A 133,664-nucleotide genomic window follows, 5' to 3' on the forward strand; every position below is an offset into this window, starting at 1 on the left:
AGCTTTAGGATCGATGCAGCCTAGAGGTCTGCTAAGCTGCGTGCTACCTTCTAAGAAACTTATCTTTTAGTTAGATAGAATGTTAGGCCAGATAAAAAAGATAGGCCAAGATAAACTTGGCTCTAGACATGTAATATTCTGTCTCTCTACAATTGCAGTGTTCTAGTCAGGCACGGCCCAGCAGTCTGTAGTCTGTAGGAAATTTTTTTGGGGGGGAGGGAGGTGCTGGGGATTGAATTCTGGGGCACTTGACCACTGAGCCACATCCCCAGCCCTATTTTGTTTAGAGATAGGTTCTCACTGAGTTGTTTAGCACCTCACTTTTGCTGAGGCTGGCTTTGAACTCCCCATCCTCCTGCCTCGCTCAGCCTCTCATGCTGTTGGGATTACAGGCATGTGCCACCATGCTGGGCAGTCTGTAGGATTTTAATACAGCTGCTGCTTCTTCAGGGAACTTTGTCATGTAGCCTATCCTAATATTATATGTAGGCTAGACTCAGTCTAGAGTGTTCTTGATTTGTGGCCAATTGTCAGTGTTATGGTTTGGATCTGGAATATTCTTCTTAAGGCTCCTGTGTGGAAGGCTGAGTCCCCAGGTGCTATTGAGGTGGCGGTACTATTGAGGTGGTGGAAACTTCTGGAGGTGGGGTCTAAGTGAAGGAAGTGGGGCCACTAGGACATGACATTGTAGGGTGTGTTTGGACCCAGGCCCGTCCTTTCTCTCACCCTATCTCTCTCTTTGCTTCCTGGTCACCATTAGGTAAGCAATTTGCTGCTTCCCACCATGGCATTCTGCCTTGCTATGGGCCCAAAGCAACAGGACCAAGGGCCATGGACTGAAACCTCTGAAAGCTTGGGCCAAAATAAATCTTTCCTCCTTTCAAGTTGTTTATCACAGGTATGTTGTTATAGCATCAGGAAGCTAACTAATACAGTCAGGTTTGGGCTCTTGCAAGAAATAAGTGCTTTGGCTGGGACTGAGTGGTATATGCATGCCTCGCATGTGTGAGGTCCTGTGTTCAATTCCCAGAATTACAAAAAAGGAAGGGAAGAAAGTGTCCTGAAGGTGGGCAAAAATTATTTACTTCTTTGTTGACTCCAAACGAGGAGTTAATAATGGGGGCTGCCTGTGTATAAACAGTCCCTTCTGACTTAGTACTGGTGACTGAGGCCTTGTAATAGCTGTTGTTTACACCCAGATTTTTGCCAAAGTGCATGCGAGAGCAGTCAACAAGCTGGGTTTGTAATTGCTTCTACGACATTTATTGAATAGTTGGTTCAGTCATTGCTGTGGTTTGACTACATACCCCAAAAAGCATATGTTGAAATTTCATTGCTTTTGTTAGCGGTACAACTAGGTGATTAACATCATTATTGGTGGAGTGTTCAATATCATGGGAATGGATTCCTTGTAAAAGGATAAGTTCAACCTTCTCTTGCTTTCTCTCTTGCCCTCTCCTTCTGCCTCCCACCATGGGAAGACACAATAACAAGGCCTTCTCTACATGCTGTCCCCTCAATCCTTGCCTGCAGAACTGTGAGAAATAAATTTCTTTTCAATATAAATTACCTATTGACAGGTAATTTAATTTAATATAATCTCTCATAGCATTATAAAACAGACTAAGATTGGCATCATTGGACAATTATTTGAGTTTTGTACTAAACTTTGTCAGCATTTCGCAAAATTAATAGAAAATGGAAAAATATCATTGATAAGAAACATCATTTGCTTACTTCATTTGCAACTGGGTGGGATATCATTAGGTGTATGGATACAGACAGTTTTTTTCCTGAAATTGACATACATTAGACAGCGTTCTGTAGCTGTAATAAACATATGAGACAAATCAACTTAAAAAGAGGAAAGACTTATTTTGGCTCACGATTTTGGAGGATTAAATCCATGACTGATTTGTTCTTTTGCTTTGAGCCTATGATGGCACAGTGCCTCATGGTGGGAGCACATAAGGGTAGAGGCCTGTTCACCTCATGGCCTGGTGTGAAAAAGAAAGTGGAAGAGATCAGCTCCCACAATCTTCTTCTAAAATGTTACACCTCTTAAAATTTCCACCACCTCAACAGCATGGACTGTCAATCAAGCCTTGAACACATGGGCCTTTGGAGGACTTTTCATAGCTAAACTATAACAATACATAAACAGTTATGTATTTGTGGGGTAGAATGTGATACTTCAGTACATGCATATGTTGTGTAAAGTTCGAAAAAGGGTAAGCCTATCTGAGATCAGATTTGTCTGTCTGAGATAAGTCTGTGTCTTCAGTCTGATGCTCTTCAGATTTAAGCAAGTCAAATGTGCATTTATTTCTGAAGAAAAACTCATATTAAAGAACCAACAAATAAACTTTATTAAAAAACATTTACAAGGCAATCAGGGAAACATGGATGGGATATTGAGTGTATTAAACAAATTAGTGTTAATGTTTTTAAGGGTTGATTTTGGCATTACGACTATTCTTCAAGGATCCTTATTTTTTTTAGAGATACCTGCTGGAGGGTTTATAGGTAAACTGATATGATGTTTAGAATTTCATTCAAAATAATCTAAGAGGAAGAATGAAGGTAGACAGGGATAAATGAAACAAGATTGATGAGCAGATAATTACTGAGGCTGAGTAATTGATGAGCAGATAATTACTGAGGCTGAGTAATTGACATAGCTGTGGCAGACTTGGTTTTCTAAATGTAATAATATTTGTTTTCAACCAACAAGTGTTCTATAATTTTTGGTTCTTCTATAGAAGGGTAGGTACCTGCCAGGCCTGATGGTACACACCTGTAATCTTAGCAACTTGGGAGGCTGAAGCAGGAGGATCACCAATTTGAGACCAGCCTTAGCAATTTAGCAAGAGCTTAAGTAACTTAGTAAGACCATCTCAAAATAAAGGAGGGGTCGAGGTTCGGGGGATGTATCAGTGGTAAAGGGCCCTTGGGTTGGGCTCAATCACCAGTAGAAACAACAACAACAAAGTTGGAGGGGTCTATGTCCCTTCCTGTTGGATATTATTCAGGTTTATACTGCTTTAATCAATAGAGTACCACAGAATGACACAATGTGACCTCTGAGGCCAGGTCATAATAAAAAGCCCACCTGATTCTCCGGGTACTTCCCTCAGGATGGCCCCTCTGGGAACCCAACTGCCAGAAACTGAAGCCCACTTGCTGATTCAAAGGTATGTGGCATTTATCTATCATCTACTTATTCTCTTTTGCTTTTTATTTTAAAGCAAGTTCTTTTATATATGTTAATAGAATAATCTTAAAATTTGTATCACTGGCTATTTTTTCATCAGTTTATTATAAAAATTGCAAACATACGGAAAAATGGAAAGAATCGTACAATAGGCACTCATGTAACCACCACCTCAATTCTATAATGAGCATTTTGCTGTGATTGTTTTATCATATGTTTACCAACCACCCCTCTATCCATTTATTAATCTGTCTTATTTTTTTAAGTCAAGATACAACTCTCATATCATAAATCTACACTTTAAAAATGTACAAAAATGTGCATTTCTCTGATTGACAAATGATACTGAACATTTTTCTAGTGCTTACCTGCCATTTTTTTTTTACTTATTCACAAGGTTGAGCTATCATCACTACTATCTAAGATTAAAACATCTTCATTTCCCTAAAAAAGAAAATCTGCATCCATTAATTAGTCACTTCCCACTGTCATCTATTTTCAATCTCTTGTGGATTTGACTATTCTGGACATTTCATACAAAAGAAATAGACTATGTGGCCTTTTGTTTCTGATTTATTTTCCCTAGCACAATGTTTGCAAGATTCATCTGTATGGTGGCATGAATCAGTACTTTATTCCTTTTTTATGGCTGGATACTATTCTTTTATATGGATAAAACATTTGTATTTGTCCATTAATAAGTTGATGAACATATGTGCTCTTTATATTATGTCTTATATTCGTGTGAATATTTATATACAAACTTTTATGTAGACATGTTTTCCAATTTAGAGTTATATATCCAGGAGTGGAATTTCTGAGTCATATGATAACTCTATGTTTAACATTTTGAGAAAATGCCAAACTGTTTTCTACAGTGACTTTGCCATATTACATTTTTCACCAGCAATATATGAGGATTCCAATTTCTCCACATCTTCAACAACACTTGTTATTGTGTGTCTTCTTTTTTTCCAGGTTGGGGATGGAACCCAGGGGCTCACACACAGTAGGCAAGTAATCTACCACTAAGCTACACATCCAGTCTTTTAATTTTTTTTTTTTTTTTTGAGACAGGGTATCACTAAATAGCCCAGACTGGCCTCAGACTTGTGATTCTCCTACCTCAGCCTCTTAGTAACTGGGATTGCAGATATATGCCACCATTCCAGCCCGTGTCTTTTTGATTACAGTCATTGTAAGGGAGGAAAAACTTCTTCCTACCCTTTTAGGCTCTGGGTCTGTACCTAAGAATGAAACTGATATAAAATAGATGAATTGGAAAAACATACAAGTTCACCCAGTACTTTTACATGTACATGGGCACCTTCAGAAGAAAAATGAAGACCCAAAGGACCCAGCCTTAAAGCTTATGTACCCTGTTACACAAAGAATGACACATTTGTGGGGATGGGACAAGGCAAAGGGCTGGACGCCCCAGTCTAGCAATGAGAATGTTCTCCTCTCCCTGGTGCAGACAGGGTACACTTCTAGTGGGAAATTTCGTGACCTGCTTTTGGGTAGAAAGGGGCAGGCGGAGAGCCCTTCCTGCATCTGCTGCTTCCCAAGTGCCTGTAGCTCAAAATATTCAATTTTCAAAAGTGACATATTTGGGAGATGGTATGTCCTGAACCTTTTCACTCTCCTAATTGGTGAGAAGTGACATCCCATGTGGTTTTGAGATGCATTTCTCTGATGACAAATGATACTGAACATTTTTCTAGTGCTTACTGGCCATTTGCATATCTTCTGTGGATAAATGTCTATTTAAATCCTTTGCCCACTATCTTATTTTTTGATACATTTCAATACAAGCTGCAGACATTAGTGTACTTTACTCTTAAAGATTTCAACATTCATACTATTAACTAGAGTTCAACATTTGTTTGATTTTTTTTGTTTTTAAGTAAAATGTATATACATTGAAATACACAAATATTATATATAGCATTGGATGAGTTTTTTTTCTTTTCCTTTGGTACTGGGGATTGAACCCAGGAGCACTTAACCACTGACCCATATCTCCAGCTCTTTTTATTTTTTGTTTTTCAGACAGGGTCTTGCTAAGTTTCTGAGGTTGGCTTTGAACTTGCAATCCTCCTGCCTCAGCCTCCCTAAGTTGCTAAGATTACAAGTGTGCCCCACCAGCTGCATTGGATGAATTTTGATAAATGCATAAGCCCAAAACTCTATCACTCCAGCAAGTTTCTGCAAGTCCTTTCCTAGTAAATCCCTGTCCTGCAGAGGTATTAATTATTTTGACTTTATTCATTGAAAGTTAGTTCAGACTGCTCTGAACTTAAAAAAAAGTAGAAGAATCATAACATGATACATACTCTTTCATGTAAGGCTCCTTTAACTCAGTATAAAGTTTTTGAAATTAATTCAGGTTGTTCATTCTTTTATTTTTCTAAGTAGTTTCCATTGTATGAATATAAAATAGGCTGTTGATTCATTTTCCTGTTAGGGGGCATTTGAGGTTTGTTACAGTTTTTAAATAAAGTATCCTTCAAAGTCTTGTGAGTTGAAGTCTTGGTCCCCAATGCATCAACGCTCAGAGGTGGGGATTTTAGGAAGTTGATTGGATCATAAGGGTCCTTATCCATGGATTGATCCATTGAGGAATTCATAGCAGAATAGATTATTGGAAGGTAAAGGAAAATGTAGGAAGTGGAACCTACTTGGAGGGAGTGGATTCTTTGGGGCATGCCTTTGTGGGCTAAATCTTGTCCCTGGCCCTTTTTTCTGTCTGTGCTTCACAAATAGTGTTGGGAAAACTGGAAATCCATATGAAGTAAAATGAAATTGGACAACTATCTCTCACCCTGCACAAAACTCAACTCAAAGTGGACCCAGGATCTAGGTATTGGACCAGAGACCCTGCACCTACTAGAAGAAAATGTAGGCCCAACTCTAGAAGAAAATGTAGGCTTAGGAACTGAATTCCTCAACAAGACTCCTAAAGTTTCTAAGGTGACGGACTTTACTCTGTCACACCCTCCTGCCATGTTATTCTGCCTCACCACAAGCCCAGAAGCAATAGAACAAGCCAACCATGAATGGAAAACTCTGAAACTGTGAGTCAAAGTAAATCTTGCCTCCTTTTCAGTTGTTTGTTAGGTGATGAAAAACTAATACTAGGTTGCTGCCAATTTTTAGCTGGTTTGAATAAAGTGTCTAAGAACATTTATATTTCATTTCTCTAGGGTAAATTGGAGAGAAATTGTTAGATCCTGGGATTGATGTGAAACCACCAAAACATTTTCTAACATGAATGTACCATTTTTAGTGTTTGTCAGTTTAAAAATTTTAGCCATTCTTGTGGGTGTATGATCCTATCTTGTTGTGGTTTTAGTTTTCATTTCTCTGATGACTAATGATGGTTTTTATATGCTTATTTACCATTTGAATAGGTTTCTTTATAAAATGACTGTTCAAGTTTTTGTTCATTAGATAGCATTTTAATGTGTAGAAGGGTTGTATGTTCATTAAGATAGTAAAAAGAAAAGAATGGAGAATTCTGTGATTCAGATATGTAAGTATAGAAAGAGCCAAAGAAATGCAAATACATTGGCATAATTTGTCAGCCTAAGTGGGGTGTCATTCTGTAAGTTGACTTAAAAATTAGACCATGGATAGGACTCACACCAGGAATATGGGCTAAAGTGACCAGGACCACATTATAGCTTTTGGGGAGAAGTATTAGGAATTATATCTTACCAGTGTTTTGATACACAAATTAATATAATTGAAGCTGAATTTGATAGTATGTGATCATTATTGCTACATTAATTTTTTCTTCTGATTTTAAAAGAAATGAAAACATATTTATGGGCAGCTAAAAGTATCATGGGCTCTAGGCACTGTACCACTCTGCTTAAAGTGTGTCAGCTCTGAAGTAGCCATGCGCTCCTTATGACATAAAGAGCTATTGTAATTATAAAAGAAAGTCAAACCTGAGTCAGGATTGTGACAAAAGCTGTCTTGGAGGTGTGCAGTCCAGGACTAATGCCCTGGCTAAAATCTCTGGTTGTATTTAATGCAATTCCTATTAAAATTCCAATGATGTTCTTCATGGAAATAGAAATGAAATTCATTTGGAAAAATAAGAGGCCCAGAATAGCCAAAGCAATCCTTAGCAAGAAGAGTGAAGCAGAAGGCATCACAATACCAGACCTTAAATTATACTACAGAGATATAGTAACCACGACAGACATGAAGAGCAATGGAATGGAGCAAAGGGGAGTGGAATGGTAGAATGAAACCGATATAACATTCTTATGCTCATATATCAATGTACAACCATTGTAATGCCACATCATATACAACCACAATAGAACAGAAGACACAGAGACAAACCCACATAAATACAGTTATCTCATACTGGATAAAGTTGCCATAAGCACATATTGGAGAAAAGATAGCATCTTTCACAAATGGTGCTGGGAAAACTGGAAATCCATATGAAGTAAAATGAAATTAAACCCCTATCTCTCACCCTGCACAAAACTCAATTTAAAGTGGATCAAGGACCTAGGTATTAGACCAGAGACCCTGCACCTACTAGAAGAAAATGTAGGCCCAACTCTATCATGTCAGCTTAGGAACCAAATTCCTCATCAAGACTCCTAAAGCTCAAGAAGTAAAATCAAGACTCAATAAATAGGAAGGTATCAAACTAAAAAGCTTCTGCACAGCAAAGGAAACAATTAAGAATGTGAAGAGAGAGCCTATAGAATAGGAGTAAATCTTTGCCACCTGCACCTCAGATAGAGCATACTCTCCAGGATATACAAAGAACTCAAAAAACTTAACATTAAATCATCATCATCATCATCATCATCATCATCATCACTCAATCAATAAATGAGCCTAGGAGCTGAACAGGCACTTCACAGAAGAAATACAAATGGTCAACAAATATATGAAAAAATGTTCAATATTTCTAGCAATTAGAGAAATGCAAATTAAAACAGAGTGGCTATTATCAAGAATACAAGTAACAATAAATGTTGGTGAGGTATACTCATACATTGTTGGTGGGACTGAAAATTGATGCAACTCTGGAAAGCAATATGGAGATTCCTCAGAAAACTTGGAATGGAACCACAATTTGACCCAGTTGTCCCACTCCTCAGTGTATATCCAAAGGACTTCAAATCAGCGTACTACAGTAATACAGCCACACCAATATTTATACAGCTCAATTCATAATAGCAAAGCTATGGAACTAATCTAGGTACCCTTCAATAAATGAATGAATAAAAAAATGTGGTATGTATACACAATGGAATATTACTCAGTCATAAAGAAGATTGAAATTATGGCATTTTCCATTAAATGGATGGAACTGGAGACTGCCATACTAAGTCAGTCAGTCCTGAAAAACCAAGGACTGAATGTTCTCTCTTATAGGGGAAGATAATAGAAGTTCATCGGATTAGACAGAGAGGAGTGAAGAGAAGGGAGGGAGAATGAAATAGTAGAATGAAACAGATATAACATTCTTGTGTTCATATATGAATATACAACCACTGTAACTCCACATCATATGAAACCACAAGAATGTGATCCTGATTAAAATAAGTTATACTCTATGTATATATAATATGTCAAAATGCATTATATTGTGTGTGTGTGTGTGTGTGTGTGTGTGTGTGTATCTATATATATATAAAACCTCTGGTTGCTCTGCAAATGCTCACACATCTGAGAGGGAAATCCCCAGAGTATGGGATGATGTCATCTTTTCCTTAGCAGGTCAGAGCCTCTCAGCTTCTGAAAACATAAAGTATAGGAGTGGCTAGGAGAACCACACCTTTACAGGAATATTTTGGGGCTAAAGGAACTGTACATATGGGATATGAAAACATTTGAATTTGGCCTATTAGAGCAATATATTAGTTTTATAATTTCCGAGTAAGTATGCAATTGAACAATTGTCCTAGTTCATCATTTCAAATCGAAATGTTATAAATTTATTAGATTATAGTTTACCTGAGAACATGTGAAGGTTTTGTTTTAGCAGTACTTGATAGGAAAATCAAAGATGCTAAATGTATTACTATAGTTGTTACTATTTAAGGGAATTTATTTAATTGAATTAAAAATCCTTTAAAGCAGGTATGAAAATTGTCTGGATTTTTAAAGCAATGTATATTGCTTTAAAAATAGTAATATTCCATTGTGTATATTTTATATGTTTTTAGAACTGTGTCTTACTTCCTATAAAGCTTAAGGAATAATTATATTTTTAATAATCTGAGTGATAATTTAGAAAATGAAAATAACATTCTGTGCACAAAAAACCACCCAACAGAATATGGAAAATATTCTTGCTCTGGCATATGTGCCACACCGGGGAACATCTGCTTTGGGATGTGAGAGGAAAACCCTGCACCTTTTGACTAAGCCTCATCTGTGTCATATTTTGGTCTCAGTCTCAAGAGCAAACTCTGCTTGAGCTATGAATTTATCTGTGAATTTATATGACACTGACACACCAATGTCAAAGCCCTCTATCAGTTCCCTATTATTGCCTTTCTGTAAAACATACTTTGAAATTTGCCATCAGTACCTGATCTCTCAAAGATGGATTCCACCTTGGCCTGAACTTTCTGCTTTTGCATTATTTATCTGGCTATTTATTCCATACAGACTTTTTTTTTTTTGTACTCCCTAGGTGAAAATTAGAGCTTTTGGAAGCCGCTTTAAATTTTTCAGTCACTAGGGTCCTATTTACCCTCATTTACCAGAATAAGAATTCCTTAAATGGTGCCCTAGTGGCCCAAATAAATGGATGTCCCTTTCAAATTGCCTAATTTGCATCGTGAGCATGATTTAGCCAGCCAGCAACATCTAGAATTCCATTTTTATTTTTTCTCATTAATTAACTTTTTAATTTTCTTTTATAACTATTCTCATAGTACCTATATCATATTGCTTGGATAAGGAAAATTAATGTCACTGAGCTAATAGGAGCCAGTTCAAGTTACTATATAAGAATACATATTCATATGCAAAGTGTATAATTTTTTAAATGTGAAGAACATGATATTCAGGCTGGGGTTGTTGCTCAGTGGTTGAACGCTTGCCTCGCATGCATGAGGCACTGAGTTCAATCCACAGCACCACATAAAATAAGTAAATAAGTTAAATAAAGATATTGTCCATCTACAACTAAATTTTTTTTTAAAAAAGAGAACATGATATTCCTATCTACACACAGTTCAATAGTTACATTAATTTCTCATAAAAGTTACAGAGTCTTTGTTCCCTGGGATATTGTCACCCTTGTTCTACAATGTGTTTGCCTTCTCCTCCCACCTCCAAGAACAACTCCTTCCACCTGTCCAGAGTTGATTCTGTGCATAAAAATTGTACTACATGATAGTCACTATTTCCTGGTCATTGCTGATTGACCAAGAATGGAAATCTAATTTAAGCTCAGCCATTCCTTTCTGGAAATTGTGACTTTACAGAGTGGGAAAGTGCCTGTTGGTGTGCAAATGCCAGGCCCTGTAATGGGAATTCTGAGGTCACTGCTGCGGGGCAGCCATTCTGCAGCAAATATTCTAAATATTAGTCATAGAATCTAAATCTTAAAAAAAAAAATTACCCTTAATTTAGGAGAAAAATAATTGCCACAGTCTGGCTGAGCACAAATAACCGAGCTGCCACAAAGCCTTGTAGTTTCAAACAGCAACTCTTTATTTCCCAACTCTCACCGGCACTCTACACACACTTCCCGGGAACACACTCCCTCCACCGGGCTCCACTTGCCAATTCCCCCAGAACCCCCGTGAGAACTCAAAATAGGGGGCACCTGAGGCAGCAGGATCGGCCCTAATCCAGGAGCTGCCCTATTCCTAGCAGGATCCGCCCTAATCCCGAGCTGCCCTATTCCTGGAGCAGGGTCACCTTTCAACCATTCCCTCTGGCAAAATGCCTGGCGTCATTCCACTAAACTGTGGCTCTCAACAAATAATGCAATCTTCAATGAAAGAAAATCATGGTCCACATAGATTTTTTAGGTTTTATGGTATTAAGGTTTCCATTCCCAGCTTACAGTAATTAACAGTGTGCAGTAACTTCCATCTAAAAGACCAAACTGGTCAGGCACAGTGACATTCTCCTGTGATCCTAGTCATTTGGGAGGCCAAGGAAAGAGAATCACAAGTTTGAGGCCAGCCTCAGCAACTCAGCCAGGCCCTAAGCAACTTAGCAAGATCCTGTTTCAAAATTTAAAAAAAAGTGGCTCAGTGGTAAAGTGTCACTGGGTTCAATGACAAGCATCCCCCCAACCCCCACCAAACCAAACCTATCTACTTTTCTTTCTTTCTCTCTCTTTCCCTCTCCTTCCTTCCTTCCTTCCTTCCTTCCTTCCTTGTCATGTTTTAGTCAGCTTTTTCGCTGCTATGACTTAAATATCTGACAAGAACAACTGTAGAAGAGGAAAGGTTATTTAGTTCATAGAAGGTCGGCTCCATTCCACTGGCTCCATGTGAGGCAGAACATCATAGTGGAAGAGTGTGGCAGAGGAACCTAGCTCACATGATGATCAGAAAACAGAGACTCCACTGTCCCTATACAAAATATATACCTCATAGCCTCACCTCCAATAAACCACTTCCTCCAGCCACACCCCATCAGGGAATCAATTTACTGATTAAGTTAAGACTTTGTAAGGGTAAAAGAAATTGAAGTTAAAGTGTAAAAGTTAAAGTATAAAAGACCGGGCATTGTAAAGTTTCTAAGCTGCAAGGCCTGAGTTAAAATGTAAAGGACCAGGTATTGTTAAGTTCCTATGCTACATGTAAAACCTGAAATTCCTGTAGCTGTTAAGACAATGCTTGGAACCGCCCAGTAAATATTTCCCCTGACCGCCTGGTTGTTTAATAACCTAGGACTCTGTGTGACCTTGCACGTAGACATCGCAGGGCCTGAACCAATCAGTTTGAATGTGTACCCTGCTTTAGAACTGACCTATCACCCCCGCCCGACCTGTTCCCGCCAATGAATGTACTAATCAAGTTTAAGAAATGTTGTTTGATTTTCCCGCGCCTCATGATGATTTGTCCTGATGTATGCAAAGCCTCCGCCCTCCCCAAAAAGTGTACTTAAGCAGTGCTCAGCCCCTGCTCAGGGCTCTGGGCTGCTCTCCCTTCTTGAGTGAGTACGGAGCCCCAGCGCGCTGGAATGGATCCCCAATAAATCCCCTTCTGCAATTGCATGAGTCAGTCTCTTGGTGGTCTCTTCCTCCGACACTTCGCCGGACCCTTACAACTTAACCCAATCATTTCTTCTCCAAACTTCTTGCATTGTCTCACACGTAAGCTTTTGGGGGACACCACAGCTAAACCATAATAAGTCAGTTCTCAATAAAAATGCACAACATGATTTTATTTATTTGCAGTACTTGAGATTGAACTCAGGGCCTTGCACATGCTAGACAAGCACTCTGCCACTGATCTACATCCCCAGTCCACAGAAATTTTTACTTTTTTGAAAATATTTTTTTAGTTGTAGTTGGATACATTATCTTTATTTTTATGTGGTGCTGAGGACTGATCCCAGTGCCTTACACGTGTGAGGCAAGCACTCTACCACTGAGCTACAGCTACAGCCTTTTACTAACTTTAAAAAAAAAATTGTAGTTGTAGATGGACAGCATGACTTTATTTTATTTGCTTATTTTTATGTGGTGCTAAGGATTGAACTCAGTGCCCCATCCTGAGCTACAGCCAGAGCCTTGAAAATTTTTACTTTCCAGTGGAGTTTTTTTTTTTTTTTTTTTTTTTAGTACAGGGGATTAAACTCAGAGGTGCTTTACCACTGTGCCACATCCCCATGCCTTTTTATTTTGAGACAGGGTCTCACTAAATTTCTTAGGGCCTTTCTAAGTTGCTGAGGCTGATCTTGAACCTGCAATCCTCCCCAGGAACTTGAACTTGCCCCAGCCTCCCAAGTTGCTAGGATTATAGGCATGAGCCAATGCTCCCAGTATCCAGAACAGATTTTTAAATCCTATAATGTTGTATACTCTGATTAACAGCTTAAGTCAGATTTTTAACAGATATTAAGTGAGTATATACAGATGTGCCAATATTGGGGATACAAAATGATTAAGAGTGGTCTCTGACTTCTAAAGGTTGTGTCCAATAATAGAGAAAGTCAATGCCATAGTCTGAATGTCTGTGTCCCTTCAGGATTCCTGGGCTGAAACCTCCTGCCCAAGGTGATGATTTTAGGAGGTGAAGACTTTGGAGGTGATGAGGTCATGAATTAGTGCCCTTATAAAAAGGACCTCTGAGAGCTCTTGCATTCCTTCCACTACATGAGAACAGGGAGAGAAGTCACCATCCGGTGAACCAGGAAATGAGCCCCTGCCAGACACTGAACCTGTGGGGTAGAGTGCTTGCCTCACACTTAGATCTCAAGATCCAGAGCTATGATAAACAATTGTGTGTGTTTTTTTTTAAGCTGCCCCATCTGTGGTTCTTCATTATTGCATCCTGAATGACCAAGAGAGTAAAAAAAATAAATATAAGTTCCTTTCCTCCCATTTCTTTGCTGATGGACTTCTATGGGGAGATGGAAGAAATTACAGGACCAGCTAGTAACAGCTGGTCTGGATAGACCTTCCTTGGAACCTAAGCTGACAGAAGAGCATTGAATAGGAGAATGGAGACCTGGGTTCCAGGCTAGGCTTTGCTAGCACTAACATACCTCTGTGGTTCCTGTATCTAGCTTGCAGAAACATTTCCCTATGCTAGTTTTCCTGTCCTTTTCCACAACTGGAAATGGAGCAAAGGGAAATTGAGAAAGGTGCTCACATGGATAGATCACCCAGGATTCTGTTGTAGGAAAGGGACACTATTCCACACATGTTTTAAGAGGAAAGGAATTTTTTTAAATGAAGGTATTTAGGTAGTAAAGAAAGAACTCCAGGTTGGGCCTTTGGGATGATTCTCAGAATATATGGCATAATTAGTTCCCCAGGGACTAGGGAATCAGAGACTGAAATAGGAGCAGGACATATTGACTTTAAGGAAAGACCTCCATAACCTTGATCCAGGACGATTATCTCTGGACTCTAGGAAGCTAATTATGGACCTGAACCCTGCTGTAGAAAACTTCAGTGGATCCAAGGCAGCACTTGCCAGAGGAAGACAGTAGCATAACAGGAAAGATGGCCGCCTCCTCCTCACATCCACTTTCAGAATAGCAGCTAAAACAACAATGATGATTGTAATAAGGCCAGCACTCCCATTGATACCATGTACCAGGCAAAGCAATTTATATAATTAACTCACTTAGTTCTTATAAAATCCCTATGAGAGAGATGCTCTTATCTTCATTTTAAAAACAAGGAAATGGAGGTAACTAGAACCTAGCTGCAAGGAATTCTGGGAAGCAAAGTATGGTTTTTGGTTTTTCCAACTCTGCAACTCTTGAGGGCGCTAGAAGGGAGATAGAGTGGCAACTGTGTGGTTGTCCATCCTGTCCATCCTTGCGGGGCAGCTGCAGAACCAGTGCTTATCATGGCAAAAATGTCACAATAGCAGTCATTCAAAGCATCCAATCTAATCATCTGTTGTCCTAAGATTAGCCTACCACAAAACCCTATCAGAGCAATACAGATGGCGTCTAGATTATAGCTGACAGTCATTCCTGTTGAAAGAAGCATAAATCAGTTTGTTGTCTGTGTTTATTTATGGATTCAAAATTACAAACAATTTTAAATTTTGTTTTTCAAATGTATACATTTTGGCAAATTATGAAAGGTTTTCTTTAAAAACAAGCAAACCCACCCTGAATAATAGTCAAAAGCTCAATAGATATAAATAGTTTTCCTTCATGTTTCAGTCCCAACGGTCACCTCTTTTATTAATTGTGTTCTCTTCTATAAAATACTTATGTCTATATGAATTTGCTAGAATGCCATAAGTGGGTAGTTTAAACAACACAAAATTCTCAGTTCTAGAGGCTAGTAATCCCTGGTCAAGTGTCAGTAGAGTTGGTTTCTTCTGAGGCTTGTCATCTTGGCTTGTGGATGGCCATCTTCTTCCTGTATCTGAACATGGTCTCACCTCTGTCAGTGTCTGTGTCCATCCCATCTTCCTCTTCCTCTTCTTCCTTTTTGGTACTTGGGTATTGAATGTAGGGATGCTTTACCATTGAGCCACATCCCTAGCCCTTTTTCTTTTTTCTTTTGAAACAGGGCCTCCATAAGTTGCTGAGGCTGGCCTTAAACTTTTGATCCTCCTGCCTCAACCTCCCAAATTGCTGGGATTATAGGCATGCACTATTGTGCCTAACCCTAACTCCTGTTCTTTTAAAGACACCAGTCACGTTGGCTTAGGTCCACTCTTTTATTTATTTAATTTTGATTTTTAGTTGTTGACAAAATACCTTTATTTTATTTGTTTATTTTTATGTGGCTCTAAAAACCAAACCCAGTCAGTGCCTCACATGTGCTAGGCCAGTGCTCTAACACTGAGCTACAACCCCAGCCCTAGGGTCCACTCTCATGACTTCATTTTTAACTTATTTTGTAAAGACCTCCATCTCCAATGCAGTCATAACCTTCTGAGGTACGAAGGTTAGAACTACAACATATGAAATTTTCTTTATTTGGGGTGGGGAGGGGACACCATTCAACCTACAACAGTAGTCCTTTGCCAACTAGACTTTCATGCTCTCAGCAATTTTCTTACCAATTTATATAAGCAATTGGGGTGGCATAGGGTGTGCTTGTTGTGTTGCCCAGACTGGTCTTGAACTCCTGGGCCAAATGATCCTCCTTAGCCTCCTGAGTTCTGGGGCTACAGTCATGCCACCATGCCCAGCTTACACAAGTAATTTTGATAAAAATATACTAACCCTTTAACTGTCTAACTTGCTGCTGAAAGAGTGTAGACATTGCCATCCCCAAATATCCTGCTCTGGCGCATTGACTATTTTGAGTTAAAGGCACATGAAACAACAGCAGACACAAGGAGATCACTCTGATCTTCATGCTGTTTCTTAAAAGCAGGAAATGAAATTCCCAAGTGAAAGATACCTATCAAAAGGAAGACAGCATTCTTATCATCAAACACGGAAAGTCAAGGCCAACAACCTTGTCTTCCTAGTCGCTTTTTATCCAACTAACTACCTGAGGCCAAGTCCCTTTGACTTGGCCCATTTCACAATTTACTATTCTTTGTTCAAGTCAGCATACGCGTCCAACTCTAACTACGTATTTGGTCTCATTCCTTACAAGAGTTACACATAAAGTTTTATTAAATAAACTCATATACTTTTCTCCCATTGATCTATCTTATGTCAATTTAATTCTCAAACCCAGTCAAAAAACTCTAAGAAGTTGAAGGTAAAGTTTTGCCTCTCCTCCACTGCAAATAATTTTTAAAATCTAATTATATTTTGACATATAGATGTTAAAATTGTTTTATATAATTAAATATTCCCACCTTTCCTTCTTTTATTTTTATTTTTTGGGGAGTACTAGGGATTGAACTCAGGGGCACTCAACCACTGAGCCACATCCCCTGACCTATTTTGTATTTTACTTAGAGACAGGCTCTCACTGAGTTGCTTAGTGCCTCGATTTTGCTGAGGCTGGCTTTGAACTCATGATCCTCCTGCCTCCACTCCCAAGCCTCTGGGATATTCCCACCTTTCCTTTAATTTCTACTTCTTTATCTCTGAAACTCTAGTTTCTTATTTTTTTGTTTGATTTGACAAATTTATCTATATATCCTTAAAGTATCTTGAGCTTATGGATATTATTCAGGTAAGAATCTGATCAGTTTTTATTTTTCTCAGTTTTTAATGGTTTCAACATCACTTTCTGAATGTGCCTTTTTTTCTTCACCTGATGTGATGCCCTGTCCTTTATAAAATGGTATTCTTATACAATTCTTTTGCTTTGTGCTCAAGATGAGGAGATAAAAAGATTAGACTTGGACATAAGAGAAAACTCTTCATTGTCTGAGGAGGGAAGAAAGAAAAGGGTGGGAGTGTGTGTGTGGATGTGGGTGTGTGCACACGCATGTGTGTTGAGGAAGGGCCGTGTGCAGAAACCGGAAGAGTCCCTGCCTGGCATGTCAAAGTGTCCTCCTAATGTGGAAGAAGAATTGGGAAGACACCCCTGTCCCATCCATCTGTGGTCAAGGCCAGGTTGTATGTTGCAGGCTCTGCACATCTGACACTCACTCAGGATTTTTAATCTGGAAGAAATGAGTACAGTGATGCTCCACTGAGATGGCAGCAGTGTCTGCTGTCACAGTGCCCCTCCCAACTGTCATAACTAAAGGACCTTCTGTACTTCCTCCTCCTTTGTTCTAAGCAGCTACCTTTGTTCTGGTTCATTTCCCAAGTCTGGCCGTCAGACCACAGGCCAGTGCTGTAAACCTCCACTATCTTTCTGTTATAATGGTCGGAGTTGTTTCTGGCACCTGCATCCAAGAATCTTGACTGACACTTGTGGGTGAGATTTGGAATTAACTACAGGTTTTTTACCTCAGCCTTTTTATTCTTTTTGGACTTGAACAAGAGGCTTAAACTATCTAAACCTCAATTTCTCTCATTTTATAAAATAATAATAATGATGATGATGATGATGATGATGATAATAATAACGATAATGATAATAATGTATACCTTACAGGGTTGTTGTTAGAATTAAATAAAATAGTAAGGTAAAATATCTCAATAGTATCTGCATTTTTGCCAAATTTTGATAAAGAAGTTTTTCTTCAACAAAATGACTTTGTACGTATAATTTAATATAAACTTCATGAATCAATGTAGGGAATAGGTCCCTGTATTACAGATTTGGAGTGAATAAATCTGGGATTTAGATCCAAGTTTTCTGATTCGTGGTCCCATTCCCTTGAGAACCCTTGTTGAGAGTGTACAGATGGATGCGAGTTTCATTTGGTTTCACAGAAATCCCTAGGGAAAGGTTATTTGGGGGAAGGATTAGAAACCTATGACCAGGAAGATGTCTTTTTGAATCCTATGATTGTAGTGAACAGGAGGAGATAGTGTACCTGGTATATGCCCAGGTCAGAGGGGAAAGCAGAGCAGACAGAGGTGTGGAGTAGTAGATGGCAAAGAAGAGAATAATTGGCTTCTGAGCACCTGAAAATAAAGAAGAGTATGGGGTTGACTGACAGAATTCAGCATTTCAAAGAGACATAGACCATAAGGGTTGAGACTGGCTGGATGCGACTATAGAGATATTAGCTGTATTAAAAGATACCACATTGATGATATATCAAGAACTATGTAATGTTTTGAACAACCAATAATGAAAAATTAAAAAAAAAAAAGATACCACATTGGTACCCAGTCTAGTTATTCAGACTTATCTGTATCAAGTTGACAATTATTTTAAAGGACTTGTTTCATTCACAAAAATTAGATATAAATAAATAGAAAATATACTAATGATATATTTCATTACATATGCTGTATAATGCTTTTCACTAATTGCCATTAATTTTTAAAATGGTAATATTCCCAGAAATGGAAGACCATCATTATAATAATTTCTGAAATCACCCCATAAAGTTAAAGGCAATTCTTGATTGTAAGAACATTTTTTGTATTGATCACTGGAAAAAAATGAATAGCTTTTCTGATGCACGTAAGTGCACAATTAAAGCAGTTTAAAAAAATCTAGCAAAGCAAGTAATGTAAGGCTATTTCCTACTATATAGGAATAAAGAGCATATCACACTGGTGAGTGGTTCAGATTTTTTTTGGTTTCCAAGTTCAGGAGTATAAATGAGCTCTGTGCCTCATGGGTTCACTCAGCTCCAAAGTCACAAGTTAATGCTGCTGAGCACATTATTTGAAATTAACTGTGGAGGTCAATCAATGAAGACAAGGCCACAGGAGGAAAACTTCTGTGACGCTTTGCACAGTCTCTTCTGTTATCTTCTCAAAATAATACAATAAAAATGAAAAAGAATTATTTGGAAAATATATGATTTTTTTCTTTTGATAATTTTTTGAAATTTTGTTTTTTGCATATTTTAATGAAAATCCATAAATACTGTGTTTGCATCATCAAAACTTATGAGTTTGTTTTTTTTTCCCCTTCTTTTATGTAAGGCTGAAAGAAAAATACTAACTACTCTGACAACCTTAAATCAAACTCCAGAAATGTCAGCAATAGGATGACCTTTGTGAGCAAATTCAGCCACAAGAACTTCATCATTTTCTCAGTAAAGTCTGAGCAGTGTCATTGCTTGAACATCAGTATGGCAGAATTTGGCTGTTTGGCTTTTTCTAGCACAAAGGAAAAGTGCACAGGAAGTGCCTCCAAAGCATTTTATTAGGTTTTGCCCTGGAAAGACACTGCAAGAAGAAGGATATTCTCCTAGTCTGGTTCTTCTATTCATCTGACCCTTCAAGCAGAACCAGTGCTGGATTATATGACAGTCCCCTGAGCTGGAGGTGAGAAGTCTCTGAGGGCCACATCCCCTTTGCCAGTGGGTGCATCCACCCCAGCTGCTGGGTGTGGGCTGATGACAAATCCCCCAGGTGTCCCTTTGTTAGAGAATTGTCCTTGGCCACACAGGAGCTGCTGTGACCTGCCTAGCAGGCTCTGCCACATTCTCACTCACCTGCCCTTGAGTTCTCCAATGACTGACCCATGGAGGAGGGACCAAAAGGGGCTGGTCCTGTCTCCTCAAGGAGACTAATTCTGTTGCAATTTGCATCCCAGAACATCTTGATGGGGTTCACCTGAAGGTAGGCATATGGTTTAGATGTGGTGTCCCCTAAAAGCTCATGTGTGAAATAATGCAAGAGTGTTTGGAGGTGAAATGAGTGGGTTATGAGAACCTTCACCTGATCAATGTATTAATCCCTGATAAGGATTTACTGGGTGGTAACTGTAGGCACGGTGTGGCTGGAGGAGGTAGGTCATTAAGGGCATAACTTTTGGGTATATTTAGTCCCTGGTGAGCCGAGCTTAGTCTCTCTCTGCTTTTTGGATGTCATGTCCTGAGTTGCTGACCTCCTCTATACTTTTCCACCATGATGGTTTGCTTTACCTCAGGCCCAGGGCAATGGAGTAGGCCATGTATGGACTGAGACCTCTGAAACCATGAGCCTCAAATAAACTTTTCCTCCTCTAATTGTTCTTGCCAGGTCTTTCCATCACAGCAGTGAAAAAGCTAAGCCGCCAGGCCTCAGCTGAGCCCCTTCTTGCTGAGCTTCATTCCCTAGTCTCATCCTGCTTTCCTCACTTTGCTTCTCCTGTGAGCACTCCCCCAGCAAAGCCCAACAAGAATTTAACAAAGTTTAACAAGAATTCTCATCTCGTAGTGTGTGCAAGACCTGGCTTCCATCCCCAGCAACCCCCCCCCCCAAAAAAAAAGAAGAATTCCCATTTCAGATTCTGCTCTTCTTGGGAGCCTGATAATATGGAGGCAGGCCAGGGCTGACAGAAGAGAAGCTCTTTGAAGGCAGGAGCACCCCAAAAAGGAAAGTGGGAGAAGACAGAGCTAGGATATGACCCTTGTTCCTTCTCCCAGACTAAGCAGTCACAATCTATTCTTCCTTCACATCATATTTCTTTCCTTTATTTATTTTTTGTATGCTTGGAATAGAACCCAGGGCCCCACACATGCTAAATGCTCTACCACTGAGATACCCCCCAAGTCCCACATTATAACACTGTAAGAACATCAGAGGTGTTGGATTAGCAGCTCACCCTGTTCCTGTTTGAATCTTAACAAATTACAACCGCAATCATTTCCAAATAAAGTTGCATTCAGAGGTACTGAAGGTGAGGACTCTAAGGTACCTTCTGAGGACACAGTTCAACCTGTAGGTCAAATACCATATGTCACAGGTCCCCTTCATCAAGAAAGCTATCACATAGCTGGTGTAGTTTTTTCTCCTCTGTGTTTCTACATCACCTACCTGTGTGTGCAGAAGAGCAGTCTCTATCACAGCATCAAACTATACAATAGGCATCAGCCTGCTTTGATTTCCCCCTAGACTGCAACGCCTTCAGAGCAGAAGCAATTAATTTGTCTTTGAGTCAGTACCTGGTTACAAAATCTGCCACATAAAGTTCACTCACTAAATGTTTGTTGAATAAAAGTTCTAGATGTCCAACCAAACACAATTGAGGTTCAGATTATTGGCCTTTGACTTCCACTCACTGAGCCTCTAGTTTGCCATTTGTAAAATGGGATTCATAAACCACCCACATGGCACTGTTTTGAGAGAGAGCCGGCCCCAGTGCCGTGATTTGAAGAGGGTTAGCTTCCAACCCTTTTGCTGCTTTTTCCTCTTTGAGGGTATGGAGCCACCTGGATCACCAAAATGTGAACCAAGGTGACTTTAAGCGGAAGGGCACTTGAGATCCCACAGATGCAGAAAGAAGCCTTCTCAGAGCTTCCCTTATCTGAGCAGACATTTTCAACAAATAAGGATGTTGACAGAAGAGAGGATGCCATAAATTTCTTCTTTGGGGCAGGTCCACTCCCCGGAGAGAAACTAAGAAACTAAGTGACCCTTCCATAAGTCTCCTCTCCATGGGAGTTTTATGGCCTAAAAAGATGGAAAGACCACTCTCACCCATTATCACAAACTTTCCAATCTGCCTCTTGTTCTCCTGAAACCTCACTTTTCTTGCCTGAAGAAACCTATTTGTTCTTCCCATAGTAGCCTTTTCTTCCTCCTCCTTTTTCCGTACGAAATTAGAGACATCATAAACCTTTAACCATTGAAGAAGCCAACTACTTTTTGTTGTTGTTGTTGGCTCCCGTGTGCATACAATTTTCTCTTGGTAATGTCTTTTGTCAGTTTAATCCGCAGCCCCCAGACACAGAATATAACAGGGTAGAGGAAAAAGTGTTTCCTAAAGGAGCCCATTTTTAAAAAATTTGTGGCCATGTGGCTTAACTATGTACAAATACAAATATCCTGGAATATTATCTTAACAAAGATGGATGATTCTCATTTTTGCTGTCATCAGTTTCTAGCAATTGCTGCAATACATCTAAACCACAGATGTCCCCAGTGACCCCTCTCTCCCATACACAGCACAAGCAGGTACATTGTTAAAATGTATCTGTTTGCAAGGGAAGACAGAAGGAATGCATACTAAAGTGTCAGCAGAAGCTATTTCTGGATGAAGAAGCTTTAAATTTTCCTTTCTTGCAGCTATTTTTATTTTCTAAGTTTTTACCAGCAAATACTAGTTTTATCATAATAAAGCTTTGTCCTCCATAATAAATATTAACTTGAAAACCAAAGTAAGTAATTAAAAGGTATAAGAGGCATACTCTAGATCACTCTTGTTTGCCGGTATTTTTACCTTTTTTTTTTTTAAACTTCAATCCATATTTAACATTGCTGTTTAAGCATTTTTGTATATTCAGCATTCCTTGCTCTTTGGATGGTTATAAGTAGTAAAAGGGAAGTTTTTTCCTTTGGGATTTTGCAGTCTCTGCAGGGATTTAACCTTTGCCTCCAAGCCTGAAGTCAGAGCTTATTTATTTATTTATTTTGTTACTGGGGATTGAACTCAGGGGCACTCAACCACTGAGCCACATCCCCAGCCCTATTTTGTATTTTATTTAGAGACAGGGTCTTGCTGAGTTGCTTAGCACCTTGCCATTGCTGAGGCTGGCTTTAAAGTTGCAATCCTCCTGCTACAGCCTCCGGAGCTGCTGGGATTACAAGCTGTGCCACTGTGCCTGGCTCAGAGTTTATTTTATTTTACTTTTTGCAATTGCACACCTAATCACTACTTCTTACAGCCATAGGAATTATTTTTTATTAAGCAAGGATCCTACCAATAATGGATGAAAGAGGTTAAAAAAAAAAAAAAAAAAGAAAGAAAGAAGCTATTTTAGCCGGTTTTCCATCATTATTGCACATACCCGGGGCAATCAATTTATAAGAAGAAAAGGTTTGTTTTGACTTGCAATTTTGGAAGTTTGGACCTATGATTGATTTGTCCCATTGCTTTTGAGCAGGTGGCAAAGCACGTGGTGTAACAAAGTTGCTCACCTCATGGCCAGGAAGCCAAAGAGAGAGAGGGGAAGGGACCAGGGTCCTACAATCCTCTTGGGAAGTGTGTCCCAATAACCTGAAGTCCTCCTAAAGAATCCACCACCTCCCTAAAGTGCCATTCTAGAGACTAATCCCTTAACACCTGGGCATTAGGGGGCATTTAAGATCCAACCGGTAGAGTGGTGTAAGGGAGAAAAGTAAGATCTTTTCCTCCCCTGTCACAAGATTCCCAGTTGACACTCCAATCAGAAAAGCAAAAACAAAAACAAAATCAGATTAACAAGAGAAAAGCATAACAAATTGGCTTTCTTGAATGAAGTTTTATGTGACACGGATCCTTCAGAAATGAACACCCAAAGAAATGGGGAAAACTTCATTCGTGTGCTGAGGTTGGATGGAGAAGTGGACAAGGGAGTTGGTCTAATGATAGTTAATGGCAGTAACTTGAGCGAGGCCTGTTCATTCAGATCCGTCTTAAGTCTCTGTGTCTTCACTCCTTCCTTCTGGGGCTGGAGGAGGGGTGGGAATTGGGCTCTATTGAGAAGCATCGGCCTAGACAAATTGCCAAAGTCAGCAGACCAAACCTTGAGTTGGGCCTGGACAGGGACCAGGCTTCAACACCCCCTTGTCTCTCCCTGTAGCTCCAGGCCCATCTGAAGTGTGTGGCAGGAGTGTCTGGTGACATGGGACCTGGCCTCTCCTCTTCACAGTCCTCTGAGAGGATGATAGCTCAGCTCCGTATGGACCTGCCCAGCAGCCAGGTTCCTTTTCTTTTTTGTAACAGCACCTTGATTATCTTTTTCAGTCCTTATGGTGTGAGAAGGGAGGATCAGGAGGATTGATCGTGGGGGTGAAGGGAATTTTCCCCTACACCCTTCTCAAGAGTCACTGAAATAAAATGACAAAAACAAATTGGAGCAAAGACACACACATTTACACACGTGCCTGGAGGCAATCCCAGGGGGCAATTACCCAGTACAACATGATTCACAAGATTATCTACCCCTTTCTATAGAGGCGGGGCAGAAAGAGGAATATAGATAATTTTAAGGGGGACACAAATTTTTACTAGGAGAATAAATGGTCATCAAAGACAGGAATTAGCTTGAAAAATTGTTCTCATAGGAATTTGATTGATCTCAAGTGACATACATCATCTTGAAAGGGAAGTCTGTCCAGTGTCTATCCATCCCTGTATTCTTTTTTTAATTTGTTATTTTTAATTCTGATGAATATTGTACATTAAAAGAAACCTGACAGTGCTAATAGGAGCTGAAATCTCCTAATCGAACGATAATAAGCAATGATAGCAATTATTTGCATTTACAAAGCGTCTGAAAACATTCAGTATTTTTTTCATATAATTTAACCTCACTGAAAGCTGTTCAGATAAAAAAAATTGGTTATTTGTTTCTTATTTTTTTAAAATCTCAGACCACGACAAATACTCTATCACAATCTGGCCTCAAAACACACACATAACTCAATCATTTAAGTCTTTTTTTTTCTTGACGAACAATGAGACTTCAGGGTAGGATGGAAAGCAGTTGTGTTCCCTCCTGCAGTCTGGTCTCAAGGCAAACAAGAGGATTCCAGAGGGAGTCTCTCCTTGTGCTTATAAGGGAGAGGAGGAAGACAAGGCCTTTTAATTTTATTTATATCAAATTGCTCAGCAAATGCCATATTTTGGGGGTATCATTCTTTGAGACTCATTGTGATCTAAACCATTGTAGCTCTGGGGGTTGTCTTCTATCCAAGGCCTTGTCCACGTAATTCACTGTTCTAGCCACCATGAAAAGGATAAAAGAGAATTCTTTTTTGTATGGTTTTGCCTGTGAGGGCATGAACCTGTAGACTACTATTTGCCACCATCATGAAAACAGTTCAGGGGTAAGAAGAATTAAGATAAAAGGAGATAGTGTTCTGGAGACCCAAATTTGAGTCCTGGATCAAGTTAGACCTGAAGTCATTGCTTACAAATTGTCAATATGAGTTATTAAAGCCATTGTTGGAAAGTGACAAAGATTCTTTGCTTGACCAAATTTTAATCAGGCCCTAGGACACCTGTGCACTTCACTGTAAAATCTAGTTTTGAGCCTGGACTCAGTAGTACATCCCTCTAAACCCAGCTTCTTAGGAGGCTGAAACAAGAGTATCACAAGTCTGAGGCCAGCCTGAGCAACTTATTGAGACCCTGTATCAAATTAAAAAAAAAAAGTCCAGAGATATATCTCAGTGATAGAGCACTAGCATATGTGAGATCCTGGGTTCAATCCCAGTACCTCAAAAAAACAAAAAAATCTAAGAACTCTCTCACTTTAGCAAGACATTTCAACTATGATATCTGATCAGCCCTTACCAGGTACCTCATCCTCTACCATCCCCCAAGATAATGTCTGATGACCCTATGCTGCTTTCTGCAAGAATCCTGCTTAGCCAGAATTCCCCATTACCCTGTGTATCCTCTTAGTAATTTTCTACCCACTGACCCTGCTTCTTGGCTGTAAATTCTTTCTTGCCCATGCCATACTCACAGTTGAGCTCAATCCCATTGCTGGTCTCCATAACTATTGAGATGGTCCTGCATAAAATCTACCTCGTGAAGGAGTTAAACACATGTCACCCCAAAATACACAGTCTGGTATAGTTATTTTGAGTTAAAAGCACTTAAAATACAGCAGATACAAGATCACTCCGATCCCTAGCCAGGCGTGGTGGCGCAGGCCTGTAATCACAGCAGGAGGATCACAAGTTCAAAGTCAGCCTCAGCAAAAAAGCAAGATGCTAAGCAATTCAGTAACATCCTGTCTCTAAATAAAATACAAATTAGGGCTGGGGATATGGCTCGAGTGGTCGAGTGCTCCTGAGTTCAATCTCTAGTACCCACCTTTCCACAAAAAAGATCATTCTGATCCCAGCAACCAAGAAGGATCACAAGTTAGAGGCCAGCCTTGGCAACTTAGTGAGACCTTGCTTGAAATTTTAAAAGGTAGGGAGTGGCAGTGGGAATGTGTCTCAATGGCAGAGGCCCCTGAGTTCAATCCCCAATACCGAGTGAGGCAGGGAAGTTACTCTATTTTTCTGTTTCTTACAATCAGGAGATGAAGCTCCTATGTGAAAGATGCCCTCCTCATACCAGAAGAAAAATGTCAACTTTATGGAGGATGGTAAGTTGAGGCCAATGGAAATAATTGCACATAACCTTATTAACCTTTATCTTTCTGGCCACTTCTCCACCTGTTTAACGACCCTACCCCAAGCCCATTTGCTTCATTACATTTTGCAATTTGTTACTCTATCCAATTTAGCATATAAAAGTGTTTGCTTCGAACTGAATCTTTGGGTCTTCATTTCCCTATAATCTCCCCTCTGCCATGTAAAAGTTGTATTTGTAAGTCTTTCTCCTGTTTAATCTGTTCTACATGTAGGGAAGTTTTAAATTTTCTTTTCCCCTCTGACTGCTTGATAATTTTAGTCTACGAAATGAATAGACAATAGAGAGATTAATGGGGAAAAAAAGTCAAACAAGGTTTATGCCTAAGCATAGGAGTCACACACACTGCCAGGTTGTGGTTCTCGTGACTAAAAGGCTCAGGGGGTCACTCCAGTTGAACTGGGCTAACAAGGCTGTGCAAAATAACCACACAAGAGACACAAATACCTTTTTCTTTGGGGTCACTGTGATGGCTCCTCTGACCTTAAGGGTCCGCAGGAAGAGAGAGAGAGCTGACCCCTTTTATTGAGGAGAAGCTATTCAAATGAGGCAAGGGGTCAGGTTTCAGGGAACTGAGTCTATCTTCATGATGTCCACTGTCAGCAGGTTGACTGACACCTGGGTAGGCCACACCCAAGGGCAAAGTAAGAGAAGGGGACACACACATGGCACTTCCATGGAAGATTCTACCCTAAACAGGGCAAGGGGTTATATTACAAAGGAACAGGTGAACATAGCTTCACCCATGGGGCTGTAGCAAGACGCACCCATGCAGGAGACACTGACCCTCAAACCCAAGAAGGGTGGGGAAAGCTCTGCCACATTTCTGTGACTGAGCACCTCAGCACCCAGCTGGGGAATGTGACTCAGTCATGTGTAAGGTTGGTCTCCCACAACACACAGTATGAGACTCGTATAAGTGCAAGATGGCTGACCCTTACATAGCTAATCCCAGGAGAGGGACTTGGGCTTCTGGAGGAAGGGAGGTGATATAGGCTGTGGAAGGCTGGGGGAGGTCTGCACAGCAAAGGTTGTCTTGTTTTGCACATGAGGTGTCCCAGGTAACAGTACCTGTGGTCACCTCTGTTTGGGTCAGGTGTCAGACTCCCAGTTTCTCTTTCTCTGGAAAGAACTCTACAAGGCAGAAAGGGAGACATCAGAAAGCTTGTAGCTATCTGCTGTTTGCTTCACTAACAGAGATTTCCTTTTTAGACATAGATTTCTTTTTAAAAAACAACAAGTTTTTGGGAAAGTCTACAATTTCTCTGAATAACCAACTCAATATGTGCCAAAGAAATCTATTTCATGATGGCACATTTTTGAGTCTCACATATGCCAATTGAGTTCTCAGCTAAAAAACAAAACAATACAAAAGGTGGGGGGACCACAAACCTGATAAAGTAGAGGTAAATAATCTTCCACTCTTCAGTTCTTAGCTTGGTCTCTATAACAGAAAACAAATTAACAAGAGGGGGAAAAAAAGTAGAAGCTTAATACCATGAATGCCTCCTGCATACATGGGAGATAATCCAGATATTGAGTGAATTGCTAAAGTAGACCTCAAAGAGTTTAAATTTCAGGTTTAAGTGCTATTGGTTTCTGAAACAAGGAAAGAAGGGTGTGAGAGAAGCCTGGTGAGGATGAGATGGCTAGGAAAAGCACCATAAACCCAGGTGAGGTTTGCCATGTAGATGGAGCCAGTGTGTTCGCCTCCGAGAAAGGCCTAATGGCAAAGTGTCCTTCTCTTCCCAGTGCAGTGGGGGAGACATCCTAATAAGTGGCAATTTCCCTTATAGATGTCAACTTCTCTTACAAAAGGACCATTTTCCAGAGCTTCAGGGCCTGCAGTTTCTCAAAATGACCAGCTCAAAATAATCCTTATCCTACAGAGGCAAATTTTGGGGTGGCATGTTCTGGGCTCTTGCACTCATATTTTAGAAGACACATCTGAGCCCTATAGTAGCAAGGACTTAGACTCTTCACTTTGTTCTGCAAATGTCTGACGGGTAACTAAAAGCAGGATTAAAGACTTGGTGTCTCAACCTGCATTTTGCATCTGCCTCCTACCCTCTGAGTCACCTTGCATGCCAGGAGATTATTACATGTCTTGTGACGAGTTGAAGCTACCCCTCCACCCCAGGCAACAGCAACTTTTTCATGCTGACAAAGCCCTGCCCGATCAATCCTGAGACCAGACCTCAAGATCACCTGCTTGGGCAGCTGTGTAAAGCCTCCAGCTAGGCAAACCCCCAACCCCTCCCCTCATTTCCCTTTCTGTAAAACCTCAAAGTTATCAGCCCCTTGAAGACAGGGCTAAGGACATAGGACCCCATGTCTTCCCAGTGTAGCTACACTGATTAAAGTTCCTTTCACCATTACCTTTTCTGTTAGGTTGTTCAGCGGCCAGACCTGATTTGTTGGATCCCCACGGTTAGGCCTCTGGCCCAGGACTCCAGTAGCACTGTCATTGTGCTTTGATAAGGATCATTGAACAATATTCCCTGTAACCGAATTTAGTGTGCAACTGGCATGCAGTATTCATAGACCCTCCGTGCCTTCCCTTCTCCCAGGCAGATCAGAGATGAAGGTGGAGGAAACAGCTCTTTCACATTCTTTTCTAATCCCCCTCAGTTCTGTGCTTTGTCCCCTCCTCTTAAATCCCTCTCCTTACCACTTTTGGTGTAGTTATTTATGAGTCTGCTTTGTTCCTGAAGCTAAGCTATATGTTTCCTAAGGACCACAGCCGTCAGGTTCACCTTTATATCCTCTGCAGCACACAGAGAACTCAAAAAAGAAAGCCGGGGCTACATGAAGCAACTTCCAATGGGTATCAGCCTTGATCTACCTGTATCTTAAATTGATGCCTTTCTGGTTCCCACAGTAAGATTCAAGGAAAAATTTCAGCAGCATTCAGATTCTGGAAGCTGGGTCCGTTTCTTCTCTTTTGCATGCTGGACTCTATTTTTCTCGGCATTCCTCACTCATATTTATGGACACAAATCATGGCCAAACAGCTCGATCATCCTTTCCTTGGCTAGCCAGCCAATGTATTCTGTTCTTGAAGACTACCAGAATATGCCATCCCAAAACATGACTTTTTGGTTTATATATTATTTTGAGCTAAAGGCAACTGAGAACCAGCAAACACAGGAAAAGCTCTTTATTTCCCCCTAATTGCCTAAATACAAAGGCTATATATATAAAGGTAACTTCCATCTTTAAAGGTGTCTCTGTACAGAGCTACCTTATCACTGGACTCTTATCTGCATAACAAGACAGTTCTTTTTTTTTTTTTTACCATATATTTCCTCCCCTCCTCTTTCTATAACTTATCTTCTCTGTCCTTAAGTTCCAAACATCTTTTCCTTTGTTTAGACTCAGATTGTATATATGTGTCAATCATTTGATTGCCTCCCCAGCTACAATTTTCTTGATGAACTTTTATGCCTACAGCTGTAATTAAAACTGTTTTTCTTTCTCAAAACACTAATCTCTATCCCCTGAAGAGGTTTTTGTTTGTTTGTTTTTGTTTTTTGTGGTGTTGAGGATTGAACCATGTGAGGCAGGCACACTACCAACTGAGACATATCCCCGCATGGTGACAAGGAAGACCAAACCATGCTGTTTATTTTATCAGAGAGGATCCAGTATGGAAAACAGTTCATCTCAGATAATTTGAAGAAATTTGATGTAGGGAATTGCTATGGTTTGGGACACAAAAGACCTTATGTTAAAGGTCGTGGCACTATTGAGAGGTGGTGGAACCTATAGGAGGTGGGGCATGGTGGAAGGAAATTAGGTCATTGGGGGATATGGCTTTGAGGGGGATATTGGCACCCTGATCCTTCCTCTTTCTCTCTGCTTCCTGGATGCCACGAGGTAAACAGACCTTCTCTGCCATGTGATTCCAGGCCCAAAGCCATGGGACCAAGTGAATGTGGACTGCAACTTCTGAAAACATGAGCCCAAACAAATATTTCTTCCAAGTTGATTATCTCAGGTATTTTTGTTACAGCAACAGAAACCTGACAAACAGTGGGAGTAATTACCACATGAAACGTACAAAAGTGCTAAAAAATTTGAAAAGTCAAGCAAAGGAGCAGGGCAGGAGGGACAAGCCAGATGAGAGCAGCAAAGAGCTGCAGTTACCCAGAGGGCTAGAGAGAGCAAGGGAGAAGGGGTGTTAGGAGCCCAGGAACCAGGCTCAACACTTTGATGGCAACAAACCATACTGGAGCCTGCCAGAGGGGCTGAATCTACCAAGGAGCTGTCGCACAGGAGCTAGAACCTTGGAGGACACAGCCAGAGATGCTGCCAGTTGCCTGCAGTGCCTCTCCCACTGGCTGGTGGGGAGGGGAAATTTTTCCTTTATCCTCTAAGGTCTAGTGGTTGGGTGCCTGTGAAATTAATTGAAATAAGAGATATAAGAGTAAATTCAGTTTGTGCAACACACATACATGGAAGGGTGCTCAGTTATAAGCAATTCAAATTGGTGGTTAGAATTTGGAGTTTACGCTGGGTGAGGTGGCACACACCTGTAATCTGTCTTGGGAGGCTGAGGCAGGAGGATCATGAGTTTAAAGTCAGCTTCAGCAAAGGTGGGGTGCTAAGCAACTCAATGAGATCCTATCTCTAAATAAAATACAAAATAGGGCTTGAGATGTGTCTCAGTGACCAAGTGCCCCTGAGTTCAATCCCTGGTACCAAAAAAAAAAAAAAAAAAAAAATTGGGGGTTTACTACTCAACTTCACTGAGGAAAGGGAATGGGGGAGAAAAGGCTCCTAAGGAAGAACAAATAGGTTTCTTTAGTAAGGACACATAGGATTTTATGAGAATGAATGAGAGACAAGAATGTTTAGGCAGGTGTGAGTGGACTTTCTGTCTTCTTCCTTGCTATTTGCTTCCCCAAAGAGGGGCTTTATGGGAGGGTCACCATTATTCTCTCTTTTAGCAATAGACTTGCCTCCAAAGAGGAGATTTATGGTGGTTTTATTTCTTAGAAGTTTCTGGGTTTTGTCAGACAAGAGAAGCTCTGAGAAGGCTTTTTAAAATTTTTTATTTCTCCTGCATCCGTTGAATCTCAAATGTCTTCAGCTTAAAATAATACCAGTGGGTCCCCATAGGCTAAAGCTGACTGAATGCTAGTTGCTCAAGAGGGCGTGGAAAATGTAGATGGCCAGATTCTAGTCAATGCGCCTTGGAGAAGACAGGAGCAAGGAATGGGTCTGAGAACAGACAAACCACCAGCCTTCCGTGGTCATCTGTGATATAGCTTTCCTATTTCCTTTTTCTAGTCCTCCATTATGAAGGAAGCAATGCCTACCCCTCCAAGAGCAAGTTGGACAGTTCACTCCTGGGTCTACTTAAATCACTAACTTGATGGTACTGCCTAAATAACAAAAAGAGCTTTTTATTAGAGAGACCTCACTACCCCCAGTGGTGACACACATGAAACTATTAACTTATTTGGGTTTATGGAATATGGAATAGAGAGAACTCTTTTTCTTCCAAGCCACTTGAATTACCAGGAACACTTTCCCTGCAATTCCCCCCAAAAATTAAGTCAGGGAAAGTTACCAATGATGGGATCCATGCTTCTCATTCAAGGAAGATCACTGAAGTTTATTATGGACAAGCAGAAATGTGAAATGGGTTTCTCTGGTCTTACCCTTTCTAGTGACCTGAATCAGATCTTGGAATTCCGTAGCCATTATTTGTGAATGAAACCACTAGCCATTAAGAATCAGTAGCTCACCAATTATGCATTTGGAGTAAATAATGGGAAAAATTATTTACTTTTGCTAATTTGACAAGGTAGTTTGATGGCATGTTAGAATCTTCTCATGTTGCAAAAAAAGACAACAATAAAGAACATACCATAAGCTTGTGGGAAAGCCAGACTCCCCTGAAGTGCAGGCTGCTCATAGTAGCAGAAGGGTAAATTCAGCAACTGCCAAGTTCATTCTGTTTTCAGCACTATATAGTGGGACATACACCAGATCATTTTTACTTTTTTCTATGTATGTATTCATGCCCTCTTTTTGTACTCCCCTCAAGGACTTTCAGCTTCTCCTTAAATAACTCATGTTCTTCTGGCCCAACACGTTGGCAAAAGCAAGTTGTTTTGGCAGCAGGACCATTAATGATAGGGGTTGGTGTAAGCCTTGGCAGCCAGTGCTCTGGGGAAGGCAGTGACCTGATTACTGACAGCTGTTAGAGCCTCGCTTGTCTGTGTTTTAATTTCCCCAGCAGAGTGGCATGAACACCACCATCATTAACATTTAATTTTGATTTAGTATGTCTACACAGGCTGGGACAACTAAAGTGCAGCATGTTGCCTATAAAAGTTCAAGCCCTCTTGAAGTCATTCTGAACTGCATCTGCTCAGGGTCAAGTGATGGGCAGAGGAGCTTTTCAAGGTTGTTCCAGTTTTTAAAGTTTTCCTTTTGCTACAGGAGTCCTGAAAGGTGAACCAAAGAGCTAAAGAGCCAAAAGAACAGCAAAACCCTCTTCCTACTCCTTGGTAATTATACTGAGAAAAAAACCCAAGAATTAAAATTAAGTTAAACTAGAGATCAAGACCCAGGTTTATAACACAGATTGAAAGGAATTAAATATCAATATTAGTGGTGGCATGTGTTGTTAAACTGAGCTAAGTGGATAATTTCAACAAATATTGGAAGGTGACAAAGACTCTCCTCTCAACCAAACTTTAGATAGACTCTTTTCAACTAGGCCTCAATTTTGGCCTATAAAAATGACAAATTGTTGCCACAAATAATTTTGACCCCCCTGCACTAAAAGACTCGAAAAACACTAACATAGTTTTCTTTCTTTTTTCTTTGTCTCTTTCTTTCTTCAATACTGGGAATTGGACACATAGGCACTCTACCACTGAGTTATATCCCTAACTCCTTTTATTTTTTTGAGATAGATTCTCATTAAGGTGCTTAGGCTGGACTTGAACTTGTGATCCTCCTGCCTCAGCCTCCCAAGTAGATGGGATTCTGGGGAGCATCACCATGCCCAACAGAACAAAGATTAACACAGTTTCTAAAAACTCAGGGCTACACCTCTAGAATGAACCAACCCCTGTTAAAATGTCTGCCTGAGGAAGTCAACACTACCAAGAGAATAGTTTGTTCCAGCTACACCTGTTAATAGGCCCCTGAACTTCCTACCAGCTATAGAGCAGTTCCTTTAGAAAGCTTGCCATTGTAATCCTCTCTTCCTTTGAGATGTTGATCTCCAACCAGCCAGAATGGCTTCTCTAGGACCTGAGAGCATTTTTGAAATGTAAACATTCAGGGAAATAAGTCTCAGTGTGCATGCCTTGCTCTGTCTTTTCTAGTCCTTCCTAGCATAACAATATGAGAAGTTTGCTTCCGCTAGTTAGGCACCAATTAACAAACCCAGCCTTTGCTCACCCCTCTCCTTGTCTTCTACCCTAATCCCTCAATTTGCCTCTGAAACACCTGGTCACCCCTGCACAAATGGAAGTTGATCTCGGTTCACGCTGGACCTCTTCCCCTTCACTATGGGGTTATCACAGAATATTCGTAGCACTTTGGTGTCCAGCTTTACTTTTGACAAAGATTAAATACACTTTCTTTCTGTCCTAGTTTCGACAGATCACAGAGCCAAGAAGGCCAAGGTTGTGAACTTATTCTCCTTATGGCTTTGCCTGCACTGTGGTCACCTGTGTGCTCCTCCGTCAGGTGTTTCACAGATGCCTTTCATTGATCACAAGGGAGACCAGATGAGAAAGCGGAGATGGCTCAGCACAAACCATGAGTGATTTTTTTTTATGGTTTCTCATAACCTCTTCTAGAACTCAAATACATAGATGGTGTGGCTCACTGCCTTCTCTTTGTACACCTCAGCTGGAAGAGTACCTATGTCCTCCCTTCTGCAGATGCCCTTCTTTCTTTGTCTCCAACATTTGGAATTCTCCTATCTTTTTAGCATCTAGTTCATGGTTCATTTCTTGCACAGTTCTTCCTCGAGGACTCTGTCTCTGGGGTCTACAGCATTTGTCCCTGTCTCATTTTGTTCCTGTCATTGGCACATAGTCATTTTATTTGTGCCTAAAAGAAACAAGGGAATTATCAGTGTGATATTCCACCTCTTTATTTTCCACCTGTGTCTAGCATCAAACTAAATATATTGAAATTATTCAGTAAACTGTATTTTAAATATTTTCATTGAGCTTTCAAATGTCTTTGACAAATTTCAGCAAAATGATGTTGAACTTCATTTATTGGGTGGACAACAGAATTTTATTATGACCCTCAAAGTGCTTACAAATATATACAGAATTAAACCAGTGTTACTGTATTTTATACAGAGTGAGAAGTCTATTGTCTGTGAAAATTTCCCCAACTGTATGTGCTACCATACAGTAATATTGTATTTTACCACAAAAGAAAATCATTTGGCATGTTACATTATAACAGCTGGTTCTTTACACTTAAATTGCTGTTAGCCTACATTTTCATAGCTTTATGCATATCTCTTTATTATGATAATATACTTTCTGCCCATTTTAAAGAGAAAAAAACTTATAAGATGTCCTAGATTAGATGGCTCATAAAACTCCTCAGAAGGATTCAAATGTCCAGTTCTCTGCAGTAATTGGATCTCTTTTGTTGCTTTGTTTTAATCAGGGATAGAACTTTAACATTTTATATAAGCTGCTGTTAGGATAAGTAAAAAAGAAACCATTTCACTAGAGAGAATTATAATTTATAAAAATGGTCGGTATTTATCATAGTTAACTTCCATAGAGTTTTTAGAAACACAAAATACCCTTTCATGGGCATAATTGCTCATGTGCTAATAACCAGAAAGAATCCCCCCCAAATGGTGATTTTCTAATTGTGTTCCATAGAGATGCCAGAGAGCAATTTTCAGATGTATTAGTTTCTTATTGCTGCTGTAACAAATTAGCACAAAGTGCAGTGGTTTAAAACAATACAAATTTGTTATCTTACAATTCTGAAAGTCAGAAGTCTAGAAAGGTCTCAGTAGGCTAACAGAAGGTATAAGCAGGACTGTATTTCTTTCTGCAGGCCCTAGAAGGGAATCAATTTCTTGCCCTTTCCAGCTTCCAGAGGCACTATTCATTCCTTGGCTCAAGGTCTCCTTCCATCTTCAAAGTCATCAATGGCTGGGGAATCTTTCATCATATCATTCTGACTCTCCTGTCACCTCTTTCACTTACAAGGTCATTTATGACTACATTGGGCCCACCCAGATAATTCAAGATAACCTTGCCATCATCAGTCACCTAATTGGCAACCTTAATTCCATCTGCAACCTAACCACATATCAAATTTATAGGTTCAGTTATTATAAGGCAAACATGTCTGGGCAGGTTGTTATTATGCCTGTCACCCCAAGAATCACACACATTTAAGTTAAATTCTTAAAACAGAAAAAAACAAACCCAGGTTAATTATTTAGAATACTCAGAAGAAATGAAACAAATACTAAAATGTATAATATTTTGAACTTTAAACACCAGACACTACAAGCATATTGTGCTGCCAGGTTACTCATTGGTTTTGGTACAAACTTTAAAGCTTCTAATGCTATATCTATGTATGTGCATATAATTCATTTTGGGGAAGTTTAATTATCTAATGTGTTTGGTTCAACTAAAACAGAATCCAATCCACCATTTCCTCCTTAATATTTGGCATTCTTGGTTGTTTGTGAAACTTAGCACCTGAGAATCCCTGTTCTCTGCTTTTGCTGTTATCAGATTGTGCTAACATGCTGAGAGCGTGTGCCAATATCTTTTCTTGTGGGTAGGAGGAGGTCATCTATCTTTTTCTCCTTTATGGATTCCATAGAGAACCCTCCTCAACACTGCCTTAGCTTATGTAGAAAATGCAGCTTCTATAAAAATGTGCTATTCTGCATCAACAAAGGGAGTAAGACCTATGGCCTGGATGTTCCAATTGGCTCTTTAATCATCACAACTGTGTGTTAGTGCCCATCTTCATTGTTTCCCCCCACCTCTACTATATACTTAAGCTATGTTTCATATCTTTTTTTGTAATTATTTCATAGGGTTTTAGACAGATGGAAGAGTAAACAGATATGTTCAGCCTGCCATCTTGACCCACAACTTTCCAAATATTTGTTGGGTAGCTTGTTGCAATGTGCACAATCAACAGAATAATCAGTGTGATCAGGTTTGAGTCCAGGTTGTCACTTATTAATGGTGGGTTCCGGGCAGGCCACATTTTATTTGTAACATAGGGTAAAAAAATAACATCATGGCTTCTCACTCTCGAGGAGGCCTGCATTCTCCCTTGAATGTATATTTATCATCCTAAATAAACCTGTTTATGCCTAAAAAAAAAAAAAAAAAAAAAAAAAAGCATCTTAGATGTCAGTAAGGAATCATCTAAATAGTGCTATCCAAAGGATTTAGCATAGTGCTGGCACATGGCAAGCCTTCAATAAATGGAAGTTTATTAACTTATCAGTGAGAGTACCATAGAAAATACACACATCACTATGATCATGTTATTGGAAATTATCAAAGAAAATCAAGTATAACAATGCTTATGTGTAATGCTTGGTGTTACTTCTTGTCACAGTGAGATGGAGTTCAGAAACTGCAGTGATGATTGTATGGGAAGGTTCTTGAAAATGGAAGCATAAAGCCAAGGAGGGTTTTCCATCAGTCCTTCCTAAAAAAAATATCAGTGTGGAGATTTGCTGAGAGAATAACTAAGTTTGAAAAGGCTTATACTTGACCAAAACTTGGGTGTGCTCCACAGAAAAGCTTTGTTTGGGTGGTGGTTGTTTAAGTTTAATAGGGCAAAGCAAAACAAGTGTGGCCATCAGAAAGAGCTTAATGGAATTAGGCATCCTAGAAATGGACAGGCTGACTTACAACTTAAAAACATTGAAAAAGGAAAACCTGATACCACATTGGAATTCCCAACATTTTAATGTTTTGAAATTTAATATGAAGGAACTACAGGTACCTTCCTTGATGTGTTAGTGCAGTCAGATGACAGCAACAAAAATTTCAAATCTGAATGTGATATACATAAAATTTAAATTAAGTCTGAGATAAGTAGATTTAATATTTTTTTAAATGGTGAAGTAGCCATTTATTCCAACTCTATTCACTGAGTGACCCACATTTTCCACTATGACTTGAAGTATCACCTGTACTACCTATTATTTTCTTCATTTACCACCACTTCCTGTCTTCTGGAAAAATCATCAAAATTCTATACCCTGGTCATAGGGGTGGGAAATGGACCCAACTGACCACTAATAGCTTTTTCCAGATTTTTTTTTTCCTAACTGAAATTGGCAGCAGTGAGATCTTTGTGCTTTGGTCTTGAATCTATATGTAAGTCAGTCTTAATTTGCCTGACAGAGGACAGGTGGCAAGTACTGATGGTGTTAAGCTTCGCTGATTCTAATTGCCCTAAGGGTAGGTTTGTTGCTGCCCCCAGTTTGAGAATATGGTGGCTAAATATCCCTTTTTGCTTAAACTAGATATCCTTGGGTTTTTAATCACTCAAAAATGAAAAACCATGTTTATTATAAATTCGTAAAAATATTTGGGTCTATTTTATTCTCCATCTGTTCCCACTGATCTACTTTTCTAGAACTAAACTGCTTCAATGTCTTCATGCTTCAATATCCTTTAGTGTTAATACCATGTTAGTCAACTTTCTATCACTATGACAAATACCTGAGATAAATCAACTTAAAAAGGAGGGAAAATTCATTTTGGCTCATGGTTTCAGAGGTCTCAGTTTGTGGTTGTTTGGCCATTGTTTTGGGCTGGTAGCAGCACAGTACATCATTGTGGGAGTGCAGGGTGGAGGAGATGCTCAGCTCATGGCAGCCAGAAAGCAGAGAGAGAGGAGGGGTTAGGATCCCAATATCTTCTTTGAGGGCATGTCCCTAGTGATCCAGCTTCAGGTAGAAAATGATGGGTTTGAAAAATCACAGGGAAAGTTCTGGGAATTTCAAATAATCCAGTTTGAAGGAAGAAATGGGTAAGAGAGGGTTGGGGTGTAGTTCGGTGGTAGAGCATATGCTCTGCATGAACAAGGTCCTGGGTTCAATCCACAGCAAAACAAATAATAAAAAAAAAGTGGGGTTGGGGATATAGCGCAGTTGGTACAATGCTTGCCTTGCAAGCACAAGGCCCTGGGTTCAAGTCCCAGCACCACCACCAAAAAAAAAAAAAAAAAAAAAAAATCCAACAAAGGTAAGAGAATAATAAAAGATATGACTACAAAGGAAGCTTGAAGATATGTTGTGGCAGTTTGAATTCATTTTGTGGTGGACGCTATAGATTTTGAACAGAGAAATAATGTGTAAATGTTGAAGAAGATGGATTATTAGTAGAAGGTTACTGTAAATATGAGCATTATATTCAAATATTATCCATAGTTCTTAATGCATAATTTAAGTATATTTCATTTGTAAAGCATAAGGACTCTTTAATAAAATATATGTAATAAATAATTCATATTTGAAAATGTGCATCAGATAGCTTCATGCCTTTTCACTGGAAGATGCCTCGACATCAGGCAAATCAGAAGGCAATCTCAATAATTCTTCTACTTCTTCTTGCAAAGCCTCTGCTTTTTCATGCAACAGCATCTACAATAAAAAATCAAGACCTGAGGCCAAAATGTACATTGCTAGAACTGCCAACATTTTTACCACTATTAGAAGCCTGAATCTTTACACATCAATAATCTAGACATTAAAACTAAAATAACAAGATTGAAAAATGGCCATTTAAGAACAAGTGATTATAGTAAATGAGGCTGAGGCATTTAGTTAAAACCATTTTAGCTGATCATTGCATAGTATTCCAAAAATAAAGAGGCTTTAATACTCTCCAAGATTTGTTTTATTGGAGACTTGGCCACTTGAAAATTAATTTTTAATCTATAAAATCTTAGACAATTTTGCAAAAATTTAATGAGCTCCTGGAAAAGTAATCCTTTATATATGCATTTTATTAATCCTCAAAATTTAGTATGCTTTTAAAAATTCATCAGTATTTTTAGGAAAAGTTATTCAACTTCTTTAGTGACTATGGTTGATTTCAAAAGTAACAAAAAAGGAAAAAAAGTATTTCTAAAATAAGACACATAGAAGATTTCAATAAATAACGATTCCCCTTTCTTCTAAAACGCAGAAACAATTTGGGTTTCATATATGTAGGGGTGAAATATTAGCACTACTTCTGTTATAACATTTTTATAATAAAATGTTTATCAAAATCATACAAAGGGGAAAATAATATGAAAGCAAAAATAAAAAAGACAAAAATACTCTACCAATTTGATAAAGTATAGCACTACACATTATATAAAAGTGATTAAAATGTAATCAAGTAAACTTTCCAGTATCTGAGAGAAGGATCACCAAGTAAGATAAATCTCCCTCTAAAAAGTACACAAACCAACAAGTAAATTACACAAAAACCATGTTCCAGTAATAGTATAGAGAACACCATCTACCTCAAATTACTTATAGTTTTAAAAATATCCACCAAAGAGCTGGGGATATATATAGCTCAGTTGGTAGAGAGCTTAACTCCCATGCACAAGGGCCTGGATTCAATCCCCAGGACCACAAAAAAGGGGGAAAAATAAAAGAAGAAGAAAAAAGCTCCAAGTTGGTTTTCAAACATATTATTTGGGCTGGGTATGTGGCTCAGTGGTTTAGCACCCCTGAGTTCAATACCTGATAACCCCCCCTCCCCCCCCAAAAAAAGGAAAAAAATCTACCAATTCTCAGATCTATTTCTTGAACTCCTACTTTAAGCATTTGCAGAGATGGAGGTGAGGCTGAGAAAAAACTATACAGATGTGATAAGAGGGAACCAAGAGTCTAAGATTAAGTAAAATCATCTCCAGAGAGAGAAAAGTTACAGTAATATAAAAATACTGGAAACAAATTTTGGTAGGTTAAAACGCTGTTTATAGGAAGGTATTTAAAGTACGTGGAGAACTCTAAGAGGCAGTCTTGGAAAGGCTATGTTTTCAGAAAAAGACTGGCTAAAAGGGGAAAGGTGCCCTTTGGAAGGAGAGCCATGAAGGAAAAAGGAAATGAGGGCAAAATTTAGGATGCTGTAGGACAAAAGGAATAAAAAATTCCAAGGACACAAACCTTGGTACACTTCTCCCCACCCTGAGCTATCCATGAAAGACACCATATTTCACGACTCTGAGATAAAATCTCAGGGTCTTGAACTGGGAGTCTCATGAACTATTTCAAATGGCAACCCTGTCCAAGAAATGCAACAGTATAAGCAGTTCTCATCACTGCTTGAGAAAGAAAAACAGAAATGAGAATCAAAGCTCTTCAGTTCATAAAAATTCCCTCCCTGCCAGGTGTGATGGTATATGTCATGTCTGTAATCCCAGGGACTCAGACTCAGGAGGCTGAGGCAGAAGGACTGTAAGTACTCCTGGGTCTAATCCTAGGTACAAACAAAGCAAACAATTTTTTTTTTCTGAGCTCACAAAGAAATAGGAAGAAAAAGGCAAAATGTTCATAACAAAAAGTAATAACTATAATTATGTTCAAGGAAGAACAGATGTTCAAGGAAGAACAGATCTGAATAAAAAAACCTAATTAGGGTCACTGAAATATGAAAAGTGGGAAAATTATCAGGAGAATAAAAACAAAAATAAAGATATAAAAAAGAGATCGGTGATATTGAAATGGAAGATAGGCAAAGAAGATCTAATATAAATACAATTAGAATTGTTAAAGAAAAAATCAAAAGGATCAGAACTAATATTAACTTCAACCCCCTAAAAATTCTTAAAATAAGAGGAAATAAAGACATGTCCTAATGCAACTACTTGGATTTAAAGATAAAGAAAATAGGTTAATGTTTTATATACAAAAAGGAGGGCAGGGAGCCAGGCATGGTGGTGCATGTCTGTAATCCCAGCAACTTGGGAGGCATAAGCAAGAGGATTGCAAGTTCAAGGCCAGCCTCAGCAATTTATTGAGGCCCTAAGCAACTTAATGAGACCCTGTCTCAGAAAATAAAAAAGGGCTGGAGATGCAGCTCAGTGGTAAATTCCCAGTACCAAAAAACAAAAACAAAAATGGGAGAGGAGAGAAGATTGCAAATAAAATCTGTGCTTCAAATAAATAACAACTACACCAAAGCAGATTTTTTAAAAATTAAAAAAAAAACAACCCCAAGTAACATTTCAACACATTATTTCTATTGTGTACTTTCAAATTAAAGAAAAAAAAAGAGTTGTAAATAAATATTGAATTCTGGTTAGCAAATTAGGCCCCCCCACATCAGTGGTAAAATTTAGCAATTCTGAAACTACTTTCAGTGTATTCTATTGAACAATATAGATAGATATATAATGAAAACAGGAAGCAAGTTTCTCAATGTTGGAGAAAGGAATTAAAAATACAAAAAGAAACTTCTATAACAAGTCCTGTAGTGTAGGATGAGTGTGGAAAATGAATGATGACTGGAAATTCTTCAACACCTCCATTAAGAGGTGGAATTAATTCTCTTCCTTTTGGTTCTGGGATGGCCTTGGTGATCTACTTATAACTAACAGAGTACAGTAGAAATGATGCTGCATGATAGGGCTCAACTGAAAGAAGTCTTGTAGCTTCTGCTTTGGTTTCTTGGAATGAGAACACTGCAAGGTCATTTAACTGCTCTCTCTTAGATCACAGCACCCATGCTGGAAGAAAGCCAAGTTACATGGAGATTATAGAAAGATAAATAAGAAACCACAATATTTTAAAAGAAATAAACTAGATTGAATAATAAAAAAAGAGAGACAGTTCAAAATACAAAGAGTTTTTGAACTCTTGAATTTCTTATTCTTTTCTTTTTTTGGTGTTTATTAGGGATTGAATCAGGGCCTCACATATGCTAAGCAGGCACTGTACCACTAACCCTAAACTCCTGAACTTCTATAAGAGCAGACTTATGCACATAATAGCAAGGGCTGTTACTTATGGAAAAGGAAGAATGATTTGGATGAGGAAACCCAAAGTCAGGAATAATTTACAGAGAGAACTGGGTCCTAATAAAGGAACTGGTCACAAATGCCTGGATAGATTCTAGAATTGCTGCAATGCACTGCTCATATATAGTAGTTAGCCTACCTCTGATTTCACCATTGTATCCTGTGTCTTTTCAGTTCACAAGTCCTCACTGAGAAGAGCTTGTGAAATTGTATCAAGGTACTTCACCCGCATGTGGACTTGATTTAAGAGAAATACTGTACCTTGAACCTGGAGGCTGAGGCAGAAGGACTGCAAGTACTCCTATGAACCTATGTCTGATGCCATACTGGAAAAGTCTTTGGGGTTGACTATATGATATATGTAAGAGAAATGTAGATAATCTATGACCACAAGGAGGGCATTGGGAATGACTGCAAATTATCTGACATTCCTTTCATGTAGAAGTGGGATTCTAATTTTCCTTCCTTTCAATCCAGGTCTTAATGACTGGTAACCAACTGTATGCAGCAGAAATGATACTGTGTTACTTCTGAGGTTAGTTCAGAAGATTTCTTGCATTTTTTGCCTTGATCTCTTGGAAATGCTCACTCCTCAGATGTTCCTTCTCCTAACCTAGTTGCCCTGTAATGAGACCCAAGCCACATGGAAAGGCCATGTGCAGTTGCTCCAGTTGAAAGCTCCAGTAACGGGGGAGCTGGGATCATGGCTCAGTGGTAGAGTGCTTGCCTCGCACGTGTGAAGCACTGGGTTAAATCCTCAGCACTACATAAAAATAAATAAACAAAATAAAGGTATTGTGTCCATCTATAACTAAGAAAATAACTGAGTTATGTAGAAAATCACTGGTACATGCTAAAATGAGCATGTGAAAGTCTAATAAGGAATAGGCTATCTACTACAATCTTAAAAGTATCCATTCCCCAAATATTTACTAATCACAAAAGGGAAAATAATAGCTTTATAGTGAAAGAAATTGGCAAACATCACTTCCTTAAACCAAATGGTCTAAGTTAATGTCAGCAATGGAACAAAAATGATATCATGTGGCTCCTGATATGATGTACTGAAGGATACACATAATTTTTGGGCATTCCTGCCAAAAAATGTATAACTTCAAAATAACCTTAATTCATTTCCTTATTTCCATCCCGGATCCCTTATTTACAATTTTTTTTGGGTGTACCAGGGATTGAACCCAGGGGTGCTTTACCACTTAGCCACGTCCCCAGCCCTTTTTTATATTTTATTTAGAGACATGGTCTCACTGAGTTGCTTAAGGCCTTGATAAGTTGCTGAGGCTAGCTTTGAACTCCCAATCCTCTTGCCTCAGCCTCCAAGAGCCACTGGGATTACAGGCATACATACACCACTGTGCCCGGCCTTACTTACAATTTTATAACCCAATACTGTACTCAAAATCCTGCTGCAAATATCCATTTACTCTTTAATCTGGCTGGAAAGTAGATGAGATTGAATCAGAAAAAGTATCTTAAGTCTATAAGATGAAAGCCTTGTATTGAGAATGACTGAGCAACAAGAAACAAGGAATACTGGTCCCTGGATACACCACTCATTCCCATGTCACTTCTAAACTATTTATGTTTAAACTTGTCTAATAAATTTTTCTAACTTAAAGTCACTAATTTTGTTCATTGTTACTACAGCTCCATTTATAGCCTTAATAATCCACAGTCCTGGCTATCCTACCTCCTGTTTCCTTGTATACATCACCTAATTTCGTTAGGTCTCATTTATTTATTCAAATAGTTGTTAAACACATAGACTTAATGCTGTGCTAGGTGCTATAGAAATGAAATCGACTATAACTTTGTTCTTCCCACCAACCCAAAGAACTTCTAATCTAAAGAGACAAAGACCATCTAAGTGGTTTCATCTGTATACTGGGGATAGTACCAACACTGCCCACTACATAGGGTCATCATAAAGATTAATTAAGGTAATGTATTCAATGAGAACCCCATTTAAATAAGTAAGATGGAATTTATTTTCTAACTATTTCTGTTTTATATATGGCAATTATGTAACAATGAAGTCTAAAAGAAGCCAAACAATTTCAGATTTATAACTATAGTGGAGACTAAGTAAGAAATAAACCAAATTATTGAGTAATAGCTTTCTATGTAGACAGATGGGCAATGGTAATCCAGATTGGATCCAGCAAAGGGTACCTAGATAGTGAATGGCCTAAAACAACATTATTTAATATGGATGAGGAAACATACATGAAACAGAAACTCTTTGGGGCAAAGAGAGCTGTTTTCAAAATGAGAGCTGTGAAAAACTACCATAAAAATGAAAGAATAGCTGGGCATGGTGACACACACACACCTGTTATCCCAGTGACCCAGGAAGCTGGGGCAAAAGGATCACAAATTTAAGGCCAGCCTGGGCAACTTGGTGAGATTGTATTTTAAAATAAAAAAACTCCAAAAGATCTGGCAATGTAATTCAGTGGTAGAATGCCCTTGTACTTCAAAAAAGAAAAAGAATGAAATAATAGATTAGTTCTAGAGGGTAGTACTCCAGTACAGTGGTAGAAATTTTTTTGCCTCAATATATTGGGATAATTTTTGTAATACTAAGAGCACCCGAAAATTGAAGAAACTGAATTTTCAGAAAGTGAATTCATCAGAAAGTGAATGGTTTTTCTTTCCTCAGTGTCTAAAAAGTTCCTGTCAATGATGGTGTTCAAGGTAGGAAGACCAGATGTCAGAGATGCTGAGGAAAGAACTTCTGTGAAAAGACTGCGGAGGCAGAACTCAATGACTTCTAGGGTTCCTATACTTCAATGAACATTCAAAACTGTCTTTACATTTTAGGAAGTCTGTTCTTTTTAGCAAGCCTTGTGTCATAACAGGTGCAGTATTTGTACTCACAAATTCTGAATACATATATTTGTTTCTATCAAAATAAACTCATGTGATATTAAATATTTTGTTCTGAAGTATAAAGTACAAGGAAATAATACTACGAAATTTATAATAAAGGTTAAAAAATAGTTTCCTTGCTTACCTTTGCTGATGAAACAATTTGCTTGGCCTGGCGTCTTGATAAATGATCAATTGTCCTTATTAGCACTTCTGGGTTAGCATTAGCTAAATGCATTAGACTTTTGTAACCTGCATTGTATAACTGTTTTGCTCGACCCTAAAAAGTGTTACAAAAATAAGTAGGATGAGAATTTGAAATTAGGAAAAAATTCACACACAGAGATAGGAATAAACTAAGATAATAAAGTAGATATGTGTGAAGAGATAACACCTCAGAATCCTAAACAATTTTGAAGATGCAGCTGAGTAGTTCCAATCTGAGTGCATGTAGTTTTTTATGTAGCTTAAGTCAGCTAATGTGTGCTAAAATCAGGAATGAGAAAGCCATTAAGGCATTTATGTTAGTGGTACTAATAAAGTTCTTCAAGCAAAATGTTCTAGCCTGATATCTTTCAAATTTTCTCATCATCTACTCAGGAGACCAGTGTGTGTGTGTGTTTTCTCAGTGGAATTAAGAACCAAATAATAAAGAATAAATTAATTAAAAATAGAAACCACTCTCTTAGAAAACATAAATGACTTTTGCTGTCACTGAATCATCACTATCTTAAACAAGCACTGAGTACAAACTAAGAGAAGGTAATTCCACATTGGAATGGAGGAATGAAGTGATGTGGTAGCATGAACATTCTTGCAGAGAGTCACTCCCACCTCTACTGTTATTTTTTTTTCCACAACTGAGATTTTTCATTAGATTTGTTTCCCAATTAGCAGTGGATTTCTGGAAGGCCATGGCAGCAGCTAGTTACATAGACACACACATATATGTGTATTTATTTATATGTATATATATATATATATTTTATTATATATGTCAGGTTTTATTGTTTTGTGAAGTCTTACTACAGTGCAAGTGATAGAGCCTTGCTGCTTATTTGTCATGGGAGCCACACACACAAAAAAACATTTATATATACATATATGTGTATGTACATATGTGTGTATGTATATTTGCATGTATATAAGTGGAACATATGCATGTGTATATGTATATATGTATATATATGCACACACATAATCAATGCCATATATATCTCGCCATGAAAAATGAGCAACAAGGCTCTATCACTTGCCCTGTAGTAAGACTTCACAAAATAATGAAACCTAATTTTTTTGTTAGTTGTAATAATCATCAGTTGAGAAATTGAAAAGCTACTAACCTCTAAGACTCCAGTCACTTCCATGAGAGGGATTAGCTCTGCCTTCACACAGTAAGTCAGCTTCTTGGTAAGTTCTACCAAAAGGGCCCTATAAACCCAAAACTCCTCAAGTTCCTGTAGAATGCAAGGAAATATATCAAATTTAATTTTTGTAAGTTATTTCCAAGTTTAATTTGTGTGGTATGAGGCTCAGATAGGATATTATCTTATTATGAACATGGATTAAACCAGAAATGAAAGATTATTCCAGGCCAAAGTATTAAGAGGAAACATGGTAGAGACTCTGAGGAACTGGATGAAGTAGTTTAGGGAGGTGGAAAAAGATTGAAAATTGAAAAACAAGTGAATAGAAAGAGCTCTATTCATTTTTATCAAAACATCAGAAAGTGAATGATTTTTCTTTCCTAAATGACTAAAAATAATTCCTATCTCTAGGAATTTATCCTGAAGACAAAATATTAAATATGGAAAGATTCAAATGCATGATAATGTTCAATGCAGCATTATTAAACTTTCACAAATACCGGAAATCACGAATCAATAACTATTAACTCTTGGTGGGTAAATGATCATATCATTTTATCTATTTTGTATGTTTGAAATTTCTATAATAGTAGTTTATTTTATCAAAAGGTTCATTCCAGCCATTGTGAGAGTTTGTGATGCATGTAATAGCACTATCTAGCCATATCGAGACCACCAAGAAAGTAGTCAATAAAGATGGCAGAGTAAAAAGACCATGAATAGAACTACTGAATCAATCAACCCTGGAATTGCATTAGTTCTTGCCTTCCTGTTACATAAGATAATCATTTTTCTTTATTGGCTAAACTTCTTTTAAATTTTCCTATTAATTGTAGTTAAATATAATTTACTAATATGATTGGTATACTATTTTATACAACTTATAAAACTTTTTAAAAGAAAAAAACACTTTAAAATATTAAAAATACATTGAGAACATAAGTTATCAGATTTTTTTAGGATCAGCCATCAAATTACAGTTGTTTTTCAAGTTCTATGTATAGATTATTTTATTTGAGCAATTCCATTAGGCTCAAACCCTCAGTCCTAAATAACACAAAGGGAAATAATATCAAGGAGAGCAATTTTAATTATGGAGAACAACAAACAAAAAAATTAAGAATATACATTTAAAAAATTTGTTTCCCCTTATAACTTGTAATTTTTGTCTGATGCTTAACTGGCATATGATTAGGGATTATAAACTAACACTTAAAAATTGTCCTAAGTAAATTATATTTAGAAAGGTAAATTTGCTAAAATAATTATCATTCAATCCAAAGCCAAGTATTTTTGGATTATTTACTCCATGAGTACATATGACAGAATTAATTGTCATAAAATACATAGAACATCGATGTTTAAGGTAGAAAAAATGAAGTAAATTTAAATCTTAGAAAAACAGAATTCATGAGGAAAGAGTTTAAAAATTGAGTATAGACACAAACATGGAAAGGATTACTATGCTACCCAATAAAAAATTAAAATGTAGGAAAAATGGTTTATGTTATAAATTCAATTAAAAATTATCTGTGAAGGAAAGTCTATAATCCTTTGTTATATATTTTTGAGGAAATACCTGAAAAATACTAATGATGGCCTTAAAAGTAGATTAACTAGGCACTTTCTACTTACTTTATATTTTAGTTAACTCAGGAATTTTTATATCTTTACCATCAGTATGTATGTAGTACTCTTTTGTAGGCAGATAAAAACAAAGATACTTTTTAGATAAATTTTGAGTGCTTTGAAATAACACAATAAGTCAACAATGAGGAATACTGACATACTGTCAGTATTTATTAGTGGGTTTAGTAACAGTTAAAACAAGAAGATGTACCAAGTATAAATTATGTTTAGTGGAATTACCTCACAGAAATGTAACACACAGGATGAGAAGGAAGCAGCTCCCGTAAGTAGATTTTGTATATATCCTCGAGACATGTTAAATTTTTCAGACACACTCCAAATGTTGGTCTCTTTGAGCAAGGTATAAAGAACAAAAGACAGGTAGAGTCTGTTGACAATGTCCTTGTCCACCTTCTAGAAAGACAAATAAATTCATGTACCCAGATGGACAACAGGTAAAGTGGATGAAGCTGTACTATAGGACAGCAAGAATAGAATGATTCCAAGGAAATAAAACTAATTTCTAACGTAAGCTTTAAACTGATTATCACTTGATTGCCAGTAACTACCATACACAGGAGAAAGGCAAAGGATGGTTTCCTTCTCAGCAACACTAGGAAACAAATACAGGGAGGAAGCTGCAGAGATTTGTATATATTTACTGTGGTATTTATAAATTGTACATTTGTGTGATTGCTATTATAAATTACATAAATGCATGTTGATAAATATGTTGATAAGCATGACTATATTGTAAACTAAGAGTGAATATTATGCTATGATTTCCATATTATCATGATAAATTAACTGATGTTCCCAAAGTTAAAACATTAAAAGAGAAAAATGCTTGCTGTTTTTGAAGATTTCTGTTTCTGTGCATATTTTTGCCTGTGGTGTCTGTGGTGTTTAGTGACTATTTCTGAGTAAAGTATTTCCTTGTTAGCATCAAATTAACTGAGAAAATAACTTGTGCTTAAAATTAAAGGAAAACAAGGATGAACCTGAAGGGAAAAAAAGGGGGTATAGAATGTAAAATGATACCTTCTACTAAATGGTGTTCGATATGAGAACTCAGGGTGATATATTGGAGCATTTATGAGTTATAGAATCTGAATATTGATGCTGGATCATTCTTGAAAAGTATTAAGCTAAAAAACCTTAGTTGAATAGCAAGTAGGACAAGATAGCTTTTTAATTTTACAATTTTAATGTACCTTTACTATTAACTATAAATTGAGTTAATGTAGGTTTTGCTTAGAACGTATTTTGTTAACCAAGAAAAAAATATAATTATTATATGGCAAGATGTTTTGTGCCAATTTTAAGATATTTTGTAAGATATTAAAAGGGGGTTCTTTTTCAATATGGAGAAATCAATTAGATTTTAAGTATATATCATGTTCTTTCGGATTCCAATGATGATACTTCTAAGGTATTGAATTAGTTAACTAATCCATTCATAATTAAGGTAAATCCATACTCTACTACTTTACACATTTAATTATCAATTTAATAAACATTTATTAACTATATTCCATAAACTATAACAAAATTAAATCCTTGATTCAAGTTTTAAAAGATGCCTTGTTCTATTATGATTTTGCATATGTTTATTATTTGGTAATGAGTTCCAGAATAATATGATTTTGTTTTTACTTTACATTTTAGAGTTGGATATAAAAGGTTTGTTTTAAGAAAAACTTTTATTCAACATTGAAAGTCTAAACAACATAGACATTTCTAAAGTAAAAGACCTAATCTAAAAATTGTAAGACTGTAGCTGGGTGTGGTGGCACATGCCTGTAATCTCAACAACTTTGGAGGCTAAGGCAGGAGGATTGCAAGTTCAAGCCCAGCTTCAGCAATTTAGGGAGATTCTGTCTCAAAATAAAAAAAATAGAAAAAGAACTGCAGATGCAGCTCAGGAGGATCTATCCCTTGAAATTATAAAAATATGAATGTTTAAAATAGATATTATATTACTATATCATATATCTATATATTTATAAATATATACAATTGTACATTCATATCTATAAATATATATATTTGTAGATATAAATATATAGATGCTAGGCTAGGGTTGTAGCTCAATGGTGGAGTGCCTGCCTTGCATGTGTGAGGCACTGGGTTCTATTCTCAGCACTACATAAAAACAAATAAAGTTATTGTGTACATCAACAACTTAAAAATTGTTAAAAAATATATAGATGCTATTAATTTTATGATATAGCAATGCATAAGATAGCTGCACCATTCAATTCAAATGTAAGTAAACACCATCTTCCATTTTTCAAAGTGAAATTAGCACTGTCTACATAAATTTAAAAGATATAGGGGAAATGGCAAGTAAGATAATTGTTTCAATGAAAGATGAATTAAAAAATAAAATTAAAAATGAAAAAGTATGAGAGAAAAATGATATTAGCTTAAGGAAGTTGAAGGTATGGTTACCACAGAATTATTTCTACTTCTCTTAAAGTTAGTGTATGCATTAAACACTTGCTTCATGCCTACCGACTGAATTGTGAAACATTAAGATATAAGATATCACACAAAAGAATATTAACCGATCCACTTCAACATTCTAAATGTTTTGTTTACTACAAGGACTAAACTTGAAGTTTTTTGAGGACAAAAAATAACAACAAAAACATCTAGACCTGTCCTATGTTAGAATCCCTGATACCAAATAGGATGTAAATTTCTGTAAAATATATTGGCTTGTTTGAATTGAACTTATTTTAGGAACATATGATATCATGAAAATATTTTATAAATGTTTTAGTACTTTTATTATATAAGTCACAAGTAGCCTAAGAAAAGTAGATTAACATTTTATTTCTCCTCCATCTGTCATCAATTCTCCCAGTGCCCAAAGTTGCATAATTGAGGAAAAAGTGATTCCTTCTGAACCTGGGGTCTTTTTTATCAGTGTTGTTAACATTTGTGCTTATTTCAGGATGACTCTTCCAAAACTAATGAGAGCCAAGATGCTCTTCAGACTTTGCAAATCCAGCTGACATATTGCAGCAAGCCCACAGCAAGTTCACCTGAACTGTTGATTATAGGATTTGTTTATTTTAATAGTAAGTACAACTATCTCTGACTAGACCCTAGACCACTGTACCTGTCTGCTTTGCAGAATTAAAAACTGTGTACTCCATTGTAAAGAAAAAAAAAAAGGTAGATTAATAAGGTTTATCCTTTCTTATGATAGCCTTATACATGTATGACAGAAATGCAAAAATATCAAAAAGAAAAAAAACTGGCCATCACACCATCCAGAAATAGCCTTTAAAAAATTCTTACATTTGTGGTATTCAGAAAGATATGTTTTAAATAGCAAAATGGAAATTTTATTAATTTAAAGAAAAAAAAAAGAAACAAAAAGATCCAATCACTAAAGGAGATGAATGGTATTAGTTTTTTTTTTTTTTAATGGTATTAGTTTTGTTGAATGAACTTCATTATTTAGGAAGGGTAAATGACTGTGGTACCTTCCTGATGGCTTGACCAGATGCTTTCTTCCCAATAAAGCTTTCAGAGACTCCAAGAAGAGCAGCTACATTTTGTTCAGCTGGACTGAGTTGACTAAACTGTAGAAAAAGAATACATGCACGGAAAAAAAATCAATGTATCTTAAAAATATGCCACTTGAAACAAATATGGCATTTCTTTGGAAATCACATTTTCATGATTTTAAAGGATATGAAAAATGACGATTTTATTTATAAATATTGCAAGTTTTAAAAGAATATGTTATATTCTTTAGAATATAACATATTTTAGTAGAATTACAGTCTCATGTGGCAAAATGAGTCAAGGCCCACATATATGATGATAGTTCCATAAGATTACATGGTCTAGTAATGTCATAGCCATCTGATGTTCATACAGTGATGAAATTACCTACCAGTGTGTTTCTTAGAACATATCTGCCATTAAGTGATACATGACTCTACTTAAAGACATGGCCACAAATACTGGTTTCCATGTGATTGTTTAATACTACAGATGGCTGGGGAGAGGGAGAAGATGGAAAGGTTTTGAAAGTAACTGCATTATATATAGCAACACTTAAAAAAATCTTATAGTAATGATTTAAAAATATGACATTAAAAGTAGAAGTTAATTTCCTGAGATTAAAAGCTATATGCTAGCTGGGTGTGGTGGTACATGCATGTAATCACAGTGATTTTGGAATCTGAGGCAGGAAGATCATAAGTTTGGAGCCAGCCTCAGCAATATAGTGAGGCCCTAAGCAACTTAGGAAGATCCTGTCTCAAAAAACAAAAAAAGGGCTGGGATATAGCTCAGTGGTAAAGCATCCCGGGGTTAAATCCTAGTACCCACCACCCCACACCCTGCAAAAAGATACATATTGCAGGACTGGAGATATAGTATGCATGAAGGCTTAGGTTCAATCAAAATCATAATAATAGAAGTTATATACTCTTTCTGCATAATGTGTGTTCATATAGCTAGCCTGTTCACAGTAAAATCAAAATGAAGTATATACTCTATCATTTAGGTTTGTTATAAGTGGGGCTAATTCTACCTTGGTACTGCAATAAAATAAATATTCCTTTGTATGTATTAACATCATTGGGTTTGGAGTATCATCAGGCTTGGCTCTGACAGACCTTTCATATAACTAAACTCTCACTCATCAGTGATAGTTTCACTGTTTTCTTTACACTCTAAGCATTATAAAATGCAGAAGTCACTAAATTTTAGAAGAACTGTTTTTGGGGGAATGTGATCAGTGATAGTCCTTTTTTTTTTTTGGTACCTTTATTTTTGGATAATTAATATGTTTATATATAACAGAAAAGTAATATTTAAGTTAAACAAGCCAAAAATGTTGTTGTCATATTATTTTTTAAAAAAATCTCACAGACAAAAATGACCCAATTCTAATTTTTTTTTGGTACTAGGGATTGAACTCTAGGGCACTCGACCACTGAACCACACCCCCAGCCCTGTTTTATATTTTATTTAGAGACAGGGTCTTGCTGAATTGCTTAGCGCCTCACTGTTGCTGAGGCTGGCTTTGAATTCATGAGCCTCCTGCTTCAGCGTCCCAAGCCGCTAGGATTACAATAAATATATCTTAATAGAGTGAAAAAGAAGTAAAGATCAAACATCATTGATAAACTAAGTAGCCTAAGTAGAAAAATCCTATATTCTCACCTGCCTGAAGTATATCATCCAATCAGGGTCACATTGAGAAACCAGATCATAGGGAGTTGTTAAGTAGATGAGATGCAAAAGGCTTTCAAGCACAAGCCCTTCAAGACCTTTCTTCAAGTCTCTGTAGAGAATGTCACAATAAGCCAAATCTATAGTTCCTAAAAGAAAGATACAGATACTTCATCTTTCATAATTACTCAAGGAGGAACGAGCTGATTTTAAATAAAGTCTTATTTAGAAGTTAATTAAATGTAACAAAAAGTCTTCAAAGTCTCTTACTATGTAATCTTCACTTATTTGGAGGCCATTTTGATAGAATAATCAATATTTAATAAGTTTTGATCCAATTACTCTATTTCTGGGAATCTAGCCAAGAGAAATATTTCCATATGTACATAATACAAAATACATAAATTGAGATGCCCATACAGCTCTATTCACAACCGAGAAAAATCAGAAATAATGCAAATTTCCCTCAATAAAGAATAGTTAAACTGTTACATCCATACTATGGATGAATAGGGTATTAAAAGAAAAATGTGATAGACTAAAAAGAATAGACCTGTTAAGATGTTCATGGTGGGGTTTGGGGTTGTGGGTCAGTGGTAGAACGCTTGCCTAGCATGCGTGAGGCACTGGGTTCGATCCTCAGCACCACATAAAATAAATAAAGGTATTGTGTTCATCTACAACCAAAAAAAATTTAAAAAAAAGATATTCATTATGTTTTATAAGTGAGAATAGCAAATTGCAAAAACCCCAATGACTCCATTTTAAAAAAAGTACATACATATACACATATATATACACACATGAAAATACAGTTGGGTATGACAAAGAGATATTTCATCCTTGAGAAAACACCCAAGATGTCTAAGGACACCATTGGTGATATGATCTTATGGGCTTACGGGACCCCTACCATTGTATATGTGGTCAGTTGTTGACTCAAGCACTGTTTTGTGGTGTATAACTGTATAATGACATAAATTGAACTGTTAATGGTGGTAGCTCCTGAGAGAGTGTAAATAGGACTGAGTATGGAACTTTCCTTAATATAATCCTGAGTTTTGGGATTTTTTTTTTTTTTTAAACAACAGAAGTGTATTAGTTTCCATTAAGTAAATTATGATATAACCATTGAGGAAGAAACTCTTTAGGTATAGAATAATCTCTAAGGTATCATATTAAGCAAAAAAGTAAGTTCCATAGCAATATGAATGATTTATTTCTTTAAAAATAAAAACTTAAAATTGTATAAATGCATGTATTACTAATTGAAATGAAAAGCACAGAATAGGTCTGGGAAAATATAAACCAACTTGCTGTTCTTGGTAGGATTTCAAGGTCTGTGTGGTTATTGGGGAGGGAAGTATCAAAGTGGGATCACCATCTTTTCCCCTATATACATTTGCAGTATTTTAATTTACTTTTGATTCAAAATATTTTTTAACTTTTGAAAGTTGAAGTAGCTTATCAGCTTATAAAATGAATGTTTATAAATATGAAATCACAAATCCAATTTAAAGAAAGATAAATTTAATTTGTATTTTTCCAATACATTGCCTTAGATTAATAATGAGGTATGAGTTTACCTAAATCTCTCTTACCCTTAAAAGAAGCTCGTCCTAATTTTGTAATACGAAAATTATATTGCAATTCTTCTTCAGACAGAACAGTATATTTTTGTAGGAGTCCTTTCTCTGTCAGGTATCCAAGTGATTCGACAGTTATTTCCCAGAGACTTTTTTCTTTCAATAAAGTCTTTTGTTGAACGGCAAAAAATGTACCATTCATAAAATGATATATATCATCAAGATTTGTTGCAATCTGAAACAATCCAGGACATCATCAGAGCATTTTCCTTAAATTCAAGGCATCATTTTGTACATTAAGCAAGATTATTATGTATTTCTGTAATTCAAAGCTATTTAAATAGCTTTGTTGCATACGATTTTATAAACTAATCTAAAAATTAACAAGAAAAGTAATTAAAGGAAGAAGATATCATGTTCATGCTTTTTTTTTTTGGTGAAAGCACATATATATTTTTCATTAAAAAACTCTTAAGGTTTTTAAATAATTTTTTCACAGTATCTCCAAAGCTGTGCTGTTTAGTGCCCAATGCATCTTCACTAATTCCCACCAACCTCCTTCCAGAAACCTCTCTTTGCCCTTTCAATCCAACTGTGAAAGTATCTTTTAATTCTAAAACTTGCATTAAAAATAAAGAAACATGGAAAATGTAACTGAAAGAATCCACTAAAACAGGATGGACTAAAACAGGATCAGGCAAAACTTTGCCTGAAAGGTTAACTTTCTTGTAAATAAATAGTTTGTTTTTATCACTTTTTGTCTCTCTCTCATTCTCATCGCCTTTTCCCAGTCTTTCACCGCCCTTTCCCCCACCCCCTCTTATTATTTACTACTTAACAATGGAGACCATAAGTAACGCTCAGCCCTCCACTTGGAATTCAGATGCACAATTGACTTTGAATTAAAATAATTCTTTCATAATCAATTTCAATGAAATCCGCATGTTATACTAAAATATAGTAAATCAATAAGTATATTTCTTTCTCTTATAATTTTGATGATACTTCAACTGGAAAATTTTAGTAGTTATATTATAGGGCACATTTTATATTGCTTCTTTTCTTCCTTCTAATAAAAATCATTCTTAATATTCAATTAAACTAAAAATGCACTTTTAAGATATCCAAGAATTGATACTCAATTTGTGGATTACAAATGTACTTAGTTTCTGTATTGTTTCCTACCTGAATGATTACTTTTAACCTCGTGGGAGGCTAGGTGGATGGGTGGATGAGACATCTTACTTGATTCCTCTACCACTTTCATGTTATCTTTCTATCCTTCCCTGAAAACCTTTTTGACAATAGTGACTTTACCCTACTGGGTTAACCTCTGCCTCTCCAGAGCTTCTTAAAGCTAGCTTCTTCACTGATGCTCCAACCTACAAGTTCACTCATACCTAATTCGAAGGTTAATTTCATTAATTCAAGTATTTACTGAGTGTTGTCCAAATGCCAACCACTGTCCAAGGGACTGAGAGTCAGTGATGAATGGAAAAAAAAAAAAAGAGAGAGAAACTGTGAGCCCTGCTTTCACAGTGCTTACATCCCAGTGGGGCAAGGTCATTATTAAATAATTTCACGAAGAATATAATTACAGCTGGTAATGGTGGCGTGCACCTGTAATCCCAGCTACTCAGAAGGATGAGGCAGGAGGATGGCAAGTTCAAGACCAGGTTGGGCAACTTATCAAGACATTGTCTCAAAATAAAGAGAGCTGTGAGTACATCTTAGTGGTAGAGCACTTGAAGAGCAGATGTGAGGCTCTTGGTTTGATACCCAGTGCCACAAAAATAAAGAAAAAAAGAATATGCAAGCACAGATACATGGTCAAAAGCAGCCTACACAACCTACTTTTCTTTGCCTCCAATTCTTCAAATATAATAACAGAAATTATCTCTTGATATTTTTATTGGGATTGCACTGACTGTATGAATCAATTTGGGAAAAAGTAAAACTAAAAATTCCAATTCATGAATATGGCATCTCTCTCCATTTAAGTCTTTTAAAATTTTTCTCAGCAGTGTTTTATAGTTTTCAGTGTATAGATCTGGCACATATTTGTTAAATTTATCCCAAAGTACTTCATGTTTTTTTGGATGACACTGTAAATGGAATTGTTTTATAATTACTTACAGTAAGCATTTAGAAGCATAATTGTTTTATTATGTTGTCCCTGTATCTTATGACAATGTTAACTATACTCTCAATAGTTTTTGCACACTCCTTTGGACTTTCCTTGAGTTCATTGACATCAGCAAATCAGATGACTTTATGTCTTCTTTTCCAGTCTGTATGGCTACCTTATTATACTGGCCATGACCATGGATAACATGTTGAAGAGTATGATGAGAACAAATGCTGTTGCTTTTTCTAATCTTAGAGGAAAAATATTTAGGTTTCCTCTATTAAGTGTGATAAGACTTGTAGATTTTTAAATAAGCACTCTTTATTATGTTGAAAAAGTTCTCTTTTACTCTATTAGTTACTGAGTTTTTTCATCATGAACGAGTACTGAGTTCTATCAATATGAAGAATTACATTGACTTTTTAATGTTGAACCCATTTTGCATTATTGGAATAAACCTCAACTGATCATGCAATAGTACTTTTATAAAGTATTGATGAATTGCTACTCTTTTTTTTTTTTTTAGCTATAGATGGCTACAATATCTTATTTATTTATTCTTATGTGGTACTGTGGATTGAACCCAGTGTCTCACATGTGCGAGGCAGGCACTCTACCACTGAGCTATAGCCCCAGCCCCGGATTGCTACTCTTTTGATAAGGATTTTTATATCTATGTTTACCAGAGATACTAGTCTGTAGTCTTCTTGCTAACATCTTTGTTTGGTTTTGGTATCAAAAAATGCTGGTCTTATGAGATGAGCAGTTCTTTCTCTACTTCCTGGAAGAATATGTGTATAACTGGTATTATTTCTTTCTTAAATGTTTGATAGATTTCACCAGTGAAGTCATATAGATATGGAGTTGTCTTTTGTGAGAAAGTTCTGAATTACAAAAATAGACAAGAGATTTGAAAATATTCATATTTTTAAATTTCTCTTTCAATTAATTTTGGAAATTCATATCCTTCAAATTTTTTTCCTATTTCATCCAAGTTGTTTCATTTATTTTACAATATTTAAGGATACATTTATTCAAGGATAAACCCTTACTATCTTTTTAATGTCTCTAGGATCTTTACTGATTATCTTCCTCTCAGTCCTGACATTAACTGTTTATATGGTCTCTATTAGTATTTTTATACATTTTTTTCTCTTGACCAACCCAGTTGATAACCTTACTGATCTTTTCAGAGAACCAGCTTACGGTTTCATTAATTTTTTCCATTATCTATTTTGTTTTCATTGATTTCTATTTCTTGTATCTGTATTATTTACTTCCTTTAATCTTTCTTTTAGCTTTCTAAAGTGAAATTTAGATCATTGACTATGATCTTTTTATATTTAATAATCATATAAAGCTATAAAATTTCCCCTGAAGCACTTTTATTTTTCCTGAAGCACTTCTTTATTCTCATCTCACTACTTCTGATTTATTGCTTTTTTTCTCATTATATGGGAAATATTTTCTAATTTTTCTTGTGATTTCTTCTTTGACCATGGGTTAAAGAGTGTTTTTAGTTCCTGAATATGTGGTATTTCCTTGGTATCTATTTATTGTTGATGTATACTCTAATAATTCTATTGTCATTCGATACCATATTCCATGTTTTCAATCCTTTTAAATTTATTGAGACTTACTTTATGGCCTGTAATACTGCCTATCTTGGTAAATGTTTCATGTGTACTCAGCAAATGTTCCACATATACAATGCACACTGGAAAGAGCATAGGCCAACAAGTCAGAAATCCGAGTTACAGTCCCATCTTCATCATAACTCACTGAATAACCGAACTGATCATTAATTCTCTGGGTCTGTTACTTTACCTAATATATATATGTACTAAAACCAGATGATCTTTATGATCTCTCTCATTCCCTTATTAACTCCTTGGCAACTCTCCTATTTATTATACATGGATTTGCTTCCAAACTAGTCTTGCAATAGTGCCTACAATTACAGATGTTCTTCACATTACAATGAACATCCTGAATAAATCCATCATAAGTTGAATATATTATAAGTTAAAAATGCATTTTATATATCTAGCCTAATTAACATCATAACTTAGCAACATGGTACTCTGTGTAGCATTGGTTGTTTACTCTCATGATTGCAAGGCTGACTAGGAGTTATAGCTCACTGTCACTGTCCAGCACCCTGTGAGCTACCACAGCACATAGTGCTAGCTTGGGAAAAGATCAAAATTTGAATCATTGTAAGTCAGTGACCATTTTATCCTCATTTTATAGATAAGATAACTCTGTGAGGCTTAAGAGAGAGTTAATAACTTAGGGTAAAAAGAGAACTGGATGTATTACTCTAATAATACCCAGGTATGTGCAATACTTGAATGACCACGAAACTAATTTTCCACAAGTGACCATATCAACTCTTCAGATTAGTATTTAAGCATGGTCCTCCATTCTCCCCAGTCTATGGCACATGGTCTTGTGCCAATGTTTTCCTTTGGTCTTCTACTCTTCAGAGTCCTCAGCCCTCCTGTAGAGCTAGAGTATCTAGTCTATTGGCTATTACCCACATCAATTTAAGCTTTCTTATCTTTCATTTTTTATTTTTCTCTTCCCCCTGCTTATCTAATATCTGTTTCTCTTTCAAACCCAACACTAATTCCTTTCTTCCTTTTCCTTTCTTTCACCCTTTTAAGTCACCAGGTGATACAATAATTATACATGCTTCTGCAAGATAATAAAAAATTTTGTCTTGTGATATCTCTTATTTATCAGTTTTATTTTACATGTTTACTTAAACTGTTCATGTTGATGAAGGCAAACTATATGATGGGTAAGAACACTGACTATCTATAAAGACAAAGCTAAATTCAAACTCTGGCTTTGCCACTTTGTGGGTGAAAGACCTCAGGGATAGGAATAAATTTTAATTAACAAGAGTAACCCTAAAAGAGAGATTTAACTAAAGGATCACTGTGAGAGAGTTAAGTTTTAATATCAGGAAAAATAATGTTTTCCTGTCATAGTTCTCTTTCTCTCTCCCATCTGATAAAAACTCTATGGATTTCTCCAGTGTTAATAATATCCTAGAATGGTCACAAGACTGCTGTACCTAACTCCTAATAAGGACAGACATGTCGGATTATCCCACACAAGAACCCACTGCTTTACAGTTCCTTTTATTCCCCATAGTATACACTAAAGTCTCTTACTTTTGATATGACATAGTATACACTAAAGTCTCTTACTTTTGATATGACATAGTATACACTAAAGTCTCATATTTATATGCCAGTTATAAGAAATGAAAATTTGAAATATAACTCAAGGATTAAAAAATATACATATAAATCCAGATTCAGATTTAGTATGTCATAAACTTCCTTTCCATATTAGATATTAGATAACATAAAGAAATGTTAACATTTCTTTCATAATTTATAATGTGCATAAGTTTTTACCTCTATTCTCTCAGGTAACAGTAATAACACTAAAAATATTTTAAAATACCTTCAAACCAATCAAAGACAGAAACAAAGTTTGAATTCCCTTGGTGAATTCCTGAACGAGACAGCTATAACAGTTTTCCAGTGGTCTGCTTATTAGCTCCAAGACCTATAAAAGTTAAAATAATGTTATGTTTTGTGTTATTATTAAACATGAATTATGTTCAATATAAAATTTTGTACTTTTGCATGAAACTTGTGGAGCCAGGGGGACAAAAACAAAACAACAAAACTCAAAAGGACAAAGAATAAAAATTTAACAGGTATCTTTATAAAATTAAAAAGTTAAATAGGGAAAATACTTTTTCATTGTCTGAAATATAAAAATATTCAAACTCTAATTTTTAATCATATAAGAGAAGGATACATCATTTAAAGGAACATTAATAATTAATTTTAAAAGATGATCACATATAAGGGGTTAGACCAAAGACCAAGGGGAGGAAAAAAAATCAACCAACCAGATTGAGTACTACCTGTTGCTTGTCTTTTTCTTGCAATATAAGGATACTCTCCCCAATAGTATCTATTCCAGCACGGCCAGCTCTGCCAATCATCTGTTTATATTGATTCCTCTTTAAAAATTCCTTAGCAACATAGGGAGCTCTTAAAATAACTCTATGGAATTGATAAAATTAATTAAATTGAATCTACAGCAATAGCATCTATTTTTAAACTCAATTTAATTAGATCTATGTGATATTAAATTTAATGATGTATTAACAAAATAATAGGTAATTATTATTTACCAAAATCTAGGATGCCTTAGGTTCTTTATGTATATATTTTCAGTAATTCTTTTAAAAATTAAAAAAATTATTGTACATTGTAATTATACATAGTAGTGAGATTCATTGTTACACATTCATATAGGCAAGTACACAAAGGAATAATAAAATTTGTTTTTCCCCCATTACTTCCTCTCTCCCTTTCCTCTTCCCTCCTTCTGTTCCCCTACTCTACTGGCCTCCCTTTGATTTTCATAAATATCCACCCCCACCCCTGCTTTCTTTTCCTTTTTCCTCTCTAGCTTTCTCATGGGAGAAAACAGGACTTTCTGAGTCAGGCCTATTTTGCTTAACATAATTCTCTCAAGTTCCATCCATTTTTCTGAAAATGACATAATTTCATTCTTCTTTATGGCTGAATAAAACTCTATTGTACACATATACCACCTTTTTTTTTTTCATTCATCAACTGATGGACATATAGACTGGTTCTATAATTTGGGTATTGTGAATTGTGCTGCTATAAGCATGTGCATGTGTATAGCACTACGGTATGCTGACTTTAATTCTTTAGGATCAATACTGAGGAATGGTACAACTGGATCATATGGTGGTTCTATCCCTAGTCTTTTGAGGAAACTTCTTACTAATTTCCATGCTGGTTGTACTAATTTACAACCCCACCAACAATGTAAAAGTGTTCCTTTTCCCTTGCATCTTCTTCAGCATTATTATTTGTATTTTTGAATTTCAGTGTACTTTTGATTTGCATTTCCACTAATGCTCAGTTTTTTTTTTAAAAAAAATACTTAATAATACCCTTTTTTATTTTATTTTTCTACAAAGGAGTTAGCCAAATCTCAGTTAAGTGGCTTACCCTAAACCAAAAAATTAGTAATTGCCAGTACCATCATTTGAACTCTAGTCTGAATAGCTTCAAGGCCTATGATCAATCAATAGGAGTAGTCCCCAAAGTTATTTTTGCGTGCATGTGTGGTAATGGGGATCAAACCTGAGGCTTTGCACAGACTAGACAAGTGCTCTACCACTGAATTATATTCCCAACTCTTTTTATTTTGAGACAGGGTCTCAATAAGTTGCCCAGGCTGGCCTCAAACTTTTGATCCTCTTCCTCAGCCTCCCAAGTCACTAGGATTACAGGCATATGCTACTGCAACCAGCTCTAAAGTTTCTTTATTTTATATTCCAGAAATGAAAAACCTGACATGCACCAGCAAAAATCCATATTTATGTATTTATTTTACTTTGAACTATTTAAAATTGCAGATAACAATTGTGTGTGTGTATGTGTTGTTGTTGTTTTTATAGTACTGGGATCAAACCCAGAGGGTCTCTACAACTGAGCCACACTCCCAACCTACTTTATTTGGTTTTGAGACAGGGTCTTGTTAAGTTGCCATGGTTGGCCTCCAACTTGCCTCTCAAGTTGCTGGGATTACAGGCATATGCCACCACTCCTGACTATCAACTATTTTTGATGTACAAAAACCAACTTGCCTCTCAAGTTGCTGGGATTACAGGCATATGCCACCACTCCTGACTATCAACTATTTTTGATGTACAAAAATGACAATTTGAGTCATACTCAGATATAGAGAAGTCTGTGGTCAATTTTCCTGTACAAAAGAATAAGAAATAGCTATGTCATTTACCTATACTAACCAACCTATTTATTTATTTATAAAACTCAACAATCTTAAGACTACTTGAAGAAAACTAACAATATAGAAGAAAAACAAGAACATATAGAATAAATGTCTAAAATTGATAAAACAAAATGGTAGAGAATTTTTAGAAGTTCTAATTAGTATCCATAGAAAATTCCAGAGAGATTATGTTAAGAATGAGAGTATATTGTTATAAGAAAGTGCCATAATAGAGAATTTTTGGAAATTAAAACTTCATTAAAAAATTCTACTGAACTGTTGAGTAAAGAATGAACAAAGCAAAAGGATATGACTAAAAATTGATTTTTGTTGTTGTTGCAGTACTGGCAAGTGAACCCAGGGGTACTTTACCACTGACCTACATTCCTAGCCCTTTTTATTTTCTATTTTGAGACAAAGTCTAAGTTGCTTAAGTTCTTGCTAACTTGATGAGGCCAGCCTTAAACTTGTGATCCTCCTGCCTCAGCCTCCCAAGTCACTATTACCACTATGTATCACCACACCCAGCAAAAAACTGATTTTTTGATGTGGAAAGTAAAGTTGAAGAAATTGCATAGCTCAGATAGACTGAAAATGTGTAATTAAAGAGAATTGGAAGCCTTAACTTTGTCTAACTGAAGTTACAAAAGCAGAGAACAGAGATAATGGGAGAAAGAAATAGAGAAATAACCGCCCAAATTAGTTTACATTGAAGAAAGGTGTAAAGCCCCAGATTGAAAACCACCCAAATGCCAAACCCTATGAATGACAAGCAGGTAAGTTGAAACTGTTAAGAATCAGATTTCCTGGATACAAATCTCAACACTGAAATTCAGTCATTGGGTATGAGGTTTGGTAAATTATTTAATTATTCCATGCCCCAATTTTCCCTTCTGTAAAATGTGGGTAACAGCTGGGTGTGATGGTACACACCTGTTATTCCAGCCACTTGGAAGGTTGGGGTAGGAAGATCTACAAATTTGAGGCCAGCCTTGGCAACTTAGTGAAACCCTGTATTAAAATAAAAATTAAAAAAAAAAAAAAAGCCAGGGGTGGGGGTGAGGGTGCAGGTGGCTGGGGATATAGTTCAGTGGCACAGCATCCCTAAGCTCAATCCTCAGTACCACACACACACACATACACACACAAAAAAAAAAAGAAAAGAAAAAAGAAATATATAGGTAATGAGCCTTCTTACAGATGAGTTGTGAAGACTGAAAGTATTTAAAGCATAAACCATAAAGGCATATAAAGCAGTTACTATATGGGGAGGGAGGACTTGTAAGAACTGCAGTTATTATTTCACACCATGATGAAATTTTAAGGTTAAAAAGTCTAAAAGCTTCTAGAGAGGAGAAAGCTGCAAATTCATCAGAAACAAAAATAAGCATCACCTAGAAGACATGGAACAATATCTACAATACCCAAAAGGAAAAAAACAATTGAACCTAGAATTCTTTTCCTATGGAAGTTATTTAAAGTGTGAGGCCCAAACAGACAACTTCAGCTATGCAAAGACTCAAAATTTTTAACCTCCAATGCAGTATTTTAAAAATAATTACTTAAGGATGAAAAAATTAAAAAAGGAATCATAGAAGGAAGAAGTGGAATACAAGAGATAGTGGTAAGCCAAAAACAAGTACAATTTATAGGTCAGTTTAAATGATTATTGTTCATAAGATAAAAAACATTTTGAAATAAGGTAAGATTCTAGGTAACAGGAACATACATAGGGTAAAATAGAATATACAAATGCTAAGACTCTTGTTATGCTCAGAAGAGGATAGTTATTGATTCTAAAGTGCTTAAAAATGTTTGAATAAAACTGTTAAAATTGGAAGAGTAACCCCTAGAATAATAGAAATATGATGTATTGCTTCCTTTTTTTTCCTTCAATTTTCTGAAAAACTAAAAAAAAATTGGTGATAGGATTTGAAAATAAATGAACAAAGATAATGAGTAAAATACGGGTCCTCATATTCAAAGCAAAATCATTAAGAGTAAAACAAGGTCTGTTGTACTGATAAAAGTATATTATATACTGATAATTCAGTAATAACATATTTGAAGTAAATCTTGGTATACCTGAATAGTTTTGAAATATTAAAAGCAAAAATTTCTAGAAATGCAAAAAGAAGACACTGACAGTTTCATAAGTGGGAGATGAACATACTTCTCTGAAATTGATAGACCAAGGAATCAAAACTAGTAAGATGATAAAACAATTATGATCTGATTGGGAGATATAAACATGTATTCCCAACAGAAAATATATACATTTTTTTTAACTCGCTTTTTTTGTTGTTGTTGTTGTTCTAATTAGTTGCATCTTTTAACACTGATAAAAAATTGATCATTTAGCTCAGTGTGGTGGTGCACACCTGTAATCCCAGCCATTTGGGAGGCTGAGGCAGAAGGATTGTGAGTTCAAGGCCAACCTCAGTAATGTAGGGAGGCCCTATGCAACTTAGTGAAACCCTGTCTCTAAATGAAATATAAAAAAGGACTGGGGATGTGACTCAATGGTTGAGCGCCCCTGGATGTTTAATTCCTGGTACCAAAAAATAAATAAATAAAAAATAAAAAGAATTCACAATTAAATGGCTTATGAATCAATTCCCCAAGGTTTTTGAGGAAGTCTTTGTTAAACTCTTTCAGATCAATAGGAAAAAAAAAAAAAAAAAAAAAAAAAAGGAAAAAGCTTGCCAACTGTCTATACAACTAGAATAATAGATCCTAACATTAAAACCAGATAGGGCTGGGCATGGTGGAGCATACCTGTAATCCTAGTGGCCTGGTAGACTGAGGCAGGAGGATTGAGAGTTCCCAAAGCCAGCCTCAGCAAAAGCAAGGTACTAAGTAACTCAGTGAGACCCTGTCTCTAAATAAAATACAAAATAGGGATGGGGATGTGGCTCAGTGGTTGAGTGCCCCTGAGTTCAATCCCTGGTACCAAAAACAAACAAACAAAAAACCCAAGAAACAGATGGGGAAAAAAGAAAAGCAGGAAAGAATTCTAATATCAGGAAATCTGCTAATGCTATTTTTCATTAAAATATTAAAGGAAGCCAGGTGTGGTGGCACATGCCTGTAATTCCAGCAGCTCAGGAGGCTGAGGCAGGAGGATTGTGGGTTCAAAGCCAGCCTTAGTAATAGCAAGGCATTAAGCAACTTAGTGAGCCCTGTCTCTAAATAAAATACAAAATAGGGTTGGGGTTGTGGATCAATGGTTGAGTTCCCCTGAGTTCAATGCCCAGTACCAAAAAAAAAAAAAAAAAAGGATTAAAGGAAAAAAAACAACAACAATTGACTCAGCAAATGCTCAAAAAAACAAAGCAAAACCAAAAACAAACACATATGATAAATTCCCACCACTACTAAGGGAGTAAAACAATACCAAAACTCTTCATAATTTGGGAATTAAAAAGTTGTGAGCCTGGCCAACACATTCTTATCTCTTACCTTCTTGCTGGTAGGTTGACACCTGCTGCTAGGGTGGATGTGCAGGTAAAAAGGCAGAGAGTGCCTGTGGAATAGGCCTCCTCCAGGAGCCTCCTTTCATCATTTGTTAAACCACTGTGGTGGTAGGCAACTCCGAATGGGATGGTGTGCTTTAAGACAGGACACACGTTGCCACTGCTCATGTTCCTCAAGTTCTTAATCAACTCGCATTTTTCTTTCTCCCTTTGTTTCAGATATTCCCTTAAAATACAGATCCAGTAGAAATATGAACTCTTGGGCTGGGTATATAGTTCAGTGGTAGAATACTTGCCTTACTTCAATGCTAATTTAACTTCCTTAGTTTTTTTTTTTAAAATCATCATTATAAAGGCACACTATCATTTACTGAAAAGAGCAACTCCTTAATCTTATTCCAAAACATTTATATTCTTATAATATTCAATAAAATCAATTCTATATTAGACTAATCTCTACAATAGGATTGGAAGGGTAGATGGAAGGTGACTAGATTAGGATCCAGGTTAATAGTCACTGGCTAAGGGGCCAAAAAGAGTCTGAAAAAAATGATAAAACCACACAAGAGTAACATGTGGAGAAAAAAACTGAACTACTTGTAAAGACATTTTATACTTATCTCTATGGGTACAACAGAGCCAATGTTAAAAAAAATCATGGGCTGGGGATGTGGCTCAAGCGGTAGCACTCTCGCCTGGCATGCGTGCGGCCCGGGTTCGACCCTCAGCACCACATACAAACAAAAATGTTGTGTCCGCCGAAAACTAAAAAATAAATATTAAAATTCTCTCTCTCTCTAAAAAAAAAAATCATAAAATTACAAACCAAGACTTAATTTCTTTTTTTTTAATATTTATTTTTTAGTTTTAGTTGGACTCAATATCTTTATTTATTTATGTTTATATGGTGCTGAGGATCAAACCCAGGGCCTCACACATCCTAGTCAAGTGCTCTACCACTGAGCCATAACCCCAGTCCAAGACTTAATTTCTTAATTACTTAGAAAATTAAATTCAAATGTCCAAATTACTTAAGTGTGAAAATGACTAAGAAAACAAAGGCAACGGTATGTAATTAAAGAGAAGTTTAAGCTGAATATGGGATACGATTTATCCCATAATCATTGTAATGATTAGTCCTTTTTGACTATCTAAGATAGTAGTTCTTGACCTTGGCTGTATGCTGGACTTGCCTGGGTCCTGCTCCCAGATTCTGATTTGTCTAAGATGTATCCTGGACACTAGAATTTTTTAATTTCCAACATAATTCACAGGGCAGCCAATATTTCCAATCACTGATCTCAGCCTTTACATTGGCCAGCATTAGCTTACATGTAACCTTAGAATTTTTCCATTTCACATGTAAAACCTCTACAAAAATTCACATGTGAATTTCACAGTTAAGTTTTCTTTCTTTACGGTCATTTCCTTCAAAATTTAGGATAACAACTGAATACAGTGTTCTGCAAGAAGTAGTCAGTGCTTATTCAATAAATATAACATAGTCCATAATTCATGATAAAAATAAAACAAAATATTTTTAAATGATTAACATACTTGCTTAAAAATTTGCATATCATTTCTGCTACATTTTCACAGTTCTTTTTACTGGGACAAAAAACTAAGCAAGAATAATTGGGAATAACTTCTGTTACCAATGCTACCAAATGATCAGGATCCATCTTTTTCAAGGTATCAGAATACTGCAAAACAATAAGATGTAGAAACCAGATAGTTAGAAACCATGAAAGCCTACCATTTTTAAAACAAATTTTTTATACCTTTATTTTATTTATTTATTTTTATGTGGTGCTGAGGATTGAACCCAGGGCAAGCCCTCTACTGCTGAGCCACAACCCCAGCCCCCCTGAAAGTCTGTCCTTTTTTTTTTTTTTAACCTGTGTGTTTAAAAGATAAACAAATAATCCATAATTCTGAATTTATCATTTAATTAATCTTATCATTTCAAAGAAAAGAGAAAACCTACACAATATATCAAAATTTCACTTTTAGGTTATTTGTTAGAGATTTGATTACTGGGTATATTTAATTTTTAAAAAAAGGTATAAAAAATGAATTAAATTCAAGAAGTGATAATGGAGCTGGGCATGGTGATGCACACCTGTAATCCCAGTGGCTTGGGAGACTGGGGCAGGAGAATTTTGAGTTCAAAGCCGGCCTCAGCAACAGCAAGGTGCAAAGCAACTCAGTGAGACCCTGTCTCTAAATAAAATACAAAAAAGTAGTAGGGACGTGGCTCAGTGGTTGAGTGCCCCTGAGTTCAATCCCTGATGGCAAAAAAAGCAGAAGTGAAAACGGTTAATATTATTAATAACTCTACTACATATCTATATCCACCAAAGCAGAACAAGAGTCCAGAGAGAAACATAGATTGATCCTAATATTGTCAAAGGACTGCATAAGACATATCCTCTACAATTTCAAATATATATTTTTTAAACACAGATTCACTAATACTAAAGGACAGACTTTAAAAAATAAAAAAAATTTAACACTGAACTATGATTTTTTTGTAACATTAAACAGGCATGAGGAATTCAAAGAACATGAAAGGTAAAGTTATATAAGATCTCAGTTCATTTTACTTTACTGAAAATGAATTAAGATGTAGATTTAGGATATCTTAAAGAATTTTAAGATTGCTATAAAATTCCTTTCTCCTCTTTTCAGTATTCCTCATAAAAGTCACAATACATTAACACAGTAGAAATTAACATTTTTATGCACCAATATCTGACCTACCTGGACCATGAATTATTCTTTTGTTGTTACTGCTAAATAAATAAACATTTATAGAAGTTTCCAAATTTTCTTGGTTCACAGAACTCCAAGGTAAAAAGATATACATAACAGTTTTATTAGATCCAAACAATTTAATAGATCCATACTTCCTCACAACTTAGTAGCACTTGAATTTTAAAAAAATTTAATTCTCAAATAACTCAATAAAGGGATACGTACAAACTTGGTACTGTCTTTATAACTTTGGAATGAAACTAAACACAGCTGCCTTCTTCTGTTCCAGGTTAATTTTCACATGGCATTGGCTTACAGTGACTACAAAAACCCCAACTTTAGTGCCCACGGTTTAGGTCAATGGTGCAGTAATTGCTGTAAAGTCTTGGGTTTGATACTCAGCACCATACACACATACACAAAACCCACACAAACACAACTTCACAAGTATTTAGTGTCACAGAAAGGAAGATAAGGTGATATGGTGTTAAAACTGGAAACTAGCTACACTGAATCAGTCGTATCTTGTCCAACATATGTCAGATATGAACCATTTTTCTCAAAAATTTAAACTGTCTCATGGCATCCATGCAAATCTTCTGTGATGTCCCAGCACACATGGGCAAAGTACAGGAACCTGGGATATAAAGGTTATAAACATTACCTTATAATTGAGGAGACGTGAAAAAGTCATGCCACTGTCAGCTTTGCTGTCGACCTCATATATTGTATCATTTATTTTCAGATATTCTTTTAGTTCAACCTTGAATTTTAAAACATTGCAATTAATACCACATAGCTTCAATTTTAAATTTTGTGAAATATGATATAGAAAGGACAGCTATGCAAAGATTTTAGCTTTTTTAAGATATCTAAAATATGTTTCAACTTAAAATGGTAAAGTTCTTGCTTTACCATTTCTTTATTGCCTCTTTAAATCAACATAGGGATTAATACTTTTGAAGAAAGATTTGAATTAAGTAGTCTAATGTCCAAAAGGAAAATGCTTTGGTATTTGTTACAAGAAGTACAAGGGAGTCACAGTGCTTACATCCTTTATCTTCTGTAAAGGAATTACCTTCTCTCTTAAGATCTAAAACTTCCTATGTTAGTCATCAGCTTTAATTCCAAACACCAACATATTATTTTTAATTTAAGTATTTGTGGACAAAAATAGTTTGTGAACACATCTCATTTCATTTTTAAAAGAACAGTGTCTAAGCTAGGCATGTTCACACATGCCTGTAATCCCAGTGCCTTGGGAAAAGTCAGGAGGACCACAAGTTCAAAGCCAGCCTCGGCAATGATGAGGTGCTTAGCAACTCAGTGAGACCCTGTCTCTAAATAAAATACAAAATGGGGCTGGGGATGTGATTCAGTGGTTGAATGCCCTTGAGTTCAATTCCTGGTACCAAAAAATAAAAAAAAGATAGTGTCTAATGTAAAGTTCAAAAAATATTTCTTTTTTTAAAATATTTTTTTCAAAAATATTTGAAAATATTCCCTGGGGATTAGATCCAATGTCACATCCCCAGCCCTTTTCATTTTTAAAAATTTTGAGATAGTTTCTCAATAAATTATTTAGGGCCTCATTGAGTTGCTGAGGCTGGCTTCAAACTTGTGATCCTCCTCCCTCAGTCTCTCAAGTTACTGGGATTATAGTCATGCACCACCATGCCCACCTTAAAACCTATTTCTAGAAAGTTTTCAAATTTGGAATGTAAAAATATTATATTTCAAATTAAGAACTGGTGTTTTTCAAACATTATTTTCTGAAAGCCTACTTAAGACAAAGAACATGTGTACTATTACTGTAGACAGGCAGTACATGTATGAGATATTTTCAAATAAATATGAAGTATGTTTGTTTATTTCCTTCAAATACCTTGGGAACGTTATTACTGAGGAGTTTAAATTTAAATGCATGTTAAGTCTTAACTTATTAAGAAAGAATAACTACCAAAACATAGCTACTTGAAAATATTTTAAGATAAAATCTTCAATGTGTCAGTAACTCCAAGCACATCTCACTAAACTGTCGCCAGCTAATAATTTACTTTAGAAAATAAGAAGTGAAAAAATAGTCTGAATAAATTCACTCAATATGGGCTGGGGCTGGGGCTCAGCAGTAGCGCACTTGCCTGGTATGTGTGAGGCACTGGATTCGATTCTCAGCACCACATATAGATAAATAAAAAATAATAAAGGTCTATCAATAACTAAAAAAAATATTTTAAAAAATTTCACTCAATAAATGTTCACTGAGGCAACATAGGCCAGGCATTATTCCCAGTGCTATGGATACATTAGGGACCCAAGCCAAGATCCATGACCTCACAGAATTAATATTCTCTATATACAAACTATTAGCATATACTATGGTGAGTGCAGTTATGCCCCTTCATTACCCTATAGAATTTTAAAATATACTATATTTACTTTTATTTCTAATATGAATATATAACAAATCAATACAGTGCAAACCTTAGGGTACATACTGGTCTAAACTGACTGGTATAATATTCTGCTTGAAGGAACTGTTGGAGGTCTTCAACGTTGTTTAATGTTGCACTCATACCAATAATCTGAGTTGTTTCTGAAACAAAAACAAAAAAATCTTAAAAGTATTAAGAAAATGCAGCATTTAATATATCATAAAACAATTTAGCAATATTTTATGCTCTGAATATTTCCTGAGTAATATGGGAAAGGGGAAGTGGGGAGAGAGTAAGAAAACTAAAAATACAGGTTGAATACACTTTATCTGAAATGCTTGGTAAAAGAATTGTTTCAGATTTTTGATTTGTCAGATTTTTGAATATCTGAATATACATAAAGAAATATCTTAGGGAGGTGGACCAAAGACTAAACAAAAAATTCATTTATTTCATAAGCATCTTATACACGTAGTTTGAAGGTAATTTTACATAATATTTTAGTGTACCTGCATTTTGACTTAGTCTTGGTTGCTCATAGAACCTTCAAGCAGGAATATTATGACCATCATATGAGGTCAGTGAAATTTTCCACTTGTAGCATTGTCTTGGCCCTCAAGTTTTGGATTATGACACACTTCATATTTTTGGTTTTCAGATTGGGAATGCTCAAACTACATTTGACCAGAATATTAATCTGGCAATCAAATAATGCAATCTTTCAGGAATCCTGAGAGTTATTACTTAGAATTTTATAAAATTTCAAATGTGGCAAGAAGTAGGATATTTATTAAGGCTTTTAAACAAAAATAGTGGGTATAAATGCGTATGTGGCTATCTGAATCATCTTTATGAGAAGTTACAGTATGTTTCTTTGGGTGATGGACACTTGTAGGATATAGGGCTAAATGAGTCCAAAACTCTTGCAACTTGAAAGTTCTTCAGGTAATCTTGCTATCAGGTTGCCAACTTTTTCAAAAATTTTTAAAAATACATTGAAGCTCATGAAGTTCTATGAATTCCTAGGAGTAAAAAATGGTTGCTTTTGTACTTAGCTACCAAATTAAAAACCCAAGAAGCCTTTTTAGCAAATGTTTCTTCATTGCTACTCTCTTGTTTTGAAGGGATCATTCAGGATCTTATCTGAAAAAGAACTAAGTGCTATTCCTTCCTACTTCATTAAGGTGGACTCTGAATCTGAAGAGGTGAGCAGAGGGTCAAATCAAAAAGGCAGTGCTATGAATTTTGGGATTTACGCAGAAAACAAAGGGAAGCTATTAAAGGATGGCAAATAGTAAAATAAACTAATTGCTTCTGGGAAAGATTATTGATTCTACATTAGACAGTGCAGAAGAAAGAACAAAGGAGAAGCTTGGTACTTTCTGTAGCAATCCAGGTAAGTAAAGGGTGAGGTCTTGAATTAAAGAGGTAGTAGTGAAAAGGGGCAGAAAGAAAATAATTTAAAATACATTCATGAGGTAAATCAGATAGGAAGTGTGAAGACTGTAAGATTTTATCCAGCTGAGGTGGGAGAATCATTTGAATCCAGGAGTTTGAGGTCTGATGGGGCTACAATGCAAGCGGGGGTGGGCTGGTGGTGGTGGTGGTGAGGTCTAACTTGGCTGGCTAAGGATTCAGATTGAAGAATGAGTTTGAAGGAAATGAGTGAGTCTCTGACCAAGCTTTGGTTAGGCTTGGTTGCTCACAGAACATTCAAACATGAGTCTCCAGTTGGCAGCTGATATTTTTCAGAAGAGAGTTATAGTCTGGAAACACAGACTGGGAAATACAGACTAGGAGTCACTGGCACACAAGTAGTCCTTGAAGTCAGGAGTATGGATGACAATTAGTAGGCACTATAGGAAACATGTGAAAAGCCTAAGATGAATTCATGCTAACTAAAATGTACAAAATGAATAAGCTTAGCTATGACACAGAATAAAAAGAAGGAGCCACTAAAAAGGTTAATTTTATTCAAATATCTATTAAGCGTAAGGCACTGGTGATAGGCCAAATTATACAATAGCAAACATCATGTAGCAGGTACAGATGTTTTACAAAGACTAACCTGTGTCATCTTTGCAGCAATTCAGTGAGAAAAGTTCTATTACTCTCATCCACATTTAATTCCTAAGGAAGCATAGGCACTGTTGATATAACTTGCCCAAGGTCATGTAGAAAAGTGAGCCAAGATTCAAAAAGTCTGTCTTCAGCCATTATGCTCTGCTATCTTTCAATGCTAAGCTATGATCCCACTTACAAAGAGATAGTAGGAAAGTCAAGAGAAAATGTTTCTGCACACAAACGAAAAATAGTCAAACACTGAAATAAAATTAAGATGTTCATTGAATTTGACAAATAGGTGATCATTTCCTCTCTTCCTCTTCTTTAAGTCCTACAGAATTTATGACCATTAACAAACCATCTTCTTCTTTTGAAACCAGGCAGGTTTTAACCATTGAGCTACATCCCTAACCCTTTTTATTTATTTATTTATTTTTAAATATTTATTTCTTTTAGTTATTGGCGGACACAACATCTTTGTTTGTATGTGGTGCTGAGGATCGAACCCGGGCTGCACACATGCCAGGTGAGCGCGCTACCGCTTGAGCCACATCCCCAGCCCTTTATTTATTTTTGAGACAGGATCTTGATAAACTGACCAGGCTAGTCTCAAACTTGCAATTTTCCTGACTCAGTCTTTGAAGTAGTTGGAATTCCAGATGTGTCACCACCACACCTGGCCACCATATGTCTTCTTATTCATTTGCTCATTATCTGTTCACTTTCATTAAAATATAGGCTTGATGAAAGAAGGGATTTGTTCTATTTACTGCTGTATTTACAGTAAGTGTTCAATAATTTTTTTTTTAAATGAATGATTTTAAAGTGCTGTAACCTACCTAAATACAGCTGCTGTCAAAATTAATTTGGGGAAGCTGAGCGTGTAGCTCAGTAGTGGAGCATGCACTTAGCAAGTGTGAGGCCCTGAGTTCAATCCCCAGCATCTCCATCCACAAATCTTAAGATTTGATTTTATTGTTAATAACTATTCCATATACAGGCTAAGTATTACAGCATTATATCAATAAATGTAGAGATGACATTTAGAATAAATATTTCATGTACATTTAAAGACTATTTGATGTTGCAAACTAGTTCCTTAAAGTAACCACTTAAATATCCTACTTTATTGGGATGATGATGATAGTTATGACATCCTTCCTGAGTGGAATGGTCCAGGCACTGTGGAATGCTTTAAATGTTTTAACTCATAACACTCACAATTCTCTCCTCAGGTTGAAGCTGTTATTATCTCCATAGATAAAGAAACACAAAAGTTGAGTGATGTGACTATGCAAACAGACCTAATGAGTGTACAGGAATAAGAGGTATTCCTTAAATACTAATGTACTCATTCCTATTGCGCAGTGGCACACATATGTAATCCCAGCAGCTCGGGCAGCTGAGACAGGAGGATCGTGAGTTCAATGCCAGCCTCAGCATCTTTGAGGCACTAAGCAACTCAGTGAGACCCTGTCTCTAACAAAATATAAAACTGGGCTGGGAATGTGACTCAGTGGTTGAGTGCCCCTGAGTTCAATCCTGGGTACTGCCCCATCCACCACCAAATAAAAGAATTCTACTCATTCAACAAAAATTTATATATTTACTTTAGAAATTAAAAAAAAAAAAAACCACCCCACCCTAAGGCAGAAAGCTTAAGAATCTTGCTATAGGTTACATAATCTACTGGTAGAATTAAGTTATTTATATATAGGTATTTTGATTAGAAGTCAATAAATACTTACTGCTGGTGTAGAGAATTTTTGCTAGGGTCATTTCCAGTATAGCACCCCGGCTCCCTTCACCAATCATGTGCAACTTTGAAATGAAAAGAAAAGGGTTGGAGAAGTAAATCTTCATACAATGCCCACATAAACCATGAATATATTTGTATAGAATGAATATATAATCCTTGCTTTATAACTTTTCAACATTTTGAATATAACAACTATAGTACATATATATTAATCCACTGGTATTTTAAGTTAATGAGTTTTGGGGGAAACACTAACAAATCAGAGATTCATAAGTAATATTATAAAACTGTCTATAAATACAAATATTTGCACTGCAAGAAACACTTGACATAAAACCAAATTTAAGATTATCAAGTATGAAATATCTTCACCTGAATTGTATATATCAAAATGCTTTTTGTTATATAGATACTAAGCAGATTCACATAATAATCAGATTGATGAATATAGTACGTTAGTACAATAAAAATGTCAATAAATTACAAAGTAGTAACCAACCTCATCTACAACAACCAGACCCAGACTGTCAATCCTTCCAGTTTCGATCAAGGAGTTCACCAAGCTATGTCCTTTTTCAATAGTGGCAATATATAGCGATTTCTTTTCCCTTCTTTTAATTGGAGGAAATCTTCCTTTGCTTCCAGCATATTCTTCAACAAAGAAACCTAGTTCTATAGCAAAACTTGACAAACCTGAAATCTAGAATATTAGTTAAAATGAACAAAAACAAAACACAAAGAACTCTAATTATTAAGTGCTCACAAGGATTTAAAAAAGAAAAGCTAAAGTGGTGTTTAATATCAGTCAATGGGAATGGGTCAGATTAGACACACATATCTAATAAATATCATAAAAATAAGGTGTTGATCTTTGCAAAATAAATGCAATGTTTAAACCACATAATAAATGTGAAAATAAACTTCCTCTTTTGATGTCAAAAAAAGTATCAGAATAACTCATTTGTTTTATACAAATTGGTTATTTTTTGCCTTAGAAACAGGCTAAATAGTAATAGAACATTTAGGGTAGAATTCAATCCACAATTAAAAAAATAAAACTAGTACTAGAAGAGATTTTAGGTAAGTATTCTGTTGCTTTTGTACATCCTAAAAGTACTACTGAATTGTGTGTGTGTGTATATATATAAATTAATATTTATTATATAGTTACTAAGCAGTTTCACATAATAATCAGACTGATGAATACAGTATGTTAGTATAATAAAAATGTCAATAAATTACAAAGTAGTAAATATTTAAGATAGAATGTTCTATTATTATCACAAAGAGGTACTGCTTTATAGTCAGTAAAAGTCATTAGTAGTGTTTATGCTGATGTTTAGATCTTAATGTTACAATAATATTAGCAAATAACACTTTTTTTTAAACACACCTTTTCTTGGACAATTGCCACATATGGAAGGATCATTAAAACATCCTTCCGCCTGCAAAGCAGTTCTTGTAGCATTAAAATCTCGGCCACAAGGGTTTTTCCACCACTTGTTGGTAAGGAATATATTAAATTTTTTCTTTCTTGCACAGAACTCAGTGTTAAGCAAGTATGTTGCCATTCTGTGGAATTACAGAGAAAAAACAGAAATTATTTCCTCTTTTCTTATTGTTAATCTCAAGGAAGTTTTCCAAGAAGGTAAAAATAAACTCCTTCGTCTTGTGGCAATCTTCTCCTAGAAGCAAATGCAGTTATAATCTATGTTAAATGTCAAAAATACCAAATGCGCAATGTGGACAGCCAGTAAGAATTTAGTTCAGGCCTACTTAACAGTGTGAACAACTACTCTACCTCATCACCAGCTGGAGATTTGTTGTAAGATTCTAACAGGGCAGCCCGGTGGACAAGGGCATGTCATTTAGAACATCAGAGGATCAAAAGGACAGTAAAAGGACCTGTGGGACTTTTAAGTTCTTCCTTTTACATCCTGTAAGCAGAATATGTAAGCTTACCTTCCTCGTTTACCTAAAAGCCATTTTAAAGAGAAACAGAAGGAGGAGGAGAAATAAAACAAAGCAAAACCAAACCAAAAACAACAACAAAAAAACCCCCCAAAAAACCCAAACCAAAACAACAAAAAAACAAAACAAAACAAACAAACAAAAAACCCTATGAGATTCTGCACAAACTTGGGGACTTGAACTTCATATGGAATGGAAACTACTTTAAACTGACAGAATTGTTTAAATCATAAAAGGTAAAGATTACTACCTGGCAGTCAATTCCCACAATTTGCAAAAATGGGATTCATGAAAACAGATCAGATTCAAGATATGATGTGAAAACTATAATAGTTACTCCACAGTAATTTGACAAGGCAGAACATTAAAAATCTTCAAAAATATGCATTAGCATTTTATCAGAAGAAAAGCAAATGACATATTTCACAACAGGAAGAATTGCAAGTGGCCAATAATTACATAAAATATGCTCAACTATAATCTGTTAGGTTGGAAAAGTAAACAAATTATAAAAAATAAATAAATAAATAAATAAAAAATAAATGTCCCATGCTTGTGAAATTTAGAGCTGACTAGAGTAAGAACAGGTGTTCTTCTGTATAGTTTGTGAGAACATAAACTACTACAATCTTTTTGGAAAGTAATCTAGCAGTATCAGAAATAAAAATACAAGCCATGTGTGGTGGTGCACACCTGCAATCCCTGCTACTTGGGAGGCTGAGGGAGGAAGAGCAAAAGTTCAAGGGCAACTTGGCAATTTAGCAAGACTGTCTCAAAATAAAATTAAAAAGCTGTGGGTGTAGCCCAGTAGAAAAGTGATCATGTGTGAGGTCCTGGTACCAAATAAACAGATAAGTAAAAAAAAAAAATGAAATCCATATGTGGACAATTTTTATATGTTCAATATATAGTTAAAAAAGATCATAAATGTGTTGAACATGAACCAAAGCATGTGCAAATATTTGAAAAAAATTATTCATAAGTTGGGCTTAAATATAGTTTTTTTAAGAATTAAAGGAATGGTTTATAGGATATTTACAAAGCTATTTAAAATAGTTATGTCTGAATAAGTGTTAAAAATTATTTGTTGTTTTGTTTAGTGAGTCCCAAATATTTACAATGATTATATTACTCTTGTAGAGACTTTATTTCCTGTAGTCCTGCTTCTCCAACCTGATTGTCTTCTTGAAAACCCACATTTTCATACAGCTCCTAAGATCCCAACAGGAGTTCCAGAAATACTAATACAGTGATAGGTTGATGAACTGATCTCTTAGTACGGCAGCAACCATCCCTTCTTTGTTTAAAATGATGTGAAAGGACCCAGATTTTTAAAAAAACATAAAGTACATTATTACTCTGCTACAATGTTTTTTTTCACTTAAATATTAATGGCACTGTCTTTTAACATGCTTAATTTTAATCAATAGGATTATTAACTTCTTCATTCAAGACATGAGAATGTTCAAAGAAATTTCAACTAAATTTGGTAGAGAAAACAAAGCTAGCTAATGCCAGCTAAGAAAACTGTGTACAGCTAGATAATCAAAGAAAAAACAGAAACAGGGTGTCAAAAAATTCAAGAACAGTGTGGTCAATATCTGCAGGTAAGCTACCAAGAAGTCAGGTAGGTTAAATATTGGAACTACCATTGAGTTTAGATACCATAATCATCATTTCTCAGGCAAGAGTACAGAACCCGGAATTGGAGTGGGCCAAAGAAATACTTCAAAATAAGGAAAAATTAAATAAGCACAAAAAACGGTTTGAGAAATGTTTGAGTATGAAGGGAAGAAAAGAGGTTCAAGGTGACAGGATAGGGATGGAAGATTGAGACAAATAATACTGGACTTTTCAAAATAAGAAATATAATCATGGAAGCATTTGCTTCTATTGATTTACACTAATTTTATGATAATGGAGAATTTTGTTTTTATTCCAGAAAAAAAGCATTACCATATAACTTTTCAATTCCTTTGAACTGAACATAAAGGTCTCTCACTTTGCTGGGCAATGAGTAAAAAGGACCAAGATCATCTGATGAAGACTCAATTGTTTTCTTAGCAACATTAATTTCTTCAGATAGGAGAGTCTCTTTGAGCTGTTTACTCCTAGAAAATATTGGTGTTTGGGCCTTTGCATTTCCAGTCATGGTACTTTTTAGATGATCTTTAATACTTTTTCTCCTACTTGTATCTGAATTACTTCTGACTTTAGAAGAGGATCCATCATTTTGCTCTTGTTGCTTTATGCAATTATGGGACAATTCTTCATTCACAGTATTGGGAAAGGATGAACTCCCATCCCCTTTTTCAGTCAACTGATCACCCAAATCATTTGAAGAGTTTTGCAAATTTTCAAAGTATAAAACCTGAGAAGAAGGCAAATCATACAAAACATCAGTTCCAGGTTCAACAGGGACATCTTCATGCTCAGTCTGGTTCTCCGTGTGCTCATCACTTTTGTATTCAGTAAAATTGCTTACAGTAGTAACACTGAGTTTGTTTTTTATGCTTTCTGAACAAAAATCTTCAGTGGCAAAGTCTGTAGCATGCTTCCTTTGTTCAGAAAGTTGTATGTATTTCTGTTCCAAATCATCAACTTGAGCTAAAAAGGAGTTTTCAGTAAAGCTATCATAGTCACCAAACATGTCCTCTTCACTGTCATTATGCTGGAAAGAAAACAAAAATACTTACAGGCAATTCCAGATTCATGACTGACAGAAGTTTCACTACAGAGGAAAAAGGAAAACAGGGCTGGGTAGGGTGGGGGAATTTCATGAAAATCAAAGGAAGATCAATAGAGGAAAGGGCCTAAGGAGTGGGAAGTAAAGAGGGAGTGGGAAAGTGTTGGGAAGTGATATTGGCCAAATCATATTGTTATATTGTGTGCATGTACGAACGTGCAACAACAAATCCCATCTTAAATACAACTGAAATGCATAAATAAAAAATGTGGAATGAAGGCTGGGGTTGTGGCTTAGCGGTACAGTGCTTGCCTCCCATGTGTGAGGCCCTGCATTTGATCCCCAGCACCACATAAAAATAAATAAAATCAAGGTATTGTGTCAAATTACAACTAAAAAAATAAATTTAAAAAAATGTGGAATGAAAAAAAATTCATTACTAAAGCAAATAATAAAATCTTCAGCCTAGGGCTGTATCAAGTACATAATTATATTTAAGTCCTGTAAGCCACCCTATAATAGATATAATTATTACCATTTTACAGATGGAAACATGGAAGCCCAGAAGTGCTCCTGGAAGCAACACTGGGCTACTTCTTTGGTTTTTGGTGGTGGGGATTGAACCCATGGCCTGGCACAGGCTCTCTAATGCCCCTAGGATTCTAATGCTTAAACCTGTGCTAAATTGTTAAACAACTGCAAGAACGACAGCCTCTGGGAATTGCATCTCTCCCTTCCAATCCCAGCCTCTGAGGCAGTGACTGGCCTACAACAAAAAGTTGTACCACAATATACTACAGAGAAATTCTGTTGAATTTGGAATTGATACAGAATGCGTGTACACTGACTTGGGGAGCTCTACTGAACAGAAGAGACACTTTGAGACAGCAAGAGTGTAGCGACACAGAATTTGAAGTGAGAAAGTAGTTTCTCAATTTCTTAGGGTCTGATTACTGTTGTAAAATCTAGATAATGTAGCTTGTTTAACACAGTAACTAGGGCGTAATGGGTCTTCAATAAACAGCTTTTATTAGTAAAGTAGGAGCAGTAGCAATTTCGAAGTCTGGGTTTGCGTCTCAGTTATGTCACTTAATTGCTGGATGTAAAATTTTTGTATCTACCTTTCATGTCTATATAGAAGTGGGGATAACTGGGCAATACCTCAGTATTGTTACAACAGCAGTAACAAAATAAGTTACAACAGCAGTAACAAAAGTGAGGGAGGAAATGAAAGGTATTTTATCTAACCGGTAAATTGTCCGCACTTGGGAAGAAACTGCCTCAATTTGGCAGTTTCACGTCCTCTTTATCTGGTTTCTCACCCCTTTAGGTGGGCAAGCGAAGTAGGAGGCCCAGGTTTGTATCAGCGCCCCAAAGGTCATAAGGAGGACAAGGCCGTCGGGGGAATTTGAGAGCTGATGGGGCTGTACCTCAACAGGTTGCACGCCCACGGTTTTCCGCCGCCGGCTCCGGGTTACCATCTCCTCCTCCTCTTCCTGCTCATCGCGGGACTGGAGCTGGGCCGCCGAGGGGATGGCAGAAGTGCTTGCTAGGCTAGGGCGGTTCCTTTTGCAGACCGACACCCGCCGGCGGATGCGGGAACAACCTTCCTCCATGACTGGGTCCGAAAACGCTGCCCCGACTTTGTCCACAGTGACTCAGCCGCCGACCTCGAAAGGAGGGCTGAGCGGAGGTGGATACAGGGAGAAAGTGCTGGCGTCTCCATCCACCTTTCGTAAAGACCTCAAACTTATTCCCAGGGCTCTCGGACCGGAACCTGGAAGACAAGCTAGGCGTTCGCCCTCTCGGTCCAATCACAAATGTCACTTGATTCTGGCGCGGTGAGGGCGGGATTCATAACCTGCTGCGCAGGCGCACTAAGAAACCCCCTTTCGCGGTTTTTCCGCGTTTGCCTACGGAACCTTAGAATGAAGTCCTCGAGTCCACAGGGAAGATTACCGGAAGGGACCTATTTGGACGACTTAGAAAAAGGAAAGGAAAAGGAATAACGAGGAACCATGGCAGGTGTGATTGCTTCTTGCGGTACTTTAGGGAAGAAGTTGACACATTGGATAACGGCTACTGTCTGCCTCCCAAATCCCGGAACTCGCGCGGGTAACGTCTCCGTTGTAACACCATAGCCGTTGCTTTGGCCCTATTAGTCGGTGGACTCATCACTGTTAACAAAACGAAGCTGATTTCTAGGCGATAAAGTTTTTCTGAAATGGGTGGGAATCAGTAATGTCCACGACTGCTGTTTTAGACCTGATGGGGCCGTGAGATGTTAAGTCAACTCCTTAAAAATTTTTGAACATAAAAGGAAAGTGATGGGTGGAATAATTCTGTAAAAAGGGCGCTGGCCCGGTGGTGCAGGCCTGTAATCATTTACTCAGGGAGCTAAGTCAGGAGGATCACAAATCCAAGTCCAGTCTCCTCAACTTAGCGAGAACTTGGCTTTAAAAAAAAAAAAAAGTGGGATCTAGTCCAGTAGTAGAGAGCCCCAGGGTTCAATCCTCTGTACCGAGGGGAGGGCCCTGCCTAAGATTTTACGTATAAACTTGGGGAGAAAGGAACATTTCCACAGTCACCCAACAACGAACTTCAGAGGTCTAAGGTCCCAGATCAGAGCGGAATTGTGACATAGGTCCTCGAATCTATAATTTATGCAAGTTTATCTTTATTCTTCGCTATCAATAATTACTCTCTGGAAAGAATCCATTTTTCATTTTCCCTTTGGTATAACAGTGCCTTTCTTTTGTTTCTATACGTATTAGTGTTAAAATCTGTCTATAACTGTGGAATAAAAGAGTAAATGTCAGGAAGAGAGCAGGTGAAAGGTTTTATGGAGGAAAATATATGCCCTATCCTTAAACCCCTAGGAATCACGTTTTATGTCTTATTCTGACCCAAATTTAAAGACTATAAAACCTTTATGTTTTGTCCCTTGATTAGTCTTAACTCCATACATCTTTTTTTTGGTGTGTGTGGTACTGGAGATCAACCCAGGACCTCCCTCAAGCTAGGCAAGCATCCTGTCACTGAAGTACTTGTCCAATCCTTTTGAAATTTTATTTTGCCACAGGTCCAAGTTGCCCAGACTGGCTTTGAACTTTTGAGTCTCCTGCCTCAGGCTCTATAGTAACTGGATTACAAACACTCACTGCACTGAGCTAAAACAAAAATCCTTATTAGCTACTCAGCTAACAAAAGGAACTGTTTATTACTGTTTCTGTTTAATTGCAGTGCTGTGGAGAAGAGGTTGTTCACAATATAAACAGGGAACCAGCAATGAGGACCTGGTAAGAATTTTTTTCTTTATGTTAGTAAAGCACTTGCAAATATGACCAAATTTTTATAACTAATTGGAGTTCAGCTGTAGGATAAAATAATTATCATTACTCTGAGTTTGGAACTTATAACTCATTGATTATAGTTTCCTAGGTGAGTTTCAAAGTAAGAGAATTCCTAGACTCTTGTTAGAAGCATAGCTTCTTGCCATATTTTCTTCCTAGATATTAAACATAAGATTATGTTATTTGGGAATTTCAAAAGGTAGTTTAGGTGAATAGAATAATTGTATATAATTGAACAAAGGGATTGTCCTACCTTTATTTCAATCGTCACTTTTGGTATTCTGCCTTAATAAATGTGGCATCAAAATTAAAGTTTTACACCAGGACATTTAATAGTTTCCTCTAACCTATATTTTTATGGGTTTGAAGTACTATCATGGACTTGGGCAGCATAGGTTTCCTTACTACATGCAAAGGTAATTTGTTTGACACTAATCATCCCATACAAAGCACTTAGCCAGTGTTGAGAAGGAATATAGTCTTTATATGTGAGCTGAATATAAATCAGACTAAGAAAGTTTGAGAAATGGGGAAAAAAGAAAAGCACTTATCTATTCCCTCTGTGCATCTATCTTGGTCATTTAATCCACACACCATACTTTAAGAGAATAAAGGAAGTTTACTCCTTTTTTAGGCCATAAACCCCACTGAGACTAATGAAAGATATAGATCCTCTCTACAGAAAAAGGGACATGGTCATATTCATTTAAAATTTTGCATACAATTACAGGGGATTGTAGACTTCAAAAACATTTCTAGATTAAGCACCTCCATACTGGAGACAAAACATTCTGACAGTAGGAGGAAGGCATAACAGAAGCATCAGAGACCGTAGTGAAGACAGAGAAGTCAAAAAGGCTAACACTAACTTATAGAACAGTTTTGGGGCATAGATAAAGCATAATAAGGGGATGAATAAACTATTTAATGATTATACTAACATAGGAATAGCATGTCATCTATTCTGCTTTAAGTTTATCTTAGTTTAAAGAAGTTTATTGAATTTAAATTAAAAATGTTTAAACATCTGTAATTGGAAAAAAGCATTTGAACATAAAATCACTTTTTTTTTTTTTTACCAGACTTGCATTGTTTCTCCTATAAACTCTTTTCTAAAAAGTTTATATTTTATTCCAGAATCTTCATGAGTTAATTCCTTCTTAAGCCAAATTGACACAAAATAAAGTGCTTGTGCAAAATATGTACACAGGAAGAAATGTACTGTGTGCCTTTGAATGGATTTACATTTGTTAACTTTAATATATTTTTTCAAATCCAGATCACATTATGTCATGAGATTTTCTTTATCCTAGCCTGTTCCAATGGAAAATCCTTATAAGGAGCCTCTTAAGAAATGTATCTTGTGTGAGAAACGTGTAGATTATAAAAATGTACAGGTGAGATCTGGTTTTACTCTGATACTTAATTTTTAGATTTTTGCACTTTTGTTATTAATCAGTTTTATAACAGGTTTTATGTAGAGGCAACTATTTTAGTAACTTCATAATTTCAAATCTGGTTATAATTCTATTTGTAAGGTATCTTTATTCAACTTCAATTATTTACTATTATTTTAGCTCAGAATTCCTCTATTTTCTATGCTCCAAAGGTTTGGATAATATAGCTCTTCATAGCAGTGATTCTCATTTGGTAGATGTAAATACTTTGGAAAAAAGTTCCTCTGGTGAAGCTGATCTTTGTACCTCACTATCCCTGTCACTGCTTCAAATGCTTTGTCTTGTTTACTCTCAGTAAATTAGAAGTGGCAAATTTAGGGGGAGTGAATGGTGCTGGAGAGTTAAGTGTACTGATGGTAATATAAATTGTAACCGTCTTTGAGGGAAAAAATTATTAGAATACAGTATAGGAGGAAGATTATGCAAAGTGCTAAGAACAGTGTCTGGCACCTACAAAGTGAACAGTTATTTAAGTTAATAGAACATAAGTTGTAGAAAATGGCCCAATGCGTGTACTTCTTGAAGATCCCAGTTCAGTCTGATAATTTATCTTCATGAGTATGTAATAGCTTATAATGATAGATGAAATATTTTGGTAACTTGTTATAAGCGCAGTATTTTAGAAGGATATCTGTGGTTTATCAATACCGCTTTAGCATTGACTGAATATGCTAATTAATGTTATTGCTATATAGACTTTTTGATATGCTGGATTAGATGTTAACTTTCAGTATTTAGAGAGATGACTTGTTAATATGATATTATCTCAATTAAAATTTGTCTAAAACTTATTAGATCTTTATATTACTTGAAAGTCATGTATATGGATTTTTTTTTCCTTGAAATTTACATTCAGGGTTGAATAACCAATGTATTAATATAAATTTTTTTCCCTCCACATAAAACTCTAAACACAGCTTCTATCCCAATTTATTTCTCCATTTACTGGATGCATTTATGGAAGACATATAACAGGTATTTATTTTTTAATCATAACAATTTAAATAAGAATTACATCTATCTCTGTCACTTAAGAAAACTGGCAAATTTTCAGATCATGTTATAAATCACTATTAGACCAGATACTACATTGTTAGACCACACTGGATTTAGGTACTTAAGGGAAAACACTCAGGGTTAACTATACACTGGCCACGTGAAAAACTTGGGCTTAAAAAAATTATACCTTATGTTGTGAATTATACTTCAGACATTCTAAACTAAAACTTGTTGATCGCAGACTGTCCACAGATAGACTAGATCCAATCTGCCTCTTGTTTTTGTAGTTTTATTTACATAGTGCCTTATGGTTGCTTTGTAGTTAAAACAGCAGAGTAGAGTAGTTGTGAATGGAGACTATAGCCCCAAAGGCCAAAATATTAATATTCTGGCCCTTTACAGAAAAAAAAGAAAATCTGACCTTTGACTTACAAGTTGTTATAGTTTGACTACTGGCATTTTTACGAATAAAACAGCTCTTTTTAAATTTTTATAGGTCTTTGTGGGAAGAAACAGAAAGAAATTACAAAAGCTATTAAGAGAGCTCAAATAATGGGTAAGTGTGCCTTGAACAACTGAATTAGTAAAAAGTTTGCTCATTATTTTTTGTGAAGAACTTTAATATCTCTTTACAGGGTTTATGCCAGTTACATACAAGGATCCTGCATATCTCAAAGACCCTAAAGTTTGTAACATCAAATATCGGGAATAAATGATATAAGGTTATTAACAATAAACTTATTTTATAATAAATTGACCTCTACTGACTCAAACTAACCTTTGCGAAGAAAAGTGTTTCAAGAGATCAGGAGTGAAGCATCTCCTTTATATGACTATTCACAGAATAGGTTGCTTACTTAAAATGTTAATACTCATTAAATGGTACATACCTTGAATAAAAGTGGTCCTGTCTGATTGTCACTTATATCCCCAGTAGTTCATTCATAAAGTAATGAACCCCTTATAGGAATAGGAAATATGGGAGGGATGGCTTGTGTTGGAATACTACTTTGGGTCAGATTCTGTGTTACAGATGGGATGACTTTAGGGAAATGGGTGCAGCAAAGTGTAGTTCTTATGTAATGTTTGGATCCCATGAAGTTATAAATGCTTGAAATCATTTTCTAATTATCAAATGTAAGTGTGCCTGGTTAGGAGGGCGGCTCTTCTCTTTGCAGAGGTGTACACTGGGCTGTCTCAGAAAGACAAAACATTTATTCCTGGATGAATCTATCCTTAAACTGATAGTATTCTTTACATAAAGGGATGACAAATGCATAAATCTACTGCCAATCATCTTCTCTTACTCCAGTGTTGCAAATAAGGTTCAGACTGATTCTTGTCTTCCTGCTGTGTACAGTACCAGTTATTTAAGTTAAAACAACACTAGAAATCTACACAAGTCATCCTGATTTATGATGTGGATTCATAAACATCCCATAATAAATAATTAATGCATGTTAACACAGAAGATTCAAGTTGTTACTAGATTATATATTTTTTTCTATTTAGTAATGTCTCTAAAAAGCAATAGGAGTACAAAGTTCAAAGTGTATATTCAGTATGATGTCCGGTGGTAAAGCCTTCATGTGATGGAAGACATATAAATACAACTGCACATAAACACTTTTTTTTTTTTTGTCCCAGAGATTGAACCCAGGGGTGCTTAACTAGTGAGCCATACCCTCAGCCTTTTTATTATATTTTATTTACAGATAGGGTCTCACTAAATTTCTTAGGGCCTAAGTTGCTCAGGCTGGCTTTGAACTTGCCATTTTCCTGCCTCAGACTCCCAAGCTACTGGGATTACAGGTGTGCACCACTGCCACCGTACCTGTCATGACACTTTTGAGTGCTATGTTGCCCTGGATGGCCTCTAACTTCTGTGCACAAGTGACCTTTCTACCCCAGCCTTTAGAGTAGCAAGTACCTAAGATTACACACGTGTACCATCATGTCCAGTTTAATAATATACTTTGTATCACTGCATAAGGACTAAAATCTTAATGACTTACATAAGGTTAATGACATAAAGATTATATAAATTTTCACATGAACTTTATGCTTCTTCCCATGTTGTGAAAAATAGTCTCTTTTCCCATTTCTAAGAGCCATACTAGTTTAAAAGAATGTGCCTTTTTAAGGCCTTTCCCTCAACAGTTGTGAAAGCAAGATGAAAAGTTTTGATTTTACAATAAAGACATCTTGGGCTATGGGTGTAGCTCAGTGGTGCAGCACTTGCCTAGTATGTGCAAAGTCCTGGGTTCAATCTCCAGCACCACAAAAATATAAATAAATAAAAGCATCTGATATTTTTGGAAGTACTTTATAAATGCAGTAGAACTTATCTATGTAGTACTGTAAAAAGGTGAACATAGTAAAAACAAAATACATATTACTATGAACAGCTGAATATAATAAAAATAATAAACATTTGTCTTTACCCTTCGACCAAATCAAAAGTCTTATTTTGGGTTAAAAGGATCAAAATGTGGGAGACAGTGGATATTCACCAGAACCCTTCATTTTCTCAATCTCTTCATCTGTTTCTGGGCTACTGGTTGTGGATGCTTTTTCTTGGTTACTACTATCAGTACCTGTCTTAGATAGTTTGTGTTCTCTCTTTAACAATCGTGATTTCTTCATTTTCCATCTGTCCTCTATGTCTATAGCTTTTCGCTTAGTTGTTGGTGGTGTACTAGCTGGGCTAGCTTCAGGAGTATGGGTATACTCTACCATTAAGGTCAGGTTGTCAACCACATCCAGATGGTGGTTGGTGTTACACCTACTTTTAGAAATATGCCTATTGGTCAAAGAGATAACACAAGAATGAAGAAATTCACTGTCTGGAAAAAAGGTCTGTAAAGCCTGACAAAGCAAAATGTTCTCCTGAGGGTCTTCTTGGACATTCGTCTCTCCTACACAAAAGAAAACAACAGGATCAACATTTTTTATTCCATAAAAATTCCATGTTCTTTTATAATTAGCTATTTGTCAAAAGAGTCAAAAAGACTTCAACAATTCTATCAAATTATTCAAAGTGAGAATAATGTCATGTATAATCCCAAATTCCTATTTTTATGCCATAATATTCTAGGAGAAAATGAAATTTTAAGTTATATGCTTTAATATCAACAAATACAGCATACCTACTATAGTACTAGTTCCTTTTTTTGGTAAAATTTAAGAGTATTAATAAAATGACTGCTTTTAATCCCAAAGTGGACATATTCTTCAGTGAGCGCAGTTGGTCCATCCATAATTCCAATCAGTGAGAAATGCAAGGAAAGTAGTGATGTGTTAACATTTTACTTACGTGCTGCCTGAATCTGTGCTTGTTGCCTTTTTTTAATTTCTTGTTTTAATCTGTTTACATCCTTTATTAATTTCTCTACTTCTCGTTCACTTTGCTCCACTTTTTTGCATACAGTCTGCAAAGTAAAATAATAGGATAGGTAAAACACCAAATCATGAAATAACAGTCTAGATTCACAAGTAATATAAAACCCTCAATGGTACACTTCCTATAAATTTTATTTTAGTTTGCTATTTTCTAGAGGACTTTAATAATAACTCTGTATGGTACTTTACAGGTTGTAAAATGCTTTTCAGATATATTAACTTCTCATTAAGAGATGGATTTATCATACCAAATATTTCCTTGATAATAGAAATAAACTGGAATATTTAATTCACTGATGTAATTTTGAGATGCAAAGTTCCTGCACATATTGAAAAAAAGACAAATGACTATTTCCATGTTATGAAAGGAAACTGAAAGTTTTTAATTCTTATTAGACAATACTTTTGAAAAGCAAGTGGCTGTGTATCATCAATTTTAAAAGTATGAATAATTCCACTTCCTGAGTATATCTCAATATACAACAAAACTTTATAAAGATCATGTTCATATTATATCAAACTTAATATTATTAACTTCTAATTATAGGCTAAAAGTTAAGCCAGTTTCAGTGGATACTTTTAGGATATCTACCCAGCATGATTCAAATAGTCAAGACATGGAATCAATGTAAATGTCCACTGACTGATGAATGGATAAAAAAAAATGTGGTAATATATACACAATGGAACACTATTCACCCTTAAAAAAAGAAGAGTGGTACACACCTGTATTCTCATCAACCCAGGAGGCTGAGGCAGGAGGACTGCAAGTTCAAAGCAAGCCTGGTCAACTTGGCAAGATCAATAATAACTCAGTGAGACCCCATCTCAAAATAAACAAATTTAAAAAGACTGGAGATGTAGCTCAGTGGTAGAGCACCCCGGGCCCAATCCTCAGTACCATAAGAAAAACAAAAAGAAGTCAGCTTGATTATGTTGTCACTAATGACAGGATTCTTCCTCTTTATTTTTTTCATCCCTAGAACATTTTGAGATAGGGTCTTGCTAAGTTGCTCTGGCTGGTCTAAACTTGTGATTCTTGCCTCAGCCTCCTGAGTTGCTGGAATTATTAGGAATGTATTACCATGCCCAGCTAGCAAGTTGATTTCATAGAAAAGTGATTACCAAGGGCTGGAGTGGTTGTAGGGAAATGGGGACAGAGACATATTACAAAAAATTGTCACAGGCAGGTAGGATGAATAAGATCAAGAAATCTATTGTACAAGGCTGGGGATGTGGCTTTGTGGTAAAGTGCTTGCTTAGCATGCATGAGGCTCTGGATTCAATCCTCAGCACTGCTAAAATGGAAAGAAAGAAAAAGAAATCCATTGTACAACTTTGAGACTATAGTAAATGACAATACATTGTGTTCTTAAAAAATGTGGAGTGAATACTAAGTGTTCTCACCATGAAAATAATAATTATGTGAGGCAATACATTTGTTATTTAGATCAATTTCTCCATTCCACAATGTGTATAAAAACATGTTTTACATGATAAATCTGACAATTTAAAAATTTAAAAAGTACATATACTGTATTAAAAATAAAGAATATGTAGCAATATGAAAAATGTTTAATGATATAGGAATTTTTTTTTTTAAACTTACGGAACACATTTTTGTTGCCATGATTGTCAACTACAAAGTGTGTATACATTAGGGGAAAAACTGGAGACTATAGCAAAGTGAAAATAGTTATGTTAAATGATGAGATCTGGGTGTTTCTACTTTCTAAAATTCCTGCTTTTTTTCCCCCCTCATATTAAAAACAGTATTAATATTAGTGGTATGTAAAGTATACTAACCCTTTTTCTCTTAAATGTGCTCTATTGACAAGTAGGGTATCCATGGACATATATTACTTAGATATCCAATTGGGGGAAGCATAGTTAAGGACATCACCAGCTTTGGATTAGGCTTAAGCCACAGCTGTTTCCAGCCAGTTACTGAGCTAGGTGCTAGAACAGTGCAAATCCATACCTGTAGAACAACTATGCTTATCAGCCTACCTGAACTTTCTTACAATGGCACTGTAATCTGAGGTTCTACCTAACCAACTGTAGTCCTATCCCCTTCTTCTCAGATTTTTGCAAAATTGCAGTCTGAAGGCTCTTCTTGGCTGTTCATCTTGATCCCTTTCCTTTATCTTTCACAGGCTCAATAAATTCTTGCACTTCCATTCCCATATTGATGCTACTTCTCAAAGTACATGATATAATAAGATAGACTGCAATGCTATGGTAGTTGCATTGTTACCAAATATTTGCTTCCCTGTTCATCCTGTAAAAGGATTATGTATCCCTGGCCATTGATATGTGATGGCATGGCAATTTTGAGCTAAATTTTAAGGCTGTTGTGAATTTCCAATCTTTCTGGCTTTTTTCTTTTTGACACAAGAACATGTCCCAAATAAGGGCTGATTCTTCAGCATAGATTCTGGAATGAAGGTGACATCTCCAAAATAAATGGCTATAGCCAAGATATAATGTGGATAAGATTAAACTGTTATTCACTACTAAGATCACAGTCTTTATGACTAAAGGAATGTAATATAAATCTGAAGTCAGGTTATCCATAAAAAATTTCAGTGGTCATTTGATATGAACTCTGAAGTAGTCTTTAAGTGATTGATGTTAGTTAACTTACCTTTAATTCTTCTTGTAGTGAAGAATACATTTCATTTATCTTATGTACCTCCTTTAAAGATCCATCTTCTTTAAAAAATTCAGAGCTGTGAAAAATTACAATTTCCTCTGGTAAATATACATAACTTGTGTAAATAGACAAGTAGTAGAACGAAACTTGGAGACTGTAAAACAGTCTAGTTTTCACCAGGCACAGTGGTGCACACCTGTAATACCAGTGGCTTGGGAGGCTGAGACAGGAGGATCGAGAGTTCAAAGCCAGCCTCAGCAATGGTTAAGCACTAAGCAATTCATTGAGACCCTGTTTCTAAATAAAATACAAAATAGGGCTGGGTTTGTAGCTCAGTGGCTGAGTGCCCTTGGTTTCAATTCCTGGTACCCCTCCTTCCCTGCCCAAACAGTCTAGTTTTCTTGAGTAATATATTCATTTTATCAGTTTTCCTTTCATTTTTATTCTTCTGTTTGTGTAATAAACCTAATTTCAAAAAATAAGTAAGAGTAGGTTTAGTGGAAAAACAGTTCAGGAATCTTACCTGTGTGTTTTTACTGCTCTTCTAAAACCAGTGGACATACAGGAACCTGATACAGTTTTATAACCCAGCTGTTCAGACATGCCCAGATTGGCAACCACTAAAGGGACCCTATAAAACAGTCTGATGAAATAAAATTTTATAAGTTTAAAATATAAAGAGAAAAAATAGCATGTACACATCACAATAGACTACCTCCACAAGATTAAACAACGGTCCCCCGTTCCTTACTGTTTACCAAGATAGAATTTACTTATTTGAGCAACACAAAGCAACCTGTTTTTAAAAGCTGTGAAATGAACATGGTATAAGAAAATTTTGTGAAAAAAATAGTTTACGTCTTGGCCACTTAGCAATATCCTGTCTCAAAAAAAAAAAAAAAAAATCAACAGGACCTGGGTGTGGTGGTGTACGCCTATAATCCCAACAGTTTGGAAGCTGAGGTAGGAGGATCTCAGGTTTGAAGCCAGCCTCAAAAACTTAGTGAGGTTCTAAGAAACCTAGTGAGACCTTGTCTCAAAATAAAAAATAAAAAGGGCTGGGGAATGTGGCTCAGTTGGTTAAGTGCCCTTGGCTTTAATCCCTGGTACCAAAAACAAACAAAAATGGTTAAGGATGTACATTAGTGATAGCACCCCTAGACTCAATCTCTTAATATCCTAGTACCACCACAAAAAGAAGAAAGAAAGAAAATTTGGCTGGGGATGTAGCCTACTGTAGAGTGCTTGCTTAGCATGCATGAAGCCATGGGTTCAAACTCCAGCATTGCAATTTAAAAAAGTGTGTGTGTGTGGGGGGGGGGGCAATATGAGTTGAGCATCCCTTATCCAAAATATGAAATCCCTATATGAAACCTTCCACAAGGGAAATTCTATACTTCTCCTCAGTTCCCACTCAAAACACAGGAGCAATAAAAATACTGTATAAAATCATCTTCAGACTATGTATAAGGTATAAATGAATTTTGTGTTTAGACTTCAGTCTCATTTCCTAGATATCTGCAAATATTTCAAAATCTGATACATGTTTAGTCCAATCTGGTCCCAAGCATTTCAGATAACCTTACGGTATTAAGTCTGAGATTTATCCTATCTTCCATGAACAATAAATTTTATCTTAATTGGTACTCTTTATCCTAATTCTTATGTTCAATGCAAATGTTTATAGAATGAAGGGGAATTCCTGTTAGACTCGTTTTGGTAGACCATCAAAAACTACCTTGCTTCTTTGAAGAAGGTTACAAAAAAGCTGCACAAGTACCCAGGCTTAAGTTCTACATGATATCCTAATTAACCAATATCTACAACAATTATTTTTCTACCTCACATAGTAAATAACAGCAATTCATCATTCTGCACTTAGTTTCTGATTTCCTTATTTGACTTTCATTTTCTCATCTGTAATTAACAGATGGGTAAGATCACTTCAGAGAGTTGTTGTGACAATGTAATACAACACTGTATGAAAACTTTATAAATTGCCAAAAGTACTATAAAAATATTAGTTTTTTTTCCTATTAACTTAAAATAGCCAATGACCAACTAACATTTACCCTTTTTGAGGTTTATATAAAGCATGTTCCAGCCGATGAGTAGAACAGCTTTCCGTTATTATACTTGGTGTTAACAGCAGAAAAACAAGTTCTTGGCTTGAAAGGTGCTTCTGTAAGTTTTTGTGAAGCAGTCTCTCTCTAAATGTCATGATCTGATCTGAATGTCGACGGAATTTGTACCAACCTACCACAGTCTGAAAAAAAATAACAGAAAAAAATTAAATACATATCTTAATGATTATAATTATTATTGCATGTCTTAATATAATTTAGCAATAAAACTGAGTCTTATAATGGACTTTGTTTTTTCCATACTAGTGTTTTAACCCAGGGCTTTATACATGCTAGGCAAGTGTTCTACCACTGAACTACATGTCCCCAGTCCTTTTTGTTCTAAGACATGGTCTTGCTAAGTTGCCCAAAATTGGCCTCACTTGTGATCTTCCTACCTCAGTCTCCCTAGTAGCTGGAATTATAGGCATGCACCACCTTGCCAGGCTTTTAAAATGACTTTCTTAATAGTAAGATTTGAGTCACAGGTAAACAAAGAATTCACTTGGTTATATACTTTACCTTTGCAAAGTATGCAAACTGTTTTATAGTTTATTTTCTATTCAGTTAAAAGGACACAATTTTGATCAATGTAGATTAAAGGGAGAAAATAATTCTTCACTTACACTAGTCTATTTAGGGCATGTGCTATATTGCAATCTATTTTTTTAAAATTTTTTTTTAGTTGTCAATGGATCTTTATTTTAAAATAATTTATTTATTTATATGTGGTGCTGAGGATGGAACCCAGGGTCTCACACATGCCAGGCAAGTGCTTTACCACTGAGCCACAACCCCAGGCCTGTGCAATCTTAATCTTTAGTAAATACACATAAAAAATATTAATGCCATTGTTTCACTTAATGGATAGTCACTCCCCTCAAAACAGTTAGTTATCTGTATTGATATTTAGTTTATTAAATAAGCTTAGTTGATTCCTTAGCTTCTACCTGAAATTTAAACGAGAATGATTATCACATAGCCCCAAAAGTTAAATTCAAGATGACTAAGTCGAGTTTTATAAACATAACATGCTAAACAAATGTGTTGTTAGTATCACTAAGTCATTTTTTAATCAGAAAAATAATTGATTTACTGAAAACTTAGTAATCGGAACAAAGAGAAAAATAATCACCATGATTCATAGAAATCTGTGACAGTTTCAACAACTAAATTTGACATTTGTACTTTTAAACTAAAATTGCTTCTGTTTTTTTAAACCTAAAACATTTTTGCAGGGACATTTTTTTAAATACTCAAATGTAACTGTGAAAAAAGCCCAAGCATTTTCAACTAAGGATGCTTTTTGAATGATACTTCTGTTTTTCTTCTCAAGTCAAAGATACAAACTTTAAGGGGGAAAAATTATTAACTTGAGAAAATTTTGCATTGGGGAAAAATAATCCATTTTGACTGTCTAACAACTTTTAACTGAACCTGAAGCAAGCTGTGGAGAATTCAAATTAAGTGCTCTATAGGAAGTTGTCCCTGTGGTATAAAAATAGTTAACTGCAAAGCTAGGTGTACTGGCAAGTGCCTGAAGTCACAGCTACTTAGGAGGCTGAGTTTGGAGGATCACTTGAGCCCAAGGATTTGAGACCAACCTGGGAAACATAGCAAGACCCTGTACCCTGTATTAAAAAAAAAAAAAACCCACAGCTAAATAAAATAACAGAAATGGATTACGTCCTAGAATAAATCATACCGGGATAGGGAAATATAGAAGAGAAGAAATCAGTATTAAGTGTTAATTAGAGTAGTCAAGGGAAGGATGGGAACAAGATAAATACTTTTAACCATTAGTTTTGTATTCAAAGCAACTTCTCTGAATTTTTGGGAAGAGCAAGCTTTTTCTTATCTGCTTTACTGGATACTGTGAAGACAAATATTGCTTAAAATTTGTGTCAAAATACTGTTTTCAAGAACTGAAAATAATGCATATAATACCAAAAATAAAAGGTAAACCATGAATACCTTTTTGACACTTGAAAATATTTTCTTCAGTGCATGCTCATTTACTTCACCTGAAGAATTATAAAAGCTGTAAAAGTCACAAAGACATTTCAAATAAGGTAGAAGTTGGATACTTTTATTAATGTTTTAAATTTTAGTTACTCTTAACTCAAACTACCCAACCAAAATCAATACCTACTTGCCTGTCAGATGGAAGTCCTAAAGTAAAATAGTAGAGAAAATTCACAAATTAACAGACTTAAAATGATAGAAACATGAGGTCCATAAGCAGTGAAAGGAAAAGGAGTGGAGAAACTTCAAGAGATAAGTTTGCATATCATATATTTTATTAACCTAAAACGAAACAAACTATCCATTAAATACAGGTATTAGAAAGTTCATATAGCCAGTTCACAATTAATTTGGTTTTACTTATTAATTTTTTTACAGTTATTGATATGTATGAAAGAATGCATACTGAGTATTGAAGCACATTAACAAAAGAACAATTTATTGCTGATTTCAATTATTGTTTTAGGACATGGTTGGGTTTTTGGGAGAGGTGGGGGAAAGGAATAGATTTTGGTTAAGTTCAGTGGTCTTTATTATGTAATTGGAATGTCCAAGAATCAGAAGATAATCCTAAATTTAGGATTCTAAAACATTTGCTTCTGACTTTCTTTCCCTTCCTATGAGATCGCAAATTATTTCCTTCCTTTTAGCATTGAGATCAACAATATTTTCTATGATGATAAAATGTTACACAAAATCCTATATAAATAATATGAATTATAACAGGCTTTTATTGGGCACTTCCAAAGCATACACTGAAAATGTTCAGTTACAAAAAGCTGAAAAAAATGTAACTTAATAGGCAATATGTTTTTAAAAGAGTTGAAAATTTTCCCATTAAAAACATTTTAAGTCAGACACGGTGGTGCACGCCTGTAATCTCAGTGGCTTGGGAGGCTGAGGCAGAAGGATCATGAGTTCATTGCCAGCCTCAGCAAAAGTGAGGCACTAAGCAACTCAGTGAGACCCTGTCTCTAAATAAAATACAAAATAGGGTTCGAGATGTGGCTTAATGGTTGAGAGTCCCTGAGTTCAGTTCCTAGTACCAACAAACAAACAAAAAAAAACTATTTTAATAAGCCAGATAGTGTGGCACATGCCTGTAATCCCAGCTATACAGGAAGCTGAAGCAGGAGGCTCACAAGTTCAAGGCCAGCCTGACATCTTAGGGAGACTTGGTCTCAAGAAATAAAAAGGGCTGGGGATGTAGCTCAGTGGTAGAGCACTTGTCTAGCATGCACAAACCCTGGATTTCATCCCCAGCACTGAAAAAAAAAAGAAGAAGAAGAAGAAGAAATAATCCTGTTTCTTTTAGTTTTTACTCTACAATTAATTAGTTCTTTGGCCTTCATTAAACCGTGAACTTTTTATGCCTCTTTGTTTTAAAATGAAAATGACATGTATAAAATCTTTTGAGGAACAAGTATTTCAAATGGCTCTCCTATGCACCCGTCCCTTAATTTTGGTAGCTGCAAAAAGGTTCAGGCATTACTGGATTAGATGGTTTCTTCAGCTCAGTTGGTCTGATGATAATAGAGCTGCCAAATGAAACTGAATCACTTTTTTACTCTCTCTCTTTACTGGTCCATTGGGTTCCTTAAAGAAGTCCTTTCTCATTTAATCAGCAGATATTTTGAATGTCAATTGTACATTAAAGCACTTCATAAGGTAATTTTTTTCTGGTATATCAGTTTGATTGATTGATTGATTGATTGATTGATTGTGCTGGGGATTGAACCCAGGGCATTGTGCATGTGAGGCAAGCATTCTACCAACTGAGCTATATCCCTATCTCTGGTACATCGGTTTTTAAGACCACACTTAGCCCCTTTTTCTGCCACATCCCTGGCATAGATCTTTCTTATTTTAGCCATGAACTCTACTGTAAATTTTACACATTCTTAGAGATGTGTATATAGACGGTGTGACTATACAATAATAATGCTTCTTCTCATGTAGTTTAAGTAAATCGTAAAGCTACTACATTAAAATTATGGTTACATGTGTTTTCTTTGTGAAAATTCATTTATTTTCTACTTTTCCGTGTGTATGTTATACCTCAATAAGTTTTTTTAAAAAAATACAGTATATTAGAGCTAATGGTTCTATTATTATCTGTAGGACTAAAATCACAAGCTTTCACATTAAAAAAGCAACAGGAAACAGGTTAGATAAATAATATAACACTAAAAAATATCAATGAGGAAACAGTTGCTAAAATAAACTAGAATCAAAGGGTTAAAAAGAAAGTCTGCCATCAGTTTACAAGAACATGCCAGTGAGTGAGCTTATAATATGCAATGAAGTTGCAAAAAGGTGACTGGTTGTGAGATGGAAAAGCAATTGTCAAGGTAAACTGGTACTTGCAAGAGGCAGCAGAGACCAGCTAAAGTCAGTAATATAATAGAGAAAGAACTATAAACAGGGTTGACAATGCACAAGTGAATTTTCAGGTATTAACACAACAACAACAAAACCTTCATAGTATAATTGGTAACTAAAATACTACATTAGTTTTAAAACTTATTTCACTTGCAGAGAATGAACTTTTGCAATGTATGGTTTACTTGCTCTTACTAGTACTATTACTCACCTAAAAAGCCGGTAGCATGGAATATATTTCTGAATGTCTAGGGGGAAAAAGGGATGAATAAATGGGTTGTATAATGAGGGAAATCCAAATTACACTAATACTTGGACTGAAACTCAGCAAGATATGATACTCTTAGCACAATTATACTGAATTTTTGGTTATGATTAATTAAATAATCACTTCCAAGCATTTACTTCATGCCAGGAAGTACTTTAGTATTATCTCATTTAATCTTCACAAGTCAGATGCCATCATTCTTTCCCTTTCAAAAATGATGGAATAGGCTGAGCATGGTGGTGCACACCTTATTCCCAGCAACTGTGGAGGCTGAGGTAAGAGGATTGCAAATCGACCAGCCTCAGCAACTTATTGACATACTGTCTCAAAATTAAAAAGTGGGGGTGGAACTGGGGAGGTATAGTGGTAAAACTAGGTTTTACCACTCCTAGGTTCAATCCCCAGGACCAAAAAAAAAGCGAGAGATGAAGTGGTTCCTCAAGCCAGTGATAGAGCCAAAATTCAAACCTAGAGTTTCCCTGGGAACCACAATGCCATATTCCCTCAAATAATGATTTAATAAATACAGTACAAAATATAAGTTTAAAGTTGCAATATTTTCATTGTGTACTAAAAAGGTCATGCTCTAAATTTACACCAACTGTTAAAAATATCTGTCAAATAGAAATATCTTGTTTTAAGTAGTTATTTCATAAAACTTTTGTCTGTGTTAGCTACAAACTAAAGAAAACAAAAACAGACCCTAATATCTTTTAAGAGGCAAATTTTATTCTGTCAATAGCAATGTTAAACTAAGAAAGAAAAGTGTAAAAATGATGAACATCTTATGACCAATGTGAGGCAGTAATTTGTCTATCTTGGATTTTCATCTATTCTCCATCTGTGTTAAAGTAATCTTTTAAAATAATTTGACCAAATACCTTAAAGCTTAGCAAAGTACCTGTGTACACAGTGTAGTTGGTCAAGAAATGTTTGCTTAATTAAATTTTTCTAAATGTGTTACATTCTTTGGGTGGCATGCTAATTCCAGTTAGGGGAAAAATGCTCTAAATCTTGCTTTTAAAACTCCAAGTGTCTGACTAGCAATAAGAAAAAAAATCAACAAAGTTAAATTACAGACTGCTTGGGCTGGTGGTGTAGCTCAGTGGGAAGTGTATACTTAGTATGCCTAAGGTTCAATCCCCAGCACCAAACAAAATAACAACCTGTATAAACATGTGTATAGCACATGACAAAAGGCCATTATTAAAATGTTATACAAATCAATTAAAGTAACATAGCCAGTAGAAATATAGTCAAAGAATAGAACAGGTCTGTGCTTTTCAAAGGCTAAAAAGAAAAAGTAAAAACCAGGAATATTTAACTTCTTTTGTACTCAAGAAATACAAATTAACAGTAGCTCAGCGCTCTAGGTTTTGGGTTCTATGTCCAGCAACACCAAAAAGAAAAAAAGCAAACTACTTTTTAAAAAATTTATCAGATTGGGGCTGGAGTTATGGCTCAGTAGTAGAGCGCTTGCCTAGAATGTGTAAAGCACTAGGTTTGATTCTCAGCACCACATATAAATAAACAAAATAAAGCTCCATTGACAACTAAAAAATATTTCTAAAAAAAGTACCTTAACTTCTAAAAAAAAAAATTTATCAAATTGGCAAAGATTAAAAGAACTTATAATATTTCATGTTAGCCTGAATATGGAGACACAAGCATTATTATAGACTGCGGAGGAGTCTAAAATGCAGTAAATTTTCCAAAGTACTATTAGCTAGTCTACCTATATGAATTTGGTTTTCAGAGAGACAAGGGCACAAAGATATATAAAATATTCACTGTAATATTGTATTAATAAACAGAAACTTATTCATAGTAGTTAAAAGTTATGTTGTGTCCACACAATGGGACAGTTATAACCATTAGGAAGAATGAAAAGTTATATACAAGGCAAATTATATCAGCTTGCCAAGCAGTCCCAGTTGAAGTAGGAGGATGACTAGAGTCCAGTAATTTGAGGCCAGCCTAGGCACCAGAGCAAAATCCTCATGCCATTAAAAAAAAAAAGTTTTTTACCCTGTAACAGCATAATAATATCGAGGAATTGATAATAAAGTCAAATGTTTATGTACAAGAATATTCATTGTAGTGTAATCTATAATAAAAAATGGAAATAGCTGATTATAATTTATTTAAAGGTCTGCTTAAATCACAGAAAGGTCATAGTGGAATATATTGCAGTTATGAAAAATGATAGAGATATCAGTCATGACAAAATATGTCATGATGTCAAACCTGTTATAAAGTACAATACTATTTTGTTTTAAAAAAGAAATATATATCCTACTAGCCACAGTGGCACATGCCTGTAATCCTAGCAGCTCAGGAGGCTGAAGCAAGATGATCGCAAGTTCAAAACCAACCTTAGCAACTCATGGAGGCCCTAACTAAGTAACTTAGTAAAACCCTATCTCAAAATAAAAAGGGCTGGGGACTTAACTTAGTGATTAAGCACAATCGGGTTCAACACCCAGTAATAAAAAAAAGGAAGAAAATGTGCGCGCGTGCGCGCGCGCGCACACACACACACACACACACACACACACATCTCCTTATTAAAAACTGTATATGTTAGGTAATCAGAAGACTTCCTATATATTTTAAAGCTCCCTTATCTTTTTTTTCCTTTAGGAAACAGCAGCTGTTTCCTCTTAGTTTCCCTGCAGCAATTTTATTTGCTTCCTATATTTCACATTGTTTCAGTCCATGGCCATAATTTTAATTGAAGATGAGTGCAATGTATTTTAAAAATTCTGCTTTTAAAAATCAGTGTATTTTTTTTTTAACAATTTAAAAGTAATTACTTATGCTGATCCCTTTCATCATAAACTATCAAAAATAGACAGAAGTATGTAACTCACCAATTGTATAAACAACTTCAACATCATCCATTTGGGAGTCAGTAATGCTATTCTTGGCTTCACCTTTCACTTCCCCAAGGAGAAAACCTTCCTATAAAATAAAAAGAAGCAGAATTTGGAATACATTGATAGAATTACTGTCCAGTCTCTTAAATAATTCATATTTCCCAGTATTTTACAGTGTATACATGTGTGTGCTACTAGGGGACACATAAAAACCTAAGGTGCTTCCAGTTTAATTGGAAAACATGACCAGTTAAATAAGAATTAGAAGAAAAAAATGAGAAGAGATTATAAACACCACTGTGATTTTATAAAGGGGGAAGAGATTAACATAGACGGAAATAACTGGAGAAGGCCCTGTGGAAGAGGTGAGAATGAAGTTGATAATTTGTGTAGGCAGAGCTTGAAGCACTTAGCACACCGGAAAGCATAAAAGGCTTAAAGCCAAAAATAAGCACACACTAGTAGAACAGTTTGCCTTGAAACAGAGGCAAACTTAAGTGGAGCCAATAATAAAACATCCAGTATGACTAGCCAGGGAATCTGGATTTAAGAAGTGCTTCTAGGAGTCAGTGGAGGTTTCTAAACTATGACACAATGAAAGTGTTTTCAGATTTAAAATTGTACAAAATGGGGAAGAATGTACAAAATATGAAAGATTAAAGATTTTGGAATTCAATTTGAGTCTGCTTTCTAAAAGGGGTCCTGTAGGCCTGATTCGTTGTGAAACTACAGGTATATCCTCACAGCAGTGGTGAATTTGTCCTGGTTCAGATTATTCAAATATTCCTTTAGGTGCATTTAAAGACCAAGTGTGGCCAGGCAGGGTGACCCAGCCGCTCTGGAGGGTAAGGTAGGAGAATCTTAAATTCAGGTCAGCCTCAGCAACTTAACTTGAGACACCCTCTCAAAAAATAAAAAGGGCTAGGGATGTTGCACAATGGTAAACCACCCCTCAGTTGAAACCCCAGTACCAAAAATAGACCTAGTGTGCTTGGTAATGAAATTTTACCTTTTTAAAAACTGGTTAATAATACGTAATAATAATAATATCCCCCCCCCCCATTTCATCAAAGGATAAAAAGCGCTAAAGGAATGTTTCTACAATGTTTTCACTTGAATCAAGGTGAAAAAAACCCCAGAACTGTACACTCCAGTGTTCTTGACTTTGGTACTTCGAAAACAAAAACTAAGAAATGTGCAGCAAGAATAACTTAAGTCTATCTTTAAAAAACCACCATTTAAAGAATTTAGTTAAAAGATCTGAAAAACCGCTGTCTGACAAGAAGGTACCGTAATTTACAAGAATTTTACTGTGACTTGTTCATTTAATAAATTTTTAGAAAATAGGCACTATATTTTTTTTAAAACTTCACTTTTTAATTTCATCCAGTGGTTTTGAAGCTAGGCAAAACGTTTAAATGTTTAATATTTGGGGGAAATTTGTGGTTAAGTTATAACCAAAAGTATCAGAAAAGTAAATAGAAACCTTATAATTTTAAGAAACTTGATGGCACGTGCAAACAAATCAGGTATTTGATACATCAAATTAAGGTTTTTTTTTCATTCACTAGGATTTGCCGAAAAACAGACACTGGATGCAACACCTATTTTTACTCCTTCACCTTCCTACCATAGGAGCTGCCCGGCATGAAAAAGTCCACGGTTGTCTTTGCAATCGATCACGGGTAGTCAGGCGAAACGGAAAGTTAACCTGCTGCCTCCCAAGCGGTAGCGGAGCACGAGATGAACTTTCTATCCGTTCGCGCCCAAGTTTGGCCAGGAAAAAGGGAGACTGATGAATGAGACTGGGGCGTGTGGGGCATTCGGGCCGGGGAAGGGGAGCAGGGGTTAGGCCTGGGAGGGCTACTCTTGGGAAAGGCTCGTCGGGCAGGAGGCACCTCCTGGTCCGCGAGGGAAGAGGCGGCCCGGCGGCGCAGGGAGAGTCCCCGGGCGGGGGTCCGGCCGCGGCGCGGTGAGGGAGGGAGGCTGCGCGCCCGGCTCACCGTGTCCGAGTCGGTGTTGAGGTGCTGGAAGGAGAGCGCGCCGAGCACAAAGCCGGAGAGCACCGCCGACGTGCTCTCGCCCTCCATGCCGCCGTCGCAGCGCTACCGAGACGACCCGCGCGGGGGGCGGGGCGCGGACCCGGACGCGGCTCGGCGGCGAGGGCGGGGCTGAAGTGGAGGCGGGGCCGGGAGCCCGGGCTAGGGCCTCCAGGCATTCTGCGGAGGGAGGCGCGCCCCCTGTTGGCGAGGCGGCTGTTGCGGGGTGCTTCCTTGGTTTATACTGGCAACCTCGCGCAGCTGTGGGCTCCGAAGGGGTAACCCTGCAGAGAGTGGGAGCAGGTTTCAGGGGCCAGGTGCTGCAGAGCAACACGTGGAATATATGCAAAATCATGAAAATGAACAATGTCGACAGGGTCAAGAGAAATAATGGTTACAAGAATAAGAATTTCTTAGCAACATTATAATAGCACACCTTTGTAGTTTTCAAACTGCATTACACTGCGCTTCACCTATTGAAACTCCTAGAATACTAACAGCCATTTCTGGGATTGTTGGTTCTAGAATGTTCCAATGATTTCATATGGAGTTGTGTGTATGTTTGGTGTGGTTCTTCGGTTTATTTGCTTGCTTGTTTGATAAGCATGATCATACTGTGCTGGATCATTTGATTAAATATTAAAGTGGGTGGGAAGACCCGGGATTGAAAAATATATTTACACACCCATGTTTATATATATAGATACGAAAATTATGTATTTTTTTTAATGACTGAAAGCTGGCAAAATATAGGACTTCTGGGTTGAAGTAGTATTGCACATTTCTGGGGTTTGTTGTGCTACAGCCATGTTTAGCTGAGTAACACTGAGTGGTTATATATTCCATAAAATTAAATTTTGTGCCTCTGTTTCAACAGAAACACAGTTGATAGAAAAAAAAGATTTTTCTACATTTGTGTTTCGTGGGCACTAATGTTATAAAGGATTAAAAATAAAATAAAACCTATGACAAGGTATGGAATAAGTCCCAAAAAATATGGTCAAATGATGTTTTTGTTTTTTCAGTACTGGGGATTGAACTCAAGGCCTTGCACATACTAGGCAGCACTCTACCATTGAGCTAGATCCCAGAGTCTTTTTAATTTTTTAAAATTTTGGGACAGGGTCTCATTAAATTGCCTAGGTGGCCTCAAAATTGTGATCCTCTTGCCCCAGCTTCCCTGCTTGCTGGAATTACCAGTGTACATAGTTAAAAGATCTTTGACAAGAGTACCAAGACCATTCAATGGGGGAAAGGATAGTCTTTTCAACAAATGTTAAAAAAAAAAAAAGAAGTTAGATCTTTACCTTACATTGTATACAATTAGCTCAAAGTAGATCAAAGATCTACATGCAAGAGCTAAAATTGCAAAGTTCTTAGAAGAAAATATAGGGAAAAAATCTCCATGACATTGGATTTGGCAATGACTTCTTGAATATGATAGCAATGGCATAGATGATGAAAGAAGAAATGGACAAGGAGTCCATCAACAAAATGGAACTCTTTTGTATATCAAAGTATACTTGGAGGGAGTGAGATGTTACACATGCCTGTGGTCTTAGTGACTTGGGAGGCTAAGGCAGGGGGATTGCAAGTTTGAGGCCAGCCTAGGCAACTTAGAGAAACCCTGTATCAAAATAAAAATAAACAGGGGGCTAAGGATATAGCTTAGTTGGTAGAGTGCTTGCTTTGCATGTACAAGGCCCTGTGTTCAATCCCTAGCATCACACAAAAATATTAATTAAAATAAATAAATAAAAAGGGCTGGAGGTGTAGATCAGTGTTAAAGAGTACCTGTTCAATCTCCCCAGTAGTGAGAGAGGCGGGGGGGGGGGGGGGGAGGAAGTCAACCCATAGAATAAGATAAAATATTTGAAAATCATATATCTGATAAGAGATTAATATCCAAAATATACATAAAGAACTACAACTAAAGAAAAAAAACAACCAACCAGCTGGGTGTGGTGCTGGGTGTGGTGGTACACTCCTGTAATCTCAGCAACTGAGGAGGCTGAGTTCAGGAGGATCAGAAGTTGGGAGCCTACATCATGGGAACAAATTTTTACTCCTCACACTTCATATAGAGCCCTAATATCCAGAGTATACAAACAACTCAAAAAATTAAACAATAGGATAACAAAATAACCCAATCAACAAATGGGCCAAGGACCTGAACAGACACTTCTCAGAGGAGGACATACAATCAATCAACAAGTACATGAAAAAATGCTCACCATCTCTAGCAGTCAGAGAAATGCAAATCAAAACCACCCTAAGATACCATCTCACTCCAGTAAGATTGGCAGCCATTATGAAGTCAAACAACAACAAGTGCTGGCGAGGATGTGGGGAAAAGGGTACTCTTGTACATTGCTGGTGGGACTGCAAATTGGTGCGGCCAATTTGGAAAGCAGTATGGAGATTCCTGGGAAATCTGGGAATGGAACCACCATTTGACCCAGCTATTGCCCTTCTTGGATTATTCCCTGAAGACCTTAAAAGAGCGTACTACAGGGATACTGCCACATCGATGTTCATAGCAGCACAATTCACAATAGCTAGACGGTGGAACCAACCCAGATGCCCTTCAATAGATGAATGGATTAAAAAAATGTGGCATTTATACACAATGGAGTATTACTCTGCACTAAAAAATGACAAAATCATGGCATTTGCAGGGAAATGGATGGCATTAGAGCAGATTATGCTAAGTGAAGTTAGCCAATCCCTAAAAAACAAATGCCAAATGTCTTCTTTGATATAATGAGAGCAACTAAGAACAGAGCAGGGAGGAGGAGCAGGAGGAAAAGATTAACATTAAACAGACACATGAGGTGGGAGGGAAAGGGATAGAAAAGGGAAATTGCATGGAAATGGAAGGAGACCCTCATTGTTATACAAAATTACATATAAGAGGTTGTGAGGGGAATGGAAAAAAAACAAGGAGAGAAATGAATTACAGTAGATGGGGTAGAGAGAGAAGATGGGAGGGGAGGGGAGGGGGCATATTAGAGGATAGGAAAGGTAGCAGAATACAACAGTTACTAATATGGCATTATGTAAAAATGTGGATGTGTAACCGATGTGATTCTGCAATCTGTATTTGGGGTAAAAATGGGAGTTCATAACCCATTTGAATCTAATGTATGAAATATGATATGTCAAGAGCTTTGTAATGTTTTGAACAACCAATAAAAAAAAAAAAAAGAAGTTCAAAACCCAGCTTCAGCAACTTAGCGAGACCTTAAGCAACTTAGCAAAACCCTGTCTCAAAAAATAAAAAAGGACTGGGGATGTAGCTCAATGGTAAGGCACCCCTGAGTTTAACATCCAGTATCAAACGAAAACAAAAACAACCATTAAACTTGAAACAATGGGTCACAAAATCAACCAAAGATCAAAACTGAGTAATATCCTGAAAAGCCTTATCAAATTGGCTGTCTTATCTTCCCCTCATGGGTCTTACAGAGGCTGATAAAAACATTAAATTGATTATCAAGAAAATGGGGAAAACCAGAAGAGAGAATGTAGATATACCAGTAGGGTGAAAATGCTTAGATGGTTATTAAGAAATGAGATGCTAGTCTGGAGGTGTAGCTCAGCAGCAGCACACTTGCCTAATATGCACAAGGCTCTGAATTCAATCCCCAGCACTGCAATAAAGAAAGAATTATTTAAAATTAGAAAAAAATAAATGGGGTGAATAAACAGACATCAATAAGGTTGGAACAAAGGGGTTCCAGAGTCAGTCTTAGAGAAAAGAGGCTTCCTGCATGTCATGAGTATCTTTTCTTCACATGTTTCTGAGTAAGCCATTTCTACTTTATTATGACACTATTCTGGACACCATCCTCTATTAAGAGTGATTCTCTCATACCACCCAAGACAGTGTGAGTATTTTGGGTTTTGATATTTTGTCTCCTTCAGCCATTAGGGATAATTTAAATTAATATCTGATAGCAAGCTGGTACTACTGTTACCAGAGTTCTCATTTTAGTTAGTTTTTTTTTTTCCACTGTGACAAAAAGACCTGACAAGAAAAACAGCGAGAAGGAAAAGTTCGTTTGGGGCTCACAATTTCAGAGGTCTTAGTCTATAGACAACTGAGTTCATTACTCTGGGCCCAAGATGAGACAGAACAGAGGAGGAAAGCAGTTCAGGATAAGACAATCAGGAAGTAGAGAGAGCTCTACTCATGAGGGACAAAATATAAACCTCAGAGGCATGCCCCCAGTGACCTGTCTCCTCCAGCCACACTCACCTGCCTATAGTTACATATTTAATCCATACAGTTGATTAATGCTATTGATTAGATTAGACTTCTCATAACCTAATTATTTTACCTCTGAATATCCTTGCATTGTCTCACACATATGTTTTTGGAAGACACCTTATATCTGAACTGTAACAATCCTAGAACAAAATCCCTGGCTCTAGTGGTCCCAACAGATCAGTCTTGCCCACACACTCCAATTTGCTAATCAAAGATAACCAGTGGTAAAGTTTTAATCAGTGTGGCCACACCAGGAAGAACAGATGGCAATACAGTGACAAAGATCTATCTTCAAGGGGCTCACAAAAACTGAGGTTTCATAGAAAATGAAAACAAAGGCAAGGTCTGGGGGTTTGTATGGCTGGGAGGTTTACTTGGACTGGCAGAGTAACTCATTCTGATCAGACTATGGTCTGATTGATCAATATCTCAGGACTAAAGCTCTGGGAAGGTCATCATCACTCAAGGGGGCAATTCAGTTCCCATCGTAACTTGATTGCTACTGCTTTAGGAGCTAGCCTCAGTTCTGTCTTAGAGGAACAATCTCATCATGGGGAGATCTGTTCTGTGAGGATAACTGTTGTAGGGTAGTTTTGGTCCCACATCATAAATATACTTATCAATCAGATCTGTGATTGCTAGAATCCAAGTTAACTGCAGTTAACTTGGAGTTGGTTAGGTCAGTGATGGGCACCTCCTTCTCTCAGTTGGAAATTATCTAGTCCAAAATCTAAGTATTCATTGTTGGGAGGTACTCACAAATTTTGTCGCGAGCTTCAGTCTAGGATTGTGCTTTGGTTTTAGTGTCCCTTTCAAAACTCATGTTGAAATTTGCTACTTTGATGGTATTAAAAGGCGGGACCTTTAAGATGTGATTAGGTCATGAGGGCAGATTTCTTCATGAGTAAGATTTTTTTTTTAAATTTTTTATTGTTGGCTGTTCAAAACATTACATAGTTCTTGATATATCATATTTCACAATTTGATTCAAGTGGGTTATGAGCTCCCATTTTTACCCCATATACAGATTGCAGAATCACATCAGTTACACATCCATTGATTTACATATTGCCATACTAGTGTCTGTTGTGTTCTGCTGCCTTTCCTATCCTCTACTATCCCCCCTCCCCTCCCCTCCCCTCCCCTCTTCTCTCTCTGCCCCCTCTACTGACATTCATTTGTCCCCCTTGTATTATTTTTCCCCTTCCCCTCACTTCCTCTTGTATGTACTTTTGTATAACTCTGAGGGTCTCCTTCCATTTCCATGCAATTTCCCTTCTCTCTCCCTTTCCCTCCCACCTCTCATCCCTGTTTACTGTTAATCTTCTTCTCATGCTCTTCAACCCTACTCTGTTCTTAGTTACTCTCCTTATATCAAAGAAGACATTTGGCATTTGATTTTTAGGGATTGGCTAGCTTCACTTAGCATAATCTGCTCTAATGCCATCCATTTCCCTGTAAATTCTATGATTTTGTCATTTTTTAATGCAGAGTAATACTCCATTGTGTATAAATGCCACATTTTTTTTTATCCATTCATCCATTGAAGGGCATCTAGGTTGGTTCCACAGTCTAGCTATTGTGAATTGTGCTGCTATGAACATCGATGTAGCAGTGTCCCTGTAGCATGCTCTTTTTAGGTCTTTAGGGAATAGACCAAGAAGGGGAATAGCTGGGTCAAATGGTGGTTCCATTCCCAGCTTTCCAAGAAATCTCCATACTGCTTTCCAAATTGGCTGCACCAATTTGCAGTCCCACCAGCAATGTACAAGTGTACCCTTTTCCCCACATCCTCGCCAGCACTTGTTGTTGTTTGACTTCATAATGGCTGCCAATCTAACTGGAGTGAGATGGTATCTTAGGGTGGTTTTGATTTGCATTTCTCTGACAGCTAGAGATGGTGAGCATTTTTTCATGTACTTGTTGATCGATTGTATGTCCTCCTCTGAGAAGTGTCTGTTCAGGTCCTTGGCCCATTTGTTGATTGGGTTGTTTGTTCTCTTATTGTCTAATTTTTTGAGTTCTTTGTATACTCTGGATATTAGGGCTCTATCTGAAGTGTGAGGAGTAAAGATTTGTTCCCAGGATGTAGGCTCTCTATTTACCTCTCTTATTGTTTCTTTTGCTGAGAAAAAACTTTTTAGTTTGAGTAAGTCCCATTTGTTGATTCTAGTTATTAACTTTTGTGCTATGGGTGTCCTATTGAGGAATTTGGAGCCCAACCCCACAGTATGTAGATCGTAGCCAACTTTTTCTTCTATCAGATGGCGTGTCTCTGATTTGATATCAAGCTCCTTGATCCATTTTGAATTAACTTTTGTGCATGGCGAGAGAAAGGGATTCAGTTTCATTTTGTTGCATATGGATTTCTAGTTTTCCCAGCACCATTTGTTGAAGATGCTATCCTTCCCATGAGTAAGATTAATGCTCTTATCTCACGTGAGTTCCTGATGAGTTCAGCCTGATTTCATGTCTCTGTTCTCCCTGTCTCTGTGCACAGTTCCTCACCATGTGATACATTTCACCATGCAGGAGTAGCAAGAAGACTGCCTCTGGATAGGGCCTTTCATGTTGCACTTTCTAGCCTCCAAAATTGTGAGGGGGAAAACACACACATGCACACACACACACACACACACACACGTATATTTATAAATTACTCAATCTGTAGTATTCTGTTATAATAGCAAAAAATTGGACTAAGATAATTCTTTCTGTGATTTATGCCTGCTTCAGGAGAACAGAGCAAGAGGAAGGTGTTGGTGATCTTCTTGCTTCTACTGTTTTCTCAAATGCCATGGTACTATGCTTTAGAGAACCATGATCTGAACCCCATTACATTAGCACTGACAGCCAGATTACATGCCTGTCTCAAAATAAAACATAAATAGGTCTAGGAATGTGGCTCAGTGGTTAAGTGCCTCCCAGATTTAATCTCTGATACAAGAAACAAGCAAGCAAACAAACAAACAAACAAAAAACAATAAAAAACCCCAAACAACAACAACAAACAAAAACAAAACCAAAAAAGAACCCAAAAACACACAACCAAAAAGCAAAAATGAAACAAACAAAATGATTAGCATTGATGCCTGAAATCCAGAACACCACAGTGTGCTTAGGCAAATGTTCCTTCCAAAGGTGGAAAAAATGTGGATATAAGTGGAGAGAAGAATAGTAGCTTAAAGTAAAAGAATGAATAAATGGGTTGTGTAATGAGGGAAATTCAATATTATATCAACACTTGGACAGAAACTCAGAGCAAGCGATGATATTGTCTCTCAGCACAATTATATCAGATGCCTGAAAGTATAACAGTGGCTGTTCCCTTGGGAGTTGTCATGGGCATTTACTTTGACTTCTGTTTCCTTTGCCCTTTTACAAAATTACTTCCCTTCCCTGTGCCTTGTGCAAGGGTCATGTTCCCTCCCTATGCCTAGTATTCTGAATTCTAAAGAAAAGCCCTACCTAAATGGTTAAGATGTTAACTGCTAAATAATTTTTCTGTATCTTTACAGAACTCAGAACATCTGAGACCTTCAGATAACATCAGAATGTGTAATGCCTGTACTTGCGCTGTGTGTGTTTGTGTGTGTTATTCCTGGGGATAGGATCCAGGGCCTCAGTCATGCTAGGCAAGTACTCTACCACTGAGCTACATCCCCACTCCCCCGCCTTGTTCTTCTAATCCTGTGTATCAGCTAATACAAAGGATATAAATTAATGGGAGGTTTAACATGCAGAAAAAGTAATATACCTGTATAAAGAGTAACAGAAACAAGCCCCAGGAGGTTGAGGTCCCTAGTGATATCTTGACCAGAGAAGAAGGGAAAAAGAGACATAAACCCTGGAGGACAGCTGAAGAACCCACTCAGTGCATAGTCTTCCTGCCCATTGCTCCCTGCACTTCCTGTCACTTGAAAAGAACTTTATGGCGCAGGGGTCATAGCTCAGTGCTAGTTGCTTACCTAGCACGTGTGAGGCACTGGGTTTGATTCTTAGCATGGCACCTTAATAAAATAAAGGTTCATTGACAGCTTAAAAAAAAAAAAAAAGAACTTTACGCCATCAGGATGGAGTTTTGAGGATCATAATGCCTCTATCTTCCAAGATTCTGGCCTTTGAATAAACCTGACTCCTTTCCATCATTCTCTCTCTTTTTTTTTTTTCTTTCCCCAGCCTTTCTACCATTTTTTTAAAATTGCTGTTACAATTATCTCTCTTTTTTTTAAATTTTTTATTGTTGGTTGTTCAAAACATTACATAGTTCTTGATATATCATATTTCACACTTTGATTCAAGTGGGTTATGAGCTCCCATTTTTACCCCATATACAGATTGCAGAATCACATCAGTTACACATCCATTGATTTACATATTGCCATACTAGTGTCTGTTGTGTTCTGCTGCCTTTCCTATCCTCTACTATCCCCCCTCCCCTCCCCTCCCCTCCCCTCTTCTCTCTCTGCCCCCTCTACTGACATTCATTTGTCCCCCTTGTATTATTTTTCCCTTTCCCCTCACTTCCTCTTGTATGTACTTTTGTATAACTCTGAGGGTCTCCTTCCATTTCCATGCAATTTCCCTTCTCTCTCCCTTTCCCTCCCACCTCTCATCCCTGTTTACTGTTAATCTTCTTCTCATGCTCTTTGACCCTACTCTGTTCTTAGTTACTCTCCTTATATCAAAGAATGGCCGAGTGGTCTAAGGCGCCAGACTCAAGCTCCGCTTCTCCATCATTCTCATCTGCTAAATATTGGCTTTTGAGCAGTGAGCAGCCCTAACTGGGTCTGGTAACAAAAAGGTGAAGCCATATATTTCTTTTTTTTTTTTTTTAATTTTTTATTGTGGGTTGTTCAAAACATTACAAATTTCTTGACATATCATATTCCACACTTTGATTCAAGTGGGTTATGAACTCCCACCTTCACCCCATACCCAGATTGCAGAATCACATCAGTTACACATCCATTGATTTACAAATTGCCATACTAGTGTCTGTTGTGCTCCGCTGCCTTTCCCGTCCTCCACCCTCCCCCCTCCCCACCTCTCCCCTCCCCTCCCCTCCTCTCTCTCTACCTCCTCCACTGTATAACCCTGAGGGTCTCCTTCCATTACCATGCAATTTCCCTTCTCTCTCCCTTTCCCTCCCACCTCTCATCCCTGTTAAATGTTAATCTTCTTCTCCTGCTCTTCGTCCCTACTCTGTTCTTAGTTACTCTCCTTATATCAAAGAAGACATTTGGCATTTGTTTTTTAGGGATTGGCTAGCTTCACTTAGCATAATCTGCTCTAATGCCATCCATTTCCCTGTAAATTCTATGATTTTGTCATTTTTTAATGCAGAGTAATACTCCATTGTGTATAAATGCCACATTTTTTTTATCCATTCGTCTATTGAAGGGCATCTAGGTTGGTTCCACAGTCTTGCTATTGTGAACTGTGCTGCTATGAACATCGATGTAGCAGTGTCCCTGTAGCATGCCCTTTTTAGGTCTTTAGGGAATAGACCAAGAAGGGGAATAGCTGGGTCAAATGGTGGCTCCATTCCCAACTTTCCAAGAAATCTCCATACTGCTTTCCAAATTGGCTGCACCGATCTGCAGTCCCACCAGCAATGTACAAGTGTACCCTTTTCCCCACATCCTCGCCAGCACTTGTTGTTGTTTGACTTCTTAATGGCTGCCAATCTTACCGGAGTGAGATGGTATCTTAGGGTGGTTTTGATTTGCATTTCTCTGACAGCTAGAGATGTTGAACATTTTTTCATGTACTTGTTGATTGACTGTATATCCTCCTCTGAGAAGTGTCTGTTCAGGTCCTTGGCCCATTTGTTGATTGGGTTGTTTGTTCTCTTATTGTCTAATTTTTTGAGTTCTTTGTATACTCTGGATATTAGGGCTCTATCTGAAGTGTGAGGAGTAAAGATTTGTTCACAGGGTGTAGGCTCCCTATTTACCTCTCTTATTGTTTCTTTTGCTGAGAAAAAACTTTTTAGTTTGATTAAGTCCCATTTGTTGATTCTAGTTATTAACTTTTGTGCTATGGGTGTCCTATTGAGGAATTTGGAGCCCGACCCCACCGACTGTAGATCGTAGCCAACTTTTTCTTCTATCAGACGGCGCGTCTCTGATTTGATATCAAGCTCCTTGATCCATTTTGAATTCACTTTTGTGCATGGCGAGAGAAAGGGATTCAGTTTCATTTTGTTGCATATGGATTTCCAGTTTTCCCAGCACCATTTGTTGAAGATGCTATCCTTCCTCCATTGCATGTTTTTAGCCCCTTTATCAAATATAAGAAAGTTGTAGTTTTGTGGATTGGTTTCTGTGTCCTCTATTCTGTACCATTGGTCCACCCGTCTGTTTTGGTACCAGTACCATGCTGTTTTTGTTACTATTGCTCTGTAGTATAGTTTGAAGTCTGGTATCGCTATACCGCCTGATTCACACTTCCTGCTTAGCATTGTTTTTGCTATTCTGGGTCTTTTATTTTTCCATATGAATTTCATGATTGCTTTCTCTATTTCTACAAGAAATGCCGTTGGGATTTTGATTGGCATTGCATTAAACCTATAGAGAACTTTTGGTAATATCGCCATTTTGATGATGTTAGTTCTGCCTATCCATGAACAGGGTATATTTTTCCATCTTCTAAGATCTTCTTCTATTTCTCTCTTTAGGGTTCTGTAGTTTTCATTGTATAAGTCTTTCACCTCTTTTGTTAGGTTGATTCCCAAGTATTTTATTTTTTTTGAAGATATTTTGAATGGAGTGGTTGTCCTCATTTCCATTTCAGAGGATTTGTCGCTGATATACAGGAATGCCTTTGATTTATGCGTGTTGATTTTATATCCTGCCACTTTGCTGAATTCATTTATTAGCTCTAATAGTTTCTTTGTAGAGCCTTTTGGGTCTGCTAGGTATAGAATCATATCATCTGCAAATAGTGATAATTTAAGTTCTTCTTTTCCTATTTTTATGCCTTTAATTTCTTTCGTCTGTCTAATTGCTCTGGCCAATGTTTCGAGAACTATGTTGAACAGAAGTGGTGAGAGAGGGCATCCCTGTCTTGTTACAGATTTTAGAGGGAATGCCTTCAGTTTTTCTCCATTCAGAATGATGCTAGCCTGAGGCTTAGCATAGATTGCTTTTACAATATTGAGGTATGTTCCTGTTATCCCTAGTTTTTCTAGAGCTTTGAACATAAAGGGATGCTGTACTTTGTCGAATGCTTTTTCCGCATCTATCGAGATGATCATATGGTTCTTATTTTTAAGTCTATTGATGTGGTGAATAACATTTATTGATTTCCGTATATTGAACCAGCCTTGCATCCCAGGGATGAATCCTACTTGATCATGGTGTACAATTTTTTTGATATGTTTTTGTATCCGATTCGCCAGAATTTTATTGAGGATTTTTGCATCTAGGTTCATTAGAGATATTGGTCTGTAGTTTTCTTTCTTTGAAGTGTCTTTGTCTGGTTTAGGTATCAGGGTGATGTTGGCCTCATAGAATGAATTTGGAAGTTCTCCCTCCTTTTCTATTTCCTGAAGTAGCTTGAAAAGTATTGGTATTAGTTCTTCTTTAAAGGTTTTGTAAAATTCTGCTGTATACCCATCTGGACCTGGGCTTTTCTTAGTTGGTAGTCTTTTTATGGTTTCTTCTATTTCCTCAATTGATATTGGTCTGTTTAGGTTTTCTATATCCTCCTGACTCAATCTGGGCAGATCATATGACTTAAGAAATTTATCTATGCCTTCACTATCTTCTAATTTGTTGGAGTATAAGGATTCAAAATAATTTTTGATTATCTTCTGTATTTCTGAAGTGTCTGTTGTGATATTGCCTTTTTCATCCCGTATGCTAGTAATTTGAGTTCTCTCTCTTCTTCTCTTCGCTAGCATGAAGCCATATATTTCTAAGACCTTTCCTGCTTAGGAAACTGACAAGATCAAACTGAAGCCTGTAACTTGAGTAGCTTCCCCTTGGGAGATTTTTTCCTATGATGGGATAGTGGACTGACTGGTTATTAATGATTGAATGGGATTCAAAATATGTGCTATTATCTTTTGACTTTTGTGATCCTTTTACTATAAGGGGTGTGTGGTCAAAGACCAGGCACTTGCCTGTGGTATAATAAGTAAATATTTGATCTTTGTTCCTGGTTCCTGAGACATAGCTTCAAAAATCCTAGGAATTCATGGGATTTTGTAAGCTAATGCCTGATCCACAGGAGGGGGAATGTCTCTAAATTGTTCAGGATGGGGAACCAGTCATGTGACTAGAGAGTTGGAACTTTCAGCTCTACCATCACCGTCCCCACCCCACCTCTGGGGGAGGTAGGGAGGCTAGGGATTGAGTTCAGTCAATCAAAATGGGCCACAATGTAATTAATTTTGCCCATGTAATGAGAATTCCATGAAAAACTCTTAAACTGTTGGTGTGCTTATGGTTTTTCCCTTAGAGAAATAAATAAATAAGAAATGAGGTATATAGTCTTATTCTATATTTGGAATTTCTGTGAAAGCCAGTAGTTATTTTATATGTATAAGAGAAAAGGGTTTATGTCCACTGGAAAAATAAAGCTAATTGACCAAATTGTCAAATAACACTAGAATAAAAAAAAAGCCTATCAAGAGAAGAGCAATATTTTAGTTCCCTTATTAAACTCATGTGAATTATAAATTTGATTGCTTCAGAGGGATGTGCTTACATAAGTTGGAATCCAATGATATCTGTATCTATTAAACATTTGTGGAATTTTAAATAGATGGACTAATGAAAACTCAAATCATTTCAAGAAAAACTGTAGTTTTACTCTATTTACATTTTCAGATACAGAGTTTTTCTCATGAAAAGAATTGTAAGAGAAATACAGAAAGCAATGCTTTTACTTATAACAGATCAAATTTTGAGCAAGTATAATTTTTTAATGTATTAAGGTTGGATAATAGTAATAATTAGTAATAAAAATATCATAAAGAAAAACATAAGTCATCTTCATTAATGATATAGTTTCTTCAAGATGAATGGCATGAGTAATGGCCATGGACCTGACCAACTCAGGTGTCCCACAAGAGAACCCCCTGTGTGGAGGCATAGTTGGCTAAGGACCTCTACCTGCTGCATCTATGAATGCTGTAGCCACCAGCCCCCTGTACCAGCCAGGAGTTGAGCATGGTGCTAGTGTTAATGTGAACCCATTCTTAGGAGATTGCTTTAACAAGGGACTTTGGCTCAAGGACTCCCCACCAATCAGGATGCAGCATTCATAGCTTGCAAGGCAGTCTGAGACTCCTGTCCAACACTCCCTCTTCCCTTTCTCTTTCCCAGCTGTCAGACATGCATGACTTTCTGAAGCTTTTTCATGTTTTATCCTGCTCTTCATAGATGTCTCTTGCACATTGAATTCCATCTTTGGGACTGCTTCTCAGATGATCCAGACTGATACAGAGTATTTGTTGTTTCTTATCACATAGGAAGGAGTTTCAGAACCATCAATATCACATTTCAAATGCGCCAATTTAAAAAAAAATTCCAAATATAAACATACTAAATGTATAATATGATGAGTTTTAGCTTATTTTTGTAGAAATATATTTTTCTAAAAGTGTAACAGTATTATTTTTTGAGAAGTAATCTTATCAACAATTTTGCTTTCTTTGTTGTATTTTTCTATGTATGAAAAAAGAATAAATAATAAGGTTAAAAAGTCTGAGGTTTGGGGTTGTGGCTAGAGCACTTGCCTAGCATGTGTGAGGCCCTGGGTTTGAGTCTCAGCATCACATATAAATAAATAAAATAAAGATTCATTTACAACTAAAATAAATATATATATTTTTAAAAAGTCTGTGGTATGACCATTCCTAAGGTTATAGACACAAAGATGACTCTCTGAAATTCCAGGGAAATTTTTAGATGTATCATTATGATGGCATTCCTATTTGATATTATTTTATTTCATCTGTTCAATAAATTCAAGGAAAATTGCACGTTTGTGATATACTCACTGAGGATGCACCTCTGCTTAGTGACCTGCAGGGGGCACTGTGATAGTAGCTGTGAAAGAAAAGGTCTTTGGATGGAGACTGTAAAGGTTATTATTATGTAAAATCAGTTAATAGACCGGAATCTGCTATAATGTACCAAAAAAAGCCTACTTTGAAAAATCCATTGTGACTGAGTAAAAATGCCTACAAATGATGTAGCTTATCCTGAATAAGTATCACTGGATTAAAAAAAAAAATAGCCTTGTACATCCACAAATACAAGAAGAATAGAACTCAGGCAAATAAGATAAAAGAAATGCAGAAATAGAGGTGCTGACTAGTGCTTTAAGAATCATTACAAACAGGGTTAATAAACTAATTTGAACTCTAACAGAGTACTGCTTTAGATCAATTCCAAGAGAAAGGGTGTTAGTTTAGTGGTGTTAGTTCAGCTAACCCATTTGGATCCAGAATTCTGAGAGCTATTAGTGTGATCTGAGCCAGTATTAATGACTGTAGGTAAAGGTTGTTTCTAATAGAAAATTCAAGATGAATTTTCTATTAGAAACAACCTTTACCTATGAATTTTTATAGCTTCAGTGAATAATTTAAGCTATATTAAACAATAAAAAAAATCATTAGCCTGGGTTAACTAAAAAAAGACTGCATATTCCAGTCTTATCCACCAAATCACTTTTGGCAATTCATTGACTCTCTTTTTAGGAACAGCAACCTGTGCAATTGCATGATACCATCTTTGAGAAGGGCTCCATACTTTAATTCTCTGCTGCCCTTTCTTGAAATTCTTAGTAATTTTGAATAGAAGTTTTATATTTTCAGTCTGCTGTAGGGGCTGCAAGTTACACAGCTGGTTCTGTTTTTTTTTTTTTTTTTTTTTTTTTTTTGAGCACTTCCTTATTTGATACAAATGGGCTGTATCAGAACTGCAAGGAAGCTTGTGTTGTCAAACCAATCTCAATGTCATGTCAAGGTCTGCCTGCGACATTTTTAGGAAGGATTGTGAGGTCTTATCTGGGAAAGTGAGAAAGTGTTTTGGCTAATTAGCATGTCAGCTGTAAACTGGAAAGAGGATCCTCATGGGACACATGTGCCATCTCTGAACACATGACCTCTAAAGCCCTTCTAGTCTGAAATTCTATATGATTGTTAAGCAAAGATCACAATAATTTTGAGAAAATGGGAAATTTTGCTCCAATATTATAAGGAAGTGATATAGAGAATTCCTAACTGAATATACATCATGACTGTCACACAGGTGAGGATGTAGAATATAGTACAATATAGAAATAGAGTTAGAAAATACCTTAACTGTGAAATCACAAAATATTTTTATTTCATTTCCTCTTTCTATAAGGACACAATTCATGTTATGTTAGGATTCATCCTAGTATCCTCATTTGATCTACATTACCTCTTGAAAGGCTCTATCTCCAAATACAGTCACATTTTGAGATACTAGGGGTTAGTATTTCAACATAAGAATTAGAAAGGACATAATTTGGCTCATAGAATTTACTTGAAGTTACCCAAACATCCAGAATGCTTGCTTCTGATGTTATCAAAACTCAAGTGGTAAGCCAGGCATAGTGGCACTGGCCTCTAGTTCCAGCTACTCAAGAGGTTGAGGCAGGAGTATTGCTTGAGCCCAGGAGTTCAAATCCAGCCTGGACAACGTAGATCCTAGTTTGAAAACAAAAACAAAACAAACAACTACAATAAAACCCCAAATTTAAATATTCAGTTCCAGGCTGGGATTTAAAAAGCATAATTGAGAACTTTCTTCAGAATTGTTTATACATGTATATGTATTCTTTTGATTTACATTTACTATTACTATGAAAGATTTTTTCATCTTATTTTATGTTTTTATTTTAAATATGTTTTTGCTATTTCCTTTGTTTCAGATTTTTCTCTTTTTTAGTTACTTAAGCGAAGCATGAATTAATTCTTGTAAAGTATTGAAGCAAATCATTTAAATATGTAGAATACAATGTAAAAATTCCTTCCTCACTCTTCCTGGCTCCCACTCCTCTTACATTGTTAGTGGTTATGCCTTCTGGCTCCTTTCCTATGCATATATAATAAAAATCATTAATAAATGTATCATGAAATACAGGTAAGTGCTTCTTAGTAGGCAGTATATCAGTCTCATAAGGAAACACATAAATGGGTTTTGTTTTTGCACAGATGTATATCATAAATAAGAGTAAATACCTTTGGTGATGGCCACAGTTGATGGGCCCTGCTAGAGACTAATTAGACATATTTGAAACCGCCTCCAGGTCAAGTCTGAAATCAGCATCTCCTAAAGGACATGCTATTTCTTTGAAATTTTGTTGCATTATGTCTAATTTTATGTTTAGCACAGGTCACCCACATAGAAAATGTCTTTCTTTTGGTTAAGTTGCAATGAGATTTTATTTTTACACCTATCTACATCATTGTCATAATAATTTAGATGAATATATAATTTTATAAAGATATTTCAATTCATTTATGTTGAATAAAAAGTTTGTTTACAGACATTTGCTGGTGTAGATGTAGGAATTAGAGTGTATGTCAAAAGGTATAAACATTATTAATCATAAAATCCTTTTTAAGTGTTGCAATAAAATAAAATATGAGATTAAATGATACCACTAAAAGTCTTTTTCCAAAGGCAGAAAGCACATTTTTTTTTCTTTTACTCTGAATAAATGCAATTTAACAAGAAATTATTTTAGTTTTCTAAACTTTCCTTGCACACATTGGCTACTAGAAAATTTTATTTGAAAACAAATCACTATCTTCACAAAGTTGTGATAGTTAATTACATTTAGATTGGACAATTAAGAGATATGAAAATACTGATAAATAGAAAATTCAAAATAAAAAACATAAAGCAAAGATATAACAATTTAAGTGAGTAGGTCAAATTTGAAATAGCCCACTCTTATGCAAATAGAGGGGATGATGAAAATACCAAACTTTTGATAGCCTATTAAAGAGATAAAGAGAAAAAATATAAATATATATTATATACATAATGTTTTATATATATATTGTTTGGAAACATGGTAACCAACAATTTACTTCACACTATGTATTTATGCAGTTCTCCCATCAACAAATAGAGTATATTAGCTCTTACTTTGAAAGTTGCCTGAACTTTTGGTTTCTTTCAGTCAATAAAATCATCATAAATGATTCAGTGCATTTCATACTGTATTAGTCCATTTTTCATTATGGTAACAAAGTACTTGAGATATGCTACTTAATAAAGTGGTTTATTTTGGTTCTGGAGGTTGATGTCCTACTTCCTGGCAGGGTCCTCAAATGGTACAGGACAACACATGACAAGAGCCAGCTAGTGCATATGTACATGTGTATATGTCTGGTCTCTCTCTTCTTGTAAAGTCATCATGATTCAATTGTGGGTACTCCATTCTAAAGGCCTTGTTTAATCCTAATCAATTCCCAAAGGTCTTACCTCTAAACACCATGGTCAGATTAAGTTTTCATTTCTTAATACCTCCCAATGGGGATTAGATTTCAACACGTGTAGTTTTGGGAGACATTTAGACTTTATCCAAACTGTAGCATACACCTAAGCTTTAAGCCTCCTGACAGCCCCACTTTCCCCATCTTGGGAGTCAGGTACAATGCTGAAGAGTTCAGGCTTGACCACTCAATGATGAGAAGACACGAGGAGGATGAGCTCATCTGGGATGTTTCAGCTGCAGGTATACTTCTGACTGAACACAGCATCACATGTAGCTTCAGATACAATGCCTGCAGCAGAAGAACCATCCAACTGAGTTCAGTTAAGAAACAGTACCATGAGAAATAACAAATCATTTTAATTTAAACCACTAAATTTTAATGTGATTTTTTTAAACTAAGCAAGTAATAACTAAAATTTCTTATTTAAATGTTTACGTATTAATATTATTTGACTGTCTCATTTAAAAATCAATTGAAATTGCACCAGTGTTAAGAAATGAGACCTCAGAAATGTATTGATGTCCTAACTATGGGAGTGTGTTTGCTATAAAAGTGAGTTGGGAGCCAAATGCAGTGGTGCATGCCTGTATTCCCAGCAGCTCAGGAGGCTGAGGCAGGAGGATTGTGAGTTCAAAGTCAGCCTCTGCAACTTAGTAGGCCATAAGTGACTACAGAACACCCTGTCTCTAAATAAAATATTATAAAAAGGGCTGGGGATGTGGCTCAGTGGTTAAGCCCTGGTACCTAAAAAAAAACACCAACCAACCAAACAAAAAAGTAACTTGGGTCCTCTCTTGATTACTGTGTCATGCATGCTCACCTGCCCTTCTGCCATGCCAGAGGTAGCATGGTGGCCCTCACCAAGTGCCAGCACCATGCTCTTGGACTTTAGAGCATGAACCAGCCTTTAGAACCGTGAACCAAATTAATTCTGTTATTTAAAAATTAGTCTGTGACATTCTGTTATAGCAGCAGAAAATGGACTTAAACACATATTTTTAAATGAAAAATAAACTTAAGAATATTTTCTTTATTTTGGTCAAATGGGGGATTGAACTCAGGACCTCATACATAGTAAGTAAGCAAATGCTCTAACACTGAACTACATCCCCATAGTTTTTTTTTTTTTTTTTTTTTTTTGGTACAGAGGATTGAAACCAGGGTGCTTTTACCTCTGAGCCACATCCCAGCCCCTTTTCATTTTTAAATTATTTTGAGACAAGGTTGTTGCTGAGGTTGGCCTCCAACTAAGGATCTTTCTGCTCTACCTCCTGTGTCTTTGGGATTGTAGGCATGTGCCACCATGTTGACTGTATATGTTTTTCTTTGCTTGTATATTTGCCCTGAAGAGAAAATTTCAGGGAAATAAAATCATAAGAAATTTAATTAATTTGTTTTCTTTATTCTACAAGTAATGTTTCCATTTCATTTCTTGGCATGATTTACAGAGGAAGATAATGCGTTAAATACTCTCATTTTGTTATTATGCAAATGTTCTTTTTTGTAAATCTTTGACTGCAGCATGAAATTTAATTATATCTCTATATGTGACTTTTATTCTGCTACCATACAAAAGCAAAAAATATATATATTTTTTCAGTTCTGGGGATTGAACCCAGGGCCTTGGACATGCTAGGCAAATGCTCTACCATTGAGCTATACCCCTGGCCTTACAAAATCAAATTTAAAAATAGACTTTAAAAATTTAGCTCAAATCTTTGTGGTTTATTAATGTTTTTGCTCTTATTGTTATTATTATTGTTATTTTGCAGTACTGGGAATTGAACTCAGGGCTTTACATATGCTAGTCATATGTACCACTGAGCTACATCCCAAGTCCTTTGTGATGTTTTTAAAAAATGTTTTAACTTCCTACTTTTATGTATAAGAATACAAAAACCTCTATCTAAATAATGATAAAGCAGTTCGGAGTTACAAGAATAGATCTTTCTTTGGAGTTCAGAGCTACTTAAACAGGCAGAAGGCCCCCTGGAGGACATGAAGGTTTAAGTGGCTAAAATTGGAGGATCCTAAATTAAATGACTTTCCCTTTTAATGGTAGTGCTAGAACTGGAGTTCTGGCTCCTTCTCAATCCAGCTACTCTTCCATACTATTGAAGCAATCTAATTTATACATAATTATCCCCCAAGCTAATAGGGTTTTTTGTATATCTCTAGAAAACTTGGTTAAAAATACAATGAAGAAAGCAGAATTAAAAATGATTAATGATTTCACAAAGAATTTATGAGAGTAGCTGAAAATACATATGCCACAACTGTTATCTTAATCTGTAGGACTGTGATAATATTTTGGGACACATGGCTTCCACAAGGAGAAAGCTATAGAGCATGGCTCACAGCCTGGCAATTGATACAGTTTTGCTGAAGATTTACAGATATGGAAAGCAGAGAGTAATGTAGAACTACAAAGGCCTAACTGGCCCCAAACCAACACTGCTAGAACTCAAGTCTTAGTCCCCTTATTGTGATGTGTACTTCAAAAAAGTAAAACCCTCAGTGTCTAAGCCTAATGACAGAAGACAAGACATGAAAGATTTTCCTTCCTCCTTGTAATGAAAGGTAATCTTCCCTTTCCTTATTTCCTGTTCCAGTATCTGTCTTATCTCAGGGTGACTGATGGGAGAACATACACATTTTTAAGAGAAAATCTGTACACATCTCTTACATAGAGGATGTAGTCTTGCTCTCCACAAAGCCTCTAGACCAATGGCTTCAAAACCCATAGAACATTTTTCTTAAATCATTGGCACTCTTGAATAAGGTAATAGCATTTGATACCCATTTAAAATAAATTAATAACAAGCTTATACCCAAACTAAAAATAATGTACAAGTGAATGTTGATTTTGTGTAAGCAGCTGAGGAAGAATAGTGGGATTAAGAAGTTGTATAGATAGGAATTGGAAAATTGAGTTTTAGTAGACCAGTAATTCATCTGCTTACAAAAGAATATTATGAGACTTGGCTAAACAGCATGAAACCATTTAGGCATTCCCAGGCAGTGAATGTGCCTGAAGAATAGAGCCTGAGACTATGAATTTAAAAAATATTTAAAGTAGAAAATAAATCAGAATTTCTAGATTTTTAAAAATCTGCCTCTTTACCAAAACTCATTTTCTTCATCCATAATAGAAATATGTCCAGTGGTATATTAGTGGACAAGCTTTTAAGGTTGTGTATGTGCTGTAATATTCTGTCATTCAGTTGGACCTTCCACGATTTTTTCTTAAGAGGGTATAGTTTTCTCCACTCTAATTTCATGCTACTTATCTAGGTTTTTAATTTATGTTTGTTCATTGTTTTATTTATTATTATTATTTTTGATACCAAGGATTGAACCCAGGGGCACTCAACCACCGAGACACATTTCCAGCCCTTTTTTTGTATTTTATTTAGAGACAGGGTCTCACTGAATTGCTTAAGGCCTTGCTAAGTTGCTAAGGCTGACTATAAACTTGTGATCTTCTTGCCTCATCTTCCTGAGCTGCTGGGATTACAGGTGTGCACCACCACACCTGGCCTCATTGTTTTATTTTTATTTTATTTATTTATTTTGTGGTGTTGGGGAATCCAACTTGGGTCCTCCCACACATTAGGCAAACCCTATTCCACTGAACTACATCCCCAACCCCACTCATTATTTTCACCGTGGTGAATTGCTGTTATGGTTTAGATATTAGGTGTCCCCCTAAACTTATGTGTAAGAAATACAAGAATGTTTAGCCAGGCGAGGTGGCACACACCTGTAATCCCAGTAGCTCGGGAGGCTAAGACAGGAGGATTGCAAGTTCAAAGTCAGCCTCAGCAAAAAGTAAGGCGTTAAGCAACTCAGTGAGACCCTGTCTCTAAATAAAATACAAAAAAATAGGGCTGGGAAAGTGGTCCAGTTGTCAAGTGCCCCTGAGTTAAATTCCCGGTATCCCCCCACCAAAAAAAAAGAAGAAGAAGAAGAAGAAGAAAGAAATACCAGAATGTTTAAAGATGAGATGATTGGATTATGAGAACTTTAATTTATTTAATTGGTGCCTTAACCTATTGATATGGATTAACTGAATGGTAACTATAGACAGGTGGGAAGTAGTTGGAGGAGATGGGTCACTGGAGGTGTGTCTTTAGGGTTTATATTTTTTTTTTAAATTTTTTTCTAGTTGTAGACAGACACAATACCTTTATTTTATTTATTTGTTTTTATGTGGTCCTGAGGCTCGAACCCAGTGCCTCACACGTGCAAGACAAATGCTCTACCAACTGAGCTACAACCCCAGCCCTAGGGTTTATTTTTTGTCCCTGGTGAGCAGAGCTTTTTCTGCTTCCTGATTGCCATGCCCTGAGCTGATTTTCTTCTCCACATCCTTCCACCATGATGTTTTGACTTATTTTGGGCACAGAGCAATGTAGTCAGCTGTTTATAGACTAAGACCTCTAAAACTGTGAACCCCAAATAAAATTTTCCACTTCTAAAATTGTTCTTGTCTTGTCTTTTAGTCACAGTGGTGGAAAAGCTGACTAAAACAATTGCTCTTCAGAGGATTTTGTGAGGGAATTATTATTATTATTATTATTGGTAGTAGTAGTAGTAGTAGTAGTATTTTTTGTAGCATGAAAATTGTGATTGCCTGGCAGGAAACAAGATTGGAAGTGGGAAACTTCTGCATATGTTGTGTTTGTGAGTTCTTTGATTTTATAACAAGCCACTAGGTAGATTTATATTACATAAAGTCATCCGAGGAAAAAGTTGAGGCTCATAGAAGTTAAATAATTTGCCAAATACCATGCTTACTTTGGATCAGATCCTTTGTATTACACAATTTAATGTTATTAATCCTGTAAGGTACTGTATTTATTCTGTTTAGGGGGAAACCAAGGCTCAATGCTTTTTATAATTCAAACTCACTGCTACTTAATTTAAGGTCCAGGGCTTCACCTGAACACACTGTGGACAAACTTGTAGACTTGGAGCTGAGATCTTACATAAGTTGGGGACTATACAGACCACTTCCCAATTTAGAGAAGCTCCATTTGTAGCTTTCCACCTTAACACTGCTCTAATGGTAGATTTTAGGTGTCAACTTCATTGAATTAAGGAATACTTAGAAATCTGTTAAGCACTGTTTGTGGTGTATTTTAGGGTATTTCCAGAGAAGATTAGCATGTGAGTCTAAGTAGACCAGGTAGGAAAGTCTGATAGGCACCATGTAATTGGCTGGGGAGTCGGAGGAAAGAAAAAACAAACCATAAAAAGGTGAATGTTTGCCTACCTATCTGGTAGCTGAGTGCATTCTTTCCGTCTGTCCTTGGATATTAGAACTGTAGGCTCTGGCCTTTTACATGAGGTCTTAGGCCTTTGGCCCCAGACTGAGAGTTGTACCACCAGTTTCCTTTGTTTTGATGTCTTCAAACTTGAACTTAGCCATGCTCCTAGGGTCTCCAGTTTATAGACAAGCTGTCAGGGGACCTCTCAGCCTCCCAAATCATGTGAGCCAATTCCCCTAATAAACCCCCTTTCATATCTGTGCCTCCACCTCTCTTCCATCTCTTTTTAGAACTGTGACTAATACCAACCTCTTACTGCAAGTAAGACTTCTGCAGTAGTGGGTACAATGACTCACACCTGTAATCCCAGCTACTCAGGAGGCTGACAGGAGGATTGTAAATTTGGTGCCAGCCTGAGCAACTTAGAGAGACTGTGGTTCAAAATTAAAAAGAGAAAAGGGCGGGCTGGGAATGTGGCTCAAGTGGTAGCACGCTTGCCTCACATGTGTGAGGCACTGGGTTAGATTCTCAGCACCACATAAAAATAAAATAAAGATGTTGTGTCCACCTAAAAACTAAAAAATAATTATTAAAAAAAGAAAGAAAAGGGCTATAGCTAAATGTAGAACACTTGCCTAGCATACCCACAGCTCTGGGATCAATAGCAAGTACAGAGAGATAGACACACACATACTAACTTCTGCAGTGATAACAAAAATTGGAGAAAGGTTGCCTGAGCTGAGAGAGAAAACTAAAAGTATATATGGAATGTCTTTTTGAGTCGACCATAAACTTCTGGGAAATTAGATGAATGGATCCTTTATACAATGTAAAGCAACTTACCCCTTCTTTTTAGGAGAATCCATGAATAACAAGAATATAGAAGTCTTGCCAGGAGTAGTGATACACATCCTGTAATCCCTGCACCTCAGTAGGCTAAGGAAGGAGGATCACAAGTTTGAGGCCAGTCTTAGCAACTTAGTGAGACCTTGTCTTAAAACAAAAAAATAAAAAAAGGCTGGAAATATAGCTCAGCAGTAAGCATCCCTGGGTTCAATCTCCAATACCACACGCACACATACAAAGATATATATGTATTTGTGTGTGCTTGTGTGTGTGTGTGTGTATTGAGGTTGAACCTAATATACATATATTAGACATAAAACATAATCAGCATTAAGTTCACTATGCTTAGAGTCTAAATTGTTGTATATGGTTGAATCATTACTAACGCTACCCTGAGACTCATTTGCTTCTATGGTAAATGGATTTCTTGACTTTATTTATACCTAGAATGTGTGTAAGCCAAGAAGACTTACTCTTGCAGAGATGGGAGTTGGTTTATTCAAGAACTGCTTGCAAGGGTTTTTGTAATTCAAACTCACTGCTACTTAATTTAAGGTCCAGGGCTTCACCTGAACACACTGTGGACAGCTTTTGTCCCAGAGCCACAGGAAGGACCCAGAGTCTTCACCTTATGTGAGAAAAGCAGTAAGGATGGGGCTGGGCTTGGCACAACCCACCCTGTATTGGATTGTTTCTACCTTACACGTGACTGCAAACTGAATAACCCAACATACTCGATTTTTTTAAAAAAATGACTACCTCAATAGTGGAAAATGGATTGGAAGGGGTAGAAGTCGATTCATTTTAGGTTATTCTGTATTTATGGGCCCTCTTAGTTGATATCTTTACCATGCACTGGATCATTTTACTCTTCTTTAATCCTTAAGATTTATCATAATGTCTGGCACATAAAGAATATGCTTGCCGGGTGCAGTGGCACACACCTATAATCTCAGCGTCTTGGGAGGCTGAGACAAGAGAATTGTGAATTCAAAGCCAGCCTCAGCATCTTTGAGGCACTAAACAACTCAGTGAGACCCTGTCTCTAAATAAAATACAAAATAGGGCTGGGGATGTGGCTCAGTGGTTGAATACCCCTAAGTACAATTCCTAGCACAAGAAAAAAAAAAAGAATATGCTTTATACATTTGCTCACTGAAAATTTGACTTTTCCATTAGAAGGTTAGTAATATAGTCATTATACATAATGTGAAGTAAGACATCCCTTGATCATGAGAGTTTTGACATAAGAACATTCTCTGAGAATGAAAAAATATTTTTCCTTGCTCATCATTTCCCCTCAGTTACTTATTCTGATTTAAGAGGATGAATAAAACTATGCACAATGTGACATTTGTAGCAACGAACTCCATAAGGGGGGAATAAAACACTTGGTAGATGTGTTGCTGCTGAAGAGATCTGAGGAACACCCATGAGGGTGACTCCTATATACTCCCAAAGGAATGACTATAATGTGATTGACACTAATGGAACTTGTTATCTTGCTGACTATCATAACCTGCTTAAAGAAGGAAAGAAGAAAGTCCAGGAAACCAGAGAAGCCAGCTTGAGTGTTGTCCACATAGCTTGGCCAGGAGAGGCACTGGAACGTGGTCATTATCTTTCAGATACCCAGCAGTGGTCCTGCTTCAGGCTTCTCCTCACCTGATGAGGACTGTATATGGGACTTGCTCTCATTTCTTCTGATTGAGAATTTGTCCTTCCATCTCTTTGACACAGTGAAGGAAGAGGTACTATATTTTGAAGATTTTCTGTGCCACAGTCCGGCTGCAGCAAAATAACCGGGGGGTGGGGGGGTGATGAACAACTTGTGTACATTGATACAGCAGGAGTGGGAGCCCTTTATTGTAGGACAGGAGGGGTATATATACATTACACACAGCTTATCTTAAAACATAAACTAGATACAGCAGTCAACCAATAAGGAATCTCCACACTTAATGGCTTGCTGGCATTACTTCACAAACCACTCCCTCTGGCAAAATGCCAGGCGCCATCTTGACTTGTTTACAGACCCTAACATTTCCCCCTTTTGTTTAATTTAAATAACAACCATAGTGGTTTTTACACAAACACCACAAACAATCCGCTAGAAGGGGAGGATACAAAATGTCACAATACCAAGCCAATTGATGGCTCCATGCAAGAAGCCCTTGGAAAAATTATACCAGTGATGACACCCTTAGCAAAGATACCGAGTTACAATTTGTTGTAGATTACAGTTTGTTGTCTCAGTCCAGGTAAAGCAGTGTCTCAATAGATTAACTCACAGTCCAGGTAAATCACAGTCCAGGTAAGTTCTGCAGGCAGCTAGCCTAAGCTGTAGCAGCAGGCGCCATCTTGACTTGTTTACAGACCCTAACAGTTCTGGTTACTAGAAAAATACTCATACAGCACCATACATGACTCTTGGCATTCTGAGTAACAGCTCAGTCTCCTGTGAATTTGAAATATGAAATCAAACTCATTATTATGAAGCTGCAAAAACTTGACCAATACAAGGTCAATAGTGACACCAAGGGCTATTGTAGCCTATATGAAATGGAGGTGATTACCCTGAGGTAGTATTGGACTCCTGTTTTTGGTATTATGTCTTACTTGTCAAGTTTATTATGGGTTCATGGTTTCAGTCCATGGTTGACAGACTCCATTGCCCTGGGCCTGAGGTAAGGAGAGCATCATGGAAGAGGGACATAGTGGAGTGCTACTATGCTTCAGGTGGCCAGGAAGGTGGGGTGGGGGGATAGAAAGAGAGAGAGGGAGGAATGGAATGGAGGCAAGGGCCCACAGAGATGATGAATCTTTCCAGAGTATATCCCCATAATCTGCCTCTCCAGCCATACCCCCACCTGCCTACGGTTACCGCCCAGTCAGCCATTCAAACTAGGATGGACTGATTAGGCTACAGCCCTCATAATCTAATAATTTCAACTCTTAATATTCCTGCATTAACAGGAGCTTTTGTGGAACACCTCATATCCAGATCATAACAGTGAATTACTTGCTTTTTAAGATCTTTACTGATCGTTCCATGGGCTGAAGCTAAACTTTGGTGATTCCCAAGGATACCTCCTGTAGCTTCAAGTTCTTCAGGTTCAGAACCCTATCACCCTCCTCCTGGAAAGCTCAAACCAGAGATTTTTTAGATCCAAAAGAAGATATTTACATATTATAATTTAAGGAAAACTGAATTTAAAAAGTAGATTATCACTACTTATTGTCACTTAAGTTCTGTGTGCAAATGTGGGAATGCATAGCTGTAAGTGGTTATCCATGTAGCAGGTGCTAAATGGAGGCCACCCTATTGATGAAAACCAAGACAGAAAACTCTCACAGGGGACTTATGGACCTGTGAGTGTCTACCTATATCCCCTGTGGGTTGTAGGTACTTCATTTTGAGAAGCACAGGGAGATGATTATCTTCACCTAATTGTTTACTCATGGTCAAAGATGGGTTACCAGTTTTATTTATGTTGAGGCCCTGTCCAAAATGTCATTAGTCTTCTAGTAGAATTTAAATTTTTTGTTAAGATAACTGTTTTAATCAAGTTTTCATCACTGTAACCAAAATACCTGACAAGAACAACTTATAGGAGGAAAAATTTTATTTTGGCTTAGAGTTGCAGAGGTTTTGGTCCATGTTTGGCCGACTGTATCGTTCTGCTCTGTGTTCACTCCCCAGTACCATAAATAAATGAATAAATAGACACGTAAATAATGATGAATAGTGGAAGTAACTGAAGCATAGAAGTCATATGACAAGAAATTAGGGTCCTTGACACTACTACCTATTTCAAACTTTGTTCTACTGAACTCTGGTTTAAAAAGGATCGCATTTTTCCTTCAGGATGCCAGTTAGATGATACCAGAATGGGACAAATAAAGATTAATGGTTGCAACATTGTAAATAATAGCCGTGTGCTATAACAGTCATGGTGAGTTGAAAAGATTTTATTTTTAACAGAGGCCAGAGTACACTGAAGCTACTACTTAGTCAGCAAGTTGTTTTCTTTTTTAATTGTTGCTATTAGCTAGTTGCTCTCTACTTAAAATGAAGAAGTGAACTTTAGCACAATATATTACAGGGTGGTGACAGCAGTCCATTAGTTAAAGGTAACTGTCATGGCCTGAACATGTTTTTAACTTAGGAACTCTCAGAATGAAAGACTCCAAGACTAATTATGGAGTAAACTTGGTGTCTTTAACTATCAACCCACTTATTTTTATTTTGCTTTTGAAAAGAAAGGGGATGTCCCTAAACAACATTTAAAATGCCAGTTTCCAGTTATTACTACCTTTACAAATATATAATTCAGAGTTTCACTTGGTCTTTTTATTTTTTATTTCTAGTGCTGGGGGCTGCAGCTCAGTAGTAGAAGTACTTAGCATGCATAAGGCCCTGAATCTTATTTCTAACACCACATAATAAATAGATAAGAATAAATAAAATAAAATAAAATTTTTATTTCTAAAAGTTTTTATTTGCCTTGAACTGGGAATCCTTTAAAGACAGAAGATAGAAAAAAATCAATTTCTATGACAACTTATACAATCATGAATGAATAATTATAAATCACTTGAACCAGGCATGTTGGAGCACACCTGTAATCCCAGCTACTCAGGAAGCTGAGGCAGGAACATCACAAGTTCCATGCCAGCTTCAGCATCTTAGCAAGGACCTATGTAATTTAGTGAAACCCTGTTTCAATAAAATAAAAAATAAAAAGAGCTGGGGATGTAGTTCAGAGCATGGTGATTTATTTCTCCATCCTTGTGTGTAAATGCCCAAGATTAGACAAGTATCCCAGCACAGAAACAGAAGTATACAGTAAGGCAGATAGATAGCATTTAAGGCAGGTTTATTGTAAGGCAAGAGAAAGACAAGAAAAAGGGAGATATATCCAGGAGAGAGTCAGAGGTGTGCAGATCACTTAGTGCTTGAACTGCCCTAAAATGATTAAACTTTGGGCTTTTGTTAGGATAGGGGTGGGAATTTGTATTAGTGCAAAACCTTGGCTTTGCCTCTTTGGACCAATGTTTTGTGTATCTGTTGCCATTTAGGGAAGTCATACACTGGCAACAAGGTAAAGTTAAGGGCATACGCCTGCATACTTGGGTCATTTTTATCTTTATGGCTTAGTACCACTGGCAGAAGGTCATATAATGGTCACTGACCCTTGGAGAAGCTTGTGGGTGCATGTGTGACCTTAGGAACATGATATGTGGCCTTAAATTGGGGGAACAAGGACCCGATCCTGATTTCCAAGACAAGTATCATTATGGCACAGCAAGAAAGCCCTCACGAGGGGGGCCTTCCACATTGGACAATTCCACAATTGTGAGACAAATAAATTTCTGTTCATTATAAATGATCAAGTCTGTGGTTTTCTATTATAGAAGCTAAAACAGACTAAGAAAATTGGTAACAACTGTGGGGTTGTTGCTATAAGAAATACATAAAAAGGTTAAAGAAGCTTTGCAACTGAGTGATGGATAGGGGTTAGAATAGTTTGGAAGAACACATTTAAAAATGTTTATTTTTTTAGTTGTTATTGGACACAATACCTTTAGTTCACTTATTAAATTTTATGTGGTGCTGAGGATTGAACCAGGGTTTCACACGTGTGAGGCGAGCACTCTACCACTGAGTCACAACCTCAGCTCCCCATTTGGAACACCTTTTTAAAAAGTCTAGATTTCCATGAACTCAGCATTAAAGGGCAATTCTGATGAGGGCTGAAAAAAGGAGAAGATGTATAGGTAATGTTTGGATCTTGTTAAACATCACTTGAGTGTTTTGACCAGAACGTTGGTAGAAATATGGGTAGT

The 133,664-nt window shown here is 36.6% G+C and overlaps 3 protein-coding genes and 1 long non-coding RNA gene across 12 annotated transcripts; 1 reads left to right on the top strand and 3 right to left on the bottom strand.

Moving 5' to 3' along the window:
- Positions 1-23,569: 23,569 nt before the first annotated feature.
- On the bottom strand, positions 23,570-27,919 carry LOC114096362 (uncharacterized). Its single transcript, XR_003583409.1, has 2 exons — positions 27,876-27,919; positions 23,570-24,157 (listed from the first exon to the last, which is right to left on the bottom strand). It is a non-coding gene; the product is annotated as an uncharacterized lncRNA (long non-coding RNA).
- A 10,865-nt stretch (positions 27,920-38,784) lies between these two features.
- Helq (helicase, POLQ like) lies at positions 38,785-82,178 on the bottom strand. 4 transcript variants are annotated; one of them, XM_027939765.3, is made up of 18 exons: positions 81,772-82,177; positions 79,612-80,326; positions 77,078-77,256; positions 76,184-76,384; positions 75,674-75,746; positions 71,925-72,022; positions 70,091-70,189; positions 68,227-68,372; positions 66,656-66,895; positions 61,275-61,416; positions 60,803-60,907; positions 55,207-55,426; positions 53,597-53,754; positions 51,901-51,999; positions 48,641-48,814; positions 46,748-46,861; positions 45,550-45,684; positions 38,785-39,138 (listed from the first exon to the last, which is right to left on the bottom strand). In XM_027939765.3, the coding sequence occupies exons 1-18, from the start codon at positions 81,955-81,957 to the stop codon at positions 39,031-39,033; spliced, it is 3,192 nt and encodes a 1,063-aa protein (XP_027795566.3). In that variant the 5' UTR covers positions 81,958-82,177; the 3' UTR covers positions 38,785-39,030. The 4 variants fall into 4 exon arrangements, with proteins under 4 accessions (XP_027795566.3, XP_071470493.1, XP_071470494.1 ...); XM_071614392.1 differs by having other exon boundaries at positions 71,925-72,043; XM_071614393.1 differs by lacking the exon at positions 51,901-51,999 and having other exon boundaries at positions 71,925-72,043; positions 81,772-82,178.
- Positions 82,179-82,224: 46 nt separating this feature from the next.
- Positions 82,225-86,903, top strand: Mrps18c (mitochondrial ribosomal protein S18C). 3 transcript variants are annotated; one of them, XM_071614395.1, is made up of 6 exons: positions 82,226-82,366; positions 83,585-83,640; positions 85,008-85,091; positions 86,069-86,126; positions 86,647-86,706; positions 86,786-86,903. In XM_071614395.1, the coding sequence occupies exons 1-6, from the start codon at positions 82,360-82,362 to the stop codon at positions 86,860-86,862; spliced, it is 342 nt and encodes a 113-aa protein (XP_071470496.1). In that variant the 5' UTR covers positions 82,226-82,359; the 3' UTR covers positions 86,863-86,903. The 3 variants fall into 3 exon arrangements, with proteins under 3 accessions (XP_034492316.1, XP_071470496.1, XP_027795573.2); XM_027939772.3 differs by having other exon boundaries at positions 82,229-82,456; XM_034636425.2 differs by lacking the exons at positions 86,069-86,126; positions 86,786-86,903 and having other exon boundaries at positions 82,225-82,456; positions 86,647-86,703.
- A 720-nt stretch (positions 86,904-87,623) lies between these two features.
- On the bottom strand, positions 87,624-104,013 carry Abraxas1 (abraxas 1, BRCA1 A complex subunit). 4 transcript variants are annotated; one of them, XM_027939768.3, is made up of 9 exons: positions 103,889-104,013; positions 101,880-101,970; positions 98,950-98,986; positions 96,306-96,372; positions 94,281-94,474; positions 92,732-92,851; positions 92,200-92,284; positions 89,467-89,581; positions 87,624-89,068 (listed from the first exon to the last, which is right to left on the bottom strand). In XM_027939768.3, exons 1-9 carry the CDS (start codon positions 103,973-103,975, stop codon positions 88,635-88,637), a joined length of 1,230 nt encoding a protein of 409 aa, XP_027795569.1. In that variant the 5' UTR covers positions 103,976-104,013; the 3' UTR covers positions 87,624-88,634. The 4 variants fall into 4 exon arrangements, with proteins under 4 accessions (XP_027795569.1, XP_027795570.1, XP_027795571.1 ...); XM_027939769.3 differs by lacking the exons at positions 96,306-96,372; positions 98,950-98,986 and having other exon boundaries at positions 103,889-103,975; XM_027939770.3 differs by lacking the exons at positions 98,950-98,986; positions 103,889-104,013 and having other exon boundaries at positions 101,880-101,964.
- Positions 104,014-133,664: the final 29,651 nt, after the last annotated feature.

This window comes from Marmota flaviventris, chromosome 7 (genome assembly GCF_047511675.1).
Source record: "Marmota flaviventris isolate mMarFla1 chromosome 7, mMarFla1.hap1, whole genome shotgun sequence".
Taxonomy (NCBI): Eukaryota; Metazoa; Chordata; class Mammalia; order Rodentia; family Sciuridae; genus Marmota; species Marmota flaviventris.

Coding starts and splice junctions, on each gene's coding strand:
- Abraxas1 (XM_027939768.3), bottom strand. CDS start 103,975: ATGGAGGGCGAGAGCACGTCGGCGGTGCTCTCCGGCTTTGTGCTCGGC. Junction 101,971..103,888: donor TCAACACCGACTCGGACACG/GTGAGCCGGGCG, acceptor TTTATTTTATAG/GAAGGTTTTCTCCTTGGGGA. Junction 94,475..96,305: donor TATTTTCAAGTGTCAAAAAG/GTATTCATGGTT, acceptor ATTTTTTTTCAG/ACTGTGGTAGGTTGGTACAA.
- Mrps18c (XM_027939772.3), top strand. CDS start 82,360: ATGGCAGGTGTGATTGCTTCTTGCGGTACTTTAGGGAAGAAGTTGACA. Junction 82,457..83,584: donor AAATCCCGGAACTCGCGCGG/GTAACGTCTCCG, acceptor GTTTAATTGCAG/TGCTGTGGAGAAGAGGTTGT. Junction 86,707..86,785: donor TAAGAGAGCTCAAATAATGG/GTAAGTGTGCCT, acceptor ATCTCTTTACAG/GGTTTATGCCAGTTACATAC.
- Helq (XM_071614392.1), bottom strand. CDS start 81,957: ATGGAGGAAGGTTGTTCCCGCATCCGCCGGCGGGTGTCGGTCTGCAAA. Junction 66,896..68,226: donor ATATGCAAATTTTTAAGCAA/GTATGTTAATCA, acceptor CTGTATTTTAAG/GGAATATCTGAAACAAAGGG. Junction 52,000..53,596: donor GGATGATATACTTCAGGCAG/GTGAGAATATAG, acceptor CTTTTTCTACAG/TTTAGTCAACTCAGTCCAGC.